At 39.4% G+C, this 123,711-nt stretch overlaps 2 protein-coding genes across 3 annotated transcripts; one reads left to right on the top strand and one right to left on the bottom strand.

Annotated features, from left to right (window-relative positions):
- Window positions 1-41,338: 41,338 nt before the first annotated feature.
- Window positions 41,339-44,767, top strand: LOC306998913 (uncharacterized protein). Its single transcript, XM_079613316.1, has 7 exons — window positions 41,339-41,627; window positions 41,937-42,053; window positions 42,882-43,186; window positions 43,412-43,794; window positions 43,904-44,072; window positions 44,152-44,284; window positions 44,511-44,767. The coding sequence occupies exons 1-4, from the start codon at window positions 41,444-41,446 to the stop codon at window positions 43,439-43,441; spliced, it is 636 nt and encodes a 211-aa protein (XP_079469442.1). The 5' UTR covers window positions 41,339-41,443; the 3' UTR covers window positions 43,442-43,794; window positions 43,904-44,072; window positions 44,152-44,284; window positions 44,511-44,767.
- A 13,831-nt stretch (window positions 44,768-58,598) lies between these two features.
- Window positions 58,599-118,870, bottom strand: acap2a (ArfGAP with coiled-coil, ankyrin repeat and PH domains 2a). Of its 2 annotated transcripts, XM_079614262.1 has the most exons (24): window positions 118,565-118,870; window positions 112,948-113,005; window positions 108,300-108,419; window positions 107,869-107,922; window positions 99,790-99,848; window positions 99,509-99,692; window positions 94,610-94,654; window positions 94,402-94,497; window positions 94,239-94,313; window positions 93,518-93,630; window positions 93,157-93,208; window positions 92,977-93,077; window positions 92,783-92,891; window positions 79,207-79,260; window positions 78,227-78,432; window positions 76,854-76,923; window positions 76,678-76,772; window positions 74,105-74,298; window positions 73,877-73,978; window positions 73,615-73,707; window positions 62,489-62,706; window positions 62,239-62,348; window positions 60,861-60,971; window positions 58,599-60,745 (listed from the first exon to the last, which is right to left on the bottom strand). In XM_079614262.1, the coding sequence occupies exons 1-24, from the start codon at window positions 118,615-118,617 to the stop codon at window positions 60,595-60,597; spliced, it is 2,523 nt and encodes an 840-aa protein (XP_079470388.1). In that variant the 5' UTR covers window positions 118,618-118,870; the 3' UTR covers window positions 58,599-60,594. The 2 variants fall into 2 exon arrangements, with proteins under 2 accessions (XP_079470388.1, XP_079470389.1); XM_079614263.1 differs by lacking the exon at window positions 79,207-79,260.
- Window positions 118,871-123,711: the final 4,841 nt, after the last annotated feature.

Consider the following 123,711-nt stretch of genomic DNA (forward strand, 5'->3'; position numbering starts at 1 on the left):
CAAAATGGCGGGAAAACTATTATGACGGAAAATGACGTCATAGGGTGCAGTCGAATCGTCATGAGCTCAGGAATCAGAGGAAAAAATAATTTTGTTTCTAGCCCTTGTGGTTCAAAAGTTATTCGCATAAACATGAGTGAAACTTTGGACAGCTGGTGGCGCTAGAGGGAATGAGTTGGAGACTCCAAATTTGCTATGGTGATAGTTCAGGCTGTCCTCTATCACTGTGCCAATTTGTATAAGTTTCCCGCAAACGGTTCTATAGGCTGCCATAGACGCCCAGTCGGAAGAAAAAGAAAAAGAAAAAGAAAAAGAAGAATAAGAACGGGAACAGATACAATAGGTGCCCGCACCTTCAGTGCTTGGCCCCTAAAAATGCACTTTGACAATGCATTACAATGCATTAATGAACTATCTCAATCCAAAGTGCACTAAAGATGATTGCAATGCAATCTGCTGTTGCATCGCTTGCTTATACGCTCAAGCGTTGTGCAATGAAGAATAACAATAAAAGTATCATGCACTTTGTTGCCTTGCAATGCATTCAAGAACTAACTCATTTAACAGTGCATTGAATATATTTGCAATGCAATCTGCTGTTGCATCGCTTTGCACATGTTAAAGCGTTGTGCATTAAAGAATGAAAACAAAAGTAACATGCACTTTGTTGCATTTCAATGCATTCAAGAACTAACTCAATCCAAAATGCACTAAAGATATTTGCAATGCAATCTGCTGTTGCATCGCTTGCTTATACGCTCAAGCGTTGTGCATTGAAGACTAACAATAAAGGTATCATTAACTTTGTTGCCTTGCAAATGCATTCAAGAACTAACTCTTTCAATAATGCATCGAAGATATTTTCAACGCAATCTGCTGTTGCATCGCTTGCTTATACTCTCAAGCGTTGTGCATTGAAGAATAACAATAAAAGTATCATGCACTTTGTTGCCTTGCAATGCATTCAAGAACTAACTCATTCAACAGTGCATTGAAGATATTTGCAATGCAATCTGCTGTTGCATCACTTTGCACATATGTTAAAGCGTTGTGCATTAAAAAATAAAAATAAAAGTAGCATGCACTTTGTTGCATTTCAATGCATTCAAGAACTAACTCAATCCAAAATGCAATGAAGATATTTGTAATGCAATCTGCTGTTGCATCGCTTGCATATACGCTCAAGCTTTGTGCATTGAAGACTAACAATAAAGGTATCATTAACTTTGTTGCCTTGTAATGCATTCAAGAACTAACTCATTCAACAATGCATTGAAGATATTTGCAATGCAATCTGCGGTTGCATCGCTTGCTTATGAGCTCAAGCGTTGTGCATTGAAGAATAACAATAAAAGTATCATGCACTTTGTTGCCTTGCAATGCATTCAAGAACTATCTCAATCCAAAGTGCACTAAAGATATTTGCAATGCAATCTGCTGTTGCATCGCTTGCTTATACGCTCAAGCGTTTTGCATTGAAGAATAACAATAAAAGTATCATGCACTTTGTTGCCTTGCAATGCATTCAAGAACTAACTCATTCAAAGGGGCGTTGAAGATATTTTCAATGCAATCTGCTGTTGCATCGCTTTGCACATACGTTAAAGCGTTTTGCATTAAAGAATAACAATAAAAGTAACATGCACTTTGACAATGCATTTCAATGTATTAAAGAACTATCTCAATCCAAAGTGCACTAAAGATGATTGCAATGCAATCTGCTGTTGCATCGCTTGCTTAAACGCTCAAGCGTTGTGCAATGAAGAATAACAATAAAAGTATCATGCACTTTGTTGCCTTGCAATGCATTCAAGAACTAACTCATTTAACAGTGCATTGAATATATTTGCAATGCAATCTGCTGTTGCATCGCTTTGCACATATGTTAAAGCGTTGTGCATTAAAGAATGAAAACAAAAGTAACGTGCACCTTGTTGCATTTCAATGCATTCAAGAACTAACTCAATCCAAAATGCACTGAAGATATTTGCAATGCAATCTGCTGTTGCATCGCTTGCTTATACGCTCAAGCGTTGTGCATTGAAGAATAACAATAAAAGTATCATGCACTTTGTTGCCTTGCAATGCATTCAATAACTAACTCATTCAACAGTGCATTGAAGATATTTGCAATGCAATCTGCTGTTGCATCGCTTGCTTATACGCTCAAGCGTTGTGCATTGAAGAATAACAATAAAAGTATCATGCACTTTGTTGCCTTGCAATGCATTCAAGAACTAACTCATTCAACAGTGCATTGAAGATATTTTCAATGCAATCTGCTGTTGCATCGCTTTGCACATACGTTAAAGCGTTGTGCATTAAAGAATAACAATAAAAGTAACATGCACTTTGACAATGCATTAAAGAACTATCTCAATCCAAAGTGCACTAAAGATGATTGCGATGCAATCTGCTGTTGCATCGCTTGCTTATACGCTCAAGCGTTGTGCAATGAAGAATAACAATAAAAGTATCATGCACTTTTCTTGCCTTGCAATGCATTCAAGAACTAACTCATTTAACAGTGCATTGAAGATATTTGCAATGCAATCTGCTGTTGCATCGCTTTGCACATATGTTAAAGCGTTGTGCATTAAAGAATAAAAACAAAAGTAACATGCACTTTGTTGCATTACAATGCATTCAATAATTAACTCAATCCAAAATGCACTAAAGATATTTGCAATGCAATCTGCTTTTGCATCGCTTGCTTATACGCTCAAGCGTTGTGTGCTTTGAAGACTAACAATAAAAGTATCATTAACTTTGTTGCCTTGCAAATGCATTCAAGAACTAACTCATTCAACAATGCATCGAAGATATTTGCAACGCAATCTGCTGTTGCATCGCTTGCTTATACTCTCAAGCGTTGTGCATTGAAGAATAACAATAAAAGTATCATGCACTTTGTTGCCTTGCAATGCATTCAAGAACTAACTCAATCCAAAATGCAATGAAGATATTTGTAATGCAATCTGCTGTTGCATTGCTTGCATATACGCTCAAGCGTTGTGCATTGAAGACTAACAATAAAGGTATCATTAGGGCCCAAGCCTTGAAAAGGCGAAGGCCCTATTGTTTTCCTCCGGATTATTATTATTATTAGGGCCCAAGCCTTGAAAAGGCGAAGGCCCTATTGTTTTTCTCCGGATTATTATTAGGGCCCAAGCCTTGAAAAGGCGAAGGCCCTATTGTTTTCCTTCGGATTATTATTATTATTATTATTATTATTATTAATATTTTTCTTACGACTATTTGGGCACTTTTGGGTCTCTTAACGTGCTCAAAAACTCTTGAAACTTTGCACACAGGTCAGAACCCGCGGCCATTAGAGCCGGACTGAAGCTGGTACCCGGGCGTGGCAGGGGGGCTCGACAGCGCCCCCTGGAACGGGGTCCGAAAACTTGGTCCATAAATCAAACACGTTTGCATGTAATAATATGAAAATCGATATACTTGTAGATCTCATCGGTTCATATATCCTTTGTGCTTTTACTTTTTACGCCAGCCCAACAGGAAGTCGGCTATTTAGGGTAGTTTAAAAACGCATGTTCTGGCATTTGAAATACTCCTAGTACTTCTAGAAAATTCAACCAATCGCCACGAAACTCGGTGTGCATGAAGTCAAGACATGGAGGATGAAAAATTGCCAGGGGATTTTTGATATCTCGAACGGTTTGGCCGTGGCGAGGAAACAAATTTATGGCGAATATTGGAAACAGGAAGTGTGTTATAACATCCTCATACATTAACTGATCTTGATGAAACTTCAGCAGTGTGTTCGCTGTAAGAGGCCGATCACATGGATGTGACTATTGTGAGTCAAAGTTATAGCGCCACCAACTGGCAGCAGGAAGTGTGTCACTTTCAAAATGCTTTAAAATCACCCTCTTATTTTTACCCGATTTGCTTCAAACTTTATGTGTATAATGTAAACACACGGCAGATGTGGACCTGTGAAAGGATTATTGATATCTTAAATACTGTTGCCATGGCAACGCATCAAACTTTAATATTCTTTTTTAACGTTTTTGAGACTCTTAACATGCTTGAAATTGCATGAAACTCGACAGACACTTTACATTTATTGCCTAGTACACTTGTGCAAAGTTTCAGAAACGGGCGTGGTAAGGGGCTCAGTAGCGCCACCTTTAGTCAAAAATGGGGTATTAGTTTTACCTACAGTAACAAAAATCGGTATTTATATTTTTCTCCCCGAGCCGGACAACTTTCTAATTTACAGTCATTAGCTCCGACCAACAGGAAGTCAGATATTTTGGTTTGAATGTGAATTTTGCCAGTCTCTCTCAGTGTCTGTGTGTGTGAGAGAGGAGGGGGGGCTTTATTTTAACCCTTTCTCTGCTGTGTGGGACTTCTCGGGCACTTTTGGGGCCCTTAACGTGCTCGAAAACTCTTGAAACTTTGCACACAGGTCAGAAGCTGCGGCCATCAGGGCTGGGCTGAAGCTGGTACCCGGGCGTGGCAGGGGGGCTCAACAGCGCCCCCTTTAACGGGGTCCGAAAACTTGGTCCATATATCAAACTGAATATTGCATGAATTAGTATGAAACTCGGTACACAAATAGATCTCATCGGGCCGAACAACTTTCGTGCTCTAAGTTTTACACCAGCCCAACAGGAAGTCGGCTATTATGGGTTGTATGAAAACGCACGCCCCTGGAATTTTATATACTCCTCCAAGAAATTTAATTTGATCTTCACCAAACTCGGTCAGCATGAAGTCAAGACATTGAGGATGCTAAATTGCGGATGGATTTTTGATATCTCGAACGGTTTGGCCGTGGCGAGGAAACGAATTTATGGCGAGAAAAGAGAAACACGATGTGTTATAAAGTCTTCATACATTAACTGATCTTGATGAAACTTCAGTAGTGTGTTTTTTGTAAGAGGCCGATCACATGGATGTAACTAATGTGAGTCAAAGTTATAGCGCCACCAACTGGCAGCAGGAAGTGTGTTACTTTCAAGATGCTTTTGACTAAAGTGGGGGGGTTATTTTTACCTACAGTCACAAAACTCGGTATGTATATTGTGCTTATCGAGCCGGACAACTTTCTCATTTACAGTCATTAGCTCCGACCAACAGGAAGTCAGATATTTTGGTTTGAATGTGGTTTTGTCTCTCTCCGACAGAGTTCCCCCTGCCATTCTATCTGTGTGTGTGTGTGTGTGTGTGTGTGTGTGTGTTTGTGTGTGTGTGTGTGTGTGTGTGTGTGTGTCTGTGTGGGGAGGGGAGGGAGGGCACACACACAGACAGCCCCCCTGTCTCTGTGTGTGTGGGGAGGGGGGCAGAAAGACTCTATTAAAAATAGGTATATTGTGCCATCTAGTGTTTTATACTATGTATACATGTGTTTTTTCTTTTAAACAAGTGTTTTAAAGTACAGTAATTTCAATGAATATATATACCACACTTTATAGGAATTTTCGGTGTTGTGTACTTACAATGGCTGCTGATTTCATGTGTCCGTTACCGTTAAGTCCATGAGACTGTAGGGTGTCTAATTTTTCATTTTAGGTTTCAGAAGGGTGCGCACTTTTGCAGAACCCACACTGATGCAAGCTCTAAAGCAGACTTCTTCTCGACAGTCAAAGCGGAGTTACGTTATTGCCCGTCGTGCACAGGAACCCTAAAGGCACCGGGGTGGCGGTTTATATATATATATATATATATATATATATATATATATATATATATATATAAATATAGCTGCAAGCAGCGATGGAGGGCCCAAGCCGGTGGCACCGCCACCTCGGTGCCTTTAGTGCAACTAAAGGCACCGGGGTGGCGGTGCCACCGGCTTGGGCCCGTAATCGCTGCTTGCAGCTATATTTATTTATATATATATATATATATATATATATATATATTTAGGGCCCAAGCCTTGAAAAGGCGAAGGCCCTATTGTTTTCCAAAGGATTATTCTTCTTAACTATTATTATTATTATATTACTACCTTTTGGGCACTTTTGGGGGCCTTAACGTGCTCAAAAACTCTTGAAACTTTGCACAAATGTCAGAACCCGCGGCCATTAGAGCCGGACTGAAGCTGGTACCCGGGCGTGGCAGGGGGGCTCGACAGCGCCCCCTGGAACGGGGTCCGAAAACTTGGTCCATAAATCAAACACGCTTGCGTGGAATAATATGAAACTCGGTACACTTATAGATCTCATCGGTTCATATATCCTTCGTGCTCTGACTTTTTACCCCAGCCCAACAGGAAGTCGGCTATTTGGCGTAGTTTAAAAAACACATGCAATGGAATTTAAAATACTCCTCCTAGACGATTCAACCAATCACCACGAAACTCGGTGTGCATGAAGTCAAGACATGGAGGATGAAAAATTGCCAGGGGATTTTTGATATCTCGAACGGTTTGGCCGTGGCGAGGAAACGAATTTATGGCGAATATTGGAAACAGGAAGTGTGTTATAACATCCTCATACATTAACTGATCTTGATGAAACTTCAGCAGTGTGTTCGCTGTAAGAGGCCGATCACATGGATGTGACTATTGTGAGTCAAAGTTATAGCGCCACCAACTGGCAGCAGGAAGTGTGTCACTTTCAAAATGCTTTGAATTCACCCTCTTATTTTTACCCGATTTGCTTCAAACTTTATGTGTATAATGTAAACACACGGCAGATGTAGACCTGTGAAAGAATTATTGATATCTTAAATACTGTTGCCATGGCAACGCTTTAAACTTTTATATTCTTTTTGGGTGCATTTGAGGCTCTTAACATGCTTCAAATTGCATGAAACTCAACATGCATATCAGATTTATTAGGTACTAGGCATGTGTGAAGTTTCAGAAACGGGCGCGGTGGAGGGGCTCAGTAGCGCCACCTTTAGTCAAAAATGGGGTATTAGTTTTACCTACAGTAACAAAAATCGGTATTTATATTTATCTCCCCGAGCCGGACAACTTTCTAATTTACAGTCATTAGCTCCGACCAACAGGAAGTCAGATATTTTGGTTTGAATGTGATTTGATGGGAATTTTGCCAGTCTCTCTCAGTGTCTGTGTGTGTGAGAGAGGAGGGGGGCTTTATTTTAACCCTTTCTCTGCTGTGTGGGACTTCTCGGGCACTTTTGGGGCCCTTAACGTGCTCGAAAACTCTTGAAACTTTGCACACAGGTCAGAACCTGCGGCCATCAGGGCTGGGCTGAAGCTGGTACCCGGGCGTGGCAGGGGAGCTCAACAGCGCCCCCTTGAACGTGGTCCGAAAAACTTGGTCCATATATCAAACACGTTTGCATGTAATAATATGAAACTCGGTACACATATAGATTTAATCGGGCCGAACAACTTTCGTGCTCTAAGTTTTACGCCAGTCCAACAGGAAGTCGGCTATTATGGGCTGTATGAAAATGCATGCCCCTGGAGTTTGATATACTCGTCCAAGAAAAATTATCCTATCGCCACCAAACTCGGTCAGCATGAAGTCAAGACATTGAGGACGCTAAATTGCGGACGGATTTTTGATATCTCGAACGGTTTGGCCGTGGCGAGGAAACGAAGTTATGGCGAGAAAAGAAAAACACAATGTGTTATAACGTCTTCATACATTTATTGATCTTGATGAAACTTCAGCAGTGTGTTTGTTGTAAGAGGGCGATCACATGGATGTGACTATTGTGAGTCAAAGTTATAGCGCCACCAACTGGCAGCAGGAAGTGTGTTACTTTCAAGATACTTTTGACTAAAGTGGGTGGGTTATTTTTACCTACAGTCACAAAACTCGGTCTGTATATTGTGCTTATCGATCCGGACAACTTTCTCATTTACAGTCATTAGCTCCGACCAACAGGAAGTCAGATATTTTAGTTTGAATGTGGTTTTGTCTCTCTCAGACAGAGTTCCCCCTGCCATTCTCTGTGTGTGTGTGTGTGTGTGTGTGTGTGTGTGGGGAGGGAGGGAGGGAGGGAGGGAGGGCACACACACAGACAGCCCCCCCCTTTTCTGTGTGTGTTTGGAGGGGAGCAGAAAGACTCACACTGATGCAAGCTCTAAAGCAGACTTCTTCTCGACAGTCAAAGCGGTGTAACGTTATTGCCCGTCGTGCACAGGAACCCGAAAGGCAACGGGGTGGCGGCTTTTTATATATATATATATATATATATATATAAATAAATATAGCTGCAAGCAGCGATGGAGGGCCCAAGCCGGTGGCAGCGCCAGCCCGGTGCCTTTAGTGTAACTAAAGGCACCAGGGTGGCGGTGCCACCGGCTTGGGCCCGTAATCGCTGCTTGCAGCTATATTTATTTATATATATATATATATATTTAGGGCCCAAGCCTTGAAAAGGCGAAGGCCCTATTGTTTTTCTTCGGATTATTATTATTAGGGCCCGAGCACCGACGGTGCGAGGACACTATTGGAATTGCTCTGTTTATTATTATTATTATTATTATTATTATTATTATTATTATTATTATTATTTTCCGCATTTAATCGCATTTTTGAGGGCCTAAACATGCACGAAAACTCACGAAAATTTGCACACGCGTCAGAACTGGCGAAAATTGACATCTGATATGCGTTTCAGAATTGGGCGGGGTAAAATGGCTCGATAGCGCCACCTATAAAGGTTCAACGGTGTGCGCCTCCCGCTACGTTTCACGTATGTGTACGAAATTCGGTACATACATGTAATGACCCAATACCTACAAAAAAGTATCTTGGAGCATAGTCTTAAACACAACAGGAAGTCAGCCATTTTGAACTTCCTCTCTGATTTTTGTGCAGTTTTTGCCATTTTCAGGCCTCGTACTTTAACGAACTCCTCCTACAGTTTTAATCTGATCATCTTCAAATTTGGTGAGTGTAATCTTAAGGCCTTTGCGACGTTAAATTGCGAAGATCTAGAGTTTTCGTCGAAGGGCGTGTCCTCGGCGGCCTGACAAATTTTGATGTTTCCCCATGAAACAGGAAGTTGCTGTAACTCAGGCAAACAATGTCCAATCTGCCCCAAACTTCACACGTTTGATAAGCGTTCCGTCCTGAACACATGACCATGCTCAAATTCAGTTACAGTCATAGCGCCACCTGCTGGCAACAGGAAGTGACATCTTTAACACTGTTTTGGACTCCTAATAACATATAAAAAATTGCCAGCAAGTGCTTAACATGTTAACAACATACTAGAAACATGCTAAAACATGCTAGCAAACATTAGCTAAGTGCTAAAGCATGCTATTACTGCAATTAAATAGGAATTTGCTGTAACTCAGGCATTGAATGTCCAATCTGCCCCAAACTTCACACGTTTGATAAGCGTTCTGTCCTGAACACATGACCATGCTCAAATTCAGTTACAGTCATAGCGCCACCTGCTGGCAACAGGAAGTGACATGTTTAACACTGTTTTGGACTCCTAATAACATACAAAAAAGTGCCAGCAAGTGTTAAACATGTTAACAACATACTAGAAACATGCTAAAACATGCTAGCAAACATTAGCTAGGTGCTAAATCATGCTATTAATGCAATTAAATAGGAATTTGCTGTAACTCAGGCATTGGATGTTTAATCTGCCCCAAACTTCACACGGTTGAATATTCTCATGTTTAACACATTTACATGAGAATATTCAGTTATAGTAATAGCGCCACCTACTGGCAACAGGAAATGACATGTTTAACACTGTGATGCTGTACTAGCAACATAATAAATATGACATTGAGTTATAAACATGTGAGAAACCTGTTAAAACATGCTAGCAATTCTTAGCTAAGTGCTATAGCATGCTAATGCAATGAAAGAGGAAGTTGTTGTTACTAAAGAAGGCAATGTCCAATCTTTCCCATCCTTTACACGTTTGATAAGAGTCCTGTCCTGAACACATCTACATGACACTTTTCAGTTATAGTAATAGCGCCACCTACTGGCAACAGGAAGTGACATGTTTAACACTGTGATGCAGTACTAGCAACATATTAAATATGCCATTGAGTTATATACATGTTAGAAACATGTTAAAACATGCTAGCAATTCTTAGCTAAGTGCTAAAGCACGCTAATGCAATGAAACAGGAAGTTGGTGTTACTGAAGAAGGCAATGTCCAATCTGCCCCAAACTTCACACGTTTGATAAGAGTCCTTCCCTGAACACATCTACAAGACAATTTTAAGTTAAAGTAATAGCGCCACCTACTGTCGACAGGAAGTGACACGTTTTACACTGTGATGCATTACTAGCGACATATTTAATATGCCATTGAGTTCTAAACATGCTAGAAACATGCTAAAACATGCTAGCAACACTTATCTGAGTTATAACGCATGCTATTATCCCCATAATCAAGGACATTTTTGTAACTGACTTTGACATACTCCTCCTATTTTTACCTACTTAAATGCACATTGCCCACCGTGCTCTGTCTTCCTAAAGCCACCGGGTGGCGGTGGCACGGGTGCGAGGGCCCTTTCATCGCTGCTTGCAGCTTTAATTATTATTATTATTTTTCTTACGACTATTCGGGCACTTTTGGGGGCCTTAACGTGCTCAAAAACTCTTGAAACTTTGCACAAATGTCAGAACCCGCGGCCATTAGAGCCAGACTGAAGCTGGTACCCGGGCGTGGCAGGGGGGCTCGACAGCGCCCCCTGGAACGGGGTCCGAAAACTTGGTCCATAAATCAAACACGCTTGCATGTAATAATATGAAACTCGGTACACTTATAGATCTCATCGGTTCATATATCCTTCGTGCTCTGACTTTTTACCCCAGCCCAACAGGAAGTCGGCTATTTGGCGTAGTTTAAAAAACACATGCAATGGAATTTAAAATACTCCTCCTAGACGATTCAACCAATCACCACGAAACTCGGTGTGCATGAAGTCAAGACATGGAGGATGAAAAATTGCCAGGGGATTTTTGATATCTCGAACGGTTTGGCCGTGGCGAGGAAACGAATTTATGGCGAATATTGGAAACAGGAAGTGTGTTATAACATCCTCATACATTAATTGATCTTGATGAAACTTCAGCAGTGTGTTCGCTGTAAGAGGGCGATCACATGGATGTGACTATTGTGAGTCAAAGTTATAGCGCCACCAACTGGCAGCAGGAAGTGTGTCACTTTCAAAATGCTTTGGATTCACCCTCTTATTTTTACCCGATTTGCTTCAAACTTTATGTGTATAATGTAAACACACGGCAGATGTAGACCTGTGAAAGAATTATTGATATCTTTAATACTGTCGCCATGGCAACGCTTTAAACTTTTATATTCTTTTTGGATGCATTTGAGGCTCTTAACATGCTTCAAATTGCATGAAACTCAACATCCATATCAGATTTATTAGGTACTAGGCATGTGTGAAGTTTCAGAAACGGGCGCGGTGGAGGGGCTCAGTAGCGCCACCTTTAGTCAAAAATGGGGTATTAGTTTTACCTACAGTAACAAAAATCAGTATGGATATTGTTCTCCTCGAGCCGGACAACTTTCTAATTTACACTCATTAGCCCCGACCAACAGGAAATCAGATATTTTGGTTTGAATGGGAGAATATCTGAGAATTTTGCCAGTCTCTCTCAGTGTCTGTGTGTGTGAGAGAGGAGGGGGGCTTTATGTTAACCCTTTCTCTGCTGTGTGCGACTTCTCGGACACTTATGGGGCCCTTAACGTGCTCAAAAACTCTTGAAACTTTGCAAACAGGTCAGAACCCACGGCCATCAGGGCCGGGTTGAAGCTGGTACCTGGGCGTGGCATGGGGGCTCGACAGCGCCCCCTGGAATGGGATTCGAACACTTGTCCATATATCACACACGCTTGCATGAATAAGTATGAAACTCGGTACACATTTAGATATCATCGGGCCGAACAACTTTCGTGCTCTAAGTTTTACGCCAGTCCAACAGGAAGTCGGCTATTATGGGCTGTATGAAAATGCATGCCCCTGGAATTTGATATACTCCTCCAAGAAAAATTATCCTATCGCCACCAAACTCGGTCAGCATGAAGTAAAGACATTGAGGACGCTAAATTGCGGACGGATTTTTGATATCTCGAACGGTTTGGCCGTGGCGAGGAAACAAAGTTATGGCGAGAAAAGAGAAACACAATGTGTTATAACGTCTTCATACATTTATTGATCTTGATGAAACTTCAGTAGCGTGTTTGTTGTAAGAGGCCGATCACATGGATGTGACTATTGTGAGTCAAAGTTATAGCGCCACCAACTGGCAGCAGGAAGTGTGTTACTTTCAAGATACTTTTGACTAAAGTGGGGGGGTTATTTTTACCTACAGTCACAAAACTCGGTCTGTATATTGTGCTTATCGATCCGGACAACTTTCTCATTTACAGTCATTAGCTCCAACCAACAGGAAGTCAGATATTTTGGTTTGAATGTGGTTTTGTCTCTCTCTGACAGAGTTCCCCCTGCCATTCTCTGTGTGTGTGTGTGTGTGTGTGTGTGTGTGTGTGTGTGTGTGTGTGTGGGGAGGGAGGGAGGGAGGGCACACACACAGACAGCCCCCCCTTTTCTGTGTGTGTTTGGAGGGGAGCAGAAAGACTCACACTGATACAAGCTCTAAAGCAGACTTCTTCTCGACAGTCAAAGCGGGGTTACATTATTGCCTGTCGTGCACAGGAACCCGAAAGGCAACGGGGTGGCGGCTTTTTATATATATATATATATATATATATATATATATATAAATAAATATAGCTGCAAGCAGCGATGGAGGGCCCAAGCCGGTGGCAGCGCCAGCCCGGTGCCTTTAGTGTAACTAAAGGCACCAGGGTGGCGGTGCCACCGGCTTGGGCCCGTAATCGCTGCTTGCAGCTATATTTATTTATATATATATATATATATATATATATATATATATATATATATATTTATTATTATTTTTCTTACGACTATTCGGGCACTTTTGGGTCACTTAACGTGCTCGAAAACTCTTGAAACTTTGCACACGGGTCAGAACCCGCGGCCATTAGAGCCGGACTGAAGCTGGTACCCGGGCGTGGCAGGGGGGCTCGACAGCGCCCCCTGGAACGGGGTCCGAAAACTTGGTCCATAAATCAAACACGCTTGCATGGAATAATATGAAACTTGGTACACTTATAGATCTCATCGGTTCATATATCCTTCGTGCTCTGACTTTTTACCCCAGCCCAACAGGAAGTCGGCTATTTGGCGTAGTTTAAAAAACACATGCAATGGAATTTAAAATACTCCTCCTAGACGATTCAACCAATCGTCAGGAAACTCGGTGTGCATGAAGTCAAGACATTGAGGATGAAAAATTGCCAGGGGATTTTTGATATCTCGAACGGTTTGGCCGTGGCGAGGAAACGAATTTATGGCGAATATTGGAAACAGGAAGTGTGTTATAACATCCTCATACATTAATTGATCTGGATGAAACTTCAGCAGTGTGTTCGCTGTAAGAGGCCGATCACATGGATGTGACTATTGTGAGTCAAAGTTATAGCGCCACCAACTGCCAGCAGGAAGTGTGTCACTTTCAAAATGCTTTAAAATCACCCTCTTATTTTTACCCGATTTGCTTCAAACTTTATGTGTATAATGTAAACACATGGCAGATGTAGACCTGTGAAAGGATTATTGATATCTTAAATACTGTTGCCATGGCAACGCAGCAAACTTTAATATTCTTTTTTAAAGTTTTTGAGACTCTTAGCATGCTTGAAATTGCATGAAACTCGACAGACACTTTACATTTATTGCCTAGTACACTTGTGCAAAGTTTCAGAAACGGGCGTGGTAAGGGGCTCAGTAGCGCCACCTTTAGTCAAAAATGGGGTATCAGTTTTACCTACAGTAACAAAAATCGCTATTTATATTTATCTCCCCGAGCCGGACAACTTTCTAATTGACAGTCATTAGCTCCGACCAACAGGAAGGAAGTCAGATATTTTGGTTTGAATGTAATTTGATGGGAATTTTGCCAGTCTCTCTCAGTGTCTGTGTGTGTGAGAGAGGAGGGGGGCTTTATTTTAACCCTTTCTCTGCTGTGTGGGACTTCTCGGGCACTTTTGGGGCCCTTAACGTGCTCGAAAACTCTTGAAACTTTGCACACAGGTCAGAACCTGCGGCCATCAGGGCCGGACTGAAGCTGGTACCCAGGCGTGGCAGGGGGGCTCAACAGCGCCCCCTTTAACGGGGTCCGAAAACTTGGTCCATATATCAAACTGAATATTGCATGAATTAGTATGAAACTCGGTACACATATAGATCTCATCGGGCCGAACAACTTTCGTGCTCTAAGTTTTACGCCAGCCCAACAGGAAGTCGGCTATTATGGGTTGTATGAAAACGCACGCCCCTGGAATTTTATATACTCCTCCAAGAAATTTAATTTGATCTTCACCAAACTCGGTCAGCATGAAGTCAAGACATTGAGGACGCTAAATTGCGGACGGATTTTTGATATCTCAAACGGTTTGGCCGTGGCGAGGAAACAAATTTATGGCGAGAAAAGAGAAACACGATGTGTTATAACGTCTTCATACATTAACTGATCTTGATGAAACTTCAGCATTGTGTTTGTTGTAAGAGGCCGATCACATGGATGTGACTATTGTGAGTCAAAGTTATAGCGCCACCAACTGGCAGCAGGAAGTGTGTTACTTTCAAGATACTTTTGACTAAAGTGGGGGGGTTATTTTTACCTACAGTCACAAAACTCGGTCTGTATATTATGCTTATCGATCCGGACAACTTTCTCATTTACAGTCATAAGCTCCGACCAACAGGAAGTCAGATATTTTGGTTTGAATGTGGTTTTGTCTCTCTCTGACAGAGTTCCCCCTGCCATTCTCTCTGTGTGTGTGTGTGTGTGTGTGTGCGTGTGTGTGTGTGTGCGTGTGTGTCCCCGTCTGTCTGTCTGACACCCCCCCCCCCGTGTGTGTCTGTGTGGGGGGTGAGGGAGGGCACACACACACAGACAGCCCCCCTGTCTCTGTGTGTGTGGGGAGGGGGGCAGAAAGACTCTATTAAAAATAGGTATATTGTGCCATCTAGTGTTTTATACTATGTATACAAGTGTTTTTTTCTTTTAAACAAGTGTTTTAAAGTACAGTAATTTCAATGAATATATATACCACACTTCATAGGAATTTTCGGTGTTGTGTACGTACAATGGCTGCTGATTTCATGTGTCCGTTAAGTCCATGAGACTGTAGGGTGTCTAATTTTTCTTTTTAGGTTTCAGAAGGGTGTTCACGCATACTTTGTGGTTGATATGTGCCCTCGATGCGCACTTTTGCAGAACCCACACTGATGCAAGCTCTAAAGCAGACTTCTTCTCGACAGTCAAAGCGGAGTTACGTTATTGCCCGTAGTGCACAGGAACCCTAAAGGCACCGGGGTGGCGGTTTATATATATATATATATATATATATATATATATATATATATATAAATAAATATTGCTGCAAGCAGCGATGGAGGGCCCAAGCCGGTGGCACCGTCTTCCTGGTGCCTTTAGTGCAACTAAAGGCACCGGGGTGGCGGTGCCACCGGCTTGGGCCCGTAATCGCTGCTTGCAGCTATATTTATTATTATATTACTACCTTTTGGGCACTTTTGGGGGCCTTAACGTGCTCAAAAACTCTTGAAACTTTGCACAAATGTCAGAACCCGCGGCCATTAGAGCCGGACTGAAGCTGGTACCCGGGCGTGGCAGGGGGGCTCGACAGCGCCCCCTGGAACGCGGTCCGAAAACTTGGTCCATAAATCAAACACGCTTGCGTGTAATAATATGAAACTCGGTACACTTATAGATCTCATCGGTTCATATATCCTTCATGCTCTGACTTTTTACCCCAGCCCAACAGGAAGTCGGCTATTTGGCGTAGTTTAAAAAACACATGCAATGGAATTTAAAATACTCCTCCTAGAAAATTCAACCAATCACCACGAAACTCGGTGTGCATGAAGTCAAGACATGGAGGATGAAAAATTGCCAGGGGATTTTTGATATCTCGAACGGTTTGGCCGTGGCGAGGAAACAAATTTATGGCGAATATTGGAAACAGGAAGTGTGTTATAACATCCTCATACATTAACTGATCTTGATGAAACTTCAGCAGTGTGTTCGCTGTAAGAGGGTGATCACATGGATGTGACTATTGTGAGTCAAAGTTATAGCGCCACCAACTGGCATCAGGAAGTGTGTCACTTTCAAAATGCTTTGAATTCACCCTCTTATTTTTACCCGATTTGCTTCAAACTTCATCTGTATAATGTAAACACACGACAGATGTAGACCTGTGAAAGGATTATTGATATCTTTAATACTGTCGCCATGGCAACGCTTTAAACTTTTATATTCTTTTTGGATGCATTTGAGGCTCTTAACATGCTTCAAATTGCATGAAACTCAACATGCATATCACATTTATTGCCTAGTACACTTGTGCGAAGTTTCAGAAACGGGCGTGGTAAGGGGCTCAGTAGCGCCACATTTAGTCAAAAATGGGGTATTAGTTTTACCTACAGTAACCAAACTCGGTACGTATATTCTTCTCTTCGATCCGGACAACTTTCTAATTTACACTCATTAGCTCCGACCAACAAGAAGTCAGATATTTTGGTTTGAATGTGAGTTTTGGTATATTTTAGACTCCGAGTTTTTAGCGGTGGTTTATTTTATTCACACCAAACTTTTTCAACATGATGAAAATACATTAAAGATGCTAAATTGTGAACGGATGTTAAATATCTCAAACGGTTTTGCTATGGCGAGGGATTAAAGTAATGTCCAAAAAAGGAAACACTAAAAGCCTCATATCTTCTAAAAAATGTATTATACACCATTTATTTCTATATAAAAGTATACAAATATCAGAACTAAACCCATTTTGTTCTTTTATTTCAATTTAAGAATTATGTATAAGTTAAAAAACAGCCAGAATGCACTTTTTAGTCAAAAAATAAGTCATACATAGGGCAATACTGCCCTCTTGTGGTCAAAATCGGGTAGGCCCATTGTATATTGTATCTATATAAATAGTGACTGTTAGAATATTTTCCTACCGGTTAATCGATGTGCAATTAAAGCGGGGGCTTTTAAATCGCTAACTTAAAAGCCAAAGTAAGTACTGGACGTCCAGTATGAATGAACTAAAACACATTCACTCTGTTCTGCTCGTTCCTCGCCGTGAACGCGTTATTGCCCGTGCAGCCGTGAGCATTTAGTTTAATTTTAAACATAGCGCCATTTCGGGGGTGGGATTGCTTGAATTGCGTGTTCAATAGCCTATTATTCTTATGATTAATGAAATTGGACTCCTTGTGCTGATGTTTGCTGCGACTCATTCAGCTCACGATTTATTAAGCGGACACGTTCAGGTTTTAATAGGCTAGTGCCCACTATATTTGAATATCTGTATATTGTAATATCTATACCTAGTCACACCCTACTCTTATTAAATGTATGCTTCATAGTTCATTTTTAATTTCTAAATTTGATCAATAAATTAAATTATTTAGAATAATAAGACACTATAGGACTGTTAGCCTACCCTGTGGCTGATCAAATTAAATATTTTACTCTGAAAAATAACAATGCATTAAATAATGTTATAAGATTGTTTTAAATATAAGTTAATTAACGATCGTTGCAAAGAATGTAAGGCTACTTTTAAACATAACACTAAACCTCCTATAGGTGTCGCCAGGCGACCGTCTTAATGAGCGAGTCATTGATTCATTCGTTCAAACGAGTCGTTCGAACAACTGAGTCATTCATGAATGACACAGATCTTTATGGATTGATCATTGAATCTTTGAGTCAAGCGATTCTTTCAAAATGCGGAATCATTCACTAATGAAAAAACACGACCGTCTTAATGAGCGGGTCATTGATTCATTCGTTCAAACGAGTCGTTAGAACGACTGAATCATTCATGAATGACACAGATCTTTATGGATTGATCATTGAATCTTTGAGTCAAGCGATTCTTTCAAAATGCGGAATCATTCACTAATGAAAAAACATTGAGATGCGCGATGGTTCTGCTGTGATCTTTGTTTAACTATTTTCGCTGCTGAAACAGAACAAAAACAGTCAACATTGTTGTGTGTGTGTGTGTGTGTGATTTTGGTTGGGTGACATTTGTATGTTACAGTTTGACAAGAGTTTATAGTTTAACAAAAGCAAAATGTTGTGTTTCATTGCGAGTGTACAAGGAAACACTTAGCAGTTTGAATGATGTCCTGTATGAACAAAATGACGGAGTATGTTTTTATGTCTCCATTTTTCGATCGATCCTCGTACACACACACACACACACACACACACACACACACACACACACACACACACACACACACACACACACACACACTGCAATCTTGACATCGCAGCCACACACACAGACAGCCCCTCCTGTGTTTGTCTGTGTGGGGAGGGGGGCAGAAAGACTATGAAAAATAGGTATATTGTGCCATCTAGTGTTTTATACTATGTATAAATGTGTTTTTTCTTTTAAACAAGTGTTTTAAAGTACAGTAATTTCAATTAATTCAATGCTGCATTTTTATGTATATTTAAACATTATCAAAGACTACTTTCTGTCAAAGTTAGGATGTTATTTTTTTAGTTTCAAAAGTTCTCTGTCTCTCTCTGTCGGTCATTCCCCTCCCCTATTCCTGTTTTTCATTGCACGCTTTTAAATGTAAAAAAATCTTTCTGTTTTGATATATTTAAACTTTTTAAAAAATCTAGCAAAAAATGCACCTTTTTGCACAACCCATTTTTTATTTTGATTTTTTCACTGTTCTAATCAGGTCAGGCAAGTCAAATGATCTGTCTTGTCCCTTAAAAAAATTAATATATATATATATCACACTTCATATGAATTTTTGGTCTTGTGTACTTACAATGGCTGCTGATTTCATGTGTCCGTTAAGTCCATGAGACTGTAGGGTGTCTAATTTTTCATTTTAGGTTTCAGAACGGTGCTCACGCCCTCGATGCGCACTTTTGCAGAACCCACACTGATGCAAGCTCTAAAGCGGAGATACGTTATTGCCCGTTGTGCACAAGAACCCTAAAGGCACCGGGGTGGCGGTTTATATATATATATATATATATATATATATATATATATATATATATATATATATATATATATAAATAAATATAGCTGCAAGCAGCGATGGAGGGCCCAAGCCGGTGGCACCGCCACCCTGGTGCCTTTAGTGCAACTAAAGGCACCGGGGTGGCGGTGCCACCGGCTTGGGCCCGTAATCGCTGCTTGCAGCTATATTTATATATATATATATATATATATATATATATATATATATATATATATATATTTAACTTTGTTGCCTTGTAATGCATTCAAGAACTAACTCATTCAACAATGCATTGAAGATATTTGCAATGCAATCTGCGGTTGCATCGCTTGCTTATGAGCTCAAGCGTTGTGCATTGAAGAATAACAATAAAAGTATCATGCACTTTGTTGCCTTGCAATGCATTCAAGAACTATCTCAATCCAAAGTGCACTAAAGATATTTGCAATGCAATCTGCTGTTGCATCGCTTGCTTATACGCTCAAGCGTTGTGCAATGAAGAATAACAATAAAAGTATCATGCACTTTGTTGCCTTGCAATGCATTCAAGAACTAACTCATTTAACAGTGCATTGAATATATTTGCAATGCAATCTGCTGTTGCATCGCTTGCTTATACGCTCAAGCGTTGTGCATTGAAGAATAACAATAAAAGTATCATGCACTTTGTTGCCTTGCAATGCATTCAAGAACTAACTCATTTAACAGTGCATTGAATATATTTGCAATGCAATCTGCTTTGCATCGCTTTGCACATATGTTAAAGTGTTGTGCATTAAAGAATGAAAACAAAAGTAACATGCACTTTGTTGCATTTCAATGCATTCAAGAACTAACTCAATCCAAAATGCACTAAAGATGATTGCAATGCAATCTGCTGTTGCATCGCTTGCTTATACGCTCAAGCGTTGTGCAATGAAGAATAACAATAAAAGTATCATGCACTTTGTTGCCTTGCAATGCATTCAAGAACTAACTCATTTAACAGTGCATTGAAGATATTTGCAATGCAATCTGCTGTTGCATCGCTTTGCACATATGTTAAAGCGTTGTGCATTCAAGAATAACAACAAAAGTACTCAAGAACTAACTCAATCCAAAGTGCACTAAAGATATTTTCAATATTTGACCCTAGGCAAATATTTCTGGCCAAATAATCCTCAATCTTGAACTTTCCATTTATACTCAAAGACTCCTTCTGATGCTTCATAAGTCATATATGGCCATATCGGACCTATTGAACTTATATCCGGTCAAAGGGTCCTCAAAAGTTTTTAAACAATATAAAGTTATAAACTACCTTTGATGAAAAATCTGCCATACGAGTCTTTGAACTCTATCTTTCTAAACATATTGACTCCTTCTGGTGTTAAATCAGACATACAGAATTCCAAATTTGACCTACTGAAAATATAACTGGCCAAAGAGTACTCATAGATTAACACTATACATTCAGATTGATTTCTTCTGAGGTTATATCAGACTGAAAAAAAGTCAATTTTTGACTTTCTGAAAATTGTTCTGGCCATAGACTACTCGAAATTCAACTTTAAATACATACTCATAGACTACTTTTGATGCTTCATAAGCCATATATGGCCATATCTGACCTATTGAACTTATTTCCGGTCACTTTCTATACATTCTCGTTAACACCTTCTGATATTACGTCAGCCATACAGAAGTCCATATTTTGACCAAAGGAACATATTTCTGGCCAAATAATCCTCAATCTTGAACTTTCTACACATACTCATAATCTCCTTCTGATGCTTCATAAGCCATATATGGCCATATCTGACCTATTGAACTTATTTCCGGTCAAAGGGTCCTACGTTTTAAAAAAAGTTATAGACTTCTTTTGATGAAAAATCTGCCATACAGAGTCTTTGAATTCTGTATACAGAGGTCACTTTTTGACTTACTGGACATAATCCTGGCCAAAGAGTACCTGAACATTAACTTGCTATTCATAAAGATTGACTTGTTGGTTATATTAGCCATACAGAGGTCCATATTTGACCCTAGGCAAATATTTCTGGCCAAATAATCCTCAATCTTGAACTTTCCATACATACTCATAGACAACTTCTGATGCTTCATAAGTCATATATGGCCATATCGGACCTATTGAACTTATATCCGGTCAAAGGGTCCTCAAAAGTTTTTAAACAATATAAAGTTATAGACTACTTTTAATGAAAAATCTGCCAAACAGAGTCTTTGAAATCTATCTTTCTAAAGATATTGACTCCTTCTGGTGTTAAATCAGCCATACAGAATTCCATATTTGACCTACTGAAAATGTAACTGGCCAAAGAGTACTCATAGATAAACACTATACATTCAGATTGATTTCTTCTGAGGTTATATCAGACTGAAAAAAAGTCAATATTTGACTTTCTGAAAATTGTTCTGGCCATAGACTACTCGAAAATTAAACTTTAAATACATACTCATAGACTCCTTTTGATGCTTCATAAGCCATATATGGCCATATCTGACCTATTGAACTTATTTCCGGTCACTTTCTATACATTCTCGTTAACACCTTCTGATATTACGTCAGCCATACAGAAGTCCATATTTTGACCAAAGGAACATATTTCTGGCCAAAGAGTCCTCAATCTTGAACTTTCTAAACATATCTCCTTCTGAAGCTTCATAAGCCATATATGGCCATATCTGACCTATTGATCTTATTTCCGGTCAAAGGGTCTTAAGTTTTAAAAAAAGTTATAGACTACTTTTGATGAAAAATCTGCCATACAGAGTCTTTGATTTCTGTATACAGAGGTCACTTTTTGACTTACTGGACATAATCCTGGCCAAAGAGTACCTGAACATTAACTTGCTATTCATAAAGATTGACTTGTTGGTTATATTAGCCATACAGAGGTCCATATTTGACTCTAGGAAAATATTTCTGGCCAAATAATCCTCAATCTTGAACTTTCCATACATACTCATAGACAACTTCTGATGCTTCATAAGTAATATATGGCCATATCGGACCTATTGAACTTATATCCGGTCAAAGGGTCCTCAAAAGTTTTTAAACAATATAAAGTTATAGACTACTTTTAATGAAAAATCTGCCATACGAGTCTTTGAACTCTATCTTTCTAAACATATTGACTCCTTCTGGTGTTAAATCAGCCATACAGAATTCCATATTTGACCTACTGAAAATGTAGCTGGCCAAAGAGTACTCATAGATAAACACTATACATTCAGATTGATTTCTTCTGAGGTTATATCAGACTGAAAAAAAGTCAATATTTGACTTTCTGAAAATTGTTCTGGCCATAGACTACTCGAAAATTAAACTTTAAATACATACTCATAGACTCCTTTTGATGCTTCATAAGCCATATATGGCCATATCTGACCTATTGAATTTATTTCCGGTCACTTTCTATACATTCTCGTTAACACCTTCTGATATTACGTCAGCCATACAGAAGTCCATATTTTGACCAAAGAAACATATTTCTGGCCAAAGAGTCCTCAATCTTGAACTTTCTACACATAATCATAATCTCCTTCTGATGCTTCATAAGCCATATATGGCCATATCTGACCTATTGAACTTATATCCGGTCAAAGGGTCCTCAAAAGTTTTTAAACAATATAAAGTTATAGACTACTTTTAATGAAAAATCTGCCAAACCGAGTCTTTGAAATCTATCTTTCTAAAGATATTGACTACTTCTGGTGTTAAATCAGCCATACAGAATTCCATATTTATGTCCTACTGGACATAATCCTTGCCAAAGAGTACCTGAACATTAACTTGCTATTCATAAAGATTGACTTGTTGGTTATATTAGCCATTTAGAGGTCCATATTTGATCCTGGGAAAATATTTCCGGCCAAATAATCCTCAATCTTGAACTTTCCATACATACACTTCTGATGCTTGATTAGCCATATTGAAGTCCATTTAGAAGTCCATATCTTGACGGATTGAATTTATTTCTGGTCAAAGGGTCCTATTTGGTTTTAAACTATATAAACTTAGAGACTCCTGATGTTAAATCAGCCATTCAGAATTCCCTATTTGACCTACTGAACATATTTTTGGCCAAAGAGTCGTCAATCTTGAACTTTCTACATATACTCACTGACTCTTCTGATGCTTCATAAGCCATATATGGCCATATCTGATCTATTGAACTTATATCCGGTCAAAGGGTCCTCAAAAGTTTTTAAACAATATAAAGTTATAGACTACTTTTAATTAAAAATCTGCCAAACAGAGCTTTTGAAATCTATCTTTCTAAAGATATTGACTCCTTCTGGTGTTAAATCAGCCATACAGAATTCCATATTTGACCTACTGAAAATGTAACTGGCCAAAGAGTACTCATAGATAAACACTATACATTCAGATTGATTTCTTCTGAGGTTATATCAGACTGAAAAAAAGTCAATATTTGACTTTCTGAAAATTGTTCTGGCCATAGACTACTCGAAAATTAAACTTTAAATACATACTCATAGACTCCTTTTGATGCTTCATAAGCCATATATGGCCATATCTGACCTATTGAAATGATTTCCGGTCACTTTCTATACATTCTCGTTAACACCTTCTGATATTACGGCAGCCATACAGAAGTCCATATTTTGACCAAAGGAACATATTTCTGGCCAAAGAGTCCTCAATCTTGAACTTTCTAAACATAATTCCTTCTGATGCTTCATAAGCCATATATGGCCATATCTGACCTATTGAACTTATTTCCGGTCAAAGGGTCTTAAGTTTTAAAAAAGTTATAGACTACTTTTGATGAAAAATCTGCCATAAAGAGTCTTTGAATTTTGTATACAGAGGTCACTTTTTCACTTACTGGACATAATCCTGGCCAAAGAGTACCTGAACATTAACTTGCTATTCATAAAGATTGACTTGTTGGTTATATTAGCCATACAGAGGTCCATATTTGACCCTAGGCAAATGTTTCTGGCCAAATAATCCTCAATCTTGAACTTTCCATTTATACTCATAGACTCCTTTTGATGCTTCATTAGCCAAGTCCATTTAGAAGTCCATATCTTGACTGATTGAACTTATTTCTGGTCAAAGGGTCCATAAATGGTTTTAAACTATATGAACTTAGAGACGACTTCTGATGTTAATCAGCCATTCAGAATTCCACAATTGACCTACTGAACATATTTTTGGCCAAAAAAAATGACAAAAGTCCATATTTGACTTACTGAAAATTGCTCTGGCCAGAGAGTACACGAAAATTTTACTTTTTATACATACTCGTTAACACCTTCTGATATTACGTCAGCCAATCAGAAGTCCATATTTGACCAAAGGAATATATTTCTGGCCAAAGAGTCCTCGATCTTGAACTTTCTATACATACTCATAGACCACTTCTGATGCTTGATTAGCCATATTGAAGTCCATTTAGAAGTCCATATCTTGACGGATTGAATTTATTTCTGGTCAAAGGGTCCTATTTGGTTTTAAACTATATAAACTTAGAGACTCCTGATGTTAAATCAGCCATTCAGAATTCCCTATTTGACCTACTGAACATATTTTTGGCCAAAGAGTCGTCAATCTTGAACTTTCTACATATACTCACTGACTCTTCTGATGCTTCATAAGCCATATATGGCCATATCTGACCTATTGAACTTATTTCCGGTCAGAGGGTCTTAAGTTTTTAAAAAAGTTATAGACTACTTTTGATGTAAAATCTGCCATACGAGTCTTTGAACTCTATCTTTCTAAACATATTGACTCCTTTTCGTGTTAAATCAGCCATACAGAATTCCAAATTTGACCTACTGAAAATATAACTGGCCAAAGAGTACTCATAGATTAACACTAAACATTCAGATTGATTTCTTCTGAGGTTATATCAGACTGAAAAAAAGTCCATATTTGACTTTCTGAAAATTGTTCTGGCCATAGACTACTCGAAAATTCAACTTTAAATACATACTCATAGACTCCTTTTGATGCTTCATAAGTCATATATGGCCATATCTGACCTATTGAAATTATTTCTGGTCACTTTCTATACATTCTCGTTAACGCCTTCTGATATTACGTCAGCCATACAGAAGTCTATATTTTGACCAAAGGAACATATTTCTGGCCAAAGAGTCCTCAATCTTGAACTTTCTACACATACTCATAATCTCCTTCTGATGCTTCATAAGCCATATATGGACATATCTGACTTGTTGAACTTATTTCCGGTCAAAGGGTCCTAAGTTTTTAAAAAAAGTTATAGACTACTTTTGATGAAAAATCTGCCATACAGAGTCTTTGAATTCTGTATACAGAGGTCACTTTTTGACTTACTGGACATAATCCTGGCCAAAGAGTACCTGAACATTAACTTGCTATTCATAAAGATTGACTTGTTGGTTATATTAGCCATACAGAGGTCCATATTTGACACTAGGCAAATATTTCTGGCAAAATAATCCTCAATCTTGAACTTTCCATACATACTCATAGACAACTTCTGATGCTTGATTAGCCATATTGAAGTCCATTTAGAAGTCCATATCTTGACGGATTGAATTTATTTCTGGTCAAAGGGTCCTAATTGGTTTTAAACTATATAAACTTAGAGACTCCTGATGTTAAATCAGCCATTCAGAATTCCCTATTTGACCTACTGAACATATTTTTGGCCAAAGAGTCCTCAATCTTGAACTTTCTACATATACTCACTGACTCTTCTGATGCTTCATAAGACATATATGGCCATATCTGACCTATTGAACTTATTTCCGGTCAAAGGGTCTTAAGTTTTTAAAAAAGTTATAGACTACTTTTGATGTAAAATCTGCCATACGAGTCTTTGATCTCTATCTTTCTAAACATATTGACTCCTTCTCGTGTTAAATCAGCCATACAGAATTCCAAATTTGACCTACTGAAAATATAACTGGCCAAAGAGTACTCATAGATTAACACTATACATTCAGATTGATTTCTTCTGAGGTTATATCAGACTGAAAAAAAGTCCATATTTGACTTTCTGAAAATTGTTCTGGCCATAGACTACTCGAAAATTCAACTTTAAATACATACTCATAGACTCCTTTTGATGCTTCATAAGCCATATATGGCCATATCTGACCTATTGAACTTTTTTCCGGTCACTTTCTATGTCTATGGTATCATAATTAGATAGAGAATTTCATATTTTGACCAAAGGAACATATTTCTGGCCAAAGTGTCCTCGATCTTGAACTTTCTATACATACTCAAAGACTCCTATTGATGCTTCATAAGTCCAATAGATATACATATCAGGCCTATTGAACTTATTTCTGGTCAAAGGGGCCTCTACAAACTACATACATCTACAAACTATCTCAAAACTATACAGAAGTGAACTTTCAGTTATCTACAAACTATCTCAATCCAAAGTGCACTAAAGATATTTGCAATGCAATCTGCTTGTCATGATTCCTGTCTTGTATTCCCCTTGTCTTGTTTGGACTCATGTTATTTCCTGTTCTGTGCCATGTTTTGTAGTCCTTTGTAGTTTTTTGTGTTGATTAGTTCATGATTGTTCCCAGGTGTGTCTTGTTTGCCAATCTCCCCTTGATTGTATATATACCCAAGTGTTTCTCATGTTCTTTGTCTGGTGTTGTCCTTTATGGATGTGATGCGTGCGCTAGTTGTCAGTTTGGTTTGCCTTCCTTGCCCGTGTCTGCATTTATCAGTTTTGCCTGGATTTACTTTTATTATGTTTGTTTGAATAAATGTTTTGCTGCATTTGGATCACACTCTTGTTCCTCTGAAACAGCCAGCATTACACTGCTGTTGCATCGCTTTGCTTATATACGCTCAAGCGTTGTGCAATGAAGAATAACAATAAAAGTATCATGCACTTTGTTGCCTTGCAATGCATTCAAGAACTAACTCATTCAACAGTGCATTGAAGATATTTGCAATGCAATCTGCTGTTGCATCGCTTTGCACATATGTTAAAGCGTTGTGCATTAAAGAATAAAAATAAAAGTAGCATGCACTTTGTTGCATTTCAATGCATTCAAGAACTAACATATTCAACAATGCATTGAAGATATTTCAACCCGATCTCACGGCAATTCGTACGAATTTTACAAGGTGGCTAATTCGTACCAATTCATACGACCTCACTCGTACGAATTTGTATGTTTTTCTAAGTCTATGGCCAGAACCATTTTCAGAAAGTCAAATATGGACTTTTTTTCAGTGTGATATAACCTCAGAAGAAATCAATCTGAATGTATAGTGTTTATCTATGAGTACTCTTTGGCCAGTTATATTTTCAGTAGGTCAAATATGGAATTCTGTATGGCTGATTTAACACCAGAAGGAGTCAATATCTTTAGAAAGATAGATTTCAAAGACTCTGTATGGCAGATTTTTCATCAAAAGTAGTCTATAACTTTTTTTTAAACTTGGGACCCTTTGACCGGAAATAAGTTCAATAGGTCAGATATGTCCATATATGGCTTATGAAGCATCAGAAGGAGATTATGAGTATGTGTAGAAAGTTCAAGATTGAGGACTCTTTGGCCAGAAATATGTTCCTTTGGTCAAAATATGGACTTCTGTATGGCTGACGTAATATCAGAAGGTGTTAACGAGAATGTATAGAAAGTGACCGGAAATAAGTTCAATAGGTCAGATATGGCCATATATGGCTTATGAAGCATCAAAAGGAGTCTATGAGTATGTATTTAAAGTTGAATTTTCGAGTAGTCTATGGCCAGAACAATTTTCAGTGAGTCAAATATGGACTTTTTTCAGTCTGATATAACCTCAGAAGAAATCAAACCGAATGTATAGTGTTAAACTATGAGTACTCTTTGGCCAGTAATATTTTCAGTTGGTCAAATATGGAATTCTGTATGGCTGATTTAACAATAGAAGGAGTCAATATGTTTAGAAAGATAGAGTTCAAAGACTCGTATGGCCGATTTTTCATCAAAGGTAGTTTATAACTTTATATTGTTTAAAAACTTTTGAGGACACTTTGACCGGTTATAAGTTCAATAGGTCAGATATGGTCATATATGGCTCATGAAGCATCAGAAGGAGTAAATGAGTATGTATAGAAAAATCAATATTTGTCAATAATTTCTCTTTGTCCAAAAATATGTTCAGTAGGTCAAATAGGGAATTCTGAATGGCTGATTTATGTATGGAAAGTTCAAGATTGATGATTATTTGGCCAGAAATATTTTCAAATATGGGTCAAATATGGACTTCTGTATGGCTAATATAACATCTACTGTTATATAGATGCAATAAAACTATTGCATTGCAACAAGTTCACTTTTGAAACTTTCAACCTATTTCTGGCCAAAGTGTCCTTGATCTTTATCTTTTAATGCATACTCTTAGACTCCTGATTTCTTCATCAGCCGTGCAGTTGTCCATATTTCACCTGCTGAACATAATTTCTGGCAAAACGGTCCTGGAAACTTCTATACTACTATGCAACTTTTTGTACATGCTCATTGACTTTGGATGTTTCATCAGCCATACAGTAGTCCAAATTTGACCTATTGAAAATATTTCTGGCCAAAGTATCCAGTTTGGGGACACTTCGTCTTCGGCCATTATTTATGTTCAGTATGTCATATTTGGACTACCATGGTTGATGAAAAATCAGAAGGAGTTTGTACAGAAAGTTCAAGACCGAGGACTCCTTGGCCAGAAATGTGTTTATTTGGTCAATTATGGACTAGTGAATGGACTACTGTATCCTCAGAAGTAAATGAGAATGTGTAGAAAGTTATCCGTTGACTTTTTTTGACCGGAAATATTTTGAGAAGGTCAAATATTGTACGTTTTATGTAACATAAGTGGACCAAGAGAATGTATATTAATTCGCCCTTTGAGGACTCTTTAGCCTGAAATATGTTCAATAGATCAAATTTGGACTACTGAATGGCTGATGAAACACCTGGATATGTATAGAGAAAGTTCAAAGTCGAGAACTCTTTAGCCAGATATATATTCAATAGGTTAAAAATGCATTACTGTATGGCTGATGAAACTTCACAAGGAATCTGTGAGCATGTATAGAAATTCAAGATATTGGACTCTTTGGCCAAAAATGTGTTTAGTAGGTAAAAAATAGATTACTGTATGGTCAAGGTAACATTATCAGAAGGCTATGAGAATGCAGAGTATGTTAGCCTTAATGACCCCTTTGGCCAGAAATATGTTCAATAGGTCAAATTTGGACTACAGTCTGACCAACCCGATCTCACGGCAATTCGTACGAATTTTACGAGGTGGCTAATTCGTACCAATTCATACGACCTCACTCGTACGAATTTGTACGTTTTTTGCTAAATCGTACATATTTTCCGATTTGCCAAAATCGTATGAATTCATACGAATGACCTACCCCGCCCCTAAACCCAACCGTCACGTGGGTTTAGACAAATCGTACAAATTCGTACGAGTGAGGTCGTACAAATTCGTACGAATTAGCCACCTTTTAATCACTCGTACAAATTCGTACGAATTGGTCGTGAGATAGCGTTGGTCTGACTGATGAAACATCTGAAGCAGTCAATGAGCATGTATAGAAAGTTGATGTTTGGGGACACTTCGGCCAGCAGTTTTGTGCATTAGGTCATATTTGGTCTACTATTATGGTTGATGCAACATCAGAAGGAGTCAATGATCATGTACAGAAAGATAAAGATTGAGGATTCTTATGCCAGAAATATCATCAATAGTTCAAATATGGACTACTCTATGGCTAATGAAACCACACGGAATATGTGAGCATGTATATAAAGTTCCAAGACCGAGGACTCCTTGGCCATACATTTGTTTAGTAGGTTTAATATGTACTATTGTTTGGTCGAAGTTACATTATTAGAATGCTATGAGAATGCATAGTATGTTACCCTTTGATTACTCTTTGGCCAGAAAAATGTTCAATAGGACAAATCTGGACTACTGTCTGGGTGATGATACATCAAAAGGAGTTTATGAGTAAGTAAAGTTAAAGTTCCAGGATACTTTGGCCAGAAATATGTTCAAGAGGTCAAATATGCACTATTGCATAGAACTGGTCAATTGGTCAAATTTGGACAACTGTCTGACTGATGAAACATCCGAAGGAGTCAATGAGTATGTACAGAAAGTTCAAGCTCAAGGACTCTTTGGCAGAAATATGTTCAAAAGAGTCAATGAGCATGTATAGAAAGTTGAAGTTTGGGGACACTTCGGCCAGCATTTATACTTGGACTAGTATATTTGGACTACTATATGGTTGATGAAACATCAGAAGGAGTCAATGGGCATATACAGAAAGATCAAGATCGAGGACTCTTTGGACAGAAAAATGTTAAAAAGGTCAAATATGGACTACTGTACGGATAAGTGCACTATTGTGCACTGTTGCACTGTTCGATTTCTGTGTACACCCTTTATGGTGCGGGTCAAATTGACCCTAATTGGATTCAATACAATTCCTCAAAAGTCGCACTATGAATTATTATTATTATTTAACAGTATACTGTTTTTGTTTTTTTTACGTTTCATATATATATATTTTTTTACATTTTATGCTTAGAACATCTTAACTGAACAATTAAATTTAGCTGTATATTGAAAATAATGTTTACTTTTCCTAAGTTGGCTCAACTTTTGTTTTGTAGACTCATTTCATAAAGTCAAGAAGTTACTTCTGACATGATGAGCACACAGCAAGTGTGTGTTTTCTGCATATGAATTTCTTGCACTTCACACACGGTGCTGGTTTTGCTCTCGCACTTGGATGTGCACACCTCACATCACAAGTGCCCTGCCATGCATAAAATAAATGTTTTTATTTTTTTTGTCTGTACAGTTTCTTTTGAATAGCTGCCTATGAGGGTCAAATTGGCACTATTAGTAATAGTACGAACGTATAGTAATTTTGTTTGTATATGTCAAAACATATCAGCATGTTGAAACTTTGCATGCATGTTCATGATGATAAATGAGAAAAAGTAAAAAAATATCAAGAAAAAAAACAAAGGTTTAATTTTATTTCAGGTAGCTTGAAAAAATAAATGATCGCTAATTTTTACAATCTGTGGCTGACAAAATATTTTTCTGTATTGAAATAAGTATGGAAAAGCGAATTTTTAGCTTCATAAGCTAGTAAAAAGCCACAATAACAAAATATAACCAATAAATGTTATTATTTTGGGTCGGTACAGTTGCCTTAGAGCGTTAAAATATGTGGGTCAAATTAACCCGCGAACATCACGAACGTAATAGAAATTTTGTTTGTATATGTCAAAACACATCAGCATGTCGAAACTTTGCATGCATATTCATTAAGATAAATGAGAAAAAAGTAACAAAATATCAAGAAAAAAAACATAGGTTAACCAGTATTTCCATCAACTAGAAAATCGAAATGGGTCAAATTGACCCGCAACATGTAATGTAAGGAATTCATGTATAGCATGTATAGAAAGTTAAAAATCGATGACACTTTGGCCATGAAATAGTTTATTAGGTCAAATATGGACTACTGTAAGGCTAATGAAACATAACAGGAATATCTGACCATGTATAGAAAGTTAAAGATCGATGACACTTTGGCCAAAAACTACTCTTTGGCCAGAAATTTGTTTAGAAGGTGAAATATGGACTGGATATGGTCGAGGTAACATTATTGGAATGCTATGAGAATGCATAGCTTGTTACCATTTGATGACTCTTTGGCTAGATAAATGTTCAATAGGACAAATAAGGACTACTGTCTGGCCAATGAATCATGAAAAAGGAGTCTATGAGTATGTAAAGTTAAAGTTCCAGGACACTTTGGCCAGAAATATTTTCAATAAGTCAAATTTGGACTACTGTATGGCTGATGAAATGGACTATTGTGTGGTCGATGTAACATTATCAGAAGGCTATGAGAATGCATAGTATGTTAGTCTTTGATGACTCTTTTGGCAGAATTTTTTTTTATTGGAAAAACAATGACTATTCCCTGGCTGATTATACATCAAAAGCAGTCTATGAGTTTGTAAAGTTTAAGTTCCAGGACACTTTGGCCAGAAATGTATTCAACAGGACAAAAATGGACTTCTGTCTGGCTGATGAAACATCAAAAGCAGTCTATTTTCAAGACCGAGGACTCTTTGGCCAGAAATTAGTTTAGTAGGTCAAATTATGGATTATTGTTTGGTCGAAGTAACACTATTAGAATGCTATGAGAATACATAGTATGTTACCCTTTGATTACTCTTTGGAAAGAAAAATGTTCAATTTGACAAACATGGACTACTGTCTGGGTGATGATACATCAAAAGGAGTTTATGAGTAAGTAAAGTTTAAGTTCCAGGATACTTTGGCCAGAAATATGTTCAGGAGGTCAAATATGCACTACTGCATTGAACTACTAGAAGTAGTCTACACTAATGTATATAAAGTTAGCCTTCGAGGACTTTTTGGAAAGAAATATGTTCAATTGGTCAAATTTGGACAACTGTCTGACTGATGAAACATCTGAAGGAGTCAATGAGTAAGTAAAGAAAGTTCATGATCGATGACTCTTTGGCCAGAAATATGTTTATTAGGTCAAATTTTTGACTACTTTATGGCTGATGAAATATCCGAAGAAATCAATGAGCCTGTACAGAAAGTTCAAGATCAAGGACTCTTTGGCCAGAAATATGCACTTCTGTATGGCTGATGTATCATCAGAAGTAATATATAAAAATGTATATAAATTTACCCTTTGATGACCTTTTTGCCTAAAAAATGTTCAATGGGTCAAGTTTGGACTACTGTCTGACTGATGAACTTGAAAGAGTCAATGAGCATGTATAGAAAGTGGAAGTTTGGGGACACTTTGGCCAGCATTTATATTCCATAGATCATATTTGGACTACTATATGGTTGATGAAACATCAGAATGGAGTCAATGAGCATTTACAGAAAGTTCAAGATCAAGGACTCTTTGGCCAGAAATGTATTTAGTAGGTCAAATATGGACTACTGTATGGTCGAAGTAACGTTATTAGAATGCTGTGAGAATGCAGATAAATGTTCAATCAGACAAATAAAGACTACTGTCTAGCTAAGTAGTCTGTGAGTATGTAAAGTTAAAGTTCCAGGACACTTTGGCCAGAAATATTTTCAATAGATCAAATATGCACTACTCTCTGGCTGGTGAAACATTAGAAGTAGTCTGGGTATGTAACGTTAAAGTTCCAGGACACTTTGGCCAGATATATGTTCAATAGATCAAATATGCACTACTCTCTGGCTGGTGAAACATTAGAAGTAGTCTGGGTATGTAACGTTAAAGTTCCAGGACACTTTGGCCAGAAATTTGTTCAATAGGAAAAATATGGACTTCTGGCTGAGGAAACATCAAAAGCAGTCATGAGTATGTAAACTTCAGAACCGAGGACTCTTTGGCCAGAAATTTGTTTAGTAGGTCAAATATGGACTATTGTATGGTCAAAGTAACATTTTTAGTATGCTTTGAGAATACATAGTATGTTACCCTTTGATGACTATTTGGTCAGAAAAGTGTTCAATAGGAGAAATTTGGACTACTGTCTGGCTGATGATACATCAAAAGCAGACTACGAGTATGTCAAATTAAAGTTCCAGGACACTTTGGCCAGATATTTGCCTGCTCTGGCTGATGAAACATTAGAAGTAGTCTATGAGAATCTAATATTAAAGTTACAGGACACTTTGGCCATACAAATGTTAAATTGGTCAATTTTGCACTACTGTATGGCTGATGAAACATCAGAAGGAGTCTAAAAGTATGTTAAAAATGTAAAAGTTCAAGGATTCTTTGGCTTAAAGCTTTCATTAGGTCAAATTTGAACTAACCCCCTGCGCAAAGTTACCTCCAGATGACGTAGTTTCAACGGTGTGCTTGTCCGTCCTATGTCGGTATCAGGAGGGTGCAGACTGTGACGCCAGACAACGTATTTTTCCGACATCTACCGCACGTCTAATGTTGACATCCGTGGGACCTCCATGTAAGGGTTATTTATAGTCCAAATGTGGTCGTTTGTGGACGTCTTTTCAACATCAAATTTAGACAAAACTGAAAAACTGTAGTCCCATGTTTCAAAAGGATGGAGGACATGTTTTCTGTACCATTGTATTTAAATGTATGCATATGCTTTTTATCCAAAGTAACTAAGATTGCATTACACATTAATATTCCTATCAGTTCTTGCTTTCCCTGGGAATCGAGCCCATGATCTTGCGTTGCAAGCACCAATGCTCGCTCTACTGTTTGAGCTACAGGAAAACTATATTAAATTGTGTCTCCAGTTATCACCTGCTGCTGAGACAATCAAATTACGTTTTTGGAAAACTATCTTAAATAATTATTAATAATCTGTATTCATATGTATTAATCATGTTGATAACAACAATGTTGATATTTGTAAATAAAAAAATATGATATATTAATCATGTAAATTTCCTGCACCTGTCATAGACGTCCAAATGACGTCCGAAAAATTACAGATTTCAAAGGTCAAATGTTAAATGTCAATATGACGTCCAAGTTGGGTCATGGTTGGACGTCCAAATTGTGGACCTAGTTTGGACGTTGAATAGATGTCCAGAATTGGTCATGGACCGACGGACCCAATATAGACATGATCTACACGTCTATCTGACATCCAATGTTTAGTGGGCTAGATCATGTCAATTTCCTTCACCTGTCTTAGACGTCCACATAACATCAGAAAATTACCTATTCCGGCGTTCAAATATTGAACATTATATTGACGTCCAGGTGGGGTCATGGTTAGATGTCCAAATAGCAGACCTAGATTGCACGTTGCATAAAGGTCAAAAATTGGTCTTAGACCGACTGACGTAATATAGACATGATCTGCCTGTCCAATAGACGTCTGATGCTTAGTGGGAACAGTCTCTCCGATTTAACATTAGAGGAGACTAAGGCTACGTTCACACTTAGCGTCTTTTTTGACAAAAAAAAGTTAACAACGGCGTTTTTTTAGCAAAAAAAAAAAAAAAACGCTGCGCGTTCGGTTACAAATAGCAGCCGAGCGCGTCTTTTGTTGCTATAACAACAGCTGCAACAGTAGTGTGCCCACACAGCCTCTTTGTGATGTATGTTATGATAGAGTTGTGTACTCATATCAAACAGCTCCTTGTGCTCCGAAACAAGGACGATTAGTTTTTCTACCGGCACCGTGTCCATTTTTCTTGTTGTTATGGAAACGACAGGTCTCGCTACTCGCTTGTCATTGGTCAGCTGTCAAAAAGGCGCTTGACGTAGGGCGTTCTTTTCAGAAAAGTTAAACTTTTTTCAACTTTAAAAGACGCTCTGAGCTGCAGAAAAAGACGCCGCGGGGTCGTTTAAAAAAGCGCTCAGGACTTTTTTGAAAAAACGGTTTACTCCATAGGGTTCTAATGTAGAACAGACGCTGGCAGTTTGAAAAAAGACGCTAAGTGTGAACATAGCCTAAGAGCATGTATAAAATGTTCAAGATCAAAGACACTTTGGCCAGAAATATGTTCTTTTGTTTAAATATAGATAACTATTTGGTCGATGTAACATTATCGGTCGATTATCGGTCGATTGTGTGTGCAATGCAAAGCAACACAACATGCTATGTGTTCACATTGCAATGCAACGCATAGATGTTATGCCCTATCTCTTCAATGCACAACTGAATAAGAAAGATATTTTATGCAATGCATTGAAACAAGTGCATATCTTTGATGTAATTTTGCAATGCATATCTTTTTAAGATAGATCGTGTGTGCAATGCAGAGCAACACAACATGCTATGTGTTCAAATTGCAACGCAACGGACGTCATAGATGTTATGCCTTATCTCTTCAATGCACAACTAAATAAGAAAGATATTTTATGCAATGCATTGAAACAAGTGCATATCTTTGATGTTATATTTCAATGCATATCTTTTTAAGATAGATTGTGTGTGCAATGCAAAGCAACACAACATGCTATGTGTTCACATTGCAATGCAACGCATAGATGTTATGCCCTATCTCTTCAATGCACAACTGAATAAGAAATATATTTTATGCAATGCATTGAAACAAGTGCATATCTTTGATGTTATTTTGCAATGCATATCTTTTTAAGATAGATCGTGTGTGCAATTGAAAGCAAAACAACATGTGTTCAAATACGGAAACGCGCTGCAATTAAAGAAACGCGCTGCAATTACAGAAACGCGCTGCAAAAGTTCACAACACAACGGAAATGTTTCGAGGGGAACCAAATAAGTGACGAACCCGGTAGGGACATGCTTATAAGACCTTAATAAGACCTCATCAGTGGTGTTGTCGTCTGTCCATGACCTGAAAGGTGAGTTATTTTTTACTTTATTTAAAAATCCTGATCATATAATTCATTGGCCCTTTAGATAGTATTAGCCTAAATTATCTGAAATACACAATTAACTGTGAAACGTTATGTTAATGTTACAGGAGTTACTCAGTTAATTGGGAACAAAACAGTAAAACTAGACCTATAGGTTTAGCTGACAGCTAATATGAAATTAAATTTATTTTATTATCTTTTTCTTATCAGTTAACAATTAATAACCTTAACTGGCATTGCTTAAAGTAATTAAACTCTGATTGGAGGATAGTAATACAAGTTATAATTTTATGAAACTAACAAAGAACTTTGAGCATAAAATTTAGACAAAATAGCCCATTTCTTATGAGTGTTGAGCTATATTTACATTTCAGTGAGAATAAGTGTTGAATAACTTTTGTGTATGTTGGGGTAATCATCATAAGCATTTCTCTTACTGTATATCTGTGTTTTTCCTTCCAAGTAAAAATGAATGCTATAAAAAGGTATAGGCTATATCAGTGGCATTAATTTTCTTAGTTACATCATGTTGATATCGTTTTGCACTAAGCAGTCACATTGTTCCTCTTCCAGGTTATGTATTGTCCATATTGTTGACTTGAATTGGCTGGATATATTGGGTGCTTTTGTGGATGCATGGCAGCACAGGGTGCCAAACGTTTGCCATTAATGAAAATAACGGTAAAACCCCATGAACTGAAGTAACATGTTTACACAGCAACATGAAAAAAGAACATTGACCATACAGTACTATAAAATGTTTAAACCGTAATCTGAAATAACATATTTTGTATAATTGCAAATACATGCATAGACCATTAAATGTAATGGCATTATTTGACTGTAAGTTCACGTAACATGTTTAAACCTTATTTAATAAAACATGTTTTAACTGTAAATGTAAAAACATGGTGTAGCAGTTGTTTAACTAAAGATGATTTGAATGTAGATATAAATTACATGTTGACACCATTACTTCATAAAGCATGTTTTGACTGTAAACTGAAATCATGTTTTAATCATTATTTAACAGAGTTTGACTGTAAATTTAAATAACATGTGTTGACCGTTATTTGAAATACCATGTGTTGACCGTTATTTGAAAAAATTAACTGTGATGGACCATAATTTTGAAAGGCATGTACAGCATTTTGATTTTGATTATGGCTTACAGATAATTTTATATGTAGTTCATGAAATGTAGCCTATGTTATATGTCACACAAAAAGTAATTAGAGAAAATCATTTGTATTTTTCCCTCTTTATTTGCTTCTGTTACAGTAGTTTCCTTTGTAAATAACAACAATATTAAAAACTTTGAACAGTGCTACAGTACCATCATCTGAACATTGCTTATATGCTTAAAATACAACATTGACAATTCAAATTGATTTCATTATTGCATCTTCCACAAACTACACTTCGAACCGAATGGTCTCCAATTCAATCTCCATGTTGATGCCTTTAAAAAATAAGAGAGACAATGATTATATATCATACATCACATATCTATATTCATTATCATGTCTGAGCATGTTACTCTTTTTAGATGTTCTTGCATTTCTTACTTAAAAAAATATTTGTTCATTAAATATGTAATGCACTTACAAATTTTATGATGGTCCACGACACCTTACTTCTTCAAACAGTTTAGTGATGTGACCTCACACACTGACAAGGCCAAGGGTGCACTGCAACAGCAGAAACAACGTAAATACAGTAACACTTGTTGATTACAATTTTATATTTAATATTACATGCCAGCATATTTACCCAGTATGATGACCTCACAATGTCGCAGGAAATTTCCCCTTTTGCTTTCTATGGTAAAGGTTTTTTGGTGTGCGTTTCTGCATTGTTTTGACCTTTCTGGTCAAAAATTGGAAGCGACTTTGTTAAGAGAAAACGTGACTGTTTGAAAACTTTGTGTGTAAACGTGACCGTTTAGGCAACATATTCTGCTGTATGAATACAATATATATAACAGAATGACAACAAAACAAGCATGAACCTCGATGTCGAGTGGTGAATGGTAAGTGTTTAAAAAAATCTGTTGACGTATCATCCAACGTAATTGAAAAGTGAATTGGCAACAGGTGAATACAATTACAATGGCTAATCACATACGTTTGTAAATCTTATTCTTAATGTTTGATGCAGGTGATGTTGATGAAGTTGCATTAAAAAGTACTAAATAGGTTTCAGAATTGTGTTGTTGATGTTTTAGAACATTGCTTTCACAATCATTTAAGAACACTCATATGCATGGACAACGGATTTCATCTGAGGTGTGTTACCTTTAACCATATGGATGATGATGTATTTGTGCAAATTTTGTGATTGCTCTCTGAAGACAGTTAAAGGATATGTTAATCATCAAATCTTACACAGACATGAAGCAAATGCTCAATTTCCATGTTGCTTCCCAGAATGCAAATGTAAATTCTCAAAATACAATGCTCTCAAAGCTCATGTTTATCGCCATCACAAAAGGCCACATACTCATTTTGATGATTCGACGGGCACGTTTGTTTGCAACAAAACAGACTGTCAACAACAATTTACAGACATGAACAATGTCCTTTCTCATCTCAGGTCACATTTAGCCAAGGGAGAGGTGGTGTGTTGTCCTTTTGAAAAATGTGACAAAAATTTCAGTTTAAGATCAAGTTTCACTGCCCATGTTTCACGAAAGCACAGGACTTCTACATTTGCACAATTACGGATTATGGATACCGGTACTTTATCTGAGCAACCTTCTTCAGCATTTTTTGATGTTACTGAGGATGAGGTTGATGAAAGTGAATTCACAGACTCACTGACGAAATGTAACGCAAAGTCATTGTATATGAAAAATCTCTGCCTGTTTTATATGCAGCTACAAGCCAAATACCTGGTGCCATCGTCAACCATTCAGATGATTGTGGAGGAATTCAGTGGTTTAAATTATATCTGTCATCAGTACACACAGAAGATGTTCAAGGAAATGCTCAAGTCAAAAACGGCCCTCTCACAATGTGATATTGAATCTGTGGTGCAGACTTTGCAAGGCCAAGATTTACATTCAGCTTGTAATTCATTACTTTCCACAGAATACCAAAGAAGACAGTATTATCAGAAAAATTTTTCGTACGTGCATCCACAAAGTATGTGTCTTGGTCGTGATGAGAACCGAAACCAACGTTATGCACATTATATTCCATTGAAGAACACTTTAAAAACCATGTTAATGGACCCAGTGGTGTGGGAGCAATGTGCCAAACATCAGCATGTACACTCTTCTGTGTTCTCTGACATCTGTGATGGCTCTGTATTCAAATCCAATGACTTGTTTAAGCAGCCTGAGATTACAATCCAGTTTATCTTGTACCAGGATGCCTTTGAGATTGTGAATCCCCTTGGGTCAGCAAAAAAAAGACACAAAATGATTGGAGTGTATTTTACACTTGGCAACTTTGAACCCTTTTACAGATCATGCATTGATAACATTCAGTTATCACTTTTGTGTTATGAGAGAGACTTTAACTATTTTGGTCAAACCAAGATTTTTGCTAAATTGTTGGCAGATGTCAAAGAACTTGAAGAGCATGGATTTGTGACATCTTCAGGTGACATAGTACGTGCAACAATAGTGGCTATTATCGGTGATAATTTGGGATCCCACTGCATCGGTGGTTACTCACAGAACTTCAGTACTGCCAAGCATTGCTGTAGGTATTGCTTGGTATCTCGCAGTGAACTTCAGAATGTGTGTGTAGACTTTCCCAATCGCACAGTTGACTCCTATAAGGCGGCAGTGGAAACTCTAAGGACGACCGAAGAAAATGTTGTAAATGGGTTGAAGTTTGACTCCATTTTCAACTCTCTCAAATATTTTCATGTTGCTCAGCCTGGCCTTCCCCCATGCCTTGGCCACGACTTGTTTGAAGGCGTTGTAGCTATTGATCTTGCCATTTTCTTGAAATACTTTGTAAAAAGGAAGTGGTTTTCATATACACAGCTGAACAGGAGACTTGCACAATTCAAATATCTGGATTCTGATGCTGGTTCTGCCCCCTCCCAGATATGTGAAAAAGGCAGAAAGTTAGGTGGTCAAGCAGCTGAGAACTGGTGTCTCCTCAGATTTCTTCCTGTCATAATTGGAGACCGAGTAGAGTCACAAGACCCTGTATGGCAACTGACTGTTAAGTTGAAAGAACTGGTTGAGCTAGTGTGTGCTCCCAAGATTACCACTGCACAGATTGCATATCTCAATGTCTTAATACCAGAATATCTGGAAACAAGAAAGGAGCTGTTTCCTGGTGAAAATTTGAAACCAAAACATCATTACATGCTTCACTATACGTCACTCATTTTAAGTCTTGGACCTCGTTTATGGTCAATGAGATTTGAAAGCAAACATTCCTACTTCAAAAGAACTGTGAGAAGAACACAGAACTTCAAAAATGTATGCAAGACATTGTGTCACAACCATCAACTTCTTCAAGCATATCTTCACTCACGGTCATTTTTTCCTCCAAAGCTAAAGAGTGTTGACTTGGCCACATACTCTCCTCATTTGTACAGTGATGCTGTGTGCAAAGCTGTTGAGACAAGCTTGCTTAATGAACCAGACTTTGTTTCAACACGGGTAGAATACAAGGGTACCCTGTACAGGAAAGGAAACTTAATTTGCCTTAAATGTGAAGAGGAGTATTCTATTTTACAGTTTGGACAGATTGAGCTGATTTTCGTGAAAGATGATGAGGTGACTTTCCTTGTGACTCCACGCCCCTCAGTGTATTTGCATGATTATGGACTTTATGAGATTTTGTCTGCAACAAAGGAATTCATTTGTGTAAATGCTGAGGAATGTCTGGATTATTATCCCTTAAATGAGTACAGTTTTATGGGACTGAAGGTCATTACTCTGAAGCACAGCATTGCTCATCTGTAAAAAGGATCAACTGTCCTCTCCCAACAGAAATGGATGCATTGTTGATTCTTATTGAGAATGTGTTCCCAAACCCTATCACTTCAAAGCTAGCCATAGAGGGTTTCAACAGCCTAGGTGTGGAGACCATAGATGACCTAAAGTTTTTGAAAGAAGATGATCTACGTGGCTTTCTGAGACCGATTGAAGCTAGAAAACTAATAGCCCAAATCCCAAGTAAGTTTTCAAATCAATCGTTGTTTTTACATATACACTAGTCAACATTTGAAGCGGATCAAAAAGTTAATTAAGTTCATTAAGTTCACAAGAACAGGTATTGGTTTTAAGACGACTATTATGAAAGGTTTGATCCACTTTAAATTTTGACTTGTGTACATACAATTAGATGAACTGGAAAAACAACACGCCAGTCTCTTTCATTCTGTACTTTGTTAGCTGTACTCTTTACTTGTATTACAGTATGTCAATGTGTTTCTTGTTTCTGCCGTATGGTTTTTAAAGCAGTTTTTTGTTCATGCCATGTAGATATTGCTTCGACTCTGCAAAACACTGCCAATGATGTGTCTGCTGAATACACTTCTGATGCATCAGGTTCACCTGCTCCTGGATGCTCAATTTCACCATCCTGCTCTTCAAGAAGACGTGAGTAAAATGCTGATACAACATTAAACAATGCACAAACATTTTGAAAGCAAAACATGTAATTTGTCAATTCTTGTAATTCATATACAGAGAATTTGCAATGTGAGCATGCCCAGCCTTTAGCACGCCTGGCAAACAAATTGTGCCACACGTACAGTTCACAGAGCGATATATGTGTATATGTATACAAATCTGCAGATTTATTGTACACTAGTCAATATTTGAAGAGTTTTGGGCATTGGTTTTAAGACCACTATTATGAAAGGTTTTGATCCTCTTAAAATTGACTAGAGTAGTTTGATGGTACAAATCAAACTGTGATGGCACGGGGCCTCAAAACACTGATTTTGGAAATTGCATACATTGTGATCCGTACATGTGCCACTGTGGTGATTTACCTGGTGCATGAATGGCCAAAACGTCTCCAGTTGAGTCCGCAGCTTATGCCAGCAGAGAGTGAAGACTGTTGTGCATTGTTCAGAGCAACTACAGGGCCACAGTGCAGCAAATCACCAGCAACACGTTAAATATGCCCATTTCATGCTCGTGATTTGTTGCACTCTGGTCCTGCAGTCCCTGTGAAAAATGCACAACAGTCTCCCCTCTGACAATAATGCACTGCGGACATAAAACAAGTCTGTGCACCACTTTAAATGCATACTCTATATAGTGGCACATGAACAACCCACAAAGCCCAATGCCGTCTCTGTTTGTCCGTTATTAAACTTCAATAAATCTGCAGCTTGGGAATAGGCAATTTTGCCAAAAAATTACAGCTGCATGAAAAGTGTTCATCCTGTAACCTGTGGACATTGGTTTATCTTCTAGGTGACAGTAGCTGTGAAACTTCGTTTTATGACCATGACTGGCATTATAGTTTTGATGTTCCATGGCAAAAAATGCCAGCAAGTTTTATGGAAAAGTTGCAAAATGGCGAAAGGCCAAGTTACTCTGAGAGAAGACAGTTGGTCCGCATTGTTGCTTCTGAGATCCTGGAAGTCAGCAAATGTCCAGCAAAAAAACATGTATCAGAAATAGCCCGACAAATGGTGATTGCATACCCAAAGTCTTTCAGAGATGAGATTAATTCCCAGGTTGTAGGAAGTGGATATGATTCTCTCCTCAAACAACTGGTGTGTAGAATTGACAATTTTAAAAGAGCAAAAGCTATTAGTACACCACTTTGTGGTACTCTAGAAGTATCAACAAAGAAGCGAAAATTGTTATATGGTTGTAGAAATTCTGATCCACAACTGCTAGTTGGAAAAGAAAGAGAAGTTGCTTGTAATGTTTCAAAATAATGAAAGCGATGTAAAGACCATCTATGACTTAATGACTTCTACTTACACCTCTCAAAGAAACAACATCCAATCTGGAAAGGAAACTAAAGATTTGCTTGATGAGTGGCCATATCTTTTTCAGCCAGCAGGAATGAAAGCACACTTTAAAGAGCTCACTGGCATTGACATAAACAACAACAGCTTTGAAGAATCTGCTTCCTGTAAGTTCAGAAGAATATTGGACTACTTTCAATTTCAGTGCACAGAAAGAGCAAGCAGAGCAGGGAGAATCCTCACAAAGTATAGAGCTGGAGGGGATCATGTTTGTGGGGCAGTAATGTTGCTGCTAACCCATTTCAAAAATGACCAAGACCACTTTCTTGTGATGGTAGAAGACACCTCTGTTCCAAGTGATATATGCTCAGAACAGCTTCCAGCAACACCATGTATAGTAGTGTGTGGTGAGTATTATTTACTATGATCTTGCAACACAATAATTCCTGGTTTCGGGTGACCAGAACTCACATTCTGTTAAATATTATGTCTTACTGATTGTGTGTTTGTTCAAAGGAGAGAACCCATTGACAGCCAGTGTGTACATGGTAGCAGTAGACCAGATGATTGTAAATGACCATATCTTGAGTTTTACAGAAGCCCTGTATCTGATGTTCTGTCTTTACTATATATTGAACATCAGTTACCCTGTAGAACTGGGAGCCACACTAGAATTCTTGCAAAGGTAATTCATAGACTGCATTCCTTTGGTTAAGAAGCATACAACAATTATTTAAGGATATTGTTTGTGTTGTGTTTTAAAGGTGCATCTTTAGGATAAATCCTCATAAAGGTACCAAGGTGGAAAAGAGAGAGAAAAAGAGAGCGTACTCTGTCAACCCCAGAGTATTGAGTCTGACGTCAAAAATTGCTGCATTTGACTGGGGAGAGTAAAAGGTATAGAAGCTCTGTTGTCTTGTATAGTAGTGGTAAACTTCATCATCTGTGTTTATCATTCATCGATGATAAAGTGCACCAAGGACAAATTAATTTTTATAATTAACTCCAATAAATGTGATGTAATTGTCTGTGGCCAAAACCGAGAGTATTTGGTTAAGGCTTGTTGCTGTTTCTGCTCTTCTTTTGATTTGGGTTTTAATTATAACTGTTTGTGTCCCCACAGATGTGGTCTTTCAGAAGATTGACATTTCGCTGAAGAACAGGACAGACCGACTTTTTGTACTTCAGTGCAGCGCTTTGTTGGATTTAATTTACATTTATTTATTTGATTATTTGATTGATTGATTTATTTCATTTTATTATTTGATAATATTAGCACATTTTAAGTTAGATGCTTGCTATTTACCTTTAATGTGAGGAAAATTAAAATCTGTCTTGTACTCTCAGGTTGAAATAAATAAATTTGTTCTGCTAACCACAAAGAAAGTTATTTTGACTAATGTTTGTAACCAAACAGTTTAGTGACAACTTTGACTTCCATGGTATTTTTTTCAACTATGCGCTTAAGTCATGACTCATGACGTAAGGAATACTGTGTCTGGGTTTAACCCTCCAATTGATTTCGGGATACGATTTTTAATTAGCCGTTTATGAGCACCATTTATTTCTCACCCATTTAGGCAACACCTTTATAAACTGCTGCAGTCTCCCGGCTCTCAAAATCACAGACATATCCAATAGTGCGGTAGAGATATGGTTCATAGTTGTGGCTCCCTGGGCAGCCCTGAGATGGTGCCAGGGGGGCCCCAGTTGTATGACATTTTATAAAATAAATAGTTTGAGAACCACTGGCTTATAGATTTGGCTTTTTTTGTGATAAAAAAAAAAGCCATTTATTTGCAATGAAAATTTAGAAAATGTTTGAAAAGTGGAAACAAAGTGCTTTATTAAGAGAAGAGTTTATTAAAAATAAAGTATTTATTGGGTAGGCTTAGGGGTCGGTGTAGAAGGGCTTTTATTCTCACAACAATGTAGCATCCATTAAACAATTTGAATAAATATAATAATTTGCACTCTATGATAATTATTGGATCCTGTTAATCTACAAAAATACTAAGGTGCAACTGTCTGCCAATATAGATACACTGCAAAAAAAAAAAAAATGAACCTCTCCATGTCAAAATATTCTAGTGACTGGTCACATCTAAATTTTTAAATTGGCCCAAGTGAAATTCTGTAAAATAAATTGAATTAATTGTTGCAATAGTCTGTTAACATTGACTCAATGAGAAATAATATGTCAGACTAATTGAAAAATTTAGATGTTATCAGTTAGAACATTTTGACTTGGGGATGTAATTTTTTTACAGTGTAGCATCTAATTAGTATTTACACTTACTGCAAATTTGATAATTATATTTATTAAATGAAAATTATTTATACCTAATGTAAATAGCATTACGTAAAAATGCTGATATTGTCACTTAGTGAAAATAAAAATATATCTGTATTTGTCTTAGTGTAAATAGCATCTACAGCTGGTTATTTCGGATTTTGATATGAAAACATTGACAATTAGCCTTACCTTAACAATAAATGGTTTTCCAGAAGTGGTATAACAGGAGTGTGTGTTTGGATAAGGATACCAATAAGTGAAACGCATACTCGAAATGTGACCTCTTTAACCCATCCCAGTGAGTGGTGAACCCCGGAGCAGTTCGCAACCACAAACCACAATCACAACACACCGGCCGTGAGATTCGAACCGGTAACTTTGGGTTACAAGCCCGACTCTCTAACCACTAAGCCACAACTGCCCCCACAGAAATAAAACGGCAAAAAAACAAAAAGAAATATGATTTTATAAACAACACCAGTCCAGCTCCAGATCGCCTCTTTAACAAACGAACGATATGTAGGCCTATGACATGCATAAAAACAATAGTAGGCTAAACACTGACTATAAATCAAGGAAACAACATAGTACATTGTGTCGGGTCATTTGAAGTTTAGAAAAGATGCAAAATTTAACCTAATGTCTTCAGTGGCACAGGCACTAGTGTGGAAGCCTCGTTTATTTGATGCTTGTTTCAAAGTCCTTGGTTCGAATCTGTATTTTATACCTTTTGGTATCACAAATCACATCAAAAAGGCATTTGTTTTCAACAAAAATGAAGTAGAAATAAAGTGTCTAACGAGTGTTTAATAAAACACTTTATACTATTATTGCATCCTGTTAATGTACACAATTACTGAGATGCAAACAGAATCTGACAAAATATAGAATATAGCATCTAATTACTATTTACACTTATTGCAAACTATCGCGACGTTTACATGATGTAAATAGAATAGCTATTTGTTTTTAGTGTAAATCACAACTGTTGCTTTTTGCACTTAGCATAGTCCCTGGCTAATTCAACTGGAAAAATGTAGGCTATATTTGGTGTTAATGTATGCATTTTTAGTGGAATTTCACCATTCTGATGAAAATGTGATATGACTGTGAAATTCTACTGGTTTTCTCTGTAAAACTAAAACTCTGACCAAAAGATATACAGGAATGTTTTTTTAAGGACATGTCAGCATAACAATAGACAACAATTACTGTTATTTAAAGGAAAATGTCATTTTTTTGCAGTAACAAATTTAAATAGTTAAAAAACAGGGAAAATGTACATTAAATGTCAAAGTTAGCATTTTTATGGAATTTCACAGTTCTGATCAAAATGTCATTATACTGTTAAATTCTACCGTTTTTTTTCTGTAAAAATACATTTATTTTTTACAGTGTAGATGATCAGTAACAAAAGATGGAATAATGATAATTATCAACGTCAACAACATAATTAATAAAAAAAAAATTGCTTACCTTTACTGTTTTATTTGATTTCTTTTTACTTTTACTTGAGAATGTCTTCCTTTCAGTTTCTTTTACTTCTCTGTATTTCATAAACTGGAGAACAGTTGACTTAGCTGGAATGGCACATGCATCAGTCACTGAAACAAACACACACACACACACAATCAGAAAGAGAGAAAGAGACTAAATGTAGTTACTTTAGATGGACAGAACTAGATTGAAACCTCTGTAATATTACCTTTGGGCACAGTCATACGTGACACATGGCCATCACCTGCAGTTCTAGGGGCGTTCTCTATAAAGCTTACATCTCGCCCACAGGAACTACAAAATCTGGGCAAAGTCGGCAATTGAATGCCACAGAAAGGACAAAACATTTTTATCTGAAAAATAAAAATAAAAAATGAGTGGAATGAAGTTAGCATGATGTTTGCTTTTATCTGGTTTTAATCATTATTTTTTTTTATTTTTTTTTATTGCTAACAAGCATTGGTCAATATGAAGACACATTTTTAAAAATTCAGTCTGCATTAAGATCAATCTTGGTCAAATAGTTCATCTTACTTCCAAAACTCACTCAGACCAACAAAACACTTCATATTTGTCTCAAAATAAGCTAATTCAATCACTAGCAACTATTCTCATTCAGAAAACATGCAATTCATAACACACTGACCTAAAAAAAAAAACACTAACAACAGGGAGCATTACATAGATTTTATTTTTTTACGTTTTAATATTTTTTCCCACATAAATATTCATTATATAATAAGAATAAGATCGTATTTCACTTTACTGACTGTATTACAGCATACGAATAAATGCAGAAGTTGTAAACATAAAATGTAAAAAAATAAAATAGAAACCGTATTTAAGCATTGCAGAATTTACTTTCGTGAGCCTTGATGTTTAGTTGCGAAAGTAATTAGCCTGCTTAAGTGCTTACTTTTCAAAGTTCACAGTTAATTGTGTATTTCAGATAATTTAGGCTAATACTATCTAAAGGGCCAATGAATTATATGATCAGGATTTTTAAATAAAGTAAAAAATAACTCACCTTTCAGGTCATGGACAGACGACAACACCACTGATGAGGTCTTATTAAGGTCTTATAAGCATGTCCCTACCGGGTTCGTCAATTATTTGGTTCCCCTCGAAACATTTCCATTGTGTTGTGAACTTTTGCAGCGCGTTTCTGTAATTGCAGCGCGTTTCTTTAATTGCAGCGCGTTTCCGTATTTGGCTGTGTTGTGAGTATTGGGACGCACGTTAGTTGTAAAACTGATGAAGATGTTTTCTTATTCGCTGGTGGGGTTTTTTCTATTTGCATGTGTTTTTTTTATTTGCATGTGTTTTTTTCTATTTGCATGTGTTTTTTTCTATTTGCATGTGTTTTTTTCTATTTGCATGTGTTTTCTTCAGTTGCAGCGCGTTGAGCTCTCTCGGCCACCGTAAGAAAGATATTTTATGCAATGCATTGAAACTAGTGCATATCTTTGATGTTATTTTTCAATGCATATCTTTTTAAGATAGATCGTGTGTGCAATGCAAAGCAACACAACATGCTGGGTTCACATTGCAATGCAACGCACGTCATAGATGTTATGCCTTATCTCTTCAATGCACAACTGAATAAGAAAGATATTTTATGCAATGCATTGAAACAAGTGCATATCTTTGATGTTATTTATCAATGCATATCTTTTTAAGTTAGATCGTGTGTGCAATGCAAACAAAACAACATGCTGTGTTCACATTGCAATGCAACGCACGTCATAGATGTTATGCCCTATCTCTTCAATGCACAACTTAATAAGAAAGATATTTTAAGCAATGCATTGAAACAAATGCATATCTTTGATGTAATTTTGCAATGCATATCTTTTTAAGATAGATCATGTGTGCAATGCAGAGCAACACAACATGCTATGTGTTCAAATTGCAATGCAACGGACGTCATAGATGTTATGCCTTATCTCTTCAATGCACAACTGAATAAGAAAGATATTAAATGCAATGTATTGAAACAAGTGCATATCTTTGATGTTATTTATCAATGCATATCTTTTTAAGTTAGATCGTGTGTGCAATTGAAAGCAAAACAACATGTGTTCACATTGCAATGCAACGCACGTCATAGATGTTATGCCTTATCTCTTCAATGCACAACTGAATAAGAAAGATATTTTATGCAATGCATTGAAACAAATGCATATCTTTGATGTAATTTTGCAATGCATATCTTTTTAAGATAGATCGTGTGTGCAATGCAGAGCAAACACAACATGCTATGTGTTCAAATTGCAATGCAACGCATGTCATAGATGTTATGCCTTATCTCTTCAATGCACAACTGAATAAGAAAGATATTTTATGCAATGCATTGAAACAAGTGCATATCTTTGATGTTATTTATCAATGCATATCTTTTTAAGTTAGATCGTGTGTGCAATTGAAAGCAAAACAACATGTGTTCACATTGCAATGCAACGCACATCATAGATGTTATGCCCTATCTCTTCAATGCACAACTTAATAAGAAAGATATTTTATGCAATGCATTGAAACAAATGCATATCTTTGATGTAATTTTGCAGTAACTCAATCGGTTGTGTAGTAAAGAGTAACATAAGACATTCACTTGTTTACGTGCATTGCATACAAGATCTAACTTCCCTTGTGCAGTGAAGAATTACACATGAAACTATATACGTATACACAAACCAACGTGTTTTATTGTGCATTAAATAAAACAACATAGAAGATATGCTGTTTCCTTGCATTCAAGAACTATCTTATTCCATTGTGCATTGAAAAGTAACACATCGTTTTGCATTGTATTGCAAAGACCAATACAATGAATGCAATGCTTTGAAGAGATAATGCACCACGGATTGTTACATCGTATATGCAATGCAATGCAACAGCACATAAGTTATTTACAATGCATAAAAGTCAATTATTTTATTCAATGCATTGAAACAAATCAATACAAGTGCATATCTTATAGGGTATTCCTACAATGCACAAGGTTTTAAGTTTGTGAACGCAATACAATGCAAAACGACATGTGTTGCTTTGCAATGCACAATGGAATAAGGTAGTTCTTGAATGCAATTGTATTGTTTGTAAGCAGTACATTGAAACAGCATATCTTCTATATTGTATTATTTAATGCACAATAGAACACGTTGGTTCGTGTATACAATTTCAAGAACCAGCTAGAAATTGCAAGACATTTTATTCTTTATTAAGTTACAACGTGTATGCAATGTAATGCATATATGCACATATGTTATTCGAACTGCAAATGTCTATACATAATCATAGTCTCCTTTAGATCTTTCATTAGCCAGCGTTAGCCTATTCACCTACCTAACATACATCTGGCCAAAGAGTCCTCGATCTTAAACTTTATGTGTACATGATCATTGACTCCTCGGATATTTCATCAGCCATACAGTACTCCAAATTTGACCTATTAAACATATTTCTGGCCAAAGTGTCCTGGAACTTAAATTTTACACACTAATAGACTCCTTCTGATGTTTCATCAGCCAGACTGTATCCATATTTGTCCTATTGAACATTTTTCTGGCCAAAGAGTAATCAAAGGCTAACATACTCATTCTCATAGCATTCTGATGTTATCTCGACCATACAGTAGTCCATTTTTGACCTACTAAACAAATTTCTGGCCAGAGTCCTCGGTCTTGAACTTTCTTTACATAGAGTGCCCTTCTGATGTTTCATCAGCCATATTTTTGGTCCAAATTGTCCTTTTGAAAATATATCTGGCCAAAGTGTCCTGGATCTTTATCTTTTTATGCATACTCTTAGACTTTTTGTACATGCTCATTGACTTCTTTGGATGTTTCATCAGCCATACAGTAGTCCAAATTTGACCTATTGGAACATATTTCTGGCCAAAGTGTCCTGGAACTTTGACTTTACATACTCATAAACTCCTTCTGATGTTTCATCAGCTAGACAGTAGTAATTATTTTCCCAATTGAATTTTTTTCTGGCCAAAGAGTCATCAAAGGCTATGCTATGCATTCTCATAGCCTTCTGATATTGTTACCTCTACCATACAATAGTCCATTTCATCAGTCATACAGTAGTCCAAATTTGACCCATTGAACATTTTTCTGGCCAAAGAGACCTCCGAGGGTCAATGAGCATGTAGAAAGTTCAAGTTCTTAGACTCTTTGGCCAGAATAAAATATGTTCAGTAGTAAAATATGGACAATTGTCTGGCTAATGTAATATATGAAGAAGTCAATGTATATGTATAGAAAGGCCAAAAACATGGTCCAAATTTGCGGGATGAAACATTAGAAGGAGACTATACTATCATACACCCGGCAAGCGCGACACAAGTGTTTTTTTGATAGTTTCAGTCCGACATAGTTATCATTTTTACGTCCTACGACACGTTGTTTAGACCATGCGCTTATATTGTTAAAATAGGGCCCTATATGTGTAGATAATTAAAGTGCCAGGACTAATTTGGCCAAAAATATGTTCAATGGGTGAAATTTTGACAATATATGGTTATTGTAACTTAAAAGAAGTCTACAAGAACGCATAGTAAGTTACCCTTGGATAACTTTTGGCCAGAAAAATGTTCAATAGGTTTTTATGGACTGCTGTCTGGCTGATGAAACTCCAGAAGGAGATCCCCTATCATACACCCGGCACAATGCAGTGCCAGGCGAGTGTTTTTTGCTAGTTTGAGAGTCAGTTATCATTTTCAAGTCATGCGCCACCTCATTGATTTATTTATTTGTTTATTTGTGTATTTATTTATTTATTTAGTTAGTTAGTTATTTAGTTAGTTAGTTAGTGTGATGATGGTAAAGATAAATTAGTTCCAGTTGGAGCAATTTTTCGAGTAATCAACTTAAACAATGTATGCTACAAATTATTTAGTTCTACCAGAAAGACTCGGGAGAATAATACTGTAACAATTAACAATTTATTAACAGCCCAGCAAGCAATATTATGATACAATGTTATTTGTCGTAGGTGCCGTCCGTAGCTCGCAATCCGAGGGTCCGGACTCTGCATTTCCTGCCTGAACACGAAGGCAGGGGCGCAGCCGACCCCCTGTGAGGTATGGGAAGGGAGGATGGAGGGGAAGTGACCATCCTGGTGGTGGTGGGGAGGATGGAGGGGAAGGGACCATCCTGGTGGTGGTGGGGAGGATGGAGGGGAAGGGACCATCCTGGTGGTGGTGGGGAAGGAACCATCCTGGTGGTGGTGGGGAAGGAACCATCCTGGTGGTGGTGGGGAGGATGGAGGGGAGTGAAAGCATCAGCATCTGCGAACTCAGACATGTGTAAGTACCCATCTTTTATACCACGAATATTAGAACATGATTGGACAGATGAGAAGGTAATGAGTGACGTAACAATTGAGTCTTCTCAGCAGAACTTATGGTAAAGCTTTCATTGACTGGAGAAAATCAGATTTTTTCTTAATATACACTGTCCAGGACCGCGATTATTATTTGCAAAAGTTCATTTTAACAGAGGGTTAAAAAAAATTCCAATCCCAACCCTAGATGTAGGTAATACACACTCTCTCAATGTATGTAATCTTTATCTAGACAGCTGAGCCAAACAGATCCTGAAGTAGATAACTGACTCCCAATTTTATTAATAGTTGAATTAGGTGTTAAAGCAGTTGATCTCGTGTTCAGGGTTGCTTGATAACTACAGGTGTGTTGGAACTGAAGTCTAGGACAGTAGCTCTCCATGCAGGGATGGAGACCCCTTGTCTATTAGCCTGGCTAACGCCAGACCCAATTCTCGTTGAGACTTGGGTCTGGGAACCACATGTGCATTTTCTCGTATTTGAGGCGTGGTTTACGAATGCCCGGCGCCGTTTATTGGGTGCTAAGAATGTCTATCAAATGCGCCTGTACGTAGCTCATAGCCAATCGTTTCCATTATACCAGATGACGTATGTAGAGTGACAGAAATTAGACAAGGAAGAAGACGATGGGTAAGATATTTTTGTGTAAACAATGACGTTCAGCGACTATTGCCGTTTGTGCAAGATAAACATGAGGGTCGAAGCAGGGTTTGTTTATATGGATATAAACAAACTGCTTAGTTGTGTCGCATAGATGTCGTCATCGTCTTGCTGCTCCCTCCCCGTTCTGTGATTGGTTCCCTAGATGAGGCAAAAATCTGGTCCATGGTATCCAGACTGCCTTTCAGCGTGAATAAAATCGCGCTGCGCAAAGGCAGTATGGGGAAACCCAGGCTACTTGTCTATACAAATCTCATGATCTTTTTGGTTTCTTCTTCTACACACTGCAGTAGAGCAAGGGTTCCCAACCATGTTCCCATTTCATGTTTTACAGTCTGCACTTTCTGTTTCTCTCCCTTATCTGACATACACCCGCTTCAGGTCTTGCAGTCTATGAGCTGATGAGTGGAATCAGGGGTTTATGAGGAAGACATAACATGTGCAGTGGTGGGAACTCTCCTGGATGTTATAAATATTCTCTTTGGTAAAGAAGTTATTAAGACAATTATCACAAATGATGAAGAAATGGCAGGTCAGGTGGGACAAATGTGGAAGAAAATATTAGTGTACAGAAATCTATTAATGCGCAGGATGTGATTAGAAGGAACAGAAGGGAGGAATTTATTGTATCCAAGTGATGGATTTTATTTGATTGTTATTTTCAATGCAATAGCCTACTTCTTATTGCTATTTATTAAAATCACCGCCTGTTAAATAGAACATTACAATCTTACTGTTTAAAGTATCTTATAAATATTCAAAAACTTTTGACTTGTAGTGTATATCAAACATTGAATAAACTTATAGTTATTATGCACCAGTGGCCCTTTTTGGGAAATTATGGGAAGCCAAAGTATTCATAAACGCCTGGCCAGGCGTCTGGTCGTACATTGATACGATAAAAGCGCGCGTTCTTAATGTGCTCATGGAAAGTACCAAAACGCGCGTCCTCGACGTATGATCTGCTATTTTGCACGCTTTTGACGCGCGCTTATTGTAACAAAAATGGGCGTCGAAAGCGTGTGAGGTATTTATGTCCTTACAATGTGGTTTCTTGTATTGTCATTAAACCCAAGCAAAACAGCATGAAATTATCGATGGCAAATTTGACAGAGGAGAGGATTATAATTGGTGAGTTATTATAACCCAGTATAGTTATCAATTAGCCTAGGTAAAATAAAAAGAAAGAAAAAAGAATAAGAAGAAAGAAAGAAAACAGACAATTGTGCATGAAAACATGAAACTTTTCATTAAAATGATCGTGGGGGGATGACAGTGGATAAATATAGCTGTGTCTTCGGCCTAAAGTTTGTAAGGTTGTAAGCTTTGAACGCTCAGTTGGAGGCTTGGAGCCAATAAAATACACCACATTCTTGATCAGCTTGGCTTATGCTGCAGATAGCAGTGGGCCAGTGGCTATGCCAAACTTCTTCTCTGAGGTGTAGCGTTGTTGCTGTAGTGCTGGGCTCTTCCCAATGAGATTGACACGATGATCGTTTCTGTCTGCAAGTGTATTTTTGCCTCAGAAGTATTTTAGTAACAAGAAAACGGTTTCACGTTCACTGTTTATTTCAGCACCTCGACAGTCCCCTAATCCCTTCGTTCGAGACACATCTCAACACATCACATCCAGTTGTAATTTCGGTAATTTTCGGTAACACTTTACAATAAGGTGTCATACATTATTTAACTACATTAGTTCACATGAACTAATAATGAACTGCACTTCTACAGCATTTATTGATCTTGCTCATGTTAATTTCAACGTTTAGCCTACTAATAATTATTAGAATCAAAAGTTGGATTTGCTAACATTACTTAATGCACTGCGAACTAACAGGGTACTAAAAGGGCACACTTCTCAGATTATTAAAGAAGTGAAACAAAGTTGTAAAAGTAAAGTTTAAAAAAGTTATAGAAGTTTAGGTTTATGAACATTTAAAATATATAAAATACATATTGTTGTATTTTATATATATTTACAACAAATTTTCAACTCTAAAGCTTCAAGAAAATCAATGCGAAATATCTGAACAAGTTCTGGGACAGATTTTAGGTTGATGTCTCAATAAATGAGCTTTAGGGATGATTTTTTTTTTTTGCGCAGTACCAAAGTTTTCCACTAGATGTCATCGAGACTCCACCGATGACTCTTCCATTTCCACATAGCCTACCGGTATGTTTTTTTTAGTGATCCGAACCTTATATTTCCATACTATTCAAAATATTACTGTATGAAGTAAACATCCTATAGTTAGGGCAGTAATGTTAATATTTGATTTGATATCTAAAACACATAAAAACGTACGGAAAGAATCAAAGCGCGCGCAAATGGCATGGCAACTGATGACTAAGCTCACAGTTACAAAATAAATAAATAAATAAAACTAAATAAATAAATAAACAAATTTATTTTGTTTATTTAAGCTAAACTAAATAAATAAATAAATTGAAATGATGTCTGATTGTAGGCTATGTTTAAAATCTAGTGGCTTATGTTAAAATGTCATGTTATTAAGTGTTAGTTTGTCCAGGAGATTGCAGCCATCTTTCACTAGATTATGGCTCGTTTTTCATGTTACCACCATGAATTAAAATTTTTACATATTTACAGTAGGTAACCTAACGTTGCCAGTAGGTCTAATAATGAAATTAAGGCAAATAATTAAAAAATGGTTAGACTAAAACATGAATGAAGTGAGTGATATTACATGTTTTTAAAAAATCATGATGTTACAAAATCACATTTTACTGCCTTATGAAAAGAAAATAAATTTCCCTATTTAAGAATTATCAATATATTAAATGGTTTAACAGTATATTTGAAAATATACAGAATAATATATTGTGTTAATATATGACAATATATTGAATAATACATAAGGAGTTTTCATATATTTAAAAATGTGAGACAATATATTTACTAATGTATCATTATGTATGTCATTTTATATTCAGTAATACACTTCATAATATATACACAGGGATTAAAGTTCTCCGTCGCTACGAGAGTCTACGACGGATTTCCATCAATATCAGGGTTCCCATTGGGATCAGGTGTCTTGCTCATTGACACCTCGACACTTGGTCAAGTGGAACCGGGGATTGAACCACCAACCTTCCGGTTAGTAGACAACCTACATGAACCACTGAGCCACTGCCACATATATAGAGGACTTCTCCTCTCCTCTTCTCCTCCAGCCTCCACTCTAGTGTCATTCTCCAGCGTCTTGTCTCCATTCTCCTTCTTGTGATTCCCTTCGTGTCTCCAGAGATCCTGCATCCCATCCTTCCATGCCTTCATCTATCCATCCACATTCCTGTAAGAAGTTACATTCCATTTACTGCCAGCACCACACTCTCCAATTCAGCATTGCACTTACCACTCACCTGCTCAGTTGTTGTCCAAATAAACCTGATTGTCTAATCTCTGTCTTGTGAGTCTGATTCCGTAACACTCTTGCTATATTAACATCCCCATTCGACACACGATCACACTTGAGTTGATCACCTCCCAATTTACAATTGTCTCCCATCCCCATCTCTACTCTCTCTCATAATGAGATTCCCTGAAATTCACCCAAAAATCTATTTGGTTTAATGTGAACAATGATCATACAACACTATACACTTTCCATACCAAACAGGAGAAAAGAAAGAAAAAAAATCAGAAAGATAAAGGATTTCCTGTATTGAAATGAAGGTGGGCTCATTCTTTCAAAAACTAAACACAAAAAGACAAATACACATGTACAGAATTAGTCAGAATTATTTGCCCCCTTGGTAAATATGATCAAAGATGGCTGTAAAAAATAAATCTGCATTGTTAATCCTTTTGATATTATATTTTAAAAATTAGCAAAAATCTAACCTTTCATTGAAGTAAAATAGTTGAAAGTGGGTGGAAAATCACATTATGAAATAAATGTTTTTCTCCAAAACATGTTGGGAACAATTATTTGCCACCTTTTATTAAATATGTTTGCAACCTCCTTTTCCCAAGATAACAGCTCTGAGTTTTCTCCTATAATGCCAGATGAACACCAGATAAGAGATCAGAGACCATTCCTCCATACAGACTCTCTCCAGATCCTTCAGATTCCCAGATCCATGTTGGTGCTTCTCTTCAGTTCAGCCCACTCATCTTCTATAGGGTTCAGGCCAGGGACTGGGATGGCCATTGCAGATCTTGGTTTTGTGCTGTGACCCATTTTTTATTTTATTTTGATATTTGTTTTTGGATCACTGTCCTGTTGGAAGATCCAAACATGGCCCGTTATAAGATTTCTAGCACAGTCTGTTAGGTTTCGATTTTTTATCTGTTGGTATTTGATCCAATCCATAATGTATCTGAACAAGATGTCCAGGACCTCTGGCAGAAAATTAGGCCCACAGCATTAAAGATACAGCAGAGTATTTCATTTTACACACGGGGTACTTTTATCCTTTTGTGCACCAAACCCATCTTAAAGTGTTTGCTGCCAAAAAAGCTTTTTTTGCTGTTGTTTCATCTGTCCATAAAACCCGTCCCGTTTGAAGTTCCAGTGGTGTCAGGTGCTTTTCAAACGTTCTATGGACAGATGAAACAAACAAACAAAAAGCTTTTTTGGCAGCAAACACTTAAGATGGGTTTGGTGCCCACAGGGATAAAAAAGTACCCTGTGTGTGGAATGAAATACTCTGCTGTATATTTAATGCTGTGGGTAAAACATAGATGGTTCAACAAATTCTTCTTGGTGGTTACTTAACTGGTCCAGTAACTTTAAAGTGTGCTTCATAAAACGAGTATATGTTAGGTTATACAATGACTCATGATAGTATTATTTATTGTAATTCTCATAGATTAATCATATAACTGTATGTAGGATTACTATTGGTGAATTAATTAGCATATCTGGCCAGAGGTTGTGGTTATATCTATGGATATGAATAATCTTACAAGCACATGCAGATCACCATAACTAAACTACAACAGAGGTTCGTGACTGAGCCCCTATAATGATTAAAGATGCAATTATTATTATTATTATAATTTTTTTTTTACAACACATGAAAAACAACTGGGATTTGATGCTGGTTAGTTTAATTTCAGATAGTAGCAGATGCTGGAAGAATAACTTATCTTAGACCTTGCACATAAATTCGAATTTTCTGAAATGGTGATAAAAGTGTCTTACCTTGAAATCTTAAAAAAACATATTTTGTATGCATTAGCATGAGGTAGTTTTTAAACCAGCATTCACAAAACATGAGACACATTGTCATTTTATATTAAATCCAATCCATTGAATAATATAATACAAGTGGAGACTCTCGGAACAGAACGGAAATGACAGGTACATAAACTAAATGGAAGTGCACTCAACCAATGTGTACAGTGTTCAGATGAATAAATGACCATGTTTACATGCACACTGCTTTAGTTTTAATGTCCATATATGCTTCACAGCTCATGTATGTACCAAAATCATATTCAAATAAACAAAGACATATATTCATTTTTAATTCATTTGAATAATTCTGTACAGTAATTTATTGATTTTTTCTTCAATATCTTGACTTTTTCAAGGTATTCTTCAATGTTTTAATCTGCCTCACTGGCCTCACTTTATTAGGTACACCTGTTCAACTGCACATTAACGCAAATATCTAATCAGCCAATCACATGGCAGCAACTCAATGCGTCTGAGTTGACGCTCAAAGGCATCTAGACATGGTCAATATGATCTCCTGAAGTTCAAACTGAGCATCAGAATGGGGACGAAATATTTGTTTAGTGACTTTGAACATGGTTGTCTGAGTATTTCAGAAACTGCTGATCTACTGGGATTTACACACAACCATCAGTAGGGTTTACAGAGAATGGGCAGACAAAGAGAAAATGTCCAGTGAGAGGCAGTTCTGTGGGTGAAAATGCCTTGTTGATGCCAGAGGTCAGAGGAGAATGGCCAGACTGGTTTGAGTTGACAGAAAGGTAACAGTAACTCGAATAACCACTTGCTACAACCGAAAAGTATGCAGAAGTATCATGCCCTCCTAATCATCCCCATACACTGATTGGCTTCATCACTGTCTCCTCTCCACCAGTAAGCTGGCGTGTGGTTTGGCACCAGTAAGCCATACTGCACCAGTAAGCTGGTGTGTGGTGGGCGTTCTGGCGCAGTATGGCTGCCGTCGCATCATCCAGGTGATGCTGCACACTGGTGGTGGTTGATTCCCCCTTCCATGTAAAGCGCTATATAAATGTAACAAATGATTATTACTAGAAAAGCATCTCTGAACACACAACTCGTAGAAGCTTGAAGCAGACGGACAACAGCAGCTGAAGAACACACCGGTGTCACTCCTGTCCGCTGAGAACTGGAAACTGAGGCTACAATTCACACGGGCTCACCCAAACTAGATAATAGAAGATTGGAAAAACATTTCCTGGTCTGATGAGTCTCGATTTCTGCTGGGACATTCAGATGTTAGGGTACAAATTTGGCCTAAACAACATGACACCGTGGATCACAAACCTCAAATAATCGAATAATAATGATGAGTTCACTAAACTCAAACCTCCACAGTCTCCAGATCTCAGTCCAGTAGAGCAGCTTTGGGATGTGAAGGAACAAGAGATTCGCATCATGGTCGATAAACCTCCAGCAACTGCGTGATGCTTTCATGACAATATGGATCAAAATCTCTAAAGAATTTTTCCAGCACCTTGTCTTTTTATGCCACAAAGAATTAAGGCAGTTCTGAAGACAAAAGTGGGTTTAACCCGGTACTAGAAAGATGTACCTAAAAAAGTGGCCAGTATATGAACTGTGGGTACTTCAAATGAATTATTTACATGAAACAGAATTTCGATTAATATTTATAAATCTTTATAAATCAAATGCAGATTATTCCGATTCTGAATATGAGCACATTGCAGTGAAAGCCATGGTTTGACGCACGGGCATGTTTCGTTGTAAAGCATGTGTTTACACACGCCAATCTGTGATTGGCTGAACGTGATGATAGGACGTGGCGTAATACATTACTGCAACTATAAATAGACTTTGTCTTCAGAAGCCGCATGTGTTTGCAAAACAAAATGTCTGTGTGTGATGTGTGTGACAGGAGCAGGGCCAGCGCCACAAGGGGGCAAAAGGGTTGTGATCTGATTTGCATCGACCATCAATATTTGCATTTTTGTAATAAGAGAGTATTGCCTGGTGGCTAATGGCTGGCAAGTGATGTCACACACATGGTTTCAGAAACATATAATAAATAAATATGGCTTGGATGCTACAAAGACTAAGATGAAAGCTAAAAGATGCTTGTCCAATCTACAATAGTAACATTCCTATCCACATCTTCTGTGGCAACCAGTGTTATGCGGTCTGCAGAAGACACGATGGAGAGTGAAAGTTTATGACTCCTGTAATTGTAAAGTTATAAATTCTTGAATGCATTTTTTATACTGTTGCTCGGTGTGACTCTGAGGGTGAGGGTATTGACCGGACTGACCAAGAGCTCCCTCAGACTCTCTCATCTCCTCGCTCATCTTGGCCAGGCGTAACCTTAGAGTCGAAGGATAGAAAAACAATATTTGAAGTTAGGATCCATCACACATTGGCATTGGCTTTTAAAAAAATTCTTTGATAAAGAAGCAGGCAGTTGAATTATGAGACGTACAGAGTGACAATGTCTGCATTGGCGGCCTCCACTGCAATGGACAGCGGACTTCTGTTATCAGCGTCCACAGTGTTTTGCTTGGCCCCTCGTTTTAGGAACAGACATACTTGACTGACACCACATCAACACAGGAAAAGACTGTTAGTTATTTTAATAAGTCCAAATAAAAACATAGCAAATTAGGGCAGTCAAAAGATTCATTTAATTGAACATATAGTTCTTTATTTGTAGTTTTGTTTTTTATTTATTAGGGATGTAAAAATTACCAGTACTTCAAGATCCAAATTAAAAATGTAATAAAAATGTAATGTTACTTGGACTCAATTCAGTGCCCATGTGCTGTCACTGCAGTCTCAAATGCAATACAGACATAACTCTAGTGTCCAGTTTCACAGACTAGTCTTAAGTCCCAGACTAAAATGCATGTTTGAGCTGTTTTACCTCAAAGCAACTTGCACTGACATATGGCAGGGCCTTTGTTTTGTCTCAAGAAGCACACCAGTAATGTTTTTTTTCTAAGCCATGTTAATAAAAGCTACTTGAATGTCCCAATAGACCTAATAATAGACCTATTATTTGTGAAAATAGTAAGCAGTAAACTGCTAAATTCAATTGTCTCATTTCTCTCTGCATTTTAAAAATCTTTAGGATCCGAAAGATATGTTATTAATTTGCGATATATGCAAAATTATGTATGGAAACGGCTCAAGGGCAGATTTTTTAGTGATACAACAAAACTTATGCGACAAAGCTTCTTTTTGTTTTAGGGATGATGTTATTATGCACACCCTTTTATAATGGGAGTATTATAAACGGTAACATCTTTGATGATCCTGGAACAACACTGCAATCAACCAATCAGATTTGAGGGACAAGTTTACAGTTTGTCAAATTTAGGCTTACAACCAGGGTCAAGTGCTCTACATCAGTGTTATTAATCTGTCATTTCCATCTAATTTTAGTGATTACTTAAGGGTAGGGATATGGTTATGATTACATTTTCAGACAGGACTGTTGTTCCAGGATCAGCAAAATATGTTGACCCAGGAACTCTGCAAAATAAGGACGTGCATTATCACAGTTGCAAATAGTTGTGCTGCTTAATGGATTCTCTGATAAACAGAACATGTAAAGAACAGCATTTATTTGAAATCTTTTAGAACATTATCAATGTGATTTTTGATCAATTAAATCTATCTTTGCAGAATAAAAGTATACATTTATTTTTAAAAATCATAGTAATCCCAAACGTTTGAACAGTAAAGTATATATTTGTCATTATATTTAGCTGAGTGCCTTTAAAACATTTACTGCATTATCTATTGTACATCATAATTATGTTTTTTTAGCTTTTGAAAAGTTATAGATATATAACTACCCAGTATGACCCAGTATGGTGGCATGATGCAGTGGTCCTCTGCCACGAACGTCCTGCTGGTCCACACTGGCAGCATTTTGAAGTAGGAACTCGCAGGTGATCAGAGAACCCTGAACACACAAATATATAAAGACATATTCAGTAGAAGTTTAAGTTCAACAAGTAGTGTTTAACAGTACTTTAACCGAACTACTGCATGCAACTGCCAACAGGTCCCTGATGTATTGTCAGTTGTCCCACAAGTACCTACCCCTTGTACGGCTTGCATTAGTGGAGTCCGATTGCTGTCTTCCCCATTGACCCAGTTGACATCAGCTCCATGAGCCAGTGCCTGCACCATGTCTGTAAGGCTGCAGGCACAGGACGCCCAGTACAGAAGACTACCAGCAGAGGAATCCGTCAGCTCAGAGAACACAGTAGGACGGTCTGCCTGACTCATGGACATGGGTGACTCAGACTCTTGGAGCTCTGAAACACAATAACACAAAATATCAATGGTATTTTAAAAAGCATTGAGTCTTGGCCCCGGAAATGTTGCCATGATAGAAAAAAGCATTGACTTTTTGCAGTCACATTATTTGATAGATTTACCTCTAAATACATATAATTTTATAAATACTCAAATTTTCCCTCTAATTTTAGGGATTACGTATGGATACTTTTTTAGTATAAACAGAAAAAAGGTAGCACTTTATTTTATAGTCAAGTCACATTTATTTATATAGCGCTTTATAACTTTTGGCAGATTATTAGCTTAAAAAACAAACAAAAAACCTGTAAAATACTATTTAATGTTGCAAAATTCATCAATTATGAAACAAATTCAATTTAAGCTGTGAAACAGTTCTAAAGAAGGCAATAGTGTCCAGCTCAAGTCAATTCAATGTTGAATCATGTCAGCTCAATAACAGTGTCAGTGTTGCAAAGTTCATCATTTGTGAAACAAATTTGATTCAGTAATAAAGCTGCACTACAAAAGACAACTAAAGTCATTATTATTCAGCACAATTTAGTTCAATGGTAATTCAATTCAGTACAATAACTGTCAATGTTCATCAATTTGTCAGGGCTAGGCTGTGGTCTTATTTTTGGCCACTAGAGGCCCCCATTGCTTTTCTTGTTGGTTTTCCATCTCTGTTATGATGTTCGAGTATGAAGGTAGAAGGCAACACTGAGCTGTGATTTAAACATGGGAAGTGACGGTTAATCAGGAAGGAATGGATGAGATGGATGAAGGTACAGAGGGAACTTTGAATAATGTTGGATGGCAGATAGTCAATAGGAAAGATAAAAGGAAAAAAAAAAATCATGAAGTAAGCTCTACAGACATCAACACCAATACTGGAGCAAAAGTATTAAAGGTTAAAAGAGAACAATAGGCTATGTGAGAAATGAAGTGAAAAACAGTGCTTAATTAATTGTTTCTATAGTGATATATTTTTCTTCCAAGTATTTTTGTTTCTATTTTCTGTTCTACTATACGTTTGCTGAGCAACTAATCACTTCTGCTATGAATATCAGGAACTGTGTTAGAGATTTCTTTGTCACTCCTCTCATTCTCAGGCATTCTAACTGTACTTAAATTGCCATGACTGGGCGTTGATGACTTGCCTTCTCTTAATTGCTTCTGCATGTGAGATCACTTGTCACTTTAATGTTCTGAATCTTTACTGCTCTTTTCTTTACATTACCTTCCTCACACGCAGCACTACGCTCTCCCCCGCAGTTACTTTGTTCCTTCTCCACACACTCCATACTGATGTTGCATAGCATTACACCATCCAGAATTACACCACAACCATCACATTTCTTTGACAACTAACTCTCTGGAGTGGTGGAATATACTCTCTTACTGGGTAGCTCATACACCCCATTACTCTAAATGTACACTATAGAAACAATTAATGAAGCACTTAGAGCAGGACCTGCAGGCTCACACATGCCCAGTTGGGGAAAGATTGAATCTAATACAGTGGAACAGAAGCCTTATTGCAAACGGACAAGAGTTTAAGATGTTTTTTGATGAATTAGGAAAGAACCCTGAAGCTACTGTATATGTATACAATATTTACAGTGTACGTAAGGATAGGGAAACAGAAAATGGTCTCACAAAACAAGGCCTGCATTTGAATGAGAAAGAGAATAATAAGGCTGAGGCAGTATAGAAATTTGGCCAGATAATAGCATTACTGTGATTCATAACTTAATAAAGATATACTTGAAGATATTGGGAGCTCAAGTAATCATAAGGTAATATGGTGTGATGAATACCACGCTCATAATACAGAAGGGTGCTCATGCTCATAATACATGAACTGTACAGATTTTAATGAAAGTACAATTAAGGAATGTTAGATGAACAAGGATTGATTCACCTTAATGATGGTAATGGTACAATGGTTACACGGTCAAGAATCAGTAATATCTTACATTAGTTTCTGAACATATGGCTGCAAGTACTATGCAGTCATGAAGGAGTCAGCTATTACCAGTGATCCCTACTGTACTATTGGAAAAGAGGTACAGATCAAATATATTCAGATGGAATCTAATGAATGTAGTTGGGAAGAAATTTTAAATAGAATGTAGTAATAGATCAAATCAATTAAGTGAACTAGATGCGGAAATAAAAGGATATAACGCCATAATCTGTAGTGTTATACACAGCGATATAGATAACTGGGAAGGCATCAAAGTCAAAGAGAAGCAAACAAAGAAAGGAATAATGCATTTAGAAAAGTTAAATCAACATTTGCTTTTTGTGATCTTGCTCGATATAAAAGCCAAAGCAACAGTGTGAAGAACTACAAGAGCTGCAAAGAGAAAATATTGGAAGGTTTTTAATTCTATGGGAAACAAAGGTATCTGACATCTGGGATATGATAAGGAAATTGGGAGGAATTAGGAAAAACAACCGGTACTTAAATATGAAGAAAAAATTGCTATAAGTACTAAGTACTAGCCAAAGCATTTGTTAAGATCTATAGTAATGATAAACTATCAGAAGAGGAAAGGAGTTTTAGGGAGATAGATAAAAAAGAAAACCCAGGGGCCGTTCACAAAACATTCTTAACACTAAGAGCTCTCCTAAAAAGCAGTAAAAGTTCTTAGGTACGAACGTATTCACAAAACTGATGAGACCAACTTTTACTAAGGAATAAAGAGAAGTAAGAGAAAGGTTGACCTCTATGCACACAGTGATTGATTGATGCGGTCTCTGTCAGTGATTTAGTCATAGAAATATTGTAGAATGAGGTAGCATGTTGCCATATTCAAATAAAGATTTTTAAATGTAGGCTAAGTGTCACTTATTAAACAAGTATATTGTCAGCCTCACATGTGTCTGCATCTCGAGAGATTGCGAAATTCAAGCGAAAAATTATGTTTTATAAACAAAGATTTGGGAGGAGCACGTACAAATGGTCTATCTAATCAGCTGAAGATATATAGGCTATATATACACAGCCAACTCACCTATTTACCTCAACTGTTTTCTGCATCTCTCCGCCACCCCGACTCCTCACTTTTGGTTCCTATTCCCAGCCGGGGATATGGGGCGGCACTCTGGGTTTGGCCTAAATTCCAAGCTTGAATCTTTCATTTGAAAGCCACATTTTTAGCATCTGTAAAAACGCATTTTTCCATCATAAAATATATCTAAATTACGATATATGCTCTCAATGACACATGCAGAAAAGTTAGTTTGCGCATTCACAATCTCAAGGCTAGATTATTGTTATGCTCTACCGGGTTGCATGCATTGGCCTGCATGCTTAGGTATTGTTCATTTGGGAGTCACACTTGTGTTGTTTGTGGTCAAAATGTGAAATGCAACTTTTTTTAATTTCCAGTAAAATCAATTATTATTTTTGTTCAATACTATTTTTTCTTTTGTATTTTGAGATAATTTCATGGTTCTAATTAAAACAATATATATATTTATAATATATATATAAAAAATATATAAAAATATATATATATTTTTTATTACTTTTAAATTAAAGCAGTATTTTATGTTAAACAATGCCTTTAAAATCAATCCATCAGGTGGAAGTAAAAAAAGAAAAACACACCAGTTAATGTGTAATTTGTGTTTTTACTGCATTGAGGCTGAAATATTGATTTATTTCCCGGTAAACTCTTGATATATTTTTGAGTGTCATTGCAGTACAGTTTTCTGCACCGTGGATGATTTGTAGATTGTACACACAAAACATTCTCTGTATTTTCATATTTTGATGTATTTCCCATTCATTTCCTATGGTGGTCAAACAAAACAAGTGTTGAATATTTTTTACGACTATTAAGCTTTTATCGAATTAAGTTCACACATTTTTTTGTGGTCTGCCATAAAAGTAATACAATTATGTACCATTCCGATGAAGAAGCGATTTTTTTAATTTTCAGTCTAAAATGACCGAACAACAGAAAAAAACTTCCAACTGGTCCAACTGAGTCCTTACTAGAAACAGGAAGTAAGACCATATTAGCCCGTTTCTGTCAACATCGCATGCATTTTAAAATCTTGCTAATTACTTAAAGCTGCAGTCGACAAGATTTTTTTTTTATCATATTCACTGAAACTGACACTATGCTCAGACAGAACAACATAAATCAGCATGTTTTAGAAAAAAACCCGCTTCTACCTCCACCTTGAGCATGAGAGTTGTAAACATTAAACATTTTGGCTAAGTCCACTCAATCTACCAGACTTGTTGACTGTAGCTTAAAAAGGCACTAAATGGTTTAGCGCCAATGGTTTACTTGAGCGAGCTGTTAATGCATCATAGTCCTTCACATGTATTGCAATCTCAAAATTTTGGCCAGTTGATAATACCTAGAATATCAAAACCAAATGCAGGCAGTAGATCCTTTTCCTAGCACCCAAACAGTCTTCCTAGCCTAGCAGACACACTCTGTCAGTTTAGATCAAGGCTAAAAACACATCTCTTTAACCTGGCATACAGATAACACCATTACATTTCTATAATTCACATCCATTAAAGAATTGTTATAGGCTGCATAAATGAGGTCAACCGAAAACACTTCCCATAACACCCGATGTACTTGTTCAGGGATGAACTGGGGCTAAAAAACGTTCTCCACAGGCCCATCATCGGCCATTCGCCCCTATTCATGCACGACAGACACTAGCCAGGATGTCCTGATACTATGCCACAATACTGCAGCCTATCAGACAAGGTATTCATCTCAAAACCAATGATGATTGGGGTTGTGTTTATTAATGAAGCCTTAGCCTTCAAATAAAAACAAAAAATGTACAATGTCATTACATCTGCATTGAAAATAAAATACAAATAATGAAATGTCACTGGCTACAGAAACCCCAAATTACACAAACTTGTAATTATAAAACATATAGTTACTATATACTATAAGTTATAACTATTCAAATATAAATGTAAGCAAATGAAACAACTGTCTATTTCTGCAGATATCTATATTCGTCATTCAAAAAGGGAAACCGACGCTGCAGGCTGCAGATACATAAACCATTGTTTTGAATATCAATTTTGCTAAACACTTTCTTTATTCCACTCTGCTCATGTTAATATTGAAATATTTGCCAAGGAACACTCAGGTAAGATGACGTAACATTAGATCAGCCTTCTATCTGTACTGTTTTCACTTCTTTGCTCACTGTTTTGCTATAATATTTTGTGCACTGACTATTTACTAAACTGAACAGCCAATCAGAGTTCCCTCTTTCACCAACGGCCCGACGGCGATTCAACATGTCGAATCGGCCTAAAAAACCCAGACGGCGTCAGATTAGAGCCAACAGTGCGGAACACACCGGGAAAACTATGTCAGCCGACGCTCAAAAGCGGTCCGACGTTGACCAATGGCCGATTGTCTTTGTGTGTCCTGAGCTTTAGACTTTTTTAAATGCCGATGGCCCTTGGTTGGATGGCCGTTCTGGACTTTTCCGGAATGCACAGATCGCCAGTCCGTCCCTGTACTTATAACATCCTAAGAAGAATTGCATCTAATTAAATATTAGTCTCTCTGGTTATCCTGAGGTTATCATAGTCAGCCATATCCAGATCTGTACCTAGACACAACCACAATTCAGCCCTGAATGTCAACAGAGATCCTGTCAACTAGACAATCCCCTGTGCAGACCTTGTTGACACGACAGCCATCGACACAGATTCTCAGCAAAGACCACAAGAACCAGACAAGTCCTCTGCACAGAAACTTTGACCAGCTTCGGTTCCATACTGGCATGATGAATCCGATCTTCAAGCAAAAGGAACTGGATGAAATATATGCTATCAATCCACAATTTGATTTCTGACTTGTGATGCAGCCTGAATCATAATCAAACCGTGTTCATTCATTTGCCAGAGGAGAACTGGCTCCCTGACTGAGCATGGTTTCTCCAAAGGTGTTTTCTCCATTTGGTCACCTGATAGAGTTTGGGGGTTCTGGCTTGCTAAATATTCAACAATATTATTGTTTTGACTGCACTGATACTATTGGATGAGAACTGTTTACACTACGTGTACTCACTCAGAGGCCCACACAGAAGAAGATTAGTAGTTGAATTAAGTTTTTTTTTTTTTTTTGCACACAAAAAGTATTCTTGTCGCTTGATAAACTTATGGTTGAGTCACTGTAGTCACTTGGACTATTTTAACAATGCCTTTAATAACTTTCTGGGTCGGCAAGTTTCAATTACAATAGAAGCCTATGGAGTAGTGAGACAGCTCTCAGATTTAATTAAAAAAAATATCTTAATTTGTGTTACGAAGATGAACGAAAGTCTTACGGGGTTGGAACAACATAAGGACGAGTAATTACTGACAGCATTTTCATTTTTGTGTGAACTAACCCTTTAAGCTAAACAATGACACTATTTCCTTTTCGAGCTGCTGTACAGCTGAAATGAACTCCATTTGCATAATTTAATCATTTTCCAGTTAACACTGTAACACTGTAAAGCTGCTTTGAAACAATCTTTTATTGTATAAAGCTCTACAGTATATAGATAAAGGTGACTTTTAGTGATGGGCGATTTCGAAACACTGTTTCATGAACCTTTAAAACCTTTACGAATCTTTTGTTTCGTATCATGGTTCGGAGCATGTATCGAACTTCCAGATTTCAGTAAAAAAGGCTTCGTTACGTCATAACTGTTTCGAAACATTTTGAAATTTCAATGATTTACCACTGGTGGGCGATCTCTGTGTGAACTAATGAATCATGCGGATTCATTGAGATCGCCCCCCAGCAGCGAACCATTGAAGTGTCTATAGATAATTTCCCTCTCGGCTGTTCCCTCTCTCTCTAATTACACTGCCCATATCAACTCTGTCTGAACACTGCTTCAGTTATGGTGACCACCATCAAACAAACCAAATGTGGGACGATTATAAGTTTGTGTGGGACAACGTGGGACATGTTACCAACACTAAAACATAACCTGAAACTGTTATATAATGTCTATCTAACTTAATAAAAACATGTCTTTATTTTACATGTCATTTAAATTCAGCATCACTGAGCCCAAAGGCAGCAGGCATCATGCAGATAACTATTTTTGAAACAGTTCTGACCAAGTCCAACTAAAATCCAACAAAATCAACAATGAACAAATAAAACAACATGAAATTAGATCATTGACAGTCTTATATATTAAACCAAAAACGTTCATATTTTTTAGAAAGGATGTTAACCTGCTGTGGTTAAAACAACCACAGCAGGCAACAAGTTGATCAATTCTGTAAAATTAAAATTATAATTGACCGAATTATCTATTCGTTTTCTGACAGGGAGCACATGGAACGAATCACGCTCCACCTTTTGATTGACAGCCGTCACAACTAGTGATCGTGTTTACTGCTTTCCTTTCAACCATTGGATAGGATTTAAATAACAGCTGTTTGTACTGATCAGTGTTGTGTTCCAGCTCTCTGTCCAGTTCTGCTTTGCCCAGCCTGAGGTTTTCCTGACAGCCATACCCATACTCTTTACACGTCTCAGCTCGGCTTGTGGCTGCAGGTCCAGAGTGATCTCTGGTTATTGACTTCTTTCCTGGCCCTGACCTCACTCTTGGGTTTGTCCTCTGGACTGGCCTCCTGGCTCCAACTTTAGCCTGGCCCTGATATTCCTCTGAGGGATGGAGTTCATTCTGGGACTCAATGGCCTGCAGGCTCATTTGCCTTTTGTTTCTGACTTAAATTCATACTAATCAGTGGCGGGCCGTGCATTTCGCACCTAGGCCTTCAGTGATGTCCACCCTGAATTAAGAACTTTTAATAGTGTAGTAGTGTTCAGGTTATGACCGATGTGTTTAGCAAATACACACTTGCGGTGCCGACTAAGGACCAGAGGGCAGAAACGGTAGCCCAGACCTTAGTAATCGAGTGGTTCTATAAGTTTGGGGTTCCCAGTCGTCTCCAAACTTTGAGTCTCTCTTGCTCCGCCAGCTTTGCAGCCTGTATGAAGTAGGTAAGTCTCGCACTACACCCTATCATCCAGGAGGTAACGGCCAGTGCGAGCGCTTTAATCGAACTTTGCATAATCTGTTGCGCACACTGCCTGTTTCCAGAAAGAGGGACTGGGTGTCTTGTCTTCCTCAGCTCCTCTTTTCTTATAATACCACCCCTCACCAAGCCACGGGAGAATCTCCACATTTTTTAATGTTTGGTCAAGAACCCCGATTGCCCGTTGACTTCCTGTTGGGTGGGGTACAGGAACCAGTGGCAGGGACGGTGTGTGAATGGATCATCGCACATCAGACCAGGCTGCGAGTGGCGTTTGAGGGAGCACGGGAACGTTTACATATGGTAGCCGCAAAGCGTAAGGAAAAGCACGATCAGCAGGTAAAGGATGTACCTCTTGCTGAGGGCCAGTTGGTGTACCTCCTTGACTACGGAGTAAGGGGTCGTCATAAGATTCATGATTTATGGAGTTCAGTTGTCTACCAGGTAGTGAGAGCCCCTCGAGAGGGAGGTGCCGTTTACACTATAGCGCCAGTGGGAAATCGGAATACAGTAAAAACTGTCCACCGCTCACAACTGAAGAGTCTGATCCAGAGGGGTCCCTCTGGCCCTGTGTTTCCCAGTGTCTCGAGTGATCCCTTTGTTCCTGTGGTATTGCAGGAAGAGGAGGAAGAGGAAGCGGACTTGGTGAGGGTGTGTCCTGAGAGTTTCTTGGGGGGTCCTGGTTGTGTAAGTCCAGTTTCATCCGAGCATGTTGCCCCCCCAATGGCAGCAGGGTCTTCATACCCGGTCCCCATAGGACGGGTGATTACCCCAGAGGGGAACAGTGGGGTTGAAATTAGTTTGGTGGCTGAATCCGCTGGGCCGGAAGATGGGCCTGGGGAGAGCGAGGTTGGTCTGCGAAGGACTGGAAGAGCGACTGCTGGTCGACACTCAAATCTCCATCATCTTCCTAGGCCCCTGTTGAATGGGGTGCCTTCAGTGTCCCATTCTGTAACCGGGGTGTTCAGACCCTGGACCTGAATACTATGGTTACTGGTTGTTAGTCCATTGTCAGGGCGACGATGCAAAGGGGAGGGGTAGATTGTAGTGAAGTGCTGCTCTTGGATGGCATCCTGTTTGCATGTGTTGACTCCGCCCTAGAGGCCCGTGGGTAATCAGCGTCTCATTTCATCTGGGTATATTAAGATGGCCGTTGTTGTTACCGGACATGGTGTCAATGTGCTGCGTGTTGTCTAGCGCGTCATTTTTCTGCTGTTGGTCTGGTGCGCCGGCTGGAGGTGAGTGTGACGGTCGTTTGAGATTATTGTGCGAACCTACCGGATTGTAAATGGTTAACGATGCAACTCTTGTTAGGTGCTGTGCGGTTTGTGGATAAGTGCAAGTTGGGCCGAGCGTTTACATTGATTGGTGAACGCGCGCCGTTTGCCGGATAGAAAAGCACGTCATACTACTACAATAATAGTTCCTGGTGTATTGCTGTTTGGCTTTCTGGTAGGTCTCCCCTGGCTCTTGTGGCCGTATTTATTTTAAGTAATGTATAGTCATGGGGTTATCTGTGTATTTCAGCTCGCCCTGGTCATATTTGTTCCTAATATCTTTACTTGGTGTTTATTGGTTTGGTTCAATGCTCTGCTGGCCGTGGCTCCCATGTGAGCACGCACAGCATTGTTGATGTAGCTGTTGTTAATATATCTTCGAGTGAGTTTTCTTTATTATTGTGATGATGTAAATTCATTTATTTAATTTGTTGGTTTCGATTTCTTTTGTTATTCTTTTGGGTTTGCCCTTATATTCTTTTTTTGTGTTATGAATAAGATTTACTTTTGATTAATTATTTTTGTGAGTGATCCTCAGCCTGTCAGAGGAAAGAGGGGGTTGTGAGTGTTAACCAGCCTGCGAAGTGGGGACAGGTTGGTGACTAAATCAAATTTATTGAAAACGTTCGATAGAAGCAGTGACGTTAAACAGGGAAAACACCGCAAAACATGACGATGTGTAACGTTACAGCCGACTGCCGACACAAGCTCTCACACAGATTTTTGAACGATATCATTGAGATCAGCGGGACTTTTGCCTTCAAAATCAGTCCTGGCATAACTTTACATTGCAGTCTGTTCTGTTTTTACCCGGAGAGATCGATAGAGGTCCGAGACTCTGCGTAAGCAGAATAAGGGATTTTTTCCGGTTGGTTTGAACCTGCTGGTGGTCGAGGAAGGAAATAAACATTAATTTGTGGTTTGAAAAACTATGAAATCTACAGGTATTTTAGTTTACACAGTTCGCAACAGATGCGGTTAGCTAGCTCTGACTACCAGTAATAATAGTACACGCTCTGACCATCCAATCAAAGGGCGTGGGAATGCCTACGTTATTGTACGCCTGCTAGATGGCCCCGGTGCAATCAACTCGATATCTGATTGGCTGATTAAATCTGACCGATTATCTGATTGGTTAAAGCAACAGTTTCATTGCCATTCATTTAAGCTACAGGCGCCCGCACTATCGATTCTGAAGGCCTCGAAGCAGATATATTTGACCCTGGCAACACATGATGACTGAAATATGATTGGATAAAAGCAATAAAATAAATATACACTACTGGAAGCAGCGCAACCAAGAGAAACGCTAACGGACTATTGGGAATAATTTAATACTCATTCATAAAAAATATATATTAAAGTGCAAGTCAGTGATTCTCATAGTGTTAAGGCCAGCAGAGAAGGCCTTGCTGGCCCTGATGGCCCACCACTGATACTAATATACATATACTATTCATACCATTGGTTTCTCAGTCATAATATGGAAATATGATTCACTTGTCAGCTAAGATATTGAGAAGATTAAACTTTGCTGTGTGTTAGAGGCATTCTGAGGGTTTGAAACGTATTTACTGTTAACTCACCTGTTTCACTCAGGCTAGAGCTGGACGGGGTGGAGGCCAACATCTCTCTGCTCCCATCTGCACTGTTCTGAATCCCGCTGTCTTTACTCCTCACTGCCATTACAACAATACAGTCAAAACATGCATGAGCCATGAGAATAGTGCAGCAATATACCCTGCCATGCCATAGTGTTGTTACACAATGTAAAGACAGCGGTGGGGAATATAAAAGAAACTTAAACTTAGAGACACACAGCATTGATTCATGGATCATGGCACTTACAGCTTTGCAGCTTTGAGGATGTATCAAAGTAGGAAAAAAGAGAATCAAGCTCATCGGGGCAGAACAGCGAATCACGTCGTACCTCCTGACCACTAAAGGAAGCTGTTCACAGTGGAAGGGAAAACAAAAAAGCATTAGTTTTCAGTCAAGATAAACCCCACCTGGCTGAAAGATACAACTGATTCCAGCCAGTATCCTGTCTTTGATCTGCAGTCTCCCAGCATTCACCTGAGGTACTGGAGGCAGTTCGGAGTTTGGGTGTGGGAGGGGGAGGCCGCGGGGGAAGAAAATCCATGTTTCCCTTTATACGTTTGTCAAGTTTTCTAAACGTCATGATCTTTTCCTTCTGCTCCTGGGCTGTAGGTTTCAGGACAAACCTCTTTTCTACATACTTGGCACGGATGAAGGCTTCAATCTCCTGTCTTGGATTGCACAGACAGAAATGCAAACAAGTATTAAGAATATTTAAGAATATGTGGGACAATGGCATACAGTTACAAACTTCTCAGCAAATTTAAGATGTCTGTCAATATTCTGCAGAAGGGCAGGATATCTCTGTACAGTTGTTGCACATATGCCAAGGTAATCGATCAGCCACTGAATATGCCATCCAATTTAGATCACTAGCAGCCCACAGTGGGAGGAATGTTGTGGCCCTTAAAACAAGTGGAGTTAGCATTTAAAAATGAAACCATGGACCTATCACAGTTTTTCACCATGGCTATTAAGTTAGATAATCTAATTCGTAACAACCTCCACTCCAAACAAACCAAAATTGCTCCTGTTCCAGCTGAAGCTGCTGCTCTCTCCATGCCCCAGTCCACAGAACCCATGCAAATCAGCTATACCAGTGTCACCAGAAGAACAACATCATCGTCTACAGGAGCATCTATGCTTTTACTGCGGCCAACCCAAACATCATAGCAATATCTGTCCCAACAAAGCCAACAACACCTCAAAGGAAAACAGTGAGAAATTAACATTTACTTAATGCCCTTCGCCAATATTTCACTCTATCCATCTCCATTGAGATTTCTAATAAAACACAATATGTTTCAGCGCTAGTGGAATCCTGGGGCTGCAGTCAATTTAATATATAACAATCTCATCCAGGAACTTAAGATCCCCACTCTGCCATGCATCCCTTCAATTAATATCACAGCAGTCGACAAAGAACACATAGGACCAGGCATATCACAACAGACTGTCCCAATAACTCTACAAGTTGGACAATATGATCCAATCGGAATGTTCCAATCCAATCTGACTTTGGAGTAATGCTGCCTGAATCATAATCTGTTCAGAGGAGAACTGGCCCCCCAACTGAGCCTGGTTTTTCTCTCCATTCTGTCACCCTGCTACCGTGACCTTTGGCTATTGGCTTGCTTAGTTGGAGACACTTAATATTTAACAATATTATTGATCTGCCTGAATTAACAGCAATATATGAGAACTGAACTGAGCTGGATGATGACATCACTGTTTTCTCCAGAGCGGCTATATATATAAATGAGCTAAATTACTTTTTACAACAACAATTATCCATCACTTTGTTGCATTATTTTTCCTGTTATCACTGTAAAGCTGATTTAAAACAATCTGTATTATAAAAAACGCTATATAAATAAGGGTGACTTGAGTTGACTTGAAAAGATCTCATTCTATTATCTCTTCTCCCAAGAACCAGGTCATTACTTTCCTGGAAGCAAGAACAGTAAAGCAGATGCTCTCGTCTAGAAGGTATGACCCTATATTTTTCCAAAATAACCAAGATTCCATTCTCGCCTCATCAGTGGTTGTAGCCCCCATACTAATAGATAGGACCAGGGCCTCTGAGGAATGTGTAGGGGACCCTACACCTATCTGTAGACTTTGTCACAGATCTACCTAATTCCAATTCCGTTTTTCTAAAGCTTGTCATCTCGTTCCACTGAATGGTCTTCCCACTGCCATGGAAACAGCCACTCCCTTGTTCCATCATGTCATCCACATCAAGGGTGTGGCAGGAATTTTGCAAACCGTTGGACATTAATGTCAGTTTATCCTCAGACGACCACCCAAAGGCTAATGGACAAGTGGAGAGATTGAACCAGGAGATTGAACATTACCTCAGGTCATATTGTAGTCAGGAACAACAGAGGTGAAGTGAATTCTTCCATGCGGTGAATATTTGCTAATCCATTTATCCACAGGACTCACCCCCTTTCAATGTGTTGGGTTATCAACCTCTGTTCCCTTGGTCTGGTGAACCATCTGAGAATGTGCCATTCGTTCTCAAAGAATCAAAGCGAACCATCCCCGGCTACCTGGGGCTCTGTAACATCTGCTCCATCCAACCACCAGAGGAAGCCCTCACCACTGACCACACTCCATTTCTTCTACAGTTACTTCCTGCTTGTTAGGTATAAAGAGACATGTTTTCCTTTAACACTTTGCAAAGTTTCTTTTGCCTGTTTCTCGGCTATCATGTTTATTGGATTACTTTTTTGTTGCTGCTGTGATTTCCTCTTTGGACTGTCTATTTTGTTCACTGAACCTAGCCTGTATATCTTTGACCATCTCTTTGCCGTTGATTTGGATTTATTACTTAATAATTCAATACAACTTCTGCAAATGGATTCAAAACCAAAACCAAGCCTGAGTCCGTTACAGCTGTATAGCAACCAGTCATGTCTTTTATTGAAAATGACCTCAGACTCAGAGGACTACAGTTTTATTATTACTGTAATATTGTTGCAGTGTTTATCTTGTGGTTCACATCTATCAGACCTTCAGTCAAAATAAGGAGTGGGTGGGAATACCTGGGGTCTCCAGGCTGAGGTTTCTTTCCGCCAATCTCTTCTCTACGAGCTTCGTAGATCTGATTAATGACACAATTTCCCAGCTTGCACATCAACTGCAAACATAAAAAAACATAAAGTGAAAAGACTGCTGAACATATTGCACAAATAAAGAACAAAAGGGTATGAACATTTACCTTAAGCAACTCTGGCTCCCATGAATCAAGTGTGAGGGATCGCACCTTTGAATTGTGAACTCCTAAACTCCTGAGAAGAAAATATGGGGAATAAAATACAAGCGATCCACAAAATAAGTGGAAAGTTGTGAATGAATTTGTGAGGAAGTAAAACACATTTAGTTTTTTTTAAGAAAACCTATAATTGGTGCATGCCATTACATTACAGTCTTCAGTTTCACACAATCCTTCAGTAATCATTCTAATGTTAAATTGATTAAAAGTGACAGTCAAGACATTTATAATGTTACAAAGGATTTATATTTCAAATAAATGCTGTTCTTTTGAACTTTCTATTCATTAAGGAATCCTGAAAAATCCTGCCACAAAATTCTAATATGCTGATTTGGTGGTAAATTATTATAAATTATTATTGGTGCTCAATTATTAAAAATGGTTCTTATTATTATATGTGTTGACATATATATATGACGTATATATGTTAATAAATATGTTTTTATTTAAAGTCTATAAAGCTCAAAAGAACAGCATTTATTTGAAATATAAGTCTTTTGTAACATTACACGTCTTTACTGTCACTTTTGATCAATTTAAAGCATCTTTTTGTCACAGTTATGTTTTGTTAGTTTTGTTTTTCATGGACTTTCAGCTTGTTTTCATTTGTCACGTGTCTTCCTTGTTCAGTTTTCCTGCTCCTCATTTGTGTTTTTGGTTTCAGCTGTGTGGTCATACTGTAAATTATGCTGTGTGTAATTAATTAGTGTTGTTTGTGTTTGCTATATAAGTTGAACCCTCATTCATTTTCTGTATGGTCACGTCACGCTGTGTGTTACTCTGCCCTTATTGAATTATCTTGACTGTATGGATTTATTAAACTTCGTGTTTATATTTTGAGTCTTCAACTGTCTGCCTGCTAGGCACACACCCTGTGTTGTGACACTTTCCTGATTATAAGTATTATTTTTATTTTTTCATACATACTTCTAACTTTTGAGTGGTAGTATATCACGGTTTACAAAACATGAAGCAGCAAAAGCGATTTTCAATATTAATAATAAAAATAAATGTTTCTTGAGCACCAAATCAGCATATTATGAAGGATCATGTGACACTGAATATTTTAAAATATATTGAAATAGAAAAGCGTTCTTTACAAATTTGTTCGTATGGTGCAATGACATTCATATATTTTTAAATGTCTATTAAATTTCCTTAACCTTAAAAAAGAGAGAGACGAGCAATTACCTTAAGTTAGTTAACTTTTGAACAGCAGTAAGCAGTGTTGTATTCCAAACTAAGACCACTTTAAGACAATTGTACAGTAGTCTTAACTTTAGTGGACCAACTTTATGCAGACCTCACTGTGACAGTACCTGTGAATGCCTGAGCACTCAATACAGAGCGTGATGCCAAGGTTGATGCTTGCCCAGCGAGGATCACTCTGGCCACAGTCACAGCAGAACTCATTCCCAGTGATGGCCAGCACCCTCTGTAGAGCACTCTCGCCTTTAACCAGCTTCACCAACTCACAGCCTGAGTCTAGACTGCCCATAGATGCTGATGACTGCCTGTCCAGGCTCTACAACATGTGAAATATATTCATTTTAGATGTAAAGTACATTACAGTGGTCTAGTAGTAGTGGTCAGATATAGGTTATTCAACAGCATACAATCTTATCTTATTGAAAGGGTTCTAATTTCCTGACAGACATGGCAAGGTTAACTTTCAATTAACTTTCTATACACCCTTTCACATTACTCTGTTTAAAAAAAAACCCAGCCTAAGATGGTTTGCTGGTCAGGCTTGTCTTTTGGTTGGTTTTAGAGGGGATTTGGTTATTTATTCACTGGTTACCTATTTGCTGGAAAAAACAGCTGATGACCCAGTTAAACTGCCTTGGCCAGGTTGAAAGAAAAGTTAGGCTGAGGACCAACTTAGTCAGGAGTGAAAACCTGAATAATCTTTTGAGATAAACTCTGCTCTGTACCATAAAATAACCATGTTGGGTATCCATTACGTAAGGGATAATGTAAAGTCAGTTGTTTGTTAGCATATTATTAAAAGGCTCTCTGCAATACTTGATTCTGACTGTCAATCACAGTATTTGGTGATCAACATTTCCTAGCATTCAATATCCATGACAGCCTTTTGTATTTTAAAAAAAAGAGAGTGTAATAAGTAAAATAATGTACAGGTCATTATTTGTTAGGTTAGAATTAAGAAAACTGGGTGAGGACTCAAATGCAGAAAGAATAAAGATTTATTGTAAAAAAGGAAACAAAGTAAAGCAAAAACCCACAAGGGGGAAAACCATAATATAAAACATAACCACAACTTCAAAACCAAACATACCAGAAGGTCACGGGAAAAGCAGGAGATGTAAACAAGACAACGATCCGACACAGACTGCAAACACAAGGAACTTATAAAAGGGACAAATCAGGCAGGTGATGAGGGAACAACAGGTGGGGCAAATTAAACCAATCATGAGATAACAAGGAGGGTTGGGATCGAGACAGAGACAGGAACACAAAAACCCACATGTGCTACACGAGACAGGACAGGCATGTGACATTATTGCTAAATAAACTGAAGCCCCTGTCAGGGTTTATTTTTTGCAGTAATGAAAGGCTGACCATCAATTTTCTGTTAGATAAATCGATACAGGGTGAACTGGACCCTAAAGAATCTGCATCCCAAGTTACAGTGTTTCTAAATACTAGTTAGCTTTTATATTTATTTATTGTTTCACTACAGTGTAACATGCCTTCCTCTATTTAAGTTCTCTCTTACCCAGCTCTTTGTATCTCTTACTGGTTTGCTGTTCCTCCAACCAATGTTTTCATTTTTTACTTTAAATGTCATATGATGATATTTTAAAGGTTCATTAGGTTCTTAGTGGGAGAGTGTACTGGTATTGTTTGTAGCCCATTTGTCTTCAGGTATAAAGTTCAGTCTCTGTGTTAAGATTATTTGAAGACTGATATGAATGATAGCATTGCTGCAGAAGAACGTACTCGGTTACTAACATAACCTCGATTCCCTGAGAGTAGGGAACGAGTATTGCACAGCTATACGCAGTGGGGAAACTCCTTTCCTCAGATTATTGAAGCTTGAATGTAAAACGCATTCAGCTACACAGCGAGCACAGTGAGTGACTGGTTTACTCATTGGCTGTGCTGCAGCAACTGCACATCCAATGGCGCAGGCAAATGTAACTGCAATGAACTTAAATGAAAAAATAAGTACAATGTATTGCAAAACACTTTTGCTGATATTGAGGTGGGATATGGGTAATGTTAGGGACAGGTTTAATGGTATGGTTAGGTTTAAGGGTGGGCTAAGGTATAAGGGAAGAGTCAAAAGTGTAATTATAGCTGTAATTACAGAAATGCAGTTATTTTTTTTTTCTTACATAAAAGTACAATGTAAAACAATTATGTACACAATAAGTGTATTGCATCAATTGATTAATTTAAATGTTAGTACATAGTAGTTAAAGACACTTAGGGCCAGATTTACTAAACAGCTTGTGCCATCACAAACCCTATTTTGTCATTAAAAAACTACTGCCAGGATTTACTAAAAACGAGCAGTGAAAAAGTTTGCGCTAGTTTGCGCTAGTCGATTTACTGGTATTTGCGCCATTATTTAACACCCGAAAATAAGCATGTCTTAAACCAGACGCTAATTTGCGCTGCTCTTGGTGGATTGCGTTGGTCATTATGGAAATGATCCTTCATTTGTCATCATGTGCAGAACTTTCCACTCCCACTGCTGGTTTTGTGCTACTTTTAAATTGTTGCTGTTGGTGGATTTTTTCCCCTGGTAGTTAGTGGTTTGACATAGTGCATAAATTGTATTTGACTGAAATGAGTGTATTGTAATATTTCACTCATTGTATATTCTACCAATGATACAACTGTGATAGATGATGAGTTTTGTGAGGGAGGGGAACTGCCTTTGAGCTCCATTTTTAACACATTATAATTTTGAATATATTATGATGTTTATGATTGCTAATATAGTGATTTAAAATAAATGTTGAAATTGTGTATAATGCATAATACTTACTGTAAAAAAATATTTTAGGTATGGAAAGGTCATATCTTGAGTTTTGATAATTGGGATAGGGTCAATGGTCATTGGGATATTTTTGATCAGTAATTTGACTAGTTTTGTTTAGGAGACCTGGCAACCTTGGTAGGTGTCACTGGTAACACAGTGTTCTACAGTGTTTGGCCATACACTGAGTAATAAATCATGTACTTGCTCACCATGGCATCGCCCCCACTGTCATTTTGACATTTTATACAAATAAAAACTATTTAGTTCAGGTGAACAACGGATTCTAAAACTATAAACATCTGCAAACAACACTCATCAACATCAGTTTTGGTAAACGGAAGCTCAAGCACGTTTGCTTGACATGTGAGAACCAATGAGGTTTATTCTTGTGTGTTACGCAGCATATATGAGCTTCCTCAAGAACCAATGAGGTTCATTCTTGTGTGTTACGCAGGTTTGGTTGAGTTTCTGTTTATGTTCGCTGATCATTGTTTATATGTGACTAAAAAGCCTAAATTCAATCTGTTCATCATACAAAGTGATTGTGTGTCCATAAAATTTGGACTAAACCGCTCAATTCACAAGGATTAGTTTTACAATCTCTTTAAGAACTTTTTGAAGCGTCAAAGTGGTAGTTGCGTAGCTGTCAATGGAGGAACAGAAATTTCTCAAATTTCATTAAAAATATCTTTATTTGTGTTTTGAAGATGAACGAAAGTCTTAAAGGTTTGGAAGGACTTGAGGGTGAGTAATTGATGACATAATTTTCTTTTTTGGTTGAACTATCCCTTTAACTCAATGTAACTGTCACAGAGTCAGTCACATCCCCAGCACCAGAATTCCCCACTCCACCCACTCGTTCACAATCACCCGAATTCTGATCAGCAACACCTGCACCAGCTCATCAGGCACTCACTATGTAAGCAGTCACTTCTCCGTTCACCTTTGTCTGGTCTTGTTGTTCCAAACAGAGCTACTTGCCTAACTACCTACCTAAGATATTACCAGTGCAATCTGATCTTCAGTTCTCTTCAGTCATCTTCCGTCTCCAGCCTTCCAGTTTACTTCAATCTGCACTTACAAAGATAGGAAAAGTAGAATGATTTCTCTGTTGACACAGGACAAGCTTTGCAGTGGGCAAGATCCATTTGGGACGCGAATGGTGCCGTTATCCACTCGCTGACGGCTTTCACAACCCACTTCAAAGAAGTCTACGATCAAACTGCCAGGTCACACTCTGCATGATTAAGTATATTTATTACTTCAAGGGAGATCCACCATTACCGTATATGCACTCCAATTTCGTACACTAGCTACCATCAGCGGTTGGAACGAAATCGCTTAGATCACAGGCTACCATCAAGGTCTGAATTCTGACATCCATCAACAGTGTTAAGTATGATGATGTCATAGGTCAGCCATTGTTTCAGTCAGCATTCCATCCGAATCTCCCGATGTCTCACTGCCTGCACGCTCGATCAGCCTGCTCTGCATCCTCCATCCGCCTCACCATCTTTCGCACCCCCAACACCTGAACCCATGCTGATCAACTGGCCAAATACGGAGCGTCAACAAATAATCGGCTTTGTTTGTACTGTTGGGCAGAAGGACCAGTCCGACCACCACACTCAGCGGTGAATACTATCCAACTACCTCCTATTACACCCTAGACAATGTCATCGTAATGACTCCCTGTCATTCTGTTGCAGTGAAAGCCCTCATTGACTCGGGATCGGCAGGCAACTTCATCTACCTTGACCTTCTCTGCAAGCTCCAACTACAGAAAATAACCTGCTCAGAAGGTCTAAACATCCACTCGATCTAGGGGAAAACCAGTTGACTGTGGTTACATTCGACACTGCACCCCCACTTTGATGCTCCGCATTGGATGCCTCCATCAGGAACATATTTCATTCATGATGCTGGAGGGTTCCACGGCTGATGTTACCAGCCCATGGATGTTACAACACTATCCTACTATCCTCTATCCTCCAGTGGATGCAGACGGGGAACACATCTATAAAGTTAGCACTATCCTGGACTCCCAACGATGGGGCGGCCGCCTGGAATACCTCGATTGGGAGGGTCTTTCCTTGGTCTTCCCAAGATCTTTCCTTGGGCCGTGATTTGGATGGTTGGTATGGAACTCAGTTAACAGAGATGGGTCCAGAATGTCGTCACGAGCGATCGTGACGACATTCTGGACCCATCTCTGTTGACTGAAACCTACAGACTCAATCAAGATATTGCAAAGATGAGTGACTCCGATAACGGAACACGTCAGTCTCAGATACAGACAAGGTCTAGAGACTCCTCTTCTCTCAAGTCGTTCACAGAGCCTCAACTCGGACATCTGTCAGCACCGCTGCAACGAGGGCAAGGGCCAAGGCAGAAGCAGCAAAAATAAAGGTGTCTTATGCAGAGAAGGAGGCAGCCATCATGAAAGAAAAGGTAACCATAGAGGCCAATCTTCATGTGTTGCAGCAAGAGAAGGAAGCTGCAGCAGCATCAAAAGAGGCAGCAATATATGAAGAGGTAGCAGCAGCTGAACAACCCTCTTGGGGAGTTTCAGGATTTTACTTTTGACCAGGAGCTTCAGGAGCTTTATGATGGTACGCCACAGAAGCCAATCCAACAGTTCAAAACCCTAAGTCTCACATGCAATATCAACGGGGCACAAAATACAGTGAATAGACCACTTAAGGAGGAAGAAAATTACAAACCCATTGCAGAGGAGCGCTACGCACCTCCACCTACCCATAAGGCTCCTTATATCCCAAACAAATATCCAGCCGCTACCTTTGGAAGAGATGTATGGAAGCCCAGAGGTTATTGAAAATGCCCTACTGAGAAGACTAGAGACCTTCCCAGTCATCTCTAACAGAGACATACACAAGCTTGTGGAATTAGGTGACTTGCTAAGAGAGCTAGAAGCTGCTAAAGCGGAGGGATACTTGCCTGGACTCGCATATCTAGACACATCAAGGGGTGTTAATCTAATAGTGGAGAAGCTTCCTTTCTCTCTGCTGGATAGGGCAGGGATCCAAATACAAGGAGGATTTTCATGTCCCCTTCCCACCATTCAGCTTTTTTGTCAACTTCGTATGTTCCCAGGCAAAGACCCGTAACAACCCCAGTTTTGCATTTAGTCTCTCTTCTACCCCAAGCCACGCCAAAGTCAAAAGGTCACCAAAATACCTCCCCAGTACAACAGTAGCCACGTTTCCATTACAGATTTGCGCAAATGTTTTGCGCTTTTATCTAAATATCGATACAAAACTATTGCGAAATGACGGCGTTTCCATTAACCGATGTTATGCGACTAAAACGTCCTTTTTTCTCTCGCGATAAAGTCATTCTAAAAATCACGGCAGCGGACGTTGGTTTATATAATCTCACAGCCACCGCATTAGACATTATTATTATTATTAATGGAAGGAGACGTACGTGTTATCCAAGCATTAATGGCAGGGAAAGACCCTTATATTCCAAACGAAATATAAGGAGTTTCTGGGTGTTTCACCCTCATTTCTGCGCTGAGGTTTTGATTGTGGCATTTCTTTGAAGTTTAGAATCCAGTATTCCTAGGCTAATTATTGTTTCTTTTATGAATTTAATAAAGAACTCTGTCTCCTATTCCAAACGATCCATGTAGGCTACTTTTGTGTCCATTCGTTTTTTCCTTTTTAAACCCGTAATTGAAAAACGAAAAATAAACGGTTGTCTTTTTAAAACGCAAAGTTGAACACCACAATTTTAATTTAAACTGGCTACACCAACTGCTGCGCAAAAAAGTAAATATCGACGAATTTTCAGATGTTTGTTTAATGACTTTTTTCCCCTTTATTAAACATGTAAAATATTCACAAATTAATATGGAAAACTTGTCGATTTTACTGGTTTTCTAAGGCCAAATTAGAACCTGGAATTGACATTTTCCCGCAGTGCTGAATAAGAAGAGCCATTAATATTATTAAACTATTGTTTTCTAACTCGGCTAAAAACATCTCCATCTCCGCTGTTAAGCAGATGCTCTTTTAGAGAGAAATGCACCTTTCATACGGATTACTTAATCAGAACAAAATGTATTAGCTTTCGATTCGAATTTGTTCGTTTTAAAGTGTACAATTCAAGCTTTAGCCTACATAGGCTATATTTTGTTTCAGTTCTCGCGCTCCAGTTCACGGAGATCATGAAAACGCGCCTGATTGTTTTATTTTATTTTACAAAAGCACAACATTTTCTTGTTATTGTTTACACAAATAAAAGTAGTTACAAATAATGTATTATTATTTTCTGTATGACCAGAAATTATAGAGTAGGCTATATTAAGTTGTTTCACTGTTAATAGGAAAATGCAAGTGTTCACGCCCGCGCCTCCGTGCCATGTAGTGCGCGCTCCACACTCCACACATAGCCTACCCTTAGATATGCGTCAAAATATTGTGTTTATTTGTGATAATCTCAGCTCTGTATTATTATTGTCTAACCCGTATTATGAATGACATTTGACGAATTGCTTTGTTCCTTTTTTGGATAAAAGCGTCATCTAAATATGTAGCCTAGTAAATGTTATAATAATGATGATAATTATTATTATTTGCGTACACGGACCCCAAACACAGCGCGTCCTCTAAGTCAGGTGACTGTAAATGCGCAAAAACTGTTTCCATTGCAGTTTTGCGAAATATTCCTTTTTCGAATTGGCTGAAAAACCTCCTCATGCGAGCGTAAAAACTTGTTTGCGATAAACGAGAGTTTTTGCGAAATTGACGTGTTTCCATTGAGCGTATTTTCAATTCGCAATTTCAATTTGCGCAATTTGAAGGGTAATGGAAACGCGGCTACTGACAGTCAGAAAAACGGCAGTCACTGCTACAACTACCTCTCCACAGGCTAAAGCAGCTGCCAAGGATGAACCGGATAAGCAGTGTCCCATACATAATAAACCACACCGGCTATCAAAATGTCGTGGTTTCGAGGGAAAGATCTTGATGAGGAGAAGGAGAAGGAGAATTCAAACCGTTTTCGATGTTGTGCTAGCACCAAGCATATGCAGGACCACACTTAAATGTAATGAGTGTGAAAGCGACAGACACATATCGGCGATGCATCCTTGGTCGCTTGGTGAGCAGCTGCAGCATGCTGCTGAGGACGAGCAAAGCAGAGAATGTGAACAACGAACACCTCCTACAGTCATGTCCAAGTGTACAGAAATATGATTTCTGTCGTCAGGTAGCTCCACCAAACCAACACAGTGGCAGTACGTGCAAACCGATGAGAACACTACAGACCATGGAACCAGGCCGATTCCAGCGGCTTACTTCTCCTCATCCAGTTGGTTAATTGGCCCTCAATTTCTCTGCCAGCCGAACACGTCAAGAGGATGAGGCAGAATCGTTTGAGCTAGTGCAGCCAGATTCAGACAAAGACATTCGGCCTGAAGTCTCTCTTGCAACCAAAGTTACAGAGCAGTCTCTTGGATCACAAAGATTCAAAAACTTCTCTACCTGGAAGAGTCTAGTAAGAGGCATGACAAGTCTCATTCATATAGCAAAGTCATTCTCCGGTGAGATTAAGAATGATGAATGTAAGGGATGGCATCAATGTCGGCAGCCACTCAGCACAGAGCGCTGTCAAGCCAAGACAAATATTCTCAAGGCAGTGCAAGAGGATGTGTATCAGGAGGAGCTAAAATGTCTAACTCAGGGCATCGCAGTTCACCACAAAGGCCCTCTTGAAAGTTGGATCCTTTCCTTGATGAGAATTAACTGCTTAGAGTGGGAGGTCGGATACACAAACCAGATCTGGAAGATCAAGAGAAACACCCACTAATCCTTCCAGCTGGACATCATGTAACCACTCTCTTAGTCAGGCACTATCATGATAAAGTGCCACACCAAGGTCGCCACTTTACAGAGGGTGCACTACGTGCCGCTGGAGTCGATGGGCAAGCCTTAAGTTCAAAAGATGTCTGATCTGCCCACTGACAGGTTGGCTATGGACCCGCCTTTCACCCATGTAGGACTTGATGTTTTTGGTCCATGGAATGTTGAAACCCGGCGGACACGAGGTGGTGCTGCTGAGAGCAAAAAGTGGGCTGTCATTTTCAGTTGCCTAAGTACGAGAGCCGTCCACCTGGAAGTCATTGAGTCTATGACGACCTCAAGCTTCATCAACGCCTTTAGGCGCTTCCTGTCCATACGGGGACCTGTCAGACACCTCAGGTCAGATAGAGGCACCAATTTTATTGGTGCATGCAGAGAGCTTCAGAATAACACTGGCGACCTCAGGGTCAAGAACTACTTGCAAGACCAGGGCTGTACATGGACCTTTAATGCACCTCATTCTTCACACATGGGAGGAGCTTGGGAGAGATTGATAGGAGTGGTTAGACGGATTCTAGATGCGCTGCTGGCGAAGGATGGAGCTACCAGACTTACCATGAAGTCCTAACAACCTTGATGGCTGAGGTTATGGCCATTATGAATTCCAGACTTCCACGTTACTAACCCAAAAGGCAAGTGTTACTCCCGCTCCCCCAGGGGATTTCAAATTGGACCACCTATGCAAGGGACAGTGGCGCCAGGTCCAGAGCTTGGCGGACTCCTTCTGGAAAAGGTGGAGGCTGGTGTACTTAGCAACTCTTCAGCCTCGGAGAAAGTGAACCAAGGAGAAGCATAATCTCCAGGACGGTGACGTTGTACTGATAAAGGACGTTCAAGCAAGACGCAATCAGTGGCCTCTCGGATTGATAGTTGAGGCCATTCCCAGCTCAAGCAGAGCTGGGAATGCAGAACAACAGAATCCGCAAGGTTGTGGTGAAGACCTTTAGCCAAGGGACAATTAAGGAGTATCTTAGGCCAATTAGTGATGTTGTGTTACTGATACCATAAAGAAAAGAGTAGATGTTGTGCCATCTGGTGGTATTTGGAGTCATTGCACTTGTAAGGAGATCGTCAACAGGTGCAGACTGAATGCTCCACCACCAGCGTTATTTGTCTATCCTTGGAATAGATTCATTAGTGAGTATGGTCGCTCAGTCGTTTAAGTAGTTAAAACATGTGTAGACGTTCTACTACTGTTGTTTAAAAGCATTTATTTTCAGTGAAAATCGGGTTAATGCTAATCGTGATGCTAACCGCTAGCATGGATTTAGCTGGGCTATATATACACAGTTAGCAGGCTGTTAAGGCTAATTTATGATTATTTATTTGCCTGTGTTTTTATTTAGCCCATTTACTTATGTTCTTTGAGTGAATCATATTGTAATATGTGCTGTGGTTATTATATTTATGTTGATGTTGCACTGTATTATTTGACTATTTGACTGTAACATAGTGTTTATTTTATACTGCATTGCAGTTTTACAAAAAAGAAAACAACCAAGATTTCAGTAAAGAAAACACTTAACCTGGAGTCAAGCCTACTGAGTCTTATTGTTGATGTTCGCTATCTGTCTAACAATACAGTGATGTATCTGCCAGGACAGAATAATTGGGTTGTAGCTTGTTGTCTAGGTTACTGTGATTGTAAATAGGTGTTGTTTGTGTTTTAACAACGTTTAGCTCACGAATATGCGGGAACTTCGAATAGCATTTGTGAATATAAGCCTATTGCCAACTTCAATGAACTCCTTGTGTTATGCACTGACCGCATTTCTTTATATTTGAGTCCAAGTTCAAAAACTATGAAATGCTCCATTAACGTATGGAGCTCTGAAGCACTGCCAGCGGTGTGTCCGAGCTCACAACAGGTTCTGCGTGGGAACACAAATATTTTTGCGAGGGAACGCAAAAGTTTTGTGTGGGAGTGCAAATATCTTTGCGAGGGAACACAAACGTTTTGCGAGGGAACGCAAACATTTTGCGAGGGAACGCAAACATTTTGCGAGGGAACGCAAAGTTTCTCTGAGGAATGCAAAAGTTTTGCGAGGGAACGCAAAAGATTAAAAAATACATTTTTCCACCACCACGTCCCTTAGGGGCTCCGTAGTACGGGTAAGCCATGTAATGCCACTTATTTGACAACAATTGTAATTTCTTTCTCCCAACAAAATCAAAGTCAATATTTCAAGCTGCTGAATCTAAGACCAGTGACCAACTACTGAATTGAACTCCAAAAATCCACATATTACTAGATTAATTTTTGTAATCTACATGTGACGTCAACATTGCAGCAAGCTCGTAGGGGTTGAGGAAAAGAATATAACGTTGTAACAAGCTATTTTATGGATGTTAACTGTAATTAGGGCCCAAGCCTTGAAAAGGCGAAGGCCCTATTGTTTTCCAAAGGATTATTATTATTATTATTGTTCTTCAAGGGTTTGGGGGGCTTTTGGGGCCCTTAACATACTCAAAAACTAGGGCCGGACTGAAGCTGGTACCCGGGCGTGGCAGGGGGGCTCGACAGCGCCCCCTGGAACGGGGTCCGAAAACTTGGTCCATAAATCAAACACGCTTGCATGAAATAATATGAAACTCGGTACACTTATAGATCTCACCGGTTCATATATACTTCGTGCTCTGACTTTTTACCCCAGCCCAACAGGAAGTCGGCTATTTGGGGTAGTTAGAAAAACGCATTCAATGGAATTTAAAATACTCCTCCTAGACGATTCAACCAATCGCCACGAAACTCGGTGTGCATGAAGTCAAGACATTGAGGATGAAAAGTTGCGAGGGGATTTTTGATATCTCGAACGGTTTGGCCGTGGCGAGGAAACAAATTTATGGCGAATATTGGAAACAGGAAGTGTGTTATAACATCCTCATACATTAACTGATCTTGATGAAACTTCAGCAGTGTGTTCGCTGTAAGAGGCCGATCACATGGATGTGACTATTGTGAGTCAATGTTATAGCGCCACCAACTGGCAGCAGGAAGTGTGTCACTTTCAAAATGCTTTGAATTCACCCTCTTATTTTTACCCGATTTGCTTCAAACTTCATCTGTATAATGTAAACACACGACAGATGTAGACCTGTGAAAGGATTATTGATATCTTTAATACTGTAGCCATGGCAACGCTTTAAACTTTTATATTCTTTTTGGATGCATTTGAGGCTCTTAACATGCTTCAAATTGCAAGAAACTCAACATGCATATCACATTTATTGCCTAGTACACTTGTGCGAAGTTTCAGAAACGGGCGTGGTAAGGGGCTCAGTAGCGCCACCTTTAGTAAAAAATGGGGTATTAGTTTTACCTATAGTAACCAAACTCGGTACGTATATTCTTCTCTTCGATCCGGACAACTTTCTAATTTACAGTCATTAGCTCCGACCAACAAGAAGTCAGATATTTTGGTTTGAATGTGAGTTTTGGTATATTTTAGACTCCGAGTTTTTAGCGGTGGTTTATTTTATTCACACCAAACTTTTTCAACATGATGAAAATACATTAAAGATGCTAAATTGTGAACGGATATTAAATATCTCAAACGGTTTTGCTATGGCGAGGGATTAAAGTAATGTCCAAAAAAGGAAACACTAAAAGCCTCATATCTTCTAAAAAATGTATTATACACCATTTATTTCTATATAAAAGTATACAAATATCAGAACTAAACCCATTTTGTTCTTTTATTTCAATTTAAGAATTATGTATAAGTTAAAAAACAGCCAGAATGCACTTTTTAGTCAAAAAATAAGTCATACATAGGGCAATACTGCCCTCTTGTGGTCAAAATCGGGTAGGCCCATTGTATATTGTCTCTATATAAATAGTGACTGTTAGAATATTTTCCTACCGGTTAATCGATGTGCAATTAAAGCGGGGGCTTTTAAATTGCTAACTTAAAAGCCAAAGTAAGTACTGGACGTCCAGTATGAATGAACTAAAACACATTCACTCTGTTCTGCTCGTTCCTCGCCGTGAACGCGTTATTGCCCGTGCAGCCGTGAGCATTTAGTTTAATTTTAAACATAGCGCCATTTCGGGGGTGGGATTGCTTGAATTGCGTGTTCAATAGCCTATTATTCTTAATCTTTTCAGTCAGCTTTTCACCCATGATTAATGAAATTGGACTCCTTGTGCTGATGTTTGCTGCGACTCATTCAGCTCACGATTTATTAAGCGGACACGTTCAGGTTTTAATAGGCTAGTGCCCACTATTTGAATATCTGTATATTGTAATATCTATACCTAGTCACACCCTACTCTTATTAAATGTATGCTTCATAGTTCATTTTTAATTTCTAAATTTGATCAATAAATTAAATTATTTAGAATAATAAGACACATATAGGACTGTTAAGATAGCAAACTGACATCGAATCAATGTGGAAACAACGTTTCTCGTGACATTGAAACAACATCGTTTTGCTCATCGAATTAACTATTTTCGCTGCTGAAACAGAACAAAAACAGTCAACATTGTTGTGTGTGTGTGTGTGTGTGTGTGTGTGTGTGATTTTGGTTGGGTGACATTTGTATGTTACAGTTTGACAAGAGTTTATAGTTTAACAAAATCACAATGTTGTGTTTTATTGCGAGTGTACACAAATATAAGGAAACACTTTGCAGTTTGAATGATGTCCTGTATGAACAAAATGACGGAGTATGTTTATGTCTCCATTTTTCGATCGATCCTCGTACACACACACACACACACACACTGCAATCTTGACATCGAAGCCACACACACAGACAGCCCCTCCTGTGTTTGTCTGTGTGGGGAGGGGGGCAGAAAGACTATTAAAAATAGGTATATTGTGCCATCTAGTGTTTTATACTATGTATAAATGTGTTTTTTTCTTTTAAACAAGTGTTTTAAAGTACACTAATTTCAATTAATTCAATGCTGCATTTTTATGTATATTTAAACATTATCAAAGACTACTTTCTGTCAAAGTTAGGATGTTATTTTTTTAGTTTCAAAAGTTATCTGTCTCTCTCTGTCGGTCATTCCCCTCCCCTATTCCTGTTTTTCATTGCACGCTTTTAAATATAAAAAAATCTTTCTGTTTTGATATATTTAAACTTTTTAAAAAATCTAGCAAAAAATGCGCCTTTTTGCACAACCCATTTTTTATTTTTATTTTTTCACTGTTCTAATCAGGCCAGGCAAGTCAAATGATCTGTCTTGTCCCTTAAAAAATTTAATATATATATATATACCACACTTCATATGAATTTTTGGTCTTGTGTACTTACAATGGCTGCTGATTTCATGTGTCCGTTAAGTCCATGAAACTGTAGGGTGTCTAATTTTTCATTTTAGGTTTCAGAACGGTGCTCACGCCCTCGTTGCGCACTTTTGCAGAACCCACACTGATGCAAGCTCTAAAGCGGAGATACGTTATTGCCCGTTGTGCACAAGAACCCTAAAGGCACCGGGGTGGCGGTTTATATATATATATATATATATATATATATATATATATATATATATATATATATATAAATATAGCTGCAAGCAGCGATGGAGGGCCCAAGCCGGTGGCACCGCCACCCTGGTGCCTTTAGTGCAACTAAAGGCACCGGGGTGGCGGTGCCACCGGCTTGGGCCCATAATCGCTGCTTGCAGCTATATTATTATTACTGAAATCTTATTAGTAATTAGTTACTGCAATATTACTGCAAAAAGTAATATTACAGTAACGTGTTATTAGTGATGCATTACTTTCCAATACTGTCTGGGAATTACCTATTGCTGTCTCCTGCTATATCAGTAGATTTTTTTGTTGCTTGAACTTTTTAATTAAATTCTGTCACATCTCAACATTTCCGAAGTGCATCTTTACTTTTGGGTTCATCATCTTCCAGTGGCTCGAAGAGTCTGACTCTCACACCATTGACCTGAATTCGAGTCCCAGCTCTGACAAGTACTAGATTAATGTGTGTTGATTTGACTCACAATAGTAATTTCTTCTCCATTCTCTCTGAAGGCCGTAGCAATGCTGTTCTGCACAGCTTTGATCCATGCTTGCCGCAGTTTCTCCGAGTCTGCCTGCATCATCCAGCTCCTGACACACAACAGGTCATGCAAGTCAAGCTTTCAATACAAAAAAGACTCATACTGCTACCCAGAGAAGACAGACTCAAACATACTTGGATGGGGACACCACTTCGAAACAGAAGCGTCTTTCCACATCCTCACAGTGTTTAACAGTGCAGAGTCTCAGATCTTCTACCACTACAGTGGGGTTATCCTGAAACATTTCAGAACATAACTGTAGAAAACCACTGTAGTTACAGTGCAACAACTTTAAGTCTTTACAACAGACTTACCCTGAATCTCTTTTGATAAACCAGCTGACTGTTTTGAATAGAAAACCATCGTCTGTTAGGGGAAGAAAATAACTGGATTCAGCCACAGATGAAAGGTTTTATGAGAGAGTATTTGTGGACAGTAGAAAGTAAAAAGTGTTTAAGATGGTTTTGGAGATCCAGGATGTGTGGCAAATGATTTAAAACTAGAGAAGTATGCAATATGTTATCTGTCAGTAAGCCAAGAAACAAGATGAGGGCAAATAAAAAAATATTAAAAATGAAATCTATAAAAAAAGTTGCAGATGAGAAGTTAATTCTGAAATGAAATGTCAGCTTACTCCCAACACAAACAGTTCACTACCACAATGAAAAGCCACACCTGTTCCAGGTTTTGAAGGCATTGCTTGCTCTTTTGAAGAGATATCCCTCCATAGCTATTCCATTATCAGTGTCTACATTATATTCCAGTTTTGAGTCTTCGGTGGAGAAATCCTTGAACATCCACACAGAAAAGTAACAGTCAGTTAATTGGTATTATAGTTGCTCAAAATTTCAGGGAAAAAGTTACTGCATAAAAAAACACAAAATGAGAACATATTTGTGTCATATTTTACACTAAAATTAAATTTTAAAAATAGATAAAAAAATATATTTTAGGACCATTAAGATTTGTTTGCACTGTGAATTTGTGATTCTTATTTATTTATCCAATTTTAAAATAAATAAATAAAATAAATCATAAAAGCAATACAAAAAATAAATTCTTGATGTATAAATACTTTTTAAATACTCAAAAATATGAATAAATATTTTCACAATGTCAAAATTCTGAATGGTCCTAAAAAGGCTTAATTTTCTTTATGCAAAATAGAATTTCTTAGTATCTTGGGTGAAATATAATTTATGAGATCCAATGCTATTTGTTTAAAATTGCCTACAACAATTTAAGAGAAAGAATTTTCATAGAAGTTTTACCTGCAAAGCAGCCTGATAGTGTAGAAAGAAAAGATGAGTTAGATTTGTAGAGGAAGATACAGAAGAATTTTCTTAAAATATGTGTCTTCAATGGAATTAAAAATTAGTTTCTGCTCATATTTTACCATCTGTTGGATAGTTGAGTGTTTTTGCTCCATGTCTCTTTTTTCCTTTGCTGAATCCACCACCAGCTGATCCAACTGACAAACCAAACACCCAACAAAATGAGCTTCACATTTGAACACACATGAAAATACATGTGTACATTTCTAATTCATGCCTTTGTACCTGACCGCTGAGCTGCTTCATTAATGGTTGAAGCTGGCTAAAGAAATCATATCCTTGATGGAAAAATGTGAGGTTGGCATTCATATAGGACAGCATCTACAAATACAGATTATAAAGAATATATTAAATAATATAATCTGTAATTAAATTGTCCTCTGTAAATAATGCAGCTTAATTAACTTTAATTTGTAGTTCTTCAAAATCTTACAGATTTGAGGATTTCCAATCTTCTTTTGGACTGAAGTACATTTATCTGAAAAATAAGCAAAACAGGGATAAACAACAAATGGAAAGATGGTCGGAACACTTGTCGAATTGACAAAGCCTTGTCTGATTTAAGCCTATCTGTCCATCAAAATCCTATGATGACGTCCACACCTTTAACGGTGAGATCTTTGATAGCTGAACAGTCCTATCCTGGACCCACAAGCTCTATTGCAATTGGGACATATGTATGTGATGGTGGTGTGGTGGCAGCTATAGCTATAGCCATTTTTTTCTCCTGGCTCGCTTCTGCTGTCTTCTGGTTGTCCTCTCCATCTCTAGTGTACGAGCCCCATCTCTACACAGCTGTCACCAGATGGTACGGTCAGCTTATGTGGAAGTGCTCTAAGGACTTGATGTGACGGCTGTAGGTTACCCACGCTTCACAGCTATAGAGGAGGGTAGTGACACAGACCGATTGGTATACAGCGACCTTTGTGGAGGGATGAAGGTTATGAAAGACTCTACAACGAAGTCTCCCAAAGGTAGCTGATGCCGGTTTAATTCGGCTCTGGATTTCATTGTCGATGCCGCTATCCTCAGAGAGAAAACTCCCCAGATATTTGAAAGATGGCACTACTGACAACTGTTCATCTCCAACAGTAAAGGCAGGTAATGTGGGTGGGACATTGTAACTCCATTTCTGTCTTGGTGGTGTTGACAGTCCTTCTGTACCTGTCAGTCCACTGTCACAGCAAGGACAGTTTGAAGATCCTCCGGAGTATGGGCCACAAAAGCACAGTCGTCTGCATACTGCAGCTCCAGGACCTGCTCTCTACAGATTTTTGTGGTTTGCTGTAGCCTCCTAATATTAAAGAGGTTGCCATCCAATCTGAAATCCACTGCCACACCACTACTGTTTTCAATCTCATTGTGGAGAAGCTTGGTGACTCACAGGAGGAAGATGTTAAAGATCACTGGTGCTAGCACACACCTCTGCCTCACCCCTGTGCGTACAAGGAAGGGCTCGGACTCTTGTCCGCCTATGGTCACCGAGCAGTCATCCCATCATGGAATTGGCGGAGAATGTTAACAAACTTATTGGGACAGCCAAACCTCAGGAGGACATCCTATTAGAGCTCTCTTTGCACAGTATCGAATGCTTTCGAGAGATCGACAAAGGCCATAAACAGTGAACAGAGAGTGTCTTCTATCTTCTGATAGAGCATCACGGGCGTTTCGCGTCCTTTTGCTGCAGGAGCTGCATGCAGCGACAGACCTCGCCCTCCGGGCAACGAAAGTCACCGCACGTTCCCTGGGTCGAGCGATGTCCACTTTGGTGGTCCAGGAGCGCCACCTATGGCTCACCCTTGCAGATATGCGGGAAGCGGAGAAGAACAAACTTCTCAACTTCCCCATATCCCAAGGGGGCCTTCTTCGGCGACGCGGTGGAGAGCTTCGCCCAAGAGTTCCTTATCAGGCAGTCCAGCTCATTTGGAGTGTCTTCGGAGTCGCACAGGTAGACCTGTTTGCCTCTCCAGACACGACCCATTGCCAGTGGTTTTACTCCCTGACTGAAGGAACTCTCGGCACGGATGCCCTGGCTCACAGCTGGCCCCGGGGCCTGCGCAAATATGCGTTCCCCCCCGTGAGCCTTCTTGCACAGACACAGGTCCTTCTAGTGGCGCCGTATTAGCCCACCAGGACTTGGTTCACAGAACTCCTCACTACAGCCCCTCCTCAGCCGATTCCTCTGAGGAAGGACCTTCTCTCTCAGAGACGGGGCTCTCTGTGGCACCCACGTCCAGACCTCTGGAAAATCCATGTCTGGTCCCTGGACGGGACGCGGAGGTTCTAGGTGGCCTGCCACAGGCAGTGGTAGACACCATCACTTCTGCTAGAGCCCCCTCTACGAGGTGCCTCTACGAGTTAAAGTGGAAACTGTTTGATGAATGGTGTTCTTCCCTCCGGGAAGACCCCCGAACTTGCCCGATCAAAGTCGTGCTTTCCTTCCTGCAAGATGGGTTGGAGCGAAGGCTGTCTCCACCCTCAAAGTGTATGTTGCCGCTATAGCCGCACATCACAATGCAGTAGAGGGTAAGTCGTTGGGAAGACACGACCTGATCATCAGATTCCTCAAGGGTGCTAGGAGGTTAAACCCACCTCGTGTTTTGCACCCTGCACCCCCTTGGGACTTAGTTCTGGTACTTAGAGCTCTTCAAAGTCCTCCCTTTGAGCCTTTGTCAACGGTAGAGCTTAATATCCTGTCCATTAAGACAGCGCTCCTGTTGGCCTTGGCCTCTTTCAAGAGGGTAGGGTATCTGCAGGCTTTTTCGGTCGACAAATCGTGCCTAGAGTTCGGGCCGGGCCTTTCTCACATTGTATTGAGACCCCGGCTCGGATATGTGCCCAAGGTTCCTACCACTCCCTTCGCTGATCAGGTAGTGAACCTGCAAGCGCTGGCCCAGGAGGAGGCAGACCCAGCCCTAGCTTTTCTCTGTCCCGTCCGCACACTGCGGGTTTGTATTGACAGAACGCAAAGCTTCAGGACCTCAGACCAGCTCTTCGTCTGTTACGGAGGCCAGCAGAAGGGGAACTCTGTCTCCAAGCAGAGGTTAGCCCACTGGCTAGTGGATGCTATCACCCGAGCGTATGTGTCTCTGGGTGAGCCTCAGGTGTTGCCGCTTCCTGGGCTTTGGCTCAAGGTGCCTCGCTGACAGACATCTGTAGCGCTGCGGGAACACCTAACACGTTCGCTAGGTTCTATAGCCTATGTGTGGAACCTTTTTCCTCCCGAGTTCTTGCTACGGCCAGTGGTGCGAGGGATTAGGTTGTGCCTCTCGGCCGGATACGTGCATCCTTGCTCTGTTGGCAACCTACGTCGGTGAACCTCGTGAGTTCCTCCATCACGTGGCGGACCGCCCGGTGTCAGGTCTGCTACCTCTAGTAAGGAGTTGCTAGTAGACTGGGTGTTTTCAGTGGTCTCTACGATGACCCATGTTGCCACGTGCAGTTCAGCCATGTCTTCCCCTTGACGGACTCGTTCTGTCGTCCCTGTTGAGTTTGCTCCCACTTACCTCGGATTGGGACTACCTCAGGGACTGCCCTTTTTTTCCAGGCCTTCTTCAGGCAGGCTGGGCTTCTGCAGCGTTCCCCCCCCCCCCCCCCTCTTCGGGTTGGGGCACGCTTCCCAGTGTTATCCAAATTCCACTGAGCGGGTCTTGCAGAACAGCAGTGTGATTCCTAGCTAGCTCCCGCAACTTATCCAAAAAGAAACTGCTGCAGGGTAGCTTAGCTGGCCGCTGGAAGGGGCCAGCACCATGGCGTTTTATTAGGGATCCCATTTCGTCAGGTAACTCCCCCTGACGACACGTCAGAGGTCCCAGGACGAAAGGGAACGTTTATGGTAAGGTTATGCTCAGAACAAAGAGTAAGTAACCTCATACCATTTGCATTCACCCTGCCAATGCCATGCCTACCTAGTACTCTACTCCATATCCTGTAGTTCTGTCCCACCCCAGCGTTGAAATCCTCAAGCAAGAGGATCTTATCACTTTTAGGGATCCGGCAAAGAGTTTCATCCAGTGCTTGATAAAAGCATTCCTTGGGCTAATTTTCAGATGGCAAAATTGGTGCATAGGCACTGAGAAGTGTGAAATAACACTTTTTTGCCAGGGGATTACAGAGGGTCAATAGCCTTTCACTAATGCCAACAGGTGTTTCTGTGAGACTTGGTAGATGTTGTAGCGGCTCAGCTCAGCAGAGATCAGGGCTGTTCTCCTGTGAGGTCTGTCAGAGATGACATGATCCAGGAGAGTCCTTACATTCCATGTTGCCAGTTTTATATTGTATTATTTCTTATTTTCCTTATTTCGACCACAATAGTGGAATAACCTGATAGTAACCTATCCAGGTAAATGGTTGAATGGACAATTTTTAGGCCACCTTTTCTAGGCCCTTCCCCAGTTGGGGTAAGCAGTGCGGTTCCTAAATAGGGCTGCTCAGTCAGAGCTGCCACTCAGTCCCAGTTGATAGCGTCCAAATACCCTGTGCCGCTGCCGTGCAGGATTCTGACTAGGACCTCCCAGTCTATTCGTACCTGCTCCTGTTGCCAGATGCCCAATCGCCCTCAGACTTTAACCATATGTAAGGTCCAGGTATTGTCCCTGTGGTCAGAGGTGGATACCTGTGAAAGGAAGATTTTAAAGTGCCAAAGGGGGTGCGCCATCCCCAGTAGCACTATCTTCACCATGATGAGGTAAATCCCGATGGCAACCACATCTTGGAGTCCTGTAGTTTAGCCTGGGACCGTATGATACCCAGTTTCCGTGTGTGGCCCCAAGGAGGCACTACAGGAGCCTTGGTGGTGGAGAGGCTCTGTACTGGCAGGAGGAGGCTTACACACTCGGCTCCTCTTTTTTTACCCTCTTTCAAGTAGCAGAGAGTGACAAGCAGAGAGCACAGCGCAGCATGCACTAACTACCAGCACCACTGCACTAGACGCTTCACACACACCCTGTATTGTACACACACACATTAAGCCTACAGTTATATATAATTACAGCATAAAATTATAGATGGATAGATAGACAGTCAGACAGACAGATCGATAGATAGATACTATAGATCAGGGGTGCCCAATCCTGCTCCTGGCGATCGACTGTCCTGCACAGTTCATCTCCAACCCTAATCAAACACACCTTCCTTTAATTTTCAAGTGATCCAGACGTGCTCTGAAGACCTTAATTGGTTGCTTCAGGTGTGTTTGATTAGGGTTGGAGATGAACTGTGCAGGACAGTCGATCGACCAGGAGCAGGATTGGGCACCCCTGCTATAGATACTACAACCTAAACGGACTGACTAGGAAATGTTTAATAATAAAATAAAGGGCGCTTAACAAACCTGTAGCACATAGTCAAGGGCGATGTGACGGAAGCACTTGCGTGTTGTGGTCAGGATGTTGGTGGCCTCTTCTACCTCGTGCTGTTTGTTACGAGGCACCTGGGCATTTTTCACCAGTGCCACCTCCTTCTCTTCACTCACCTTATCAAACTGCTTCTTAGCATCTTTAAACTTCTTCAAGTCTCTGCAAATAAAAGTTTTAAGAGGAGAAATGGTCCCAAAAACAACCCACTCAGCAGTGTTGAAAAAATGTATGAAGCATTTAAAACTTAAACACTTACTCCTTCACAAAAGTCTGAAGCTGAGACTTGATGGACCTCTGGGCTTGATCAAATAATATCTAAAAGGAAAGGTGGCAAATAGAAAGTACTGCATTTAATTCTTTGTGAGTTTGCTTACACATTGAAGTAGAAAATACTAATACAACATCAATGTAATAAACCCCCCCCCCCCCCCCCCCCCACTAATATACAATACATTTTAAAGGGTTTTATTTTAGAAAACTAACTGATGCCATTTGAGAAATACAGAATGTGTTTCATATTGCTGAACCCAATAATTTAACCTAATAATTAGAATGGAATGCATTAAAATATTAAGGGCCCTATCTTGCACCCAGCGCAATTGGCTTTGTACACCGACTTTGACTTTGTATCATTCCTATTTTGCACCCGACGCACAGCGGACTTTCCCCTTCACAGACGCACGTCGGTAAATTAGGGAATGAACTTGCGCTCGCGGGGGCGGTTCAGCGAAAAGAGGAGGCGTGTTTCGGCGTAAACGTTCCCTGGTGCTATTTTGCAGATTCAGAAAACAATTCCGCCACTGACCAGGAAAAACCTAGTCTAAAGTCAGTGGCGCGTTGCAGGTGTTATTTATGGTATTTTAAAGGCCACATGCTTGGCCATAATGTAGCGTGTGAACAACGCGCATACACTTTGATTCTCTCATCTCAAACGCAGCAGTTTTCATTTTTTGCAAATCATACATTATTACAAGGAAAAATATTAACACACGAGGGAAATCATTGTTGTGTCCATGAAGATGTGAAAAAATAAATCTAGCTTTCACATTTATCCAAATTATTATACGCCTGTTTAACCGAAGCTAATTTGGGTGGGTTTCTCCCATCCCCATACAATGTCACTTCTCTGTCTTTTACGGCCCTGACGAGAACGTTGGACTCCTCGACTGTGAACCGATCCTTGCGTTCGCCTGGCAAATCCGCCGTTATAATAGCAATCCGCCATGGAACAAGCGCGTCTGCTCTTAAAGGGAATGTGAGATGACACTCTGATTGGTTTATTTCACGTAGAGACACGCACCTAAAACTTTAATTGAGGATAGTAAGAATGCAAGATACTGCTTTGGATGTGACTAGCTTAGTGAACTCTGTACATTGTTCGGTTCCGGCTGTAGAGCCTGTGCAGCAGGGCAACTGCGTGACTGTGAAACGGCATAGTCCCGGGACAAAACACAGCTGTTCTGCTCCGATTAAAACATAAAAGATGTTCCAGATGTCATAGATCCTCTTCTTAATATCATTAATTTGTCTTTGTCTCTAGGATATGTACCAAAAACCTTTAAGCTGGCTATGATTAAACCGCTTGCTAAAAAAACGCAACTTGATCCTATACAAAATCAGTCAATTACAGGCCGATCTCGAATCTGCCTTTTCTGTCAAAGATATTAGAAAAAGCAGTATCCTCACAACTGTGTTCCTTTCTTGAAAGAAATGATATCTGCGAGGATTTTCAGTCCGGATTTAGACCATACCATAGTAGCGAGACAGCTCTCGTTAGAGTCACAAATGATTTGCTCTTATCATCCGATCGTGGTTGTATTTGACACCATTGACCACAACATTCTTTTTAATAGACTAGAAAACTATGTTGGCATTAGTGGAATTGCACTAGCATGGTTTAAATTATACTTAAATGACCATTATCAGTTTGTAGCAGTAAATGAAGAGATGTCTTATCGATCACAAGTTCAGTATGGCATACCACAAGGATCAGTACTAGTGTAACGGTCACCAGCTGGAGTGCCCTTGAAAGCCACCTGAGGGCACTCCACATCAAGACTATTATCATTCACTCACAGACTACATCTCCCATCATTCTCTGCCCGGACTCATCACCACTCACTGATCACATTCACCTGTACCTCATTTACTGATTGCATTTCACCTGTGTCTCATCCTGTTAGTCTGTCTATTTATACCTTGTTCATTCATTCACTCACCGCGAAGTCTTGTTTAAGTGTCACACTGCATTTCTGAGCATTCTCCTGGTTTTCTTGTCTTTTGGTTTTTGGATATTTTGCCCTGTTCCCTGGTTTACTCTCTTGCCTCTGGTCCCTGGATTACTCTCTTGCCTCTGGTCCCTGCCTGTCTTGTTTGTTTGTTTGTACGGACTGCCTTCCTGTGTTTGACCCTGCCTGTTCTCTGGATTTCCCCTTAATAAAGCTGCGTTTGGATTCTCCACCTTCGTGTCTCGGAGCGGTTCATGACAGAACGGCGGAGCAGTAGGACCTTCGGGTGGCCACGGTGGTGAAGGCCCCTCGGGCCGCCGCCACGTCGCCTGAGCCCTTGGACCAGATGGCCGCCACCGAGCCAGTGTCTCCGGACAAGATGGCCGCCGCCACGTTGCCTGAGCCCTCGGACCCAAGGGTCGACTGACGTGAAGCTCTGGCTCGGCAGGACTGACGTGGAGCTCTGGCTCGGCAGGACTGACGTGAAGCTCTGGCTCGGCAGGACTGACGTGAAGCTCAGTCTCTGGAACAGGCACAGTCTCAGGAACAGGAAACGTGGCGACGACCCTTGGGTCCGAGGGCTCAGGCAACATGGCGGCGGCCATATTGTCCGGAGACACTGGCTCGGTGGCGGCCATCTGGTCCAAGGGCTCAGGCGACGTGGCGGCGGCCATTTTGTCCAAGGGCTCAGGCGACGTGGTGGCGGCCATTTTTTCCAGAGACAAAGGCTCGGTGGTGGCCATCTTGTCCGTAGACACTGGCTCGGTGGTGGCCATCTGGTCCAAGGGCTCAGGCGACGTGGCGGCGGCCATTTTGTCTAGAGAGACTGGCTCGGAGGCGGCGGCCATCTGGTCCAAAGGCTCAGGCGACGTGGCGGCGGCCATCTTGTCCGGAGACAAAGGCGTAAGGGCAGTCTTGGTGGGACGAGACTCTTGAACGGCCTCTGGTTGGGCAGGGCTGACGTGAAGCTCTGGCTCTGGCTCGGCGGGACTGACGTGAAGCTCTGGCTCTGGCTCGGCAGGACTGACGTGAAGCTCTGGCTCGGCAGGACTGACGTGAAGCTCTGGCTCGGCAGGACTGACGTGAAGCTCAGTCTCTGGAACAGGCACAGTCTCAGGAACAGGAAACGTGGCGACGACCCTTGGGTCCAAGGGCTCAGGCAACGTGGCGGCGGCCATATTGTCCGGAGACACTGGCTCGGTGGCGGCCATCTGGTCCAAGGGCTCAGGCGACGTGGCGGCGGCCATTTTGTCCAAGGGCTCAGGCGACGTGGTGGCGGCCATTTTGTCCAGAGACAAAGGCTCGGTGGTGGCCATCTTGTCCGTAGACACTGGCTCGGTGGTGGCCATCTGGTCCAAGGGCTCAGGCGACGTGGCGGCGGCCATTTTGTCTAGAGAGACTGGCTCGGAGGCGGCGGCCATCTGGTCCAAAGGCTCAGGCGACGTGGCGGCGGCCATCTTGTCCGGAGACAAAGGCGTAAGGGCAGTCTTGGTGGGACGAGACTCTTGAACGGCCTCTGGTTGGGCAGACGTGACGTGAAGCTCTGGCTCGGTAGGACTGACGTGAAGCTCTGGCGCTGGCTCGGCAGGACTGACGTGAAGCTCTGGCTCTGGCTCGGCAGGACTGACGTGAAGCTCTGGCTCGGCAGGACTGACGTGAAGCTCTGGCTCTGGCTCGGCGGGACTGACGTGAAGCTCTGGCTCTGGCTCGGCGGGACTGACGTGAAGCTCTGGCTCTGGCTCGGCAGGACTGACGTGAAGCTCTGGCTCGGCAGGACTGACGTGGAGCTCTGGCTCGGCAGGACTGACGTGAAGCTCTGGCTCGGCAGGACTGACGTGAAGCTCTGGCTCGGCAGGGCTGACGTGAAGCTCTGGCTCGGCAGGACTGACGTGATGCGTAGGCTCGGCAGGACGAAACCCAGGAGAATGCTCAGAAATGCAGTGTGACACTTAAACAAGACTTCGCGGTGAGTGAATGAATGAACAAGGTATAAATAGACAGACTAACAGGATGAGACACAGGTGAAATGCAATCAGTGAATGAGGTACAGGTGAATGTGATCAGTGAGTGGTGATGAGTCCGGGCAGAGAATGATGGGAGATGTAGTCTGTGAGTGAATGATAATAGTCTTGATGTGGAGTGCCCTCAGGTGGCTTTCAAGGGCACTCCAGCTGGTGACCGTTACAACTAGGACCGCTGCTGTTCACTCTGTACATGCTACCATTAGAAGATATCATTAGGAAACATGGAATTAGCTTTCACTGTTATGCCGAAGATACTCAGCTGTATATTTCTTCAAAACCTAACGAAACCTACCAATTCACAAAATTAACGGAATGCATAGCTGATATAAAAAATTGGATGACTAGTAATTTCCAACTACTAAATTCTGAAAAAAACAGAGATTCTAATTATTGGACAAAAAACTTCCACACGTAATAACCTAGAATACTGTCTAACACATGAGGGCTGCTCTGTTAAGTTTTCGACATTGGTTAGGAACCTGGGTATGCTCTTTGATACCAATCTTTCATTTGAAAGTCACGTGTCTAGTATCTGTAAAAACGCATTTTTCCATCTTAAAAATATATCTAAATTACGCCATATGCTCTCATTTACAAATGCGGAACAATTAGTTAATGCGTTCATGACCTCAAGGCTAGATTATTGTAATGCTCTACTGGGTGGTTGCCCTGCACGCTTAATAAACAAACTACAGCTAGAATATTGCTGATTATTTACAAAGCACTAAATGGTTTACCTCCGCAGTACTTGAGAGAGCTCTTAACGCATTATAGTCCTTCACGTCTATTGCAATCTCAAAATTCCGGCCAGTTAATAATACCTAGAATATCAAAATCGACTGCTGGCATTAGATCCTTTTCCTATTTAGCACCAAAACTTTGGAACAGTCTTCCTACCATTGTCCGGGAAGCAGACACACTCTGTCAGTTCAAAGCTCGATTAAAGAAACATATCTTTGACCTAGCATTCACATAATACATTATCGACTTCTATAATTCAATGTTAGGCTGCATAGATTAGGTCAGCCGGAACTCGGAACACTTCCCTTAAATCCTGATGTACTGGTTACATCTTAAGAAGAATGGCATCTACGCTAATTTTAGTGTCTTTGTTTATCCCGAGGTTTTCCCGCAGCCTGCCGTATCCAGATCTGATGAAGGACCTTCGCCTGGACCCAATGACAACGCAGTGCTGAAGTGCCAACTAGCCTCTCCCTATGGAGGATCCCTTTACCACTCTACAGATAAAGCGTTGTGGGAAAATTCGGTTCGCGTACCTATAATTATATTATTATTATATATGATAAAATAAAATAAAATTCTGTATAAAAATTTATAGGCAAGACAAGTACTGTAGTTTGTTTAGGCATGGTTTGTAGGGAATTACAAACCTGCGCACATTCAAACGCACATAACTATAGAACCAATTCTTAATGCGCATGCGCAATCAGCGTTTATCACAGGTTCGCGTTTAAAGTCTGTTTAGAGAGAACGGTGTCGTCTTAGCGGCCCCTAATTTAATAACAAATGATCATTTCGTCGGAAGTGAATCAATCAAAACTAACTTTAGCTGGAAAATAACATTATTCAAGAACCGCTATAAAGCCAAAACAATCTCTGTTAACTTAAATTATACGTTTATCTCTGTATCTCTGCTGCTTTGAAACAATCAACATTGTTATAAGTGCTATATAAATGAAGATGACTTGACTTGACGTGATCTGACCACCGTCTTGAATTTAAAGACGTATAGCGCTTCCACAGGGCTATGGGGAGCAGAGGCCTCAGCAGTAAGACTCTAAGAAGAGGAGGCCTGCCATACTCACACCCAAGTGGTCTTTACTAGGTTTCTATTTGTGAGAAAAACAACTACGTTAGATAAATCCAGCCCAGAGCCAGAGAGGCGAAGGGCCCAAAGAACTCTCTGCCATTTAAGAGAGTGGCCCCTTAACTTCCTCTGCCTGTAGCAGGGCCAGGTTGCCTGCATGGGGCGGAGGCCTCAGTATAATAACTCTTGCATGAGAGGAGATCTGAAAAATCACTAAGACTGGTGAGAGGAAGCCTAACCACGCCTCTAACCCCACAGGGAGGCTTACCTGCTACCTGTGCTTATCACTACTCCAATATTAACAAATTTCAGATCTGGGCTACCAGAAACTCAGTGAACAGAGCAGCGAAAGAGTCCCTGTAGTAATTCCACCACACCGTAAGGGAAATCCATCCTTCCAGGAGGGGAACAGAGGCTGAATAACCCTGTATATAAAACATATATTATTTATATATACACATTTCATTTTATATATATAAGAAAAAAAAATATATAATTTTTTTTTGGGGAACAGCCCTACTTTCGTTTTAACTAGAGGAGGCACCTAGTGCCGACTACTCTCTCAACAGTGCTGTGAGGCTACAGGGGTTTGTTTCTCACTATAATCGGTTGGTTTCACAAAAAAGGCCTGAGCCAGACCGTCAGAATATTTTTTGATTATCATCATCGGTCCAGCTCGATGGGCCTGATGTTATAGGCGAAGGGGGTAAGAGGAAGAGGAGTGTGCAGAGGGAAGGATTACCTGCCTCTGCTTGGGTCACGTCTGGCCTGAGCTTCATCCCTGACACCCTGCTTCTTTATTCTGGACTCGGGGCACGAGTGGCAACCGAGTCCCACTGGCCATGCCTATGATCCCCGGGCCGGCGCGGTATGCATGATCTGTATGCCGCTGAGATGAACCACCATCTCAACGGAGGTCCCAAAAAGCTTAGAGGGCGAAACTGGGTCATCGAGGAGAAAGGTCTTCTCTTTCTCCCCGATGCCTGCCAAGTTCACCCACAGATGCCTCTCCGTGGCCACCATGGCCGCCATTGATCGTCCGATCGCGGCAGCCGTCTGTTTGGTGGCCCGGAGAGCCAGGTCTGTGGTGCGGCGCAACTCAGCCACCGCGCCTGGGGTTAAACTCTGACCCTGGTCCAGGTCCCCCGCCGTGTATGTCCTGCCATTTTGACGAGAGGTGGTTTGAAGTGGTCTAGATCGCAGGGTTGGAGCTCTAAGTGTCGATGGCTGACGCCGGCCAATACGATTGTCGTGATTATACAGTGTTTCAGTCATCAGTCACGCTGAGGCGCTCCCCTAGTGCTTTAACGCAGTGCGAGTTCCCTTTCGAAAGGGAACACCTTATACCCCAGAGGGTTAATTATTCCCTAGACTCACTCATTAAGTGATTTGCTGCCACCTAATGGCGGTTTTAGTTTCATATATTTAAAAGTGTAAAGTCTTATTTAAATATTCAAAATTATATGTTTACATTATTTTACATTATTCTCAACATTATTTATGCAGGTGTAATTGTACCAATTCAGATACATTTTGTTGTTATTGATTTAATTTGATTCGAGAGCGTGGCTTCTGTAGCAGGCTGAGCCTTTAGCTGGTGTGGGAACATGGCTGACGTGTTGCATGGGAAAAGAAATTCAGCTGCTTTTGTATAAGCGGAAACCTAAATTCGGTGCATCTAGACCTTCAAAAATTACACAAAAGCGAACGTGTCATTAAGATGCTACTGTATGTGCTGCAACCAGTTCAGATAGACAAATGTATCAGTTTATTTACTTGATGAGCCTCAAAGAGTTGTGGTGCATCATGTGAAAAATCTGCACTCAGTTCAGATACGTTTAATGGGTTCATTATAAGCAAGATGCATCCGGTCACTCTAGACAGTGTTAGCCTACTCAATTGCTTTTATAATGACACATAGCAACACAGCTAAAAGTGTTCCTAATATGTTGGAACTTTTATTGAAAGTAGTCTATTTTTACCTGTTGAGACATGCCTTCACAAGCACCCGTAAGAGCTGTGTTTGTGATGTTTGAGTAAGGAAGGTGCGACATGCAGAAGGGGCATTGGCAAAGTTGTTTGAAAATATGCTTTATTTCTGTAATTCCGATTGGTGCCACTAGTTTCGCAGAAACACCATACTTTTTTTTTAACAGTGTAGTTTTGAAGTTTGAATATATACCTTTGAGGTCTCCCCAAAGGGAGGTTTTGTCACAAACATATTTACAGATATCTAATACTTTCAGATGTCTTACTGTATGATAGTTGTTCATTTCCTGCAGAGTCTCAGCAAATGCTGCTAAACTGGACTGAGGAGAGAAAGAAAACACATCACACACTGCATTGCGTCAACATGTCAGTGCTTCCAAAAATAGTCAAACAAAGAAGCAGAAAATCATATCTGACAACTTGCAGCCTGAAAAAAAAAAACAGGACCCTGTCCCAAATGGTACACTTGATGTGCACTGATGCGGGCCTCAGCAGACTACCAGACACTTTACTGTATGTGGCATTACATCACCAAATTGTGGACTTAAAGGAAGACTGTTAGGGCTTAGGCCCAATTTAGGACAGGGCCACAGTTTGAGAGATGAATTACTAAAGAGTGTAAATTAGAAATAAGCAAGCAAAAATAACAAAGATAAACAAAAAGAAAAAATGACAGCTGGTCTGGGCTGCCTCTTACCCCGATGACCTCATCTCTGGTGGACTGCAAAGCCAGTTCTCTGATTCCATTCACAAACTGCTTGTTGGCCTGGTTATAAACTCTTCCAGCATCTATCATCCCTATACACAACTTCACCAGCTGTAAAACAGTGTATTCACATTCAGTAAATACCACATCACTGCATGCAGGAGTAAACACAAACACATAGGTTTTTAAAGTTTCCAAGTTGTTGTGATAAAGATGGCTTATTTTATTAACAGGATGATCTGACAGAGTGATCTGATTGAATAATAATGTATTATAATTATGCTTATTAGTGGTTGTCATCTTGTAAGTGATGTCAATGTACAAATGCTGGACAAAAACCTTTTTTTCACAGTAATACATTTTATTTGAAGACTATTATTTTTACTATGATTTTAACAAAATCCAAAACAGACAATGACAGCAATACAACACCAATCTGCACTGTATATAAAATGAAAAGCACAAAGTAAGGAAAATACCATATTTTCTATATATATATCTGTCAATAGTTGCTGGAAAAATGAATGAACGAACGAACGAACGAACGAACGAATGAATCAATGAATCAATCAATGAATCAATCGATCGATCGATCAATCAATCAATCAATCAATCAATCAATCAATCAATCAATCAATCAATCAATCAATCAATCAATCAATCAATCAATCAATCAATCAATCAATCAATCAATCAATCAATCAATCAATGTGGTTCAGTAAGAAACTAGAAACTGGTTCCCATATTTTGTCAATTTTGAGATGTTTCATACACTTTTTGCAAATGTAAGGTAGAAAGATCAGAAAAAAAGAGGGCCAAAAGTTTTCTTCCACAAAAACTCAATAAAAAAAAAGAAGCTACAATCATACCATATTGAATAGGTAACTGTCTCTTTGGACTGAGGGAGTCAAGCAAATCTGAACAACCAAGATTTGCTTTCATTGGGTCAGTGAATAAAACGTCTTGGGTTACAACTGTATCCCTGGCTCCCTGAGAAGGGGACGAGACGCTGTGTCATCATCATTTATAATTTGGGAATGCCTCTGTGTGATTGTGTCTGAAGTATGTGTGTCAAATCTGTCCAATGGCATGACGGAACATCACGGACGGGAGACGTCAGGATCAGGAAGCTATAAAGCGCACCCAGATCAAACAGTGTTAGCTTCTGTCAAAAACAAGCATATTATATTATCTAGACAGGAATATTATGGCGAGCAAACAGCATTTTGGATTGTGTGTTCCTCCCTGCCCTCGCTTCATTACGAGTGGCGACACACGTGATTTATGAGTTGTTTGTTTGGGAGTAGAGCATGCTCGTCAGCTCTAGTAAAATGGGGCTGACAGGGTTCATTCTTAAATTCCCGACGTGTTACATATGCACTATCGAGAGTTTGAGCTCTACTCCTGTTGGCTTTCTTCTTGAGGGAAGAAAGTCAATAAAGGTTATTTGGCTCGGATCTTGCGTTTGCTGAGGCAACGCGTTGGTTACGGGTCTGCAATTAGATTCTGTGACTCGATCACGGATCTCGCGTGTGCTGAGGCAGCGTGTAGATTATGTGGTCTGTATTAAGAAACAATGGCTCAGATTGCACGTTTTGGTCTGCATCTGCTATAACTGCATCTCTCCAATAAGAATCTATTGGCCCAGATCTCGCGTTTGCCGAGGCAATGTTTGGATAATGGGTCAGCAATATAATATATGCGCAGGGAATTGATCAGACGGGTTTCACCCTTTCTCTCTTTCTCTGATTGTGTGCAAACTAATTATGTGTTTGCAGACTATTATGGTTATTTTTGTGTCTGAGATTATAAATATGAATTTAATTTTGAGAAAATAAATTAAATATTTCTGGGTTTGAAAGTAGATGTATGAAAATGATATATTCACCTTTCATCCAGACCAAGTTATCTATCTGAGCTGATTTCTTGCATTTAATTGTCATTAAATAAATGTTAAATACTCATCTGAGTTGATGCTGTATTATTACACCATATTCAGCCGTTTACCTGACCATTTCTACTTGTCTGTTGATATTTGGCTGCATTTAATTTTTGAGAAAATTAAATATTTACCCATCTTATCCTTAGGAGTTAGATTTGGTATTAATGTACGATTCAGCCTTTTTCATCCAGACCGTGTTGACTTGTCTAGTTGATCTTTGGCTACATTTAATTCTGAGGAAATAAATGGTGAAATTCCTAAGGGGAAATGCTACCACATCATCTCGTGTGCTTCGGGGCGCAATGGTCTCCAGTGAGTTCTAGTCTCAGGCGAGCCCTTATCTCAGTGTCCGCCCGGAGTTTAGTTTGGCTGTTCCCTGCCAGTGCGCCGCTTCAGGGCACCAAATTGGTCGCTTGAGTAATCAGAGACCAGTCTGGAGAGGCCGGTTCTCTTAAATTCCGGGGGGAAGAGGTTAACACTTCACTTTACCTTCGTTGCCTTCGGGGTTCTGCCAACCCCGCCACCTTGTGTGCGTCAGGGCGCAACGGTCTCCTTCGAGCCTGTATCTCTGTGTTCGCCCGGGAAATGTAGCAGCACTGGGATGCTCGCCCCCTCTGGAGAGGGTCTCAGAGCTGTCAGATCGGTTTTCCTGCAGGTCATCCGTTTCAGGATGCTAGATTATTTTCTCAAGCTATACTAGAGACCAGTCTCGAGAGGCTGGTTCCTTTAGTAGTCTCAGTTGTAGTCGTCTTGGGATAAGACATATCTGAGGACAGTTGTTATCTCAAAGAAGGCTATGACTAAGAAGAAGTCCTGATGCTGAGGCTGTCAGACTTCTGAGGGCAGTCTCCTCCGGGGAGGCACAGGTTCGAGAATCTGTGTCTCATCGGTGCCCTATGGGGGGCGACTCTCTGAGGAGGGTCGCAGAGCTGCCAGTTCTGTTTCCCTGCCGCTGTTTCCCTGCTGCTTCCCTGTTTCCCTTGCCGCTTCAGGGCACCGAACCGTCAGCGTCTCTGAGGAGGGTCGTAAAGCAGTCAGTTCGGTTCTTCACAACAGTTCTACTGCACATCTCAACAAACCTCCGAGGGGGGATGTAGAACAGTCAGTTCATTTTTCCCTGCCGGTTCGACGTACAGGGCACTGAAGTGGCTATTCGACCAATACCAGAGGCCAGTCTCGAGAGACCGGTCCCCTTAGTAGATTTTCTGGCAGCGTGTAAGCTACTGCCAAATATATCTCATTGGGACCTGCTCACTGTAGAAAGGGTTAAAGAATTCAGTTGGGTTCCTCCGCCCAGATTCTTAGGGGTCTCCCCTACGGTGGTGGACCCCGAGCAGGCTCTGGTTATGGAGCAAGAAGTGAAAACCCTGTTGGAGAAAGGGGCCATAGAACATGGTACCTCCCTCCAGCAGGGAAACCGGGTTTTACAGTCGGTATTTCATCGTTCCAAAGAAGGATGGGGGGTTGCATCCCATTTTCAGTCATGCAGCTAAAGTTCAAAATGTTAACTCTGAGACAAATCGTGCCACAGATCAGAACCGAGGATTGGTTTGTCACGATAGATCTCAAGGACTCATACTTCTGGTCAGAACGAAACAGGCGGACAGGACCACGGACAGCTGTGAATCTCAGTGCATTAACCACTACTGAGACATCGATCCAGCGGCAAATATCAGAAGGACTAGCTGAGGTTAGGCTGTTTCAGGCAGGGTTAATGAGCACTGAGCGCCCGGTGATGACTGGATCTCACAACTCCGAAAAAGTGAGATAAAATTTTCAAATAGGTGCTATCTTTATAAATAAACAACAGATTTGAGCTTTAAACAACTACTTTCTTGCCTGAAAAACTTTATTCTAATTCATCTAGATTGTTGTAATGCTCTTATGGATGGTTGCCCTGCACGCATAATAATCAAACTACAGCTGGTCCAAAACGCAGCAGCTCGAGTTCTAACTAGAACCAGGAAGTATGACCATATTAGCCCAGTTCTGGCAACATTGCATTGGCTCCCTATTAAACATCGTATACATTTTTTATTAAAATATTGCTGATTACTTACAAAGAACTAAATGGTTTAGCTCCCCAATACTTGAGCGAGCTCTTAACGCATTATAGTCCTTCACGTCTATTGCGATATCAAAATTCTGGTCAGTTGAATCTAGAGAATCAAAATAAACTCCAGGCGGTAGTTCCTTTTCCTATTTAGCATCTAAACTTTGGAGTAGTCTTCCTAGCATTGTTCAAGTAGCAGACATCTTTATTGTTGCGCTATTTTATTTATATTTTGTGTTTCTTTATTTTTGTTAGCAAAACTTTTTTTCTCTCAATACTTTAATGCTTTAAAAAATATATGTGGCATGGAATTGACTCCATACTGCTGCACATAGATCCTCCATTTGCCTTTTGCGGAACCAAACCCGTGACAAACTGCACCAAATTGCATATTTTTGCTTAGGTCTCTGAATAAAATTCAGAGTGTTTTTTCCTCCTTGAGTATTGAGCTCCATATTTTCATATTATATGAGCCATAAAAGCCTGATGTATCCAAATATTATACGCAAACAAATGCAAACTTTTTAAATAACCACGTTTTATATTTTGTGTAAAGGTTCAATGAACTGTTTTTTTTTAAATCCAATTAAAAAAAAAAACTATTGCATATGCCAGGCCTTTACAGAGTGTAATAAAAACCATACCTTGTCGAGTTTTGACTCCAGTTCTCCATAGTCTCCCTCCACTTCCTCTATTGTGGTCCTGCAAAACATCATACCAAATATTACTTGATAGTCAAAGTAAACATCTAACAATTTGCAAGCAAATTTAAATAATTTGAAGGAAAAACATCAGTGAATTTAGAGCCTCCAATTGTTTGCCTTCCCCTTTTCCATTCACTTGAGCATTGGTTTTCAGTCCCAGTCCTGGGGACCCACCGCTCTCTCTTATCTGAGACACTCAGTTCAGTTCAGCTCTCTGATGATCTAAATCTAGGGCCGTATTCACAAAACATTTTATCTTACCACTTCTCCTAAATAGCAGTACAAGTTCTTTGTAAGAGTTTCCTCTTAAAACCTATTCACAAATCTACTGAGATCAACTTTTACTAAGGAATAGAGACAAGTCTTAAGCTAAGAGGTAAACGGGGTTTACCTCGTTGCTATGGATGATGTCAACACACTAACTAAAACTAATTGGCTGATGGGAGAGGGGAGAGGGGTCTCTGTCAGTGATTTAATCATAGAAATATTGTAGAACGAGGTAGCATGTTGCCATATTCAAAGATTTGGATCTCGAGACAAATTATCTTTTGGGAGGAGCACGTTCTGGTCTATTTAATCTTAACTGGTATAACAGTACTACCCACATTATCAAGAGAGAAACTCATAACCTAGAGCGCAAATGGAGACAAACTCACGTTGAGTCTTTAGACTCTTTGAGTCTTTAGAATCGCACGGAAAGACAGCACTTACCGTTATAAAAAGGCTCTAAAAGCAGCCAGGGCAGAGCATCTCCGCAAACTAATAGAAAATAACCAAACAATCCAAGGTTTTTATTTAGTACAGTGGCTAGATTAACATATTAACAGACATCACCTGAACAATATATTCCATTACATTTTAGTCCTACTGACTTTATGAATTTCTTCACTGAGAAAATCGAAAGCATTAGAAATAGAATTGTAAATGCACAACCTTGGACAGCGTCTTATAAGTCAGCCTCAATTATCGCCCCTCAAGAACAATTGCAGTGCTTTACAGGACAGGACAGGAAGATCTAAATAAACTTATCATTGCATCTAAACAAAATTATATTGGTATTCAGAGAAAGGCATTAAGCTGGTTTAGATCGTACCTATCAGACGGTTACTATTTTGTCTATTTAAACAGTGAAAAATCTAAGATAACGTCAGTAAATTATGGAGTGCTGCAAGGATCTGTGTTAGGCCCTCTACTACCTACCTACTACTTGTTAATATTATATAGAAAACAAAACAAAACATGGAATTGGTTTCCTCTGTTATACTGAGTTATATATTTCATCACAACCAGATGAAATCTCTAAATTATTCAAGTTGACAGAGTGTGTTAAAGATATAAACTATTGGATGACCTGTCATTTTCTTCTATTAAATTCAGATCAGACTGAGGTATTACTTATTGGACAAAAAACATGTACACAAAATTATGTTTTAGCCTATTAAAGCTACACTGTGTAATTTTTTAAGTTGATTCTTAGCAAAAACCACTTGTGCTCATTAATGTATAATTACTTCTACCAACTAATCAAGTATTCTCGTAAGCCTAGAATCTGCCATTTATAATACATACGGGTGAGCTGCTCGAATGGCGGAAGCCATGTTGCGCCTCCATCTTGAAAATACATTAGCTAAAGAGGGATATACCTGGAAATTCAAGCTTCGCCTTTCTCGTTTTTACACTCAGTGGCACCGTGACGAATGCGAGCGGGAGATTACTCGCGACTGCCGGCAGATTTGAAATATTACGGCCACCAAAACGCCATCGGAATGGGAGGGGCTAGAAAGTAATATTCAGTGTGTAGTCATGTACAATTTCACCGCTAGATGGGAGTAATTCCTACACAGTGTAGCTTTAACAAAGCTCGGGAGGAGCACGTTCAGATAATTAACACACAAGTGGAGAGCACTCAGCGATCAATGATAAGAGGTATATATAGATTCAGCAGTGTCACCTCGATCCATTGACAGTTTAGCAGCATCCCTCCACCACCCCTTCTCCACACTTAGTTACATACGGGGGGAGTACTCTGGGTTCGGTCCGGAGCCCTCACCCCGCACAGCACGCCAAATACACATTCAACTTTACCCCCTCTAATTGTATGTAAGTGTGAACTCGTGAAATCTCTTAGAATACAATTTGCATCTAGAAGGATGTACTGTTACTTCATCCTCTACAGATAAAGGGGTCATATAATGCCATTTTTGTACAAGTTAATATGATTCTTTAGGCTCTAAATAAAAAGTTTGTAATATACTTTAATTAAAAATTCTTATTAGTATTGTAAGAAAACACAAATTTTACCTGGTCAAAAACACCTTTGTTTTCAGCACGCCATTTAAGGGCATGTGTCTTTAAATGATAATGAGCTTAGCTCACCCCGCCCCTCTCTTCTGCGCGGCGTTTTGACACAACACACGTGGAGTGTTGCCTTGACAACAGTTGAGTGTATATTTTGGAGAAAGAATGGCAGCGGGAGTCTCTGAGGACACACCTGTGCAACCGTATCAATTTGAACCGGAGTCGGACCCAGAACAATTAAGGCTCGAACAGGACGTTCTGAATGGTTAGTTGTTAGAGTGGTGAGATACGAACGCTATGTGTTTACTGATGTACCGGTATACGTTCATTGACAGATTGACATTGACAGCTAATGGTCATGAAAAACTTTTTTTTCGGTAAATGTAGGCTTGTCAGTGATGAATAAAACTTTACACTCACTTCTTCTGGAGGTGCAGCAGGAACACGAATAGTTGGTACCGAATTTTTTCAGGAGCAGCTTCTTAGCAAAACTACTGACCCTCGTTTATAAAGCAGTCTGGTGAGAAATGATTCGCGCAAACATTAAAAGCATTGACGTTGATCTTGGGGAATATTCCCTTCGAAAACAAAACTGCAGTTTGGATTTAGGTACATAAAAATGACTGCTGTGTTCATTATTACACCCAAGAACAGAACACCACAATCGCTTAGATGCCATTCTGCTCCAGCGTATCAACAATGGCGGAACTATGATGACAGCTCGCTCAGGGCGGGTCTGTGTTGAAACGCTGCTGTCAATTAACAATCGTGGGAGGGGCGTCCGACCGTGTGACGTCACACTGTCAGACGGCTCGATTTGAGACAGGGGAAAAGATATAAGGAGATAAAAAAAAAAACACTGGATGGATTTTTATCATTATGTGATGGTTGTGTACAGGCACTGCCAACACACATTTCAGTGCAATCAACTTGTAAAAGCGCATGTACCATTATATGACCTCTTTAAAGACCTGGGTGTTATTTTAGACAGCAACTTGTCTTTTGAAAATAATATTTGAGACACCATTGAGGCAATATAGAGCCTTGGGTGCTGAGCCTTTTCTTCATAAGTGCAATAAATATTTTGATTTATAGATTTGGTCTTTGGGCAGATTGCTGAGGCGGATTGTCAGTAACAGCATTTTAGGATTGCTTGTGATTTGGTCTTAGTGACTTACAAGTCCTCTTGACTACCCCAAACTTTTCACTGATTTAGGAGCTGGTTTTAGTGCTAAAATGTTTTGTGAAATAGTCTTAGAGCAAAAATGGAGTCCTAAAATTAGCACTGGCACGCCCATTATTTTTAAGAGTTTCTCCTAAATCTGCAAGGTAGGAGCTACTTTAAGCTAAGTTACTTTATGATAAGCAAGTTAGGAGCTAGCCTTAAGATGTTTCGTGAATACAGCCCCATGTGTGTTAAATAAGGGAGACATACTAAATGTTCCCCAAGACCAGGATTAAAAACCACTCCATTTGAGCCTTTTACTGCAGTGGTTCCCAACCCTGGTCCTGGAGTACTCCCAGCACTGCACTAGATGTCTTTTAGATGTCCTTCCAGTGATCCATGATTTGAATACTGATGAGGGGATTTTGATCACTTCTCAAATGTATTAGGCGAGGTGTACAGTGTGTCAAGTCTGATTTGACAGGCCTGTGAATCAGAAATTGAGTCTTGATCTAGGTCTTGATACCACTGGAACATTGTTTCCAGGGTTTTGAGCTTTGCAAGTTAATGTACAGAATGTGCTTTGATTACTTGCAAAGTCCATGTTATGCAACATTAAAATTAATAGTTTGCAATTTTATTATGATTCTTATAATAAATAATTATTTTTAAATTCACAGAATACATTTCACAGATAGATAGTCTTTGTTAGACTACTATATTGCTGATTGTGAATATGTTCAATAAGTAAAATATGGACTACTTTCTGGCTGTTGTTACATCAGAAGGAGTCTATGAGCATGTATAGAAAGTTCAAGATCGATGACTCTTTGGACAGAAATATGTTCAATGGATCAAATTTGGACTACTGTATGGTCGATATAACATCAGAAGGATTGTGAGTATGTAGCCTACTATAGAAAAAAGTTTAAGGACTCTTTGGTCAGAAATATGTTTATTGGGTAAAATTTGGACAAATACATGGTTGATGCCACATCAAAAGAAGTCTATGAGAATGCATAGTAAGCAGCTAATGACAATTAATCAAGAACATATTTTAGAATATTTCAGTAAAAATACAATATCTAACATGATTAACACATGTTTATTTAACATTATCAGTGATTTGAAAATATGTATTGACAGTCCAGTCCAGTAATGAATTAAATGTCTCCATTTCCACACTGTAAGTTACTGCACATGAATAACGCTTGGGATAACTTTGGCAAAATATGCTGTTGATCTGACAATTTGTACATTTGTAAGGTTGCACTTTATTTTACAGTACGTGTACTTATAGTGTACTTAACTAAGAAAGTACTGGTTAATATAAGGTAACTACATGGGTTAAGGGTAGGTTCAGGGTTAGAACCTATAGTTATTGTAATAACTGTAATAAGTAGGCCTACATAGAATGTACATGGGGAACAGGACTGTAAAATTAAATGCTACATTAAATTTGAATTGAATGCACATTTACTGCGTTTTCAAACAGTATTTCTGTAAGGAAGAGAACTGGGCCTTGTACTGATCTTGTTGCTGGTAAAAGATCCACGTGCTGGGAATGCACAGAAATAACATCACACAACCACAATATTCAGATTCAGAAACGTGTTATTATTGTCACGATTAGGCTACTTTTAGAACTGTAAACCGATGTGTATCATTGCATTCTTTATAAAACACGCAAGGTTAAACACGCCAGATGTCATTTATACAAATGGCAGAATGTAAACCAATTACATAAAGCACAGAGAGAGCCGCCACATTTAGCCTAGTTTTTTGTTTTGTTTTTTTACCTAAATAAACAGGAAAAAAAAAACATTTCCCCCATTTGTTTCTCTTTTCTAGCGCATCTCTTCATTGATAATGCGGCAGGTGAGGTGAGACTCTACAGCTGTCTCGAAAGCTATGAGCTGACTACCTAGTCAACATGGACACATGCTCATAATCATTTGATGACCAGCAGAACTGTCTAGGTAGGCAGCTCACTAGCTTTTGAGACGCAGCCCGTTGCATCCACAAGGAGAGAGTGATACAGAGCTTTTGTGCATCATTTACGTGTGTATGGATTGATATCAGCAGCAGACTCACCGGAAACGAGGCGAATCTTTCAGGCATTCCTCAAAATCCACCGTCACTTTCATTTTGATGAAATAATGATAGGCTATTAATCGCACTGATGTCTGGAGGTAATCCCAAGAGCACGGATAATACAACAAATACAATGATTTACAATACTTTTGCGTTTAACACACGAAATGCAACTCATTTACAGTGCACACGGTGGCATTTATTGCTGATATGGTCATGGTTTATTTGTGTATGTATCCTATGATAAAGCATCCGACATACAGTTGCGGTGCGCCCCATCCGACTAGCGGAGCTCCCAGTTTTACTACAGTGACGGCGTCTTTCTGCCCAGTACAGTCTCATAGGCTACATGTTAACGTGACGTTAGCCTATGGCAAGCCGTTTTCGCATTAAATACCCCTGACTCTATTAGTCGTAATTTAGTTTGACTAGTCAAAATTCCAATTCCAGATATCTATTCTGCATTTTAAAACGTCGTAATTGGATTTAAGATACCTACAAAGTGACTATTGTCAAGTCAAGTCTCCTTTATTTATATAGTGCTTTTTACAATACAGATTCTTTCAAAGCAGCTTTACAGTGATTACAGGAAAATAATGCAATAAAGATTGTTTCGGCTGTACAGTAGATCTAGAAGAAAATAGTGTCACTGTCCAGCTTAAGTAAATTCAGTGTTGATTAATTTCGGTTGTAAAAATCATTCGTTATTTATTTAGTTGATTTATGCAGCTCTGAAGAAAACAGTGATATCCTCGTCCAGCTCAGTTCAGTTCTCATATGGTGTCAACTTATTGACAGATCCAATTTGGAGTCAACGACACGTTTACGTCACTGCAGTTCTGCATGCATTGTGGTGGTAGAAAAACAGCGTATTTATACAGTTCATAGAGGGCATAGGCTACCTTTAGGCCCAGTTAGCCTACAGCATGAAATAATATTTAGGCCAATAACTAAAAAACATTTACGTATAAGCAGCAATAGTTCTAGTGTTTAACATTATTCTAACATACATTAAACAATGAAAAGGAGGTTATTCTAACCCAGCCATGCAAGTGAAGTACACCATCAGTATATAGTATTTAGTATATGTTTGACTTGTTTACAATATCCCACATCTTGTATAGCTGGGTCTTGTCCAGCTGGCGAGGGAGCATGTCGGTCCATAATACACAAAAATGATTCAACCAATCTCGATATTCAATGTCCTGAACATGACAGCAAAGGGGACATTCTAAAACGCTTAACATGGCTTACTGTACTTAGACAGTGGTATTACCAAACTCAGTAAACACCATACTAATAGCATACTATGCACATCAAAGCAATGAGCCCAAAATATGAATGCAACGCGCTTAATTACAAGTTAAGCATTTTCCTTCCATAGAAAGCCATTGAAAAGAAAACGCTTAACATGGCTTAATGTATAATACAGTGATATTAAAAAGCCAAACTCAGTAAATAACATATGAATAAAGCATACTATCTACAAAAGCAGATGAGCCCAGAATATGTCAAAAGAAAGCTCATTTGTGTTTAGGGTGAGAGCTTGTTGGAATAGTTCACGCGCATAGGTTTAGTTACTATGATCACGCGCGTGAACTCGACAATCGACTACTTTGGACTTCCACCGAAAACAGGAACTAAATACAGGTATTTGCGCTGGCTGATATAACATCATTTTTATTCATATTTTTCACATCTACTGCAGTCAGATTCACTCGTGTTCACTCTTAAGGAATCACTTAACATGGCTGGGCACTTGTAATGACACATCAAATATGTTAAGAGGATAAAAGCAGGTTTAAAACTTGCCCCATTCAAGTCAATAGGGTGCAAATTTTAAAAATAGGATAACACAGTGTAGGCAACACCGATTTTTGTCGTTGTTCTCTGTATTGACAGCACTCCAAATTTACTAAAAATTGAGCTCAATGTTAAAATTGACCGGAGTTCTCCTTTAAGCCTCATTAAGCGTTTTCTTGGTTTTCTATAGGAGGAAAACCAATTCACATTTATTTGTATAGCGCTTTTCACAATACGCATCATTTCAAAGCAGCTTTACAGAAAATGCATGTCTACATCACAATTTAGAGTGATCTGTTATCAGAGGAGACTGTGTCAAGTTATGTATTTCAGAAATGTACATACAAATCACAGTTAGCTAAACATTTTTGGAGTTGGTACTATTTCTTCACAGGTGTTGGGCATCTGAAGTCTTCGCAGGAGTTTGCACTGTTTCTTCACAGGTGTTGGGCATCTGAAGTCTTCGCAGGAGTTGGCACTGTCTCTTCACAGGTATTGGGCATCTGAAGTCTTCGCAGGAGTTGGCACTGTCTCTTCACAGGCTTTGGGCATCTGAAGTCTTTTCAGGAGTTGGCACTGTCTCTTCACAGGTATTGGGCATCTGAAGTCTTCGCAGGAGTTTGCACTGTTTCTTCACAGGTATTGGGCATCAGAAGTCTTCGCAGGAGTTGGCACTGTCTCTTCACAAGTGTTGGGCATCTAAAGTCTTCGCAGGAGTTTGCACTGTTTCTTCACAGGTGTTGGGCATCTGAAGACTTTGCAGAAGTTGGCACTGTCTCTTCACAAGTGTTGGGCATCTGAAGTCTTTGCAGGAGTTGGCACTGTCTCTTCACAGGTGTTGGGCATCTGAAGTCTTTGCAGGAGTTGGCACTGTCTCTTCACAAGTGTTGGGCATCTGAAGTCTTCGCAGGAGTTGGCACTGTTTCTTCACAGGTGTTGGGCATCTGAAGTCTTCGCAGGAGTTGGGACTGTCTTTTCACAGGTGTTGGGCATCTGAAGTCTTCGCAGGAGTTGGCACTGTCTCTTTACAGGTATTGGTCATCTGAAGTCTTCGCAGGAGTTGGCACTGTCTCTTCACAGGTGTTGGGCATCTGAAGTCTTCACAGGAGTTGGCACTGTCTCTTCACAGGTGTTGGGCATCTGAAGTCTTTGCAGGAGTTGGCACTGTCTCTTCACAGGTATTGGGCATCTGAAGTCTTCGCAGGAGTTGGCACTGTCTCTTCACAGGTGTTGGGCATCTGAAGTCTTCGCAGGAGTTTGCACTGTTTCTTCACAGGTATTGGGCATCTGAAGTCTTCGCAGGAGTTGGCACTGTCTCTTCCCAGGTATTGGGCATCTGAAGTCTTCGCAGGAGTTTGCACTGTTTCTTCACTGGTATTGGGCATCTGAAGTCTTCGCAGGATTTGGCACTGTCTCTTCACAAGTGTTGGGCATCTGAAGACTTTGCAGGAGTTGGCACTGTCTCTTCACAGGTATTGGGCATCTGAAGTCTTTGCAGGAGTTGGCACTGTCTCTTCACAGGTATTGGGCATCTGAAGTCTTTGCAGGAGTTGGCACTGTCTCTTCACAGGTATTGGGCATCTGAAGTCTTAGCAGGATTTGGCACTGTCTCTTCACAAGTGTTGGGCATCTGAAGACTTTGCAGGAGTTGGCACTGTCTCTTCACAGGTATTGGGCATCTGAAGTCTTCGCAGGAGTTGGCACTGTCTCTTCACAGGTGTTGGCCATCTGACATCTTCGCAGGACTTGGGACTGTCTCTTCACAGGTGTTGGGCATCTGAAGTCTTCGCAGGAGTTTGCACTGTTTCTTCACAGGTGTTGGGCATCTGAAGTCTTCGCAGGAGTTTGCACTGTTTCTTCACAGGTGTTGGGCATCTGAAGTATTCGCAGGAGTTGGCACTGTCTCTTCACAGGTGTTGGGCATCTGAAGTCTTCGCAGGAGTTGGGACTGTCTCTTCACAGGTATTGGGCATCTGAAGTTTTTGCAAGAGTTGGCACTGTCTCTTCACAGGTGTTGGGCATCTGAAGTCTTCGCAGGAGTTGGGACTGACTCTTCACAGGTGTTGGGCAAGATAAAACAGAGAAGCAAATGGCGTTCATAACATTAATCAAGGATAATAATGTGCATTTGATCTGATAACTGTATAAGGTTTTGAGATGCATTATATGAATGCTAGGCTAAAGGGATGTGTCTTTAATTTAGATATAAACTGGGAGAGCCGGCGACAAATGGCAACAAACGGCAAAGATTGTGTCGTGCACGACCGCCCTCCGTGCCGCCGTGGGATCTAGCTCTAGTCTTGAGGGCTCTATCTCGAACACCGTTCGAGCCCCTAGCTTCGATTGCGGTCAAGGAGCTTTCCCCGGCCTTGCTTCTCACTCTCGCCTCGGCGAAGTGCATTGGATACTTACACGCGTTCTCTGTGAACGACGATTGCATCTGTTTTGGACCTGGCGACTGCAACGTCCCCAGCTGGCGTTAGCCCAAAAGATTTCAGCGAAAGTGGAAAAGGGAGGAGTTCCCATATACGTCTCAACTGACGTAATGTCTCAGTCCCGCCTCTCAGGGAACCGGGGTTACGATAGTAACCGGACACCTTTTGTTCTATTCTATATCATAAAGTAGGATAATGTTGAAATGTGCATGCTGTGGATTAAATTTTGATTTGTACTCATATCTGGTGCAACATTTGCCATATTTTTTAAAGAACACGTTGCATAACTGTACGTACCATAACACATAACCTGTGACTGCAGGTGATCCACACTGAAAACAGCAGATTATCACCATCACGGATCTCACGGATACAACACTCCCAACTTGTGGGTTATTATTACCTTAATGACACGAGTAAACCTGCATTTATTGCAAACCGCAATAGCTTAAAATGTTCTCAGCATTACACATCATAATTATGAAAACAATTACGATTAGAGAGCTCTCTAATTGATTTCAAGGAATTTATGTGGTGAATATGTTTCCATCTTAGTTTATGCATGTCTTCTTTTCGGATAATACATTATCTGCCTAGATTGAGCACATACGTTTTTTTGTGCACATTTTAGAATGTATGCACATCTGCATTTCCATCTATCTTGTGATATCTCAAAATTCACAAAAAATACTGTAGGTGGATGGCAACATTATCTAGTTTAAAATACAATATAACGTTTTTTGTCACTTTAAATTGTTCACTTTATTCAAAACTGATTATTTGTTGGTCATCAATAAAGTTTTTGCATTAATTAGATATGGATCTTATTTCAGCAAATTACCTCTCATTGTTAAATATCCCCAGCTAGTGTTACAACACATCGCAGTGGAAGGTAGGTATTAACTCACA

Source organism: Phoxinus phoxinus, assembly GCF_949152265.1.
Source record: "Phoxinus phoxinus genome assembly, chromosome: 5".
Classification (NCBI taxonomy): Eukaryota; Metazoa; Chordata; class Actinopteri; order Cypriniformes; family Leuciscidae; genus Phoxinus; species Phoxinus phoxinus.

Bases quoted from the DNA above. Each gene is read 5' to 3' on its own strand.
- LOC306998913 (XM_079613316.1), top strand. From the start codon at position 41,444: ATGGATGCATTGTTGATTCTTATTGAGAATGTGTTCCCAAACCCTATC. The intron at 42,054-42,881 runs GTGAGTAAAATG...TTTATCTTCTAG, and splicing joins ATCCTGCTCTTCAAGAAGAC to GTGACAGTAGCTGTGAAACT. The intron at 43,187-43,411 runs GTGTGTAGAATT...CACCTCTCAAAG, and splicing joins ATTCTCTCCTCAAACAACTG to AAACAACATCCAATCTGGAA.
- acap2a (XM_079614262.1), bottom strand. From the start codon at position 118,617: ATGAAAGTGACGGTGGATTTTGAGGAATGCCTGAAAGATTCGCCTCGT. The intron at 99,849-107,868 runs GTAAGACATCTG...CTTTCCTTTTAG, and splicing joins AAATGAACAACTATCATACA to ATATTATTTGATCAAGCCCA. The intron at 93,209-93,517 runs GTGTGGCTTTTC...TTCCCCTAACAG, and splicing joins GCCTTCAAAACCTGGAACAG to ACGATGGTTTTCTATTCAAA.